Source organism: Schistocerca gregaria, chromosome 8, assembly GCF_023897955.1.
Source record: "Schistocerca gregaria isolate iqSchGreg1 chromosome 8, iqSchGreg1.2, whole genome shotgun sequence".
Lineage (NCBI taxonomy): Eukaryota > Metazoa > Arthropoda > Insecta > Orthoptera > Acrididae > Schistocerca > Schistocerca gregaria.
This window is the reverse complement of record NC_064927.1, coordinates 451,790,416-451,934,594: the sequence shown is the minus strand read 5'-3', so window position 1 is coordinate 451,934,594 and position 144,179 is coordinate 451,790,416.

The window sequence follows — 144,179 nt, the reverse complement described above, 5'->3', positions numbered from 1 at the left end:
AGTACAGCAAAATATGATCGAGACAGGAAATCTACTCACATATGAGCACAGGTTTAGAAAGCATCACTCGTGCGAAACTCAACGCATCCTTTTTTGATGTGGTATCCTGATAACAACAGGTGAAGGGTAACAGGCAGATTCTGTATCCCTAAATTTCCGATAAGTGAACTACTGCACACTGTCAACGAAGGTACTAGAATGCGAAATAGATTCCCCAAAAAAATGGCTCTAAGCACTATGGGACGTAACATCTGAGGTCATCAGTCCCCTAGACTTAGAACTACTTAAACCGAAGTAACCTAAGGACATCACATCCCTGCCCGAAGCAGCGTTCGAACCTGCGACCGTAGCAGCAGCGCGGTTCCAGACTGAAGCGCCTAGAACCGTTCGGCCACAGCGGCCGGCATAGATTCCGAGACACATGACTGACTAACACTTCTTAAGTAACATAACTCAGTATGTTGTTCTCAAAGGCGAGTGGTCATCAGAAACAAGGATATAGTCAGCTGTGCCCCAGACAAGTGTGATGGCACCACTACCGTATCTACGTAAATGATCTAACGGCCCATGTTCGCTGATGATGCTGTGGTGTGCGGGAAAGGGTAGCCGTTGAGTGCCTGTAGGGGGATAAAAAAAATGGTGTGACCAATGTCAGCTAGCTCTTAACATCCAAAAATGTGAGTTAATTCAGATGAATGGGAAAAAACAATCCTGTCATGTTCCAATACAGCATTAGTTGTGTCCTGCTTGACGCAGTCACATCGATTAAAAATCTGGGCGTAACGTTACAAAGCGATATGAAATGGAACGAGCAACTGAGGAAAGTAGAATGGTCGACTTCGGTTAAGTGAGACAACTTCCAGAACGTGTAGATCACCTATAAACGCGAGCGCGTGTAGAACACGATGGCGACGCAGTCTGTACTAGTGACTGAGTGACTGGGATCCCCGCCAGGTTGTATTAAACGACGACATCGAAGCAATTCAGAGGCGTTCAACTAAATTTGTTACAGATGGTTCGATCAACAAGGGGATAGTATGGAGCTGAAATGGCAATCCCTGGAGAGAAGACGGCATTTTCGCAAAGATCTATTTAGAAAATATTTTACACAACCGCCATCTGGAAATGACCTCAGAGGCAGTCCACCGCCGCCAACGTATATTTCGCGTAAAGGCAAAGAAGATAAGATCCGGAAAATAGGGCTAGTATGGAGGCGCATAGAGTCGTTTTTATCTCGAATCATTTTCGAGAGGAACAGGAAAGAAAATGACTTGAAGTGGCACAAAGTACCCTTCCGCCACGCACCATACGGTGGCTTGTGAAGTATAGATGCACAACTGTTTTTCATCGAGCATTCGTCATTGACGGTGTTCTTCGCACCCATACGTTCGGAATTTTGTAGGGTTGCCTAGAGTGAGGTGAAACTGTTTAAGTAAGAAGGATGAGGTGTAATAAGGGATCGGTTGATTGGACACATTCTGAGACATCAAGGGTTCTCCAGTTTAGTGTCGGAGGGAAGCGTGGGTGGTAAAGATTGTAGAGGGAGACCACGAAATGAATACAGTAAGCAGATTCAGAAGGCTGTAAGTTTAATAGTATTTCGGAGATGAAGAGGTTCGCACAGAACACATCAGCACAGATATCTGCATAAAACCAGTATTCCGACTGAAGAATCCAACAAGCAGCGATGGGGAAGGTTATTTCTAACACGTTCTCCTTTTCGAGTTTGAAGGACGAGAAATTCTGGGAAGAAAATATTGCAAACGTTTCAAAGGAGGACATTTTGGCTTGAGTAGTTCATCACGATCGGAAATACTCCAGAGTTTGCTGATAGCTTTCCGAACATTTCCATAAGCAGTCGGAGAATTTTGTGATTTAACGAATTTCGACTTATGAGGTCTTAAAATACTGAGTACGGCAACTGTGTGAAAGTCAATAGATGAGAATTTTGCTCTTCTTCGCTTACTTGTTGTGTGATAGCTCGTGAAGAACATCAGCATTTATATGCAAGAATATCACTACTGATCGAAAATTATAGCTTATCGTCGATGTCGGAAATATAAGTGAACGACCGAGTTAAGAAAAAGAGGTGCACTATATCTGAAAGTTTACGTCCATCAATAGATGATAATGACGATACGCTGTAGATTTAAAGAACACTATATTTATTAGTACTATAGCTGTTGTTAACAAACGAGTCTTCCTGAAATCCTGAATGTTGCCTGTAGAGTTGCAGCGTAGCAAATCACAGCTGCCCACAGCCACTGTGGTACAAGAGAATCTGTACTGCCTCGGCTGCGGAAGATCGATTGTCAGTAGCCAAGGGGCCGATGGGGCATCTGTGATTTCCAGCTTCTCTTGAGGCTTGCAAGAGTTCGACAGTACCTTTGTGCTCATTTTACAGGTGTACGTTGATTAATAGCCATATTAAAGTTGCTAGGTTAAACCGTGGACGTAGGAGCCAGAATTGATGTTCGTATACGAAAATTTTGCGAAATGAACAAATGTCAAATAAAATGAAGGGGTAGACTAAAATTCAAGTTCAACTTCATTTAAAAAAAGAAAAAAACAATATTACACTTTGAGCACTTCAGGTGTGCACTGAGTTAGTTGCCTATTCCCCTGCACGACGTAAACTGGGACCAACGACGTCTAGATATAAGCATTCACTTTTATACAAGTGACTAAAACAAGTGAAGTGTACCACAACAGATTCTGAGGCCTGCAATTGTTATTTACCATGTCGAAAAAGGAAAATAGTCTCACTATGCTGGACTATCACTTAGGATGGTTTCCCAACTTAAGTGATCTTTTTCGGTGCAACTTAATATATGAAATTTATACTAATCAATACTTTAAGAGATAGAAAGCAAGAGTGTGAATCCCCGTCGGTACCTAGGTCGACTTAGTTACCAAAGAATTTTAATATGTTACTAAAATATATTATTTGTTAAACGTTGTTTCGGATTTAGCCTTGATACGTCTACCATCACAGGGGTATTTCAAGGACTCGATCCGACACTGTTCGTGCATATTATTAATGATTATCTACACATCTTCACAAAAAGAGAAACTCTGTCTCTAACTAATGTTGTGAATCAAGCAATTAAGCGCAACCCGTTTCGGGGAGGAGCGTCATGTAGTATAACGGAATTCGCTTGTCTCGACTAAGTGCAGTGAGCATGTTTAAGGCTTCACCGTCAGTACACTGCTTGCTTAACCCACATGTAATTGTGGGAATATGTGGCAGGAATTTGCGTTGCTCTGTCAAAATTTTGCCAGATGAACAACCGTCGAATAAAACCAAAGGAGTCAACTCAATTTCGTTTTAAAAAGAATACTATCGAGACACTTAAAGCTGTATAGAAGTTTTGCTATTTGGGGAGCAAAATAACTGATGATATTCGAAGTAGAGAGGATATAAAATGTAGACTGGCAATGGCAAGGAAAGCGTTTCTGAAGAAGAGAAATTTGTTAACATCGAGTATTGATATAAGTGTCAGGAAGTCGATTCTGAAAGTATTTGTATGGAGTGTAGCCATGTATGGAAGTGAAACATGGACAATATATAGTTTGGACAAGAAGAGAATAAAAGCTTTCGAAATGTGGTGCTACAGAAGAATGCTGAATATTAGATGGGTAGATCACATAACTAATGAGGAGGAATAGAACTGGGGAGAAGAGAATTTTGTGGCACAACTTGAATAGAAGAAGGGATCGGTTGGTAGGACATGTTCTGAGGCATCAAGGGACCACCAATTCAGTATTGGAGGGCAGCGTGGAGGTTAAAAATCGTAGAGGGAGACCAAGAGATGAATACACTAAGCAGATTCAGAAGGATGTAGGCTGCAGTAGGTACTGGGAGATGAAGAATCTTTCACAGGATAGAGTAGCATGGAGAGCTGCAACAAACCAGTCTTAGGACTGAAGACCACAACAACAACAACAACAACAACAACTATCGATACCAACAGTATGACTCTTTGAGCAGTCAGCTGTGCATTCGGTCCTGTTGCCCTGCACGACGTAAACTGGAGCAAAAGAAGTCTAGAGGTACAGATTCACCTTTATGAAAGTGACTGAGGAAGTAAAGTGTACCCATCACAACTGGGGGGGTTACACTTTTTATTTACTATTTTGAAAAAGGGAAACAGTCTTACTCTGCAAGAGTCTAATCAGGAGGGTTTCGCAACTGCACTGACCTGTCTTATTTGGTGTAATTTAGCATTTTTAATTTCCGTTGCGCAATACTTCAAAAGAGACAAGGCAAGAGTGTAATGTACCGTCGATATATATTCAGTTTTGTTACCACTGGATCGTAATTTGTTTATACTACATATTGTATTTTCATGTTCAGTAAATTTATTGACACTAAAGATTCACATGTAAAACGTAGTTCACATGACAGCCCAATATGTCTACTATCACAGCGGTATTACGAGAGCTCGGTGCGACACCGTTTGTAAACTTTGTTACTAACTTTGTACACACCTCCCACACAATCATTGGGACTCGGTGTCGAACTGATATTGAGATTTCTTTAATTAACCACAACCCCTATCGGGGGTGAACCCAGTATCATCGTGTGGTGCACCCGAACTCGCTTTTCTACACTATATGCAGTGAGCATGTTTAATGCTTCGCTGACAAAACACTGCTGACAAGAAACGGGTGATTTACCACACGCCACTCACTATACGGCTCTGGCCAAGGCCTACCACTGAAGTAAATGGACGAAAGGTTAACACGCCAGCTGCCCGCCGCTGAGAAGTAAACATTTCCGATACCACACCAGATTTCTGTGCCGTCAGTACTGGCTGTACGTAACACACCGAGTGCTATACATCCCGGTTCCTTCACGACGCGGATGCAGCAGGTAACGAAGACCGCGAGTAATGTCGAGACCAAAAAGAGCAACAGGCGAGCTCTGGGTGCCGGGACCATGTGGCAAGTCTTCAGTTCGTCCACTCGACATGCGGAATGCCCAGTGCTGCCCTACGCATTCAGTAACTGTCACATTTCTGTGCACTTTTTTTAAAAAAAAGCACTTTATGAGGACTGTCGGTGGGCGCACACAAAATGTGCACTGTTTCTTGCAGGACAAGACACGCAGTAAATAACAGTAATGACAAATTTACGAATAATGTTTTTCTCATCTTTACTGAGAGATGTGTAACCTATGCTGAATTGTACATGGTAGATACCTTCGACTGTTGTTGGTTGTTTACGGTTTGTGCCGATGCTTTTCCCTTTATTACACCGAATAATAGCAGAGCAATAATCAGGCCATGGCAAATAATGTTACAGTACCATGAAAGTCTCTCAGAATAAGAATCGGAATGAACTACTGGCTAGAAGCGCAATGCGTAACTACGGCTGAGCCGAAATGAAACAGTTGCGTAGAAGAACACTGATGCAACAGAGTTTGGCAGCTGGATGGCAAGGCGGATCAGCACTCAGTGCTATCCTTCATCCATGTCCGTGAAAAGAAGTGCATTTCCTCCATGTCATTTTGAATGCAAACGAGAAAATGGGGAATGTCGTGATGAAATTTCTCTCTCTCTCTCTCTCTCTCTCTCTCTCTCTCTCTCTCTCTCTCTCTCTCTGTGTGTGTGTGTGTGTGTGTGTGTGTGTGTGTGTGTTCGCTACGTATTTGTTTATTGTTATTCAACGAAACTTTGTCCAGAAAAATGGGATCGTCAGCCGCTGTGTTCTCCTGGTGAACGACACATGGTGACCCAAAATTTGAGTGTCAAAATTCTATACTGGCTAAAAAGCGTACAGTTTTCCAGGGTGGCTCTCAGGCACGGGAGAAGAACTAGTAGCCATTACGTGTAGGCTAGAGAGACAGAGAGAGAGAGAGAGAGAGAGAGAGAGAGAGAGAGAGAGAGAGAGAGAGTACTGATTTAATCAATTAATTTAAAATTCAATTGCAGATTCGTACAGAAGTGGAAATTACGGGTCCAATGGCCGTTCGCCGTAACCAAGGTTCTACTGATTGCATATTAAGCGAGTTTCCCCTCTTGAATCACTTTTTCTCAAGATTAAAGGCCTACCGTTATGTTGCGGAAGTTTAGGGCCATCTGCTCCCGGAGTCAGAATACCGACATAGATTGTCATTAAAAATATCCCGAGATGGCATGGACAGTTAAAAGAGAAATGCTTAATTTTGTCCACTACCGCCAGTGTTTCTTCCATGATTGCACTACTCCTGTAAAGTAAAGAACAACTCCTTCAGTCACAATCACGATTTCCTTTTAATGCGCGATGCGTTTCGACTCCTTGGGGCTTATCTTCAAGTGCTTTGACAGCCTACATCAATTTTGTTCCGCGTTAGGTTAATATTTGTCCTGGTAAGATAAGGATAATATATTAAGAAGTGGCACATTGTGAATATAAATTTACAAAAGTAAGACAAATCGGAAAGTAACTTATCCAAAAGTCCGCCCGGTTGTAAGGTTTCAGGCAAATCCAACACCTTCCATGAAAACCCTGACATGATAAGCAAATCCAATAGTATGTCACATAGCTCCGAATAAATCGTGACATTAAATTAACCAAAGTAATACGATCAACGAGTGAGCAAATGAAATACCACAGACTAACACAAGAATGCCTAAATTCATGTCATACCTTCCCACCGTGAGACAGACGCAGTTCCGAGGGGACAAACGAGAACAGAAGACAAGAGCAGAGCCGTGTTAAGCTAGAAGGCCCTACGATAAGGGACAGACTGGACACCCACATCGCCAGCTAACTACTAGGACAACGCCAGCAGCAAATTTTAGTGTAAGACTTTTTCGCGTCTCTGTTACGTTGCAAACTTTAAAAACATTGCCCCACCACGAAAAGTATAACGTTTCTCATTAAATAGACAGAATTTTTGTAGGCGGAGCTTAAGGTTAACATTGAGACTCTGATTGGTCAGATCAAAACACAGCCAGATAGTTTTTTTTAAACCAACTTCGGTAAATGGTAGTAAGGAGAAGTTAGGAGAGGTTAGTTAGTTCCGAGACGGCGAGCTGGGTGTCTGCTGCGCCGGCCGCCGCCCCCTGACGAACACCAACAAGGTAATGAAGGCAAGCGACGCCGCATAACAGCGCATAAAGCTTCACTCAGAACTGCAGAAGTCTCACCTGTTACACCCTCTTTTTGCGTAATACTAGTGTCGATCGTCAATTAAAGCTCATGGTGTTCACATTTGCCACTTGAAGTAAAAATTTGAAACGCGATGATTTTTCTGTTATATAGTTATTGAGAAGCCACATCAGCCACTGTAATTTACGACAAGTTATAGTTTTCTCTTTTGTGAAACTTAATTTAAACCTGGATTGTAGATGTGATATGGCATAGGTCATCCTTCGATCCATTGTAGAACTTGGAAACCCATTCAGGGAATATTCGTTCACATTTTTGTTGAACGCAGTTGGTTTTTACCATCCCGTATTAAAACACTTCCTTTTATCAATAGTGTAATTTATAAACAATGTTTAGTGAGTAGAATAAAAAAATTCCGATGGTAAACTTAACTGCTTTTTCGACGTTATTTTACCAGCTAGGTAAAAATAGGAAAGCCTTGAACCCCTTCCACTAAATTTAGTTAGTATTAAGATTTTCTTACAGGGAGTGCAGTGGAGCTGACGCTGAAATCATTAAGTATTTGGTTATATCATCGCTAGTCTCACTGAACTCCTCTGAATTCTACATGTCATGTGTGGTCTGGCGTCTCCTTACCAGCAACAGGTCCCAGGTTCAAACTAGTCAATTCCCTAAAGAACACACTCAGAGCGTCGTTGCGCGAAAGTGGTAGGGAGACACGATATAGAAGAAACAGACACCACGCAGAAAATTTAGACGGTTAGCGGTGCGGACTAACGCACGGCTCTCCGGGCGGGAAGGAGCGCCTGGTCCCCGGCACGAATCCGCCCGGCGGAATTGTATCGAGGTCCGGTGAACCGGCCAGACTGGGGATGGTTATTAGGCGGTTTTCCATCGGCCTCGGCGAATGCGGGCTGGTTCCCCTTATTCCGCTTCAGCTACACTATGTCAACAACTGCTGGGCAAACAAGTTCTCCACGTACGCATACACCACCATTACTTTACCACGCAAACATAGGTCTGTTGTGAGACGTTCCCTGGGGGCGAGGGGGGAGGGGGGTTCCACCGGGGGCCGAACCGTACAATAACTCTGAAAGAGTGGTGTTAGGTGTGCGGCGGCGGAGGAGTGAAGTGGACTGCGGTAGCAGTCGTGGGGTTGTGGACCACTGCGGCTGCGGCGGGGACGGAGCCTCTCCGTCGTTTCTAGGTCCCCGGTTAACATACAATACAATGCAAAATTATCCAATACTGGAAATAGCAAGTTACTTTCAGATTTGTCCTAGTTTTGTAAACTTATATTCCAATATTCCGCTTTGTAATATACTGTCATAATCTCACGACATGTATTATTCTAAATCAGAAACAAATCGATGTAGACGGTCAAAACACCTGACGATAAGCCACCAGGGCTCGAAATGCTTCGTGCATTGAAATAAATAAACGATTGTAACTGAAGGCGGTTATTCTTTATTTTAGAAAAGAAAAACCGTTGGTTCGAATTCTGTCTGTGGTCACGCTATCGTGGAAGAACAAGTTTTATCTCGGCGCCGTAGATTTGGCGCCGCAATGGAATAGTTTGCCACTTGTGGATACAACTAGTGGAGACATGCCTTCCAGTCCACTATTACGCACCATCTAGTCCGGTCTGCTTGGTGTTGATCGCTCTTCAACTGTCTATCACTACTCGTAATGATTAGAATATAACTGCTGATGTTACTTTGTCAATAAAACCGAAAAGCTTCTATGTTGAAGAGCTTCTCAACTTGCAGTACGCTGAAGACATAGAGAATCCTAAATAATAGTAGGTTCACCAAGCTGAGCGCGGTGCTTATTGTCTACGCAGTGCTTTAGTCACCCAGAGAGTTATTAATGCACTCCCTGATGGTTTCGTATGAGTAACTCCTCTAGGGTACCGCAGTACTCATGACAATTGCGAAAGTTCTAGAATTTTCACTGACTACCCATATGGTGCTGATTCATTATGCCAAATTACCATTACTTTATTTTAAAATTGGTCATCATTGGTCAAATGTTTTAGCGGAGCCAAAACGAGACACCCCATAAATTACACTACGGATTTTTGTAAGAATTTTCATAGACCAACGAAGTCTAGGAAATAAACAAGCAGGATACCGAACTTGCCAGCGTAAGGTCTATTTTTGCAAAAAAATAATTAAATGCTCGTAAGCAATCAGGGCAATTAAGAAAAGCATAATCAAAGAGTAAATGGAAAATTGCAATATTTCATAAACAGCTACTGCTAGCCAGGTAAATGAAGTGTCACAAACTTTATCTCTTCAAGGCCTAGAAAGAGAAGCAGCTGCTGTCGTTTGTAGTGTGTGCGATACATCATGACAAACACTGGTAAGTTCCGCTGAGCGACGTCAGGCAATAGGAAGTAAGTACTAGAAATTTGTACTATAGATTTTAAATGAGTTAATGCACTGAAAATTTTTGTTTTGTATTTGGCTCACGATCCACATTTAGTTCGGCAAGGTGTCTCAATACTGTTCTGATGAAGTGGCAGCGGATGTACCGAATACTGGATGCTGTTGGGATTCACCTGCCTGTCAACCAGACTGCGGCAGACGACCTACAAAACGTTGTCGAAACTGAATTTAATTATTAAAAACGTTTTCCTTAAAAATGAACATAAAATTATATTCACTGTTGTATCTGATGTCGGACTTAACATTGAAAAGTTGTATTATATAAGAACTGTATATGTTGGTGACTGGTTGTACGTAGTAAGTTCTGTGAAGACACGTTAAGATAGTTCATTTGCGAGAATTCGTTGATACGGCATGAATGAAGATTAGCCAGGCAACCTTTCATGATAGCTCAGTGGAATTCATCAGAAGCTTAAATTGACAGTTAAATGACAAGAAGTGTTCTTACCCTCAGAACAGAATGGAAAGTGTAGCAATATCTCTGACAGTCAACAGATTTAGACTGATTATTTTGCACTTCAGTATAACACACATACTGAACGCTAATGAAGTTTTACAACGGGCAGATGCTTGTTCAACCGCTTTGATAATGATCTGATGGTTAGAGGAAAATTAGTGAACGATATTAGTACAATTGTATATTGTGCCTGTGAGTCACGCCAACTGATCCGAACGGAATAATTAATAGTACTTCCGCGTTGTTAAAGAAATCATACAACTGACTTTTAGTAGATTGCTGGTGCCTTGCAAGCCAGTTAATATCTGAAGATATTTGAAAACACATTTATCCGATTATCAACAAAAGTGTTGTCTTTGACTGCGCTTCATAGCTGACGTGATCATTGATATTTAAACTGTATTGGTGAGGTGAAGTTAATGGTATCATTTGAAGTGGCTTATTTAAACGCTTGTGTACCCAAGAAAACGCGCATCGTTAAATATTTCCGTTACAAAAGTGCATGAAAGAGAACACTGGCGTCAGAGATTATCGTGTTGTTTAAACATCGATATACAAAGTCTTCTTTTGTTTCACAACATCGCCAACTTTTTCCAAGAACGTAATTCAACATTATGCATCCAAACTGTTGAAGAGTCTACTCCTGGTTAACGAAAATACTCTGCTGCACAAGAATTGTATTTAAATACAGGAAGATTTGACTTTTATGGATGTTATGGCGGGTTCGTCGGAGTCCTGGTTATACTGCGACCTGCACCGGCGGCGTGGCGAAACACGGTCACATCAGAAGCTACACGAGAAATAGAAGTCCTTATCCCACAGTAAGAACAGCGAAAATTTTATTCGAAACCAATAATACAGATGTGAACCTGTACCAAGATGCTCGATATGCTGGACAAGAAAGTGAACAGTAAACTTGTTTCATTTCATACCGATATGTATGTAATTACAACTTCAGATATTAAAAATTTAACCGCATAAGTTAGTAAAAAATTAATTATGAATTAGGAAAGTTGGAGGACACTGCCATCCTATTACAAAAGTGTGCCCTACAGAAGCAGGTAATAAACAGTAAGATATTGTTTAATGCAGTCTAGCTATGCCGCCCGTGATATGAGCAAGTAGTGATAGTAAATGCTTTATTTTACTTAAGAAAATGATTTAAAGTTTAATTTTTAATAATGAAATGATAGTTTGAATAGAGGAAACGTGGAATTAACTGCTGTGCATCATTTTGTGTACATTGTGCTGCTCGATGTATTAGAATCAGATTCTGTAATTGTTACTGTGATAAATGATTTTGGACTGAATCTTATACAGGACTGACTATGATAAAGATTTTTTTCAACATGTTGGTTTAGATTAATAAATTAGTTAGCATCCAGTGTACTGAGACATTACTGGAGCGTTGTAGTAGCAGTATCAGCAGCCACTCCAAACTTCACTGTTTAAAACCGCTTGTTGGAAGCCGCGGCCTACAGAGAAGAAAATTAATGGAGAAATCGAGACAAGTTTCGAAGACTAAGGTAAGCAAGCCGCCAACTGGCCGTCTAGGGCAGATTAAGAGTGCAGTTTACTAGAAATTACCTTGGCGGTTCATCCAAAGTAGCCCTCGACATTCAACCTTCCGCACTGAACTTACGCAGTTAGAGTGGCCGACGCTCCAGTGCGTCATGGCAAGAACTCTAATGTAACAATTATTGAGAAGGTTGGGGTGGCGTGACCAGCGTGTAATAATTTTTTGACGTGCGAACACCTAGGATGTAGCGTATATAGCCGGCAAGTGTATACACGGCCCTGCTTGAATTTCAAATTACGATAAAAACAATGAGGAATCCGGCACGTGGGACAGCCAAGCCTAAAGGCGTCCTCACACGGACCGTACTTTCCAACGCTGAGCGTGCTGAGTTCGGCGTGTTGGTGAAAGCTCACAAACGACGCTACCCGTACATATAGTACGTGTGCCGTAACATAGTGTACCACTACCGCAGCGCGCTCCAGTGGCAGTTATCAGCTGTGACTGGCTCGAAAATCACTCTGTTTACGAAATGAACGGACGCAAAATTCCTGCGTTAGCTTTATGAAAACGCATATTTTCTCCCTTCTCCGCACGCTTATCATACCTCTCTGTCTGTAGTACACAAATAAGAACTACAATGTCTAGGCACATGTTATAAGACAACACGTAAAGTACCATGCCCAATTAATAAGAAAATCGACTTATAAAAGTTCCATTATAAATAATGCGATACAAATTTACAATAGCTTCTCACACAATATAAAAATTATTTCATCTTTTTCGCTTTTTAGTGAAATCCTAAGGTCGTTGTTACTTTATCACCGTTCCTATTCAGCAGCAGAAACTGTACATGTGAAATACAAAACTTAAAACAAGTGCAAAATATCTTAGTCAGGATAGTCTTAAGCCACCTTGTAGATAAAGCCAATCGAACAAACACACTGCTCAGAAAGGGCGCCCTTATATTTACGTAACATTAAATATCACGGAATATACTTTCATTAAACTAATAAGGAACTATCAGAACCTATTAGATACCGCGAAAGCTAGTAAAAAAAAATAGATGCAATGAGACGCGAAGCAGCAACATATCACCAGACACCTTACAGTTCTACGAGTCTAATATGACCGTACTTTCCATCTTACCGTCTCCTGAAAGCTTTAAGCGTAGTTATGTTGTCACTGACAATTTTAACAAACTGTACCAAGAACACTGCAGTTCTTATGGAGCTTCAGTGTGCAGTCCCCTTGAAACAGCATACTTTAACCAGAAACAGGGCATTTCGCATCATTTTATTACAACAAATCATACAATCAACAGCGGATTTTCGAGAGATACTCAATTTGCTGATGCTTAAAAACGGCTTATACAGGGCGTTACAAATAGGTACGGCCAAACTTTCAGGAAACATTCCTCACACACAAAGAAATAAAATATGTTATGTAAACATGTGTCCGTAAAAGTTTACTTTCCATGTTAGAGCTCCTTTTTTTTACGTCTCTTCAAATCACATTAATCATGGAATGGAAACACACAGCAACAGAACGTACCAGCGTGACTTCAAACACTTTGTTACAGGAAATGTTCAAAATGTCCTCCGTTAGCGAGGATACATGCATCCACCCTGCGTCGCATGGAATCCCTCATGCGCTGATGCAGCCCTGGAGAATGGCGTATTGTATCACAGCCCTCCATAATACGAGCACGGACAGTCTCTATATTTGGTACCGGGATTGCGTAGACAATAGCTTTCAAATGCCCCCAGAAATGAAAGTCAAGAGGGTTGAGGTCAGGAGAGGGTGGAGGCCATGGAATTGGTCCGCCTCTACCCATCCATCGGTCACTGAATCTGTTGTTGAGAAGCGTCCGAACACTTCGACTGAAACGTGGAGGAGCTCCATCGTGCATGAACCACGTCTTGTGTCGTACTTGTAAAGGCACATGTTCTAGCAGCACTCGTAGAGTATCCCGTATGAAATCATGATAACGTGCTCCAATGAGCGTAGGTGGAAGAACATGGGGCCCAATGGAGACATCACCAACAATGCCTGCCCAACCGTTCACAGAAAATCTATGTTGATGTCGTGATTGCACAATTGCGTGCGGATTCTCGTCAGCCCACACATGTTGATTGTGAAAATTTACAATTTGATCACGTTGGAATGAAGCCTCATCCGTAAAGAGAACATTTGCACTGAAATGAGGATTGACACATTGTTGGATGAACCCTTCGCTGAAGTGTACCCGTGGAGGCCAATCAGCTGCTGATAGTGCCTGCACACGCTGTATATGGTACGGAAACAACTGGTTGTCTCGTAGCACTCTCCGTACAGTGACGTGGTCAACGTTACCTCGTACAGCAGCAACTTCTCTGACGCTGACATTAGGGTTATCGTCAACTGCACGAAGAATTGCCTCGTCCATTGCAGGTGTCCTCGTCGTTCTAGGTCTTCTCCAGTCGCGAGTCATAGGCTGGAATGTTCCATGCTCCCTAAGACGCCGATCAATTGCTTCGAACGTCTTCTGGTCGGGACACCTTCGTTCTGGAAATGTATCTCGATACAAACGTACCGCGCCACGGCTATTGCCCCGTGCTAATCCATACATCAAATGGGCATCTGCCAACTCCGCATTTGTAAACATTGCACTGACTGCAAAACCACGTTCGTGATGAACACTAACCTGTTGATGCTACGTACTGATGTGGTTGATGCTAGTACTGCAGAGCAATGAGTCGTATGTCAACACAAGCACCGTAGTCAACATTCCCTTCCTTCAGTTGGGGCAACTGGCGGTGAATCGAGGTAGTACAGTACATACTGACGAAACTAAAATGAGCTGTAACATGAAAATTTGGTAGAGCACTTGCCCGCGAAAGGCAAAGGTCCCGAGTTCGAGTCTCGGTCGGGCACACAGTTTTAATCTGCCAGGAAGTTTCCTATCAGCGCACACTCCGCTGCAGAGTGAATAATTTCATTCTGGAAACATCCCCCAGGCTGTGGCTAAGCCATGTCTCCGCTATATCCTTTCTTTCAGGAGTGCTAGTTCTGCAAGGTTCGCAGGAGAGCTTCTGTAAAGTTTGGAAGGTAGGAGACGAGATACTGGCAGAAGTAAAGCTGTGAGTACCGGGCGTGAGTCGTGCTTCGGTAGCTCAGTTGGTAGAGCACTTGCCCGCGAAAGGCAAAGGTCCCGAATTCGAGTCTCGGTCGGGCACACAGTTTTAATCTGCCAGGAAGTTTCATGAAAATTAAGCGTTTCCGGACACATGTCCACATAACATCTTTTCTTTATTTGTGCGTGAGGAATGTTTCCTGAAAGTTTGGCCGTACCTTTTTGTAACACCCTGTATACGTATGTGCCTGAACTGGAAGCCGACTCTGTACTGAAGACGTACGTGGTATTCTTCCAACTTATTGGCCAACGTTCAAACGCACGTTCAGAACATCTGTCATGCTAGACATTGATCCGCACGTTCGGAAAGACTCCCCAACGTGCTTTTTCCCCGCTGTGACGTCATAAACTCGAAGCGTTTTAATGCACGGTCAATGGGACGACGGCTTAGGAACTAAAACGTGGCTGATAGCAACTATACAGTCATTCCAGTGTTGTTCTCAGTAACGCTGGGCTATAACGAAACCTAATAATTTCTTATAACGCACTCAGAGTAGTTCCAGTTGATTACGCACAGCTTCTCGCAGACAATTCCAGTGTATTTACGACTGTATCCCGCTTTCAATTGCCAGCTTACTCGGAACGCATTTCTCCAAATGAAAAGAGTTTTAAGCTGCCCGACCGTCAGTGACTATTGTGTCTTGACAAGTGTTCTACAGAGACTGCGAGCTCGGACTTGCTGCATTAATCTCTGCAGTCGCGTAACTTAACGGCGAATCTCGTCTAATTCGCCAAAGTGAAGCGACGCGACGCAGCAGAGTTTCTTTTGCCTTCTGACAATAATTTGAATAGACAAGTTCCCTGCGTTACACCACTTGAAGCAAAATACTCGCCCGTCTGCAAGGACCGGAATAAAAGTAATGAAAAGGATCTAATTGGGCCGTCACTCAGTGCCAGCAAATTAAATTAAGCAGAGTCAGCGAAAACGCCGCGCCGGAGGCGGCAGAAATTTACGCCTCGAGACGTCCTGTTCGCTGCCGAGAAGTTGAAGTTTCTAACAAAAATAAATACCATCAGTTCCGACGGAATTCGTTCAAAATCTGAGCATCCTGAAACAAAACAAAAAATGAAAAAAAGTGGTCTCACTCATACTGGAAGTCCGTTATAAAGCAGAAGCAGTAAGAGTGCTATGCAAGCATCAAATAATACAAGAATATTTTTATCTACAATTTTAGGAGGGCGACCTAGTCATTGAGTATTCGGACTTATTCCAGTACCACTGAAGTATCATGATGCTGCCATCTGGCGGTAGAATGAAGACATCGCAGCTACAAAAATGGTTCAAATGGCTCTGAGCACTATGGGACTTAACATCGGAGGTCATCAGTCCCCTAGAACTTAGAACTACTTAAACCTAACTAACCTAAGGACACTACACACATCCACGCCCGATGCACGATTCGAACCTGCTACCGTAGCAGCCGCGCGGTTCAAGACTGAAGCGCCTAGAACCGCTTGGCCACATCGACCGGCTATCACAGCTACCCAAAGTATTGCAGGTAATGTATAGTGTCTACACAGAAACGCCATTTTTGAGGCGATTTAAAAACAGTAAATCTTGCTTTCATGGAGGTATGTTCCGTCTCTGTAGCTAACTGAAAGGCAGTTTTTTGTTGTTGCCATACACGTTTCGCTTCTTTTATTTAAGAGCAGCTTCAGTGGCGATTTACGACGTTGCCAGTCTATGTGTGTGGCTCTGGAGACGTGTTTACTCGGTCCCCATTCTCCAGACAGCTGATTTAAGGCCTTTTTTTCAACCAAAATTATCACAACACTTCATTTGCAGTTTTCCACACAGTGGAACGCGCAAATAAGTGTTTTGATACATACGTGTGAAAAAACGCCGGAAATCCGCCACCTGGAGCATGGTGACTAAATAAACGCACCTTCGGGACCACACAAACTGACTAGCAACATTGGAAATCGCCACTGAAGATGCTTCATAAATACACGAAGCGAAACGTGTGTGACAAAAAAAAAAAAAAACCACCGCATTTTATTTAGTTGCAAAAACGGAACATACCTCCATGAATTTTGAGGCAACTAAGGAAAACCGGAAAACGAAAGAATAACGATATCTTTCTTTGTTTCAAGTCTGATTTGCGCATTTTCAGTGTTTGATTACCGTTCGTCCAGTTCAAGAAAAGGCACAAACTGCTTTGGTGCGCACAGTATAAATCCACTGTTTGGCGCAGAGGCAGTTTCGTTCTGTTTCCAAGAAAGTAGTACCAGACGCCAAGGGGATACAATATGGCACTGACAGTTTCTAAAACCTGGCAGCATTCTGAAGTGGGATGCGAGGGTCGGCGTGTCTCTGAAGAAGAAGTTGAGAATGTTCGCCTAGCGTTCGTGCGAAGTCCACGAAAATGAATTCGTCAGGCTTCACAGGAAATCAGAAACCACGTGCAGCTATTCATAAGGTTCTTAATAACCGGTTGCATCTGTATAACATAAAAATGGCTCTGAGTACTATGGGACTCAACTGCTGAGGTCATCTGTCCCCTAGAACTTAGAACTACTTAAACCTAACTAACCTAAGGACATCACACACATCCATGCCCGAGGCAGGATTCGAATCTGCGACCGTAGCAGTCGCACGGTTCCGGACTGCGCGCCTAGAACCGCGAGACCACCGCGGCCGGCTGTATAACATAGAAGGTGCAGATACTGTAGGCAACTGCTATATGGATCAGCACGTGAAATGCCCAACCAAATCGACCGGAATCCTGCTTTCTCGTCGTGTAATTTTTTCTGATGAAGGCACATTCCATGTCTCTGGAACTGTGAATAAACATTACCTTTGCATTTTAGGGTCACAGAATCCATATAGGATCAGGGAAAAGGTGCGATATGGCTCGAAAGTGAAGTTTGGTGTGACCTGCCAATGAAGTGTTGTGATAAATATGGGTGAAAAAACGCCGAAAATCGGCCACCTGGACCATGGAGACCGAATAAACGCATCTCCAGGGCCACACAGACGGACTTTCAACATTGGAAATCGCTACTTGCTGAGGCGACTGTCACAGCAACGAGGTACCTAGACATGTTGAGATTGTTCGCTTTTCACCACGTTAGAAACTTGTAACCAAACCTTTGGTCAAGATTTTAAACAAGGCTGAAACAGCAACTGTTGAATATCTTCACGGTAAATAACAGCCAAACAGTCGCAGGATAAAGATTTATTAAAATCCTAGACCAAGGTTTCGGTACATCTAAATGTACCTTCATCAGAAGCAAAAGTCACCTGAACAGGAAAACACCTTCATTAGTAAAAACTTGGCACCATAACTGAGAAAGAAATAACACTTTTAGCTTAAGTAACCGTAAAATTATCAAAGTATAACAAGCACAAAAACTTTTAGTCACTTTCTAAAATCACATCCTGCAGTGGAGATACATAAAACAATCGTGTAAAGGCGTCGTCAGTAGTTAAAACATCATCTCCATTTATATAACATAATTATGAAGAGAAGGTCGACGCGAACGCGGCACAGCATCAGAACTTCGCCTGTGAACTAGCGTGAAGAGGGTGTGGAAGCCCTAGGGCAGACAGTTTCACCGAAAGAGGGCACTTGTGGAATGCGCGAGAATCTCGCGTAACTTAAAGACTAAAATACATACTAGCGAAAACAACCTTAATGTTATAGTAAAACGAAACCATCTATCGTTGTGAATACAACATAACAGAATCATTTAACCACACTTGCACATCGAAAGCCGCGAACAGCAAACATCAGAAATACGTAAAATCCCAACAAGACAGGAAAGGCGCATCTCACGAGCATCAACAGGCAAGAAAACTAACTTCTAGTCAGCCAGACTATATAAAAAAGATTAGTCAAGTGTATTACTGCAGGAGAAGTGTACTGTGAAGGCGACTGAAGATTTGTGCTTAAAATTTGAATAAACCAGTTAAAAAATAAATACTGTATATTTCGGTGGACAACACTACCTCCATATAAGACGTAGTACAAACTTTAGTCAAAGATATATAATTTTACGGTATGCCGTACGCCAAACTATCAACGGTCTGTAAATTTACTGCCGGCCGGTGTGGCCGTGCGGTTCTAAGCGCTTCAGTTTGGAACCGCGTGACTGCTACGGTCGCAGGTTCGAATCCTGCCTCGGGCATGGATGTGTGTGATGTCCTTAGGTTAGTTAGGTTTAATTAGTTCTAAGTTCTAGGCGACTAATGACCTCAGAAGTTAACTCGCATAGTGCACAGAGCCATTTGAACCATTTGTAAATTTACTTTGGAGCAGTGATGATCTGGATAATGACATGACATACCCGTTCTGTACTGCTAAACAACTGGTACGATTGCACACGACATAAAGCAAAAGCCTCCTTCAGCATTGTTAGCGTTTTACCTGCAGAAGCATGTGCCGCAGAGCGAACTCACATGTACAGCTATCAAGTTTTATTGTACAGTGTACTGTAAGTGTGATCGGCGTAAAATTTTTAAAAATGTGTACCTAACGATGGAACCAATGAAAAGAAGAAAATACGAAGCGAGATGAAACAGGCTAAAGAATCGAAAAATTGTGCTGCAGCAATATCTTTGGATGTGAGAGAGACGATGGTAAGACACTGGCGGAAGAATGAACATGCTACTGAAAAATGCCAAAGAAAAAGGGTTCTGTGAGAAGAAGAGTAGCTTGCTGGCCAGAGTCAGAAAACATAACAGAATTGTTATGTTGCTACAATAAATATGATTGAGATTTATGGACTGAAGTGAACACGGGCCAATCCAAAGTATGACAAAGAATTGACAGAAAAAAAATCTGGTAACATGGCAAAAAACAAAAACTGCGTAGAAATTACCTAAAGATTTTGACCATAAAGTTACGAGTTTTCCTAAGTTTGTTATTCGTATGAGGGAAAAATAGTATAACTTTCAACCATCTCATACTGGAAATATGGATGAAACACTGATTAACTTAGACATGATGAACAACAGGAGTGCTGGTTCTGCAAGGTTCACAGAAGAACTTCTGTGAAGTTTGGAAGGTAGGAGAGGAGGTACTGGCAGAATTGAAGCAGTGAGGACGGGTCGTGAGTCATGCTTCGGTACTCAGTTGGATGCCGGCACGGTAACTCAGCGTGTACGGTCAGAGGGTTGGCTCTTTCTGTAATAAAAAAACTGAGTTAATCGATCAACAGCGAACTTAAACGGATGTCTTGCGACGTCCGCCCCGAGCAGATGCAACGAACAAACTCGATCAAAATGAGAAAAAAAAGTTGGTAGAGCACTTGCCCGCCGAAGGCAAAGGTCCCGAGTTCGAGTCTCGGTCCGGCACACAGTTTTAATATGCTAGGAAGTATAGTATCACCGCACACTCCGCTGCAGAATGAAAATCTCATTCTCGAATAGAACTGTGGAAACAGAAGGCGTAGAAACTGTTCAAGACAGAAGTACAGGCCATGAAAACACCAGGTTTACAGTAGTATTAACATACATGGCAGATGCAACAAAGTTAAAAATCTATGGTCACCACTCCCAAAACAAAAATTTCACCAAGTATTTTTGTACATTTTCACGAAAAGGGACGGATGGACGAGAATGGTGTAAAACAGTGGATGGAAAATGTGTGCCATAGGTGACTAAGTGCTCTACGAAATCGCCCAAGCTTGTTGGTGTGGGACATGTTTGGCGGTCACGTAACTGACACTGCCAAAACTCACATGGCACGACGCAGTGCTAAGATTGCTGTTGTTCCGAGTGGTTTTTCGTCGATGCTACAACCTTTTAGAGGCCTCCCTGAACAACCCATTCAAAGAACACATGCGTGATCAACGGAACAATTGGATGATGAGTGGGGTAAAGTCGTGTACCAAAGGTGGAGCTATGCGGGCTGCGTCACTTGATGTTTTGTATCGTTTCGTTATCAAATCATGGGAGCAAAAAGTGAAAATGGAAACAGTAATCAAATCCTCCAAGGAAGTGTGGGCTTTTCAATGCTATGGATGGTACTCGGGACGATTTGTTATGACACACTTATGACGAAGCGGAAATCGATTTAAAAGATGCAGAAAAGGACCCTTACGACGAGATTCTCAACAACGAAGGTGAAGTAATGGAGGAGCTGCTTTCCTTAGATGAAGGCTGAGGACATTGCAGCGTTTTAACTGCATTAGTGAGTGATTTGTTTTATTTTATAATGGTTTTAATTTACATAAATTTCAATCTATGTTTCATAACTGTCGTATAAGGTTCGCCGATGACATTGTAATTCTGTCAGAGACAGCACTGGGTGTTGTGCGATGTCTTTAGGTTAGTTACGTTTAAGTAGTTCTAAGTTCTAGAGGACCGATGACCACAGATGTTAAGTCCCATAGTGCTCAGAGCCATTTGAACCATTTTTTTGACCACAGAGACAGAGCAGAATTTACTACTGAGCGTTTCATTTCATTCGGAGTAGGAATTAAAATCCATGGAGAAGAAATAAAAACTTTGAGGTTCGCCGATGACATTGTAATTCTGACAGCAAAGGACTTGGAAGAGCAGTTGAACGGAATGGACAGTGTCTTGAAAGGAGGATATAAGATGAACATCAACAAAAGCAAAACGAGGATAATGGAATGTGGTCGAACTAAGTCGGGCGATGCTAAGGGAATTAGATTAGGAAATGAGACACTTAAAGTAGTAAAGGAGTTTTGCTATTTGGGGAGCAAAACAACTGATTATGGTTGAAGTAAAGAGGATATAAAATGTAGACGGAAAGGGTTTCTGAAGAAGAGAAATTTGTTAATATCGAGTATAGATTTACGTGTGAGGAAGTCGTTTCTGAAAGAATTGGTATGGAGTGTAGCCATGTATGGAAGTGAAACATGGACGATAAATAGTTTGGACAAGAAGAGAATAGAAGCTTTCGAAATGTGGTGCTACAGAAGAATGCTGAAGATTAGATGGGTAGATCACATAACAAATGAGGGGGTCTTGAGTAGCACTGGAGAGGAGTTTGTGGCACAACTTGACTAGAAGAAGAGATCGGTTGGTAGGACATGTTCTGAGGTATCAAGGGATCACAAATTTAGTATTGGTGGGTAGCGTGGAGGGTAAAAATCGTAGCGAGAGACCAAGAGATGAATACACTAAGCAGATTCTGAAGGATGTAGGCTGCAGTACGTACTGGGAGATGGGAGATGATGAAGCTTGCACAGGATAAGTGGCATGGAGAGCTGCATCAAACCAGTCTCAGGACTGAAGCCCACAACAAGAACAAGAACAACAACAACAACAACAGCAACAAGGCGACTTAAATTTTGGGTGCTTGTTTTCTATGCTTCAACTATCGTTTTATCTGCCGAAATGTAGAGCAAGTTTGGCTTCTCTCAGGTACCTCTCAAACTCCTGGAGTGATAAACAAGCTGTCATCTCACTTGTCAGTAAAACGTCTTTGTCCTTGACAGGTTTTATTATTTTTCTTCCCTGGCCGTGTACATTAGACTTCTATTACAGGACTGACTAAGAGACGGAAGTATGAAGAGTGTCCCAAAATATAGCCCTCTACTGTATAATTAACAATGCAGCAATCACTGTGCTTTGCGTACGAAAATACGTTGTACTGTTGACAGAGCGCGGTAATGCTGAGGGTGTGTTTCGTGAGCAGGATAAATAAGTGGACGCAAAGTGGAGGGCGGCAAGGCCCGTGGGCTGCTGGCAATGAGAGACGCATTAGCAGTGAAGGAGACGCCGTGCGTCGCGACGGCGTATTTCGAGTCGCAACTGCCACCCTGCCATCTGGGGATGCAACCAGCGGCTGGGGCGGAACAAAGAGCTGAGAAATGTCTCATTAAAAGAAAACAGCAGCCGCAAATTATCTGGGGAGGCGGGGCCAGGGAGGGCAACCAGAGGCAAGCAGAGGAGAAGAAAGCAAGGCCCAGCACGGCCGCCTACAGAAATCTCAACACGCAGATTCACACGCTCCTCCGCCTTCAGCACAGGCATACTTGTGACTGCCACAGTTTAAGTTCTTACGAAAAGCAATTAAGAAAGAAAAAGTTTCTCGTACAAATCGTTTTATTACTTTTCAAATCGTTTGCTTTAAAATTTCTAAAGTTTTCCATTCCTTCGAATGAGTTCTGGAACATTCTTTCTACTTCGATGCTGGTACCCTTAAAAACGTCGGATGAAAAATGACGCCGGGCAGCGTTGCCGAGCGCTTCTCGGCGCTACAGTCAGGAACCGCGCGACCGCTGCGGTCGCAGGTTCGAATCCTGCCTCGGGCATGGATGTTTGTCATGTCCTTGGCTTAGTTAGGTTTAAATAGTTCTACGTTATAGGGGACTGGTGACCACAGATGTTAAGTCCCATAGTGCTTAGAGCCATTTGAACTGTACTCATTCATTTCATTCAGACTTGGGTTTAGGGGAAATAATCAAAACATTTCGTTCAAAATGTTCAAATGTGTGTGAAATCTTATGGGACTTAACTGCTAAGGTCATCAGTCCCTAAGCTTACACACTACTTAACCTAAATTATCCTAAGGACAAACACACACACCCATGCCCGAGGGAGGACTCGAACCTCCGCCGGGAACAGCCGCACAGTCCATGACTGCAGCGCCTGAGACCGCTCGGCTAATCCCGCGCGGCAAAAACCATTTCGTAAAATCGTGTATAACACAGTAACAGAAGACGAAACTTGAATATATTCTGAAGAGCCTGGAGCAGCAATAACCTGTTCGCGTGTTTTAAAACGGACTGAAGTCAACAAAAGTGGCTCATTCACAAAGCACTTCCAAGACAATTATGGCTTTTTTTTTTTTTTACACTGTGTGATTTATCCCACAAGGATATCAGAATAAAGACTGAATGCAAGATTGCATTTTACCTCAGAATGCTAATTGTTCGGAGGTGGAATAATGACAAAGGCTGCACCGGGAGTAAAAATAATCATGGTTAGTTTGCAGTTAGGATTGAATTGAAACAAAACTCCACCCAGAACCTCACTCTAACCTTTGTTACCTGTTAAATTTCCTACTATGATGAAACCAAGCGGAGATATCGCTGTAGGAGGGTGATGACTTGGCTGATAGTGGGCCTTGATAATATACAGCACAGTGCGACAAAATATGACGCAGTGAGCAGCAAGAATGATCGGACTTCGTATATAAGATAATTTAAACTGCACATACTAACATAAAGTATTGTAAATATGCATGTGAGATTTCGCTGATGACGCGTAATTGATGCACCACCAAAGTTGTTTAGCTTCCCAGCGGAAGTCAGCTGTTGAAATATAAAATAAAATTTTACAGATAATTAGCCATGGTTAAGTTACATGTTCAATAAGATAATAACTCTTTTCAATCCAGAGTTATCGTTATTATTAACGTTGAGGTACAAAAATATGTATCTTATTTTTATAGTGACTGTAGAAGCAAGAAAGACTCTCAGCTAATCTCTCTTTCTTTTATGCAAAAGAACAACGTAATCATTCCAGTGTCTCAAACACGTGGAGTTCAAGAATATAGATATTTTTCAGCATGATACTTAATTATATTCATTCAAAATTTAATTTGTTATAGCAGTCTGGACTTTCGCAACAACTGGATTGTAGAATCTTATGGTACACAACAAATAGTTTGTCACAACTTACGGATAAAATCAGGAAGAAGAACCTTAATTACAGCATAATTTTTCAAAATGGTTCAAATGGCTCTGAGCGCTATGGGACTTAACATCTGTGGTCACCAGTCCCCTAGAACTTACAACTACTTAAACCTAACTAACCTAAGGACATGACTCACATCCTTGCCCGAGGCAGGATTCGAACCTGCGACCGTAGCAATCCCGCGCTTCCAGACTGAAGCGCCTAGAACCGCTCGGCCAATTAGTACAGTCAACGTGACTAATTATAAAAAACAGATAATAAAATAGTATTGTAGAAAGTGGTGCAATACGTAACCACATATTACGGACAACATTAACGCTGAGGTGACAAGTCATGGGGTAGCGAAACGAGGGTACTAACGCGTACTGGAGTTGTAAAAGGGCAGTGCATTGGCGGACCTGTTGTATGTATTCAGGTGGCTATTGTGAAAATATTCCTAACTCGATCATGGCCGCACGACGGGAATTAACAGACACTGAACGCGGAATGGTAGTTGAAACTAAGGGGCATGGGACATTCCATTTCCGAAATCGTTAGAGAATACAGTGTCAAGACTGGGCCCTCTCACCACGGACAACGCAGTGGCCGGCGACCTTCACTTGACGACCGAGAGCAGCAGCGTTTGCTGCGGCGAAATTTGGTGTTAATGGGCTGTGGTGCCAACCGGCCAACGCAAGTGCCTTTGCTAACTGCACGACATCGCCTGCAGCGCCTCACCTGGGCTCGTGACCACATCGGTTGGACCATAGGCGACTGGAACACAGTGACCAGGTCAGATGGGTCTCTGTGTCCGTTGGTAAGCGATATTGGTAGGGTTCGAGTGTGGCGCAGAGACAGCGAAGCCTCGAGGCGCTGCGAAATCTGGCGGTGGCTCCATAATCGTGTGGGCTCCGTTTACATAGAATGGACTGCGTTCTCTGTCCAACTGGATGGCTATAGAGACAGGATGGCTCACATACTTCTTTAAGTAGTTGAGTCCGTGTCACGTCGGGAAAAAGTAGTCAGAGGCGATGTTAGGAGGTCTCCCACGAGTTTTGTCACCTAAGTGTCTACTGTATGTATTCGACGTTCAACCGTCGTTGTAAGACTTGTATATTTCTATTGTCTATAGTCAAACCACAATTTATGAAAGATGTCTATATTTTATTAATAGGATTAAGTAGGAAAAACTAATATTTGTCATGTTGGAAATAATTGTGGTAGCAGGGAATGTCTGGTCCAAAGTATTGTTGGCAAGAGAGACCGCAAATTGATATACTTTTAAAAAGGGCGGGAGAGACCGTGTATGCATACATTTTAAGAAAAGAGCGGAAAAGAGCGCGCATTGGTTCATTGTGTAACGGTAGCAGGGATTGTCTGCACCAGAAAGCATTGTTGGCAGGAGAGACCGCACTTAGCGTTCGTAGAAAGTCAGTAGTAAGCGAGATGTGAAGCGAGTTGGTAGCAGGTCTGAAGCGAGAGGTTGAGAGGAGCAGTGTGCCTGCCAGCCACCAGCTATGATTCACAAGAGATTATAAACCGATGTACAGAGACATCAGCTAACTATTACCATAAGAGGAGCTAATATTATTGAACTATATTCTTTGCGAAACTCAAGACTGCTCAAGGCATGTTTGCGCAATGCTAGTTGCAAGATTATTGTAAAAAGTAAGTCCCATTTCAACGTTTGTAAAATAATTTCATTACCAACAATAAATATTTGAAGTGTTTTCAGAATATAATTAATTTTTGCCAGCAATGTTGCATTACTGATTATAATCCATCCCAAAAACCATCAACGTAAAACTTTGCAAAAATCTTATTGTTGTCAAGAAAAAGTGTAACTATGAATTACGTAACTTCAGTCAAATTAATTAAAGAATAACGTCAGCTTTGCTATTAATGAATAACGTCAGATTTGGTAATAAATACAGCGGCTTATTATGACAGACCGCCAGCAGTTAATAGAGTATAGTAAACCAGAATAAGTACATTCATGTCGCAGTTCGATGTAGCAGTCAGATGGCGGTCCAGTAACAGTAAAAAAGGTAAGGAACAGTTTTGGGTTATTGCAGGTAACGACTGAGGGCCACGACGACGACACGCATTTAAATTTGTATGCGAAGATTGAGAAAGAGAATTAATTTCAAAGGGAAGATTTCATTCGTTATTATTAAGCAGCAAGAGATAGAAATCCTAAGGAAAGGTTTCATAGGTTATTGTAGAAGGGGAAGTTTCGTAAAAAAAAGGTATATAGACGAGACAGGAAGGTTTCATCGTTTTTTATTCGCTCTATTCTTTCCTCAGTTTTTTCCATAATTACATTCTGTCAGACCACATAAATTTGGATAATACCAGCAGAAAGCACCTGATTTCCTGTCTCACTGATATGCCACTGGTATAGGTGCAATAACTGTTCACGACATAATTAATTACAGAGAAAGTTATTTCGTTTTAAGATTGTGAGCAAGCTATACATCCAAAAATTTATTATGAGATATCATTTTCATCAGCAGCTCAGCGCCCATCCTTCAATATCTCTAGATATAAGATAGTGAATAAAGTTAAAAAGTTGTAATTCGGATTGGTGAACGAAGTTACAAATTGCTCGTTAAAACTGAGGAAAAACCCGGGTATCGTCTGTAAAAGCAGGAGACATCTTGGCCTGGATTTAGACTTGCCACGGTGTGTTCGCCTTTTTTTTTTGTGTGGCACTATCGTAGCACAAGCCTACATTGACGTTTTAAGCACGTTCTCGCTTCCCACTGTTGTAGAGCAGCTCGGGGATGGCGATTGCATCTTTCAACACGATCGAGTACCTGTTCATAAAGCACGGCCTGTGGCGGAGTGGTTACAGGACAATAACATGCTGTCATGGACTGGCCTGCACAGAGTCCTGACCTGAATCCTATAGAACACCTTTGGGACGTTTTGGAACACCGACTTTGTGCCAGGCCCGACCGACCGACATCGGTACCTCTCCTCAGTGCAACACTCCGTGAAGAATGGGCTGCCATTCCCCAAGAAACGTTACAGCACCTGACTGAACGTATGCCAGCGAGAGTGGAAGCTGTCATCAAGGTTAAGGGTGGCCCAACACCATATTGAATTCCAGCATTACCGATGGAGGGCACCACGAACTTTTAACTAATTTTCAGTCAGGTGTCCGGATACTTTTGATCACATAGTGTACATCCAAATCAGAGGGGGCGCACAGCCGTACTGCTAAGTGGACACATGCTACCGTGTTCTTCGTAAATTTAACTCGATGTTGCAATCACTGAAATAACATCACATACCCTGTCAACCGATGTAGTTTTATTTCATTTTCTGCTCTCCTTCCAGGGGCTTTATTGTTTTGCCGCACATCGTATTTACGAAGTAAGTGTTAGATAAATTCGGCAGTCTAAGAGCGCGTGCTGACAGTCAATCCTTTGAATGTATAAACTATTCGAGTCACGATGTGATTCTTTAACTTCCACAGCTTAGCCCTTTCGTGAGCCTTGGGAAACATGCTTCCCACTACAATGAACTCGCTCCTAGTCCCGTGGGATTCATAGTTCCCACCTCTGTACGGTGCTACCACCTAGTGAACAGTATAGGGTACTGCTTCCAATCGGAAGTTCCCGTCGTTTTTGCTGTACCTTCGCGCAGAGGCATTGTATAGCTGAGTGTTGCTCTGTAGAGGAAGCTTTCAGTGCTGCTTCCGTGACATTTTGTGATTTTTTCCTCAAAGCTATAGTATTTACTCAAATTTATGAAGGAAAACTTAAAATTGGAATGAGTAGAATTCCAGTTTGAAACAAAAGGAGCCATTTCTGCAGTAAAATGGATGGATAACCGTCCAGTCACTTTCCTGTCCTCAATTCACGACCCATGAGAAACAGCAATAGTGAAAAGGAAAAACAAAGATGGTACTAGTACAGAGATTTCTTGTCCTGAAGATGTGGCAGAATACAACAAAATAATGGGTGGTGTCGATAAGTTTGATCAATTACGAGAACGGTATACTATTGGCGGACGTTCTGTAAATTGGTGGCACAGAATATTTTATTTCCTGGTGGACGTTTTACCTTGTGGAAAATAAGTAAAAGAGGAAGTGGACAGCATGATCAGCTCACATACAGGATCCATCTAGCCAGACAATTGATCGCTGGCTTCTCATCCCAAAAAAGGCGCGGACAGAAACCTGTCTTTCTGGCAAAAATGGGTAAAGTACCTGAAGATTTTCGTCATGTGGCTGTAGGGGACCATCAACCCATTTTAGAAGAAACCTACTGGACGTGCCGTCATTGTAGTACCAAAGCTGTGGAAAAGAGCACTTGCTGTGTTTGTACATATTGTCAAATACCACTTTGCACAGACCCATGTTTCAGAAAATTTCATGGCAAGTAATTGTGAACAATCATTGTAACAAGAGAAATAAATTTATCAAATAAATAAGACATATATTGAAAAAGTTGTTTTTGTCATTTAACTCCAAGGAAGGGCAGTGGGAAGAATACTTCCCACCTTGTTGTGTGACCTCACTTTCACAGTTGGAGCCAATTTCATATTCTGTATGATAAATATACCTATTTGTTGACTACTATCTGCACTCCATTCATTAAAAAAATTGCTCAGTAATTTTGCCCACGAAATAGTTAAGTGATAACAAAATAGTTTAAGGCTGAATGACGGGACGCCAGATAGCAGCATTTCGGCTGGCGGCCACGTTGCAATCATCAGGTGCGCTGGTGAACCGATTACGTGCGAGCTGCCACAGGACTGTCTCTCTCTCTCTCTCCTGCGACCTCCGACCCGGTGCACTGCATCACCACCACCCTAAGTAGTGACTCTGTGCGTTCCGCGCTCAGGGGCACGCAAGGGTACAGCATGTGTGTGTGTGTGTGTGTGTGTGTGTGTGTGTGTGTGTGTGTGTCCCTCCTCACCATGCCCTTCGCTCCTCCAACCGACAATTCGCTGTGTTCTTTAGTTCGCACGTTAATTCTCACTCCATAGTCATTCCTGCTCTGGGGGCAAATATTTTCAATTGTCGTCTGTGCGGCATCGCCGTTATTTTAGAACAACAACAGATTTTCGCCGAATTTCACGAAATACACAGCTTATGGAGCCACTAGCACGACGAAATTCTGCAGACCAGCTACAAAGATTCTTTTCTGAAGGTGACTGATTAGCGAAAGTTGAACGAAGATATTCTACGTTTTATTGTTAAGGATGACCTTTACGATAATCTTAAGATACACTCGGAAAAATCGACGCACCAAGAAGGAATTAGCCGAATGGGTTGGAAATCAGTAGCTGTGATGTACATGTACAAACAAGTGAGTAGAACTTCAGAAAAATTGGATGATTTGTTAAAGAGAATGGTCTTCACAAATTTAGTGAGTCAATAACGAGTTGTTTCACCTCTGGCTCTTACGCAATCAGATTTTCTGACTTGTCATTGATGAACACACACACACACACACACACACACACACACACACACACACACACACACACACCTATGCGGATGGAATAAATTCAAATACTTCTCATCGCGATGTTCGTTTTATGGCCATTGTCAACGTGGAATTTAAGTTCATTTTTCCTTACAAAGCAGCTGTTCTGCAATTCAACACATCAGATTCAAATGAACTATTCACAAACACGTACATTAACAAAAAAGAAGTGTGAGTTTCAAAAGCTGTTTTTGGCGATTAAAATGAGTTTCCTGTGATTGGGACTACTTATTGGATTTCGGCTTACTTCATAAATTTCGAAATAAATCACAAACTCGGTTTTATGAATGTTTGTCAATCATTACACCATATTTCACTAGAATGAGTTGTCTTTTATGAGATGAAAGCAATAATAATAACAATAATAATAATAATAACAATAATAATGTTCAACCCGAAAAACACGGTATTTATACCAGAGTCCATCAATATTTTTGGACCACTTAAGTATATTAATGGACAGACTAAGTATTGACAGGAGCGAAAAATTTTAGTTACATAACGTACACCCAATTAAACTATTATTAGCTGCAACGATCAATGTAATTCTGTGTTTGATACAAGAACAGTAATCATAGTCATCGATTGTACTACATTTGTCGTTCTGTATTATAATTTTTCAAGGTCATTATCATGGCTGTGTGTGATGTCCTTAGGTTAGTTAGGTTTAAGTAGTTCTAAGTTCTAGGGGACTGATGACCTCAGAAGTTAAGTCCCGTAGTGATCAAAGCCTAGGTCATTATCCTTTTTAATTACACTTTTAACTTTAACACACCTCGTCAGTTCTATGAATGCAACTGGTAGACTTGCACGTTGCATTAAAATTCTGCGATCTACCTGCACAATAACCAGTTACGTACACGATATCCGGGGGCAGTTAAAGCCATCTGAACCGTCTTATCACAGGATGTAAGTTCGTACGACGGAAAGAATAAAACTGGTTGCAAGTTATTTCACGCAACCCATGTAAGCGAAAGGAGAAGCATCGCGATATATTGCGAGAACTATTGGTGTCAGCGTAACGACCTATATGTATTTCCCTCTTAGCTCTGAGAAAAAACGAGCAAACCATACAGAAACATGAGGGTACGCGGTTTTAATGGCAGAAATCCATCAGCTGCCCGATGTGCATTAAAATTTCCAGCCGGGGGCAGTGGGCGCGTAACGTGCTGAAGTGCATTTCCAATTCTCTCAACGCGAGCGAATAAACGCCGCGAGATTCAATTCGGGGTGCTCAGTTATTTTTTTCCTTTTTACTGGTTCTCTTCCAGTAGCGCGCATGATAGAATAAAATATAGCAGCAGAAACCGAAATAAAAAAAGCAGCTATCGAATAATGTTGCGTCCTTCGAGCAGAGCCGGCGATATCTGACCCGGCAGCCCAGACGTAACACGCTATGCCACTCAGCTGAGGCGAGGAGAGCTCCCACCCGTGCAATCCAAAAAATCTCGTTCCAGGTCGTGCTGTCTGGCGACTGGTATACCACTTGCACCTCTCGATGTATTAAAAGTTAGAGAGCGAATGATATAACGACTTCGTGTTTTGTGTTTGCTTTTATGAACATCGCACACTCACCGACAACACCTACATCGACATACATATTCCGCAAGTCACGGCACGGTGCGTGGCGGAGGGTACCCTGTACGCTGCTAGACAATTTCCTTTTGGGTTCCATCCGCAAATAGAACCAGGGAAAAACAACTGCCTATATGCTTCCCTAAGAGCCGTAATTTCTCTCGTCTTCGTGGACCTTACGCGAATGGGGACGTTTTGCAGTCAGCTTCAAATGCCGATTGTCTAAAGTTTCTCGATATTGTTCCTCGAAAACATCGCCTTCCCTCCAGGAATTCCCATTTGAGTTCCTCAAGCATTTTCGCAGTACCCGCATATTATTCAATTATAATGGTAACAAATGTAGCAGCCATACTCTGAATTACTACGACTTCCTCTAATCCGAGCTGGCGCGGATACCAAACACAAAAGCACTAAATAAGAATGTTCTACACTGAAGCACCAAAGAAACTGGTATTCGCAAGCGTATTCAAATACAGAGATAGCGTATTCAAATACAGAGATACGTAAACAGGCAGAATACGGCGCTGCGGTCGGCAACGCCTATATAAGACAAGTGTTTGGCGCACTGTTAGATCGGTTACTGCTTCTACAATGACAGGTTACCAAGATTTACGTGAGTCTGAACGTAGTATTACAGTAGGTGCACAAGCGATGGGACACAGCATCTCCGAGGTAGCGATGAAGTCGCGATTTTCACGTACGACCATTTCACGAATATGCCGCGAATATCAGGAATCCGGTAAAACAACAAATCTCCGACATCTCTGCGTCCAGAAAAAGATCCTACAAGAACGGGACAACGACTACTGAAGAGTGTGGTATCACCGCCAGACACCACACTTGCTAGGTGGTAGCCTTTAAATCGTCCGCGGTCCGGTAGTATACGTCGGACCCACGTGTCGCCACTATCAGTGATTGCAGACCGAGCGCCGCCACACGGCAGGTCTAGAGAGACTTCCTAGCACTCGCCCCAGTGGTACAGCCTACTTTGCTAGCGATGGTTCACTGACAAATTACGCTCTCATTTGTCGAGACGATAGTTAGCATAGCCTTCAGCTACATCATTTGCTATGACCTAGCAAGGCGCCATTATCAGTTACTATTGATATTGTCAATCCTGTACCATCAAGACCGACGTTCGTCATAAATGGATTAAAGTTAAGTATTCCACCAGCTACGTCCGTTGCTTCTAAATTCTAATTTCCTTGTCCCGTTCCAGACCTCACGCCAGCCTGCGTGAGATAAAACGCGTGCATTTCGGCCTCCTTTAGCAATACGGTATTGGCTCTCCTGCCAACCACAACATTGGCGACGAGGATGGGATTGGTGCTGTACTTGCGCACAAAGATGGATCGCACGATCGCCCTATTGCCATTGCGTCCAAATTGCTCTCGTCTGCTCAAAGAAATTATTCGCAGATCGAGAAAGAAGCATTGGCTCTCGTATTTAGTGCTACAAAGTTTCGGGATTTCTTGCATGGTCGTAAATTTACCATAATCACAGACCACAAACCTTTGACATCGCTTTTTCATCCGACCAAGCCTGTACCTCCACGTACAGCGCAGAAATTCATTCGCTAGTCTATTTTCCTCTCGCAGTACCGCTACGATATCTTGTATCGGTCCACTGATAAGCACGGAAACGGCGATACGTTGTCCCTGTTGCTGAGGATAGGGCATTCGATTCCTCCGAACTTGCTTGCATGTTCATTGATGCGGAAACCGATGACGTGGTCGAATCGTTTCCGATTGATTTTCGTCGTGTAGCTACAGCCATAGCTGCCGACCCTGTCCTTGCTCCCGTTCTGCGTTTTGTTGCTACACAATGGCCCTTGTCAAAGTCACGGATCGGAGACCCGTTGGTTCGCCGATTTTTTGCTCACAAGGAGAGACTTTTTGTACGACGTGGTGTTTTGCTGTTGCGTTCTGATAATGATCAGTCCAGGGTCGTGGTAACACGTTCGTTACAGTCCTCTGTCTTACAGCTTCTCCTCCACGGACACTGGGGTATAGTGAGAACGAAACAACTTGCTCGTCAGCACTGTACTTGGTTCGGAATCGATGCCGCTATTACGAATATGTGCTCTTCTTGCATTGTGTGTGCCGAACAACAATCCGCACCACCGCGGAAATTCTTTGCATGGCCAAAAGCCACTTCCCCTTGGCAACGCTTACACATCGATTTTGCTGGTCCATTCTGGAATGCTCGATGGTTGGTTGTGGTAGATTCATTCAGCAGTTTTCCTTTTGTTGTCCGGATGTCTTCCACGACGTCATCTGCCACCATCCAAGCGTTATCCGCTTTTTTTGCATTGATGGTTTTCCACACACTATTGTTTCCGCAATGGCCCACAATTCATGTCCGCAGAATTTCAGTCATTCTGCAAGGCCAATGGTATTCAACATCTCACGTCCGCGCCGTTTTCGCCACAGTCAAACGGTGCCGCTGAACGATTGGTCAGGACTTTCAAGTCACAGATGTTGAAGTTGAAAGATTCGCATTCTCGGGAGGACGCGTTATTGCTCTTTTTGTCCTCGTATCGCTCTCAGCCCCGAGATAGTCGCTCGCCGGCTGAGTTGCTCCACGGTCGTCGTCATCGAACCTTGATGTCTTTGCTCCATCCGCCGCATCAGGTTCCTGTACAGCGGCAGACACCTGCTTTTGCTCCAGGCGACGTTATCTACTATCGCCACTACCGAGATTCACGGCGTTGGCTCGAAGGGCGCATTCATCGCTGCCTCGGCAGCGCTATGTGTCTGGTTTTGGGGGCATCTGGTAAGGTGCGTCGGCAACTCAATCAGCTGCGCCTCTGTCGTCGCACGGGATCTGCCACTCGCCGTCTGCTTTCAGCGGCGGTGCCGTCCGGTCAGCGCCCCGGGTACCCATCTACTGGCTCGCCTCAGCCCCAGGTGTTACCGACGCTGCCTTCCATTTTGCTCCATGGCGACGCGCGGCCGCCGCCGCCGCCTGTTCTCCCGCCGGCGACGCCTGCAGTGGACGCGTCGCTGCAACCACCAGCGCCTCCCTGGGTCACGCGCAGCTGATCGCTTCCCGTGACCAGTTGTCCTCCGACATGGAACTCTTTGCCCGCTCCGTACCATATGTCGTCTTCGCTCGTCGGGTGCCCCGGCCCGATGGAGGTCGACCCTTCGGCCCCTACTGTCTCTCTACGGGCGCATACACCGCATGTTGGCGTGCACCCTGGAGCAGGTTTTCAGGCGTTTCCTAACTCCCCGCGATCCGAATGGCAGGGTGCGGGTGGCACAGCCTCGCCAGTTGTTAGGCTCCCCACCTCGTCGCATACGTCTCCTCCCCACGGCGGGCGGGAGCCTTATACCACAACCGTCCTTCCGATTTGCGGGGGAGGAATGTGGTGTCACCGCTAGACACCACATTTGCTAGGTGGTAGCCTTTAAATCATCGATATGAGCTTTTGGAGCCGAAGGCCCACTCGTGTACCGTTGATGACTGCACAACACAAAGCTTTGCGCCTAGCCTGGGCCCGTCAACACAGACACTGGATTGTTGACGACTGGAAACATGTTGCCTGGTTGGAAAAGTATCGTTTCAATGTGTATCGAACGGATAGACGTGTACGGGCATGGAGGCAACCTCATGAATCCATGGGCCCTGCATGTCAGCAGCGCACTGTTCAAGCTGGTGGAAGCTCTGTAATGGTGTAGGGCATGTGCAGTTGGAGCGTTTGGGACCTCTGGCACGTCTAGATCCGACTCTGACAAGTGACACATACATAAGCTTCCTGCCTGACCCATTCATGTCCATTGTGCATTTCGACGGAGTTGGACAATTCCAGCAGGACATTGCTACACCCCACACGTCCAGAACTGCTACAGAGTGGCTCGAGGAAGACTCTTCGGAGTTTGAACACTTCAGCTGGCCACCAGACATGAACATTATTGAGCATATCTGGGATGCATTGCAACGTGCTGTTCAGAAGAGATCTCCATCCCCTCGTACTCTTACTGATTTATGGACAGCCCTGCAGTAGTCATGGTGTCAGTTCCCTCCAGCAGTACTTCAGACATTATTCGAGTTCATGCCGCATCGTGTTGCGGCACTTCTGCGTGTTCGCGGCGGCCCTACACGGTATTAGGTAAGTGTACCAGGTTCTTTGGCTCTTCATTGTATATCCGGCCTCTTTTTCCTGCAGAACCACAGATTCCTAAAATTCTCCCAATAAACCGAAGTCGATGATTTGCTTTCCTTGTCACAATCCTCACATGCTCGTTCCATTGCATATCTCCTTACAACGCTACGCCCAGATATTTAAAGGACGTGACAGTGTGAAGCAAGGCACTACTGTCCTGTATTTTAACATGAAGGATTTGTTATCCCTACTCATCCGCAATGACTTACATTTTCTGCATTCAGAACTAGCTGCCATTCATCACACCAGTACGAAATTTTGTCCACGTCATCTTGTATCCTCCTACATTTATTCAACAACGACACCGTCCCATACACCACAAAATCACCAGCGAACAGCAGCATACTGATGTTTACCTGTGCGCCTATATATAGGATGTTACCAAAACGTACGGGCAAACTTTCAGGAAACATTCCTCATGCACAAATAAAGAAAAGATGTTATGTGGACATGTGTCCGGAAACGCTTAATTGCCATGTTAGAGCTCACTTTAGTTTCGTCACTATGTTCTTCCACTTACGCTCAATGGAGCACGTTATCATGATTTCATACGGGATACTCTACCAGTGCCTTTACAAGTACGACACAACATGTGGTTCATGCACGATGGAGCTCCTGCACATTTCAGTCGAAGTGTTCGTACGCAGTACGCTTCTCAACACCAGATTCGGTGACCGATGGATTGGTTGAGGCGGACCAATTCCGTGGCCTCCACGCTCTCCTGACCTCAACCCTTTTGACTTTCATTTATGGGGGCATTTGAAAGCTCTTGTTTACGCAACCCCGGTACCAAATGTAGAGACTCTTCGTGCTCGTGTTGTGGACGCCTGTGATACAATACGCCATTCTCCAGGGCTGCATGAGCGCATCGGGGATTCCATGCGACGGAGGGTGGATGCATGTATCCTCGCTAACGGAGGACATTTTGAACATTTCCTGTAACAAAGTTTTTGAAGCCATGCTGGTACGTTCTGTTGCTGTGTGTTTACATTCCATGATTAATGTCATCTGAAGAAAAGTAATAAAACGAGCTCTAACATGGAAAGTAACCGTTTCTGGACACATGTCTACATAACATATTTTCTTTCTTTGTGTGTGAGGAATGTTTCCTGAAGGTTTGGCCGCACCTTTTTGTAACACGAGATAGAGGAGGGAGAGGGGGAAGAGGGGTAGGAGAGGGGGAGAGAGAGGGGGGGAGAGAGGGAGAATAACAGCGGTGCTGCCACTATTCCCATGGGCACGAGTGCGGGCGAGTTGGTGGGTGGGTGGGTGGGTGAGTGAGTGGGTATGTATATAGAATATAAAATGGGACAGTGTTATGCTGAAAGGGTGAAATAATTTATCTCATCTCTACGAAACGTACGGAGTGAAAATTTGGCGAGAGGAAGGATGACAAAGAATTGAAAGGAAAATATCTGCAGGGTCTCCCGAGAGCAATGATCGATATTCAGGGATATGGCAGTAACGATCACTCGAAGCGAAAAAGAACTAGCAAATGCGGGCTCTGAAATCCATACCGTAACAGCTATTAGCAATACTACTGTTTCGATACTGCGAAACAAAATTCTTCTACTGAGTGCTCTTTGCTTCCGCCATTTGGAAGATGATGGTAAGAACCAAAACAAGGAAAAAAGTCTAGTAACAGTCGGCTGTAAAATGCACGCTCTGGAAGTTATAAGCACCTGTTCAGTAGAACAGCTGTGCTTCACAGTCACGAAGAGTAACAAGTAATCATAGTTCTTAAGGTATCAATTCTACAGCCCTTGTTTACTTGACAATTTTTTATTGTTTTGGTCCATACCATCCACTCGCAAAACATGGCAAGCAAAAAGAGCTTGTAATGCGAGAGGTTTGTTTCACATTACCGAAGATGAAATAATACTTACAGGTCTTACGGCATGCCTTTGAGCCCACCTTTACAAGAAATGTTCGCATAGAATGACCTATCCCGTCCTATCCATAAAAACTGACCATTCCTCCTGAGACGGCTGCATTTATTACTTAACGGCTAACGCGGGCCAGCTTCCGTAGCCGAACGGTTCTAGGCGCTTAAGTCCGGAACCGCGCTGCTGCTACGGTCGCAGGTTTGAATCCTGCCTCGGGCATTGATGTGTGTGGTGTCCTTAGGTTAGTTAGGTTTAAGTAGTTCTAAGTCAAGGGGACTGATGACCTCCGATATTAAGTCCCCTAGTGCTTAGATGCATTTGAACCTTTTTTTTTGACAAACGCGGGTCACTGCACCTGTCGAAGGATGTCTGTCCAACAGCTTCCAGAGGCATCAAACATTTGATTTTCAAAATTTCATTCAGTTACTGACGGAATTTAAAAAATTTAAAATCCCGGCACAAGGCACTCATGAAGAACTATAATATCATATTTCACGTTGAAGACCCTAAGTCTAGTATTACAGTTACAGTGTATACACATGGCGCAGCGTAGCTTAACGGCGCACGAATTACACGAACTATATTCATCCAATATTTGAGAAAGTGCATTTGTGAGTCATAAAAAACCTTACAACACGAAATTTCGAATCTTTACATAACTAGTTCACTCTGACACCCTTCACAAAAGGACGAAAGGTAAAAAGCTTATTGCTAACTACATATTCGATCTTATGCAGTAACGCTCATCATCAGGCTTAACGTTTATGTCTATTACTTCATTACTGCTCATTCTATTCGCAGTACGTTTTGCAAAAGTATCCGCATACAACACTGAAATTACATGCATGAAAAGCTATAACCATCTAACATTTTTCTTCTTTGCATTGAGCAGGCAGTACAGGAAACCAAAGAAAAACTGCGTAGCAATTGAAGTCTAGGGATTAGAAATGAAAAGTCTGACGTTTGCTGATGACAGTGTAATTCTGTCTGAGACAGCGAATGACTTGGAAGAAGAAGAAAAAAAAAACGTAGAACTACTTTAACCTAACTAACCTAAGGACATCACACACATCCATGCCCGAGGCAGGATTCGAACCTGCTACCCTAACAGCCGCGTGGTTCCGGACTGGAGGGCCTAGAACCTCTCGGCCACAGCGGACGGCAGGACCGCCCTTGTGACCACATTGAGGACCCCTACACAACTTAAAAGCCGAGGCCTGGTCAGACGAGACCGAATTTCACTTGCTGAAAGCGGCCAAGAGCTGGTGTGGTGCAGATCCCACGAAGCCACAGACCGAAGTTTTCAACAAGGCATTGTGCAAGCTGGTGGTGGCTCCATAGTGGTGTGGGCTGTTTTTACATGGAATGGACTCGGTGCTCTGGACCAACTGAACCGATCATTGACTGTAAATGAGTAGGTCCGCTGCTGCCACAGCCAATTAACGCCAAATTTCGCTGCAGTGTCCTAACAGGTACGATCGTCGTATGCCCATATTGATGGTTCAAATGGCTCTGAGCGCTATGGGACTTAACAACTTAGGTCATCAGTCCCCTAGAACTACTTAAACCTAACTAACCTAAGGACATATCACACGTCCATGCCCGAGGCAGGATTCCAACCTGCGACCGTAGCGGTCGCGTGGTTTCAGACTGAAGCGAATAGAACCGCTTGGCCACACAGGCCGGCCCCCATGTTATTCAATCTGTATATTGAGCAGGTAGTATAGGAAACAAAATAAAAGTTTGGAGTAGGTATTAAAATTCATGGAGAAGAAATAAAAACTTTGGGGTTCGCCGATGACATTGTAATTCTGTCAGAGACAGCAAAGGACTTGGAGGAAGAGCTGTTGAACGCAATGGAGTGTGTCTTGAAAGAAGGGTATAAGATGAACAACAACAAAAGAAAAATGAGGATAATGGAATGTAGTCGAATTAAGTCGGGAGATGCTGAGGGTATTAGATTAGGAAATGAGACACTTAAAGTAGTAAAGGAGTTCTGCTATTTGGGGAGCAAAATAACTGATCGTGTTCGAAGTAGAGAGGGTATAAAATGCAGACTGGCAATGGCAAGGAAAGTGTTTCTGAAGAAGAGGAATTTGTTAACATCGAGTATAGATTTAAGTGTCAAGAAGTCGTTTGTGAAAGTATTTGTATGGAGTGTAGCATGTATGGAAGTGAAACATGGATGATAACTATAATTTGGACAAGAAGAGAATAGAAGCTTTCGAAATGTGGTGCTACAGAAGAATGCTGAAGATTAGATGGTTAGATCACATAACTAATGAGGAAGTGTTGAACAGGGTTGGGGAGAAGAGAAGTTTGTGGCACAACTTGACCAGAAGAAGGGATCGGTTGGTAGGACATCTTCTGAGTCATCAAGGGATCACAAATTTAGCATTGGAAGGCAGCGTGGAGGGTAAAAATCCTTGAGGGAGACCAAGAGATGAATACACTAAGCAGATTCAGAACGATGTACTGGGAAACGAAGCAGCTTGCACAGGATGGAGTAGGATGGACAGCTACATCAAACGAGTTTCAGGACTGAAGACCACAACAACAATAACAACTCCTTTGTACAGTAAATGGGCGGGAGTGCAGTTCCTTACTGTTAAGGTAACTGGTCGCTAAAGCAGGTAATCCTGTTTTCCGTCCGGGTCTCATACAAGTTTTCATTAATTATGACACATCCATGGGAAACATGTCATTTGTGTGTAGGACTAGGTGGCATATGTTTCGTGCATTCACTGGAACGGCCGCCGTGTCTGGAGACGCGTTACTTCTGACATCATTCCAAGTAACACAAACGACAAGAAACGTGATCTTAAGAGGATCCTGCAGTGGGCTGGCGACGGCTTGAGTGGAGTGCTCCTTTCGGCCTACAGCGACAACGGTGGCGCCTTCGTGCCTAACAATAAGTACGGGAGAGGGGCCCCTGTCGAACGGACTTGTCCCCACAGCTGGCCGTGCGGTGCCGCCGTCTTGAAGACCTCTTTCCTGTCATCATCATCAGACTTTGCTCCCTTTGACTTAGAAGACTTCGGGCGTTTATGACGGCGGTATAACGAGGGCATTATTTCGACTGAGGGCGCCTGAGTTCACTCACAGGCACTTCTTCGGATGTCATCGATCGCGGGCGTCCTAAAGCTACGAACCCACCCACCCACCCTCCCTCTCTCTCTCTCTCTCTCTCTCTCTCTCTCTCTCTCTCTCTCTCTCTTTGTGTGTGTGTGTGTGTGTGTGTGTGTGTGTGTGTGTTTCTCGTCTTTTGTATTAATGCATCATCAGTGGATTTAATCTGCAATAGCAAAGTTTCCTTCTTACTTCCAATACTTCCTTACTAAATACACTGAAAATGACTTAATATGGAAAGCGAAACGGGTCTGGAACAAACAAATATACAGGGTGCTACAAAAAGGTACGACCAAACTTTCAGGAAACATTCCTCACACACAAAGAAAGAAAATATGTTATGTAGACATGTGTCCGGAAACGCTTACTTTCCATGTTAGAGCTCATTTTATTACTTCTCTTCATATCACATTAATCATCGAATGGAAAAACACAGCAACAGAACGTACCAGCATGGCTTCAAACACTTTGTTACAGGAAATGAGCAAAATGTCCTCCGTTAGCGAGGCTAAATGCATCCACCCTCCGTCGCATGGAATCCCCGATGCGCTGATGCAGCCCTGGAGAATGGCGTATTGTATCACAGCTGTCCACAATACGAGCACGAATAGTCTCTACATTTGGTACCGGGGTTGCGTAGACAAGAAGGTTGAGGTCAGGAGAGCGTGGAGGCCACGGAATTGGTCCGCCTCTACCAATCCATCGGTCACCGAATCTGTTGTTGAGAAGCGTACGAACACTTCGACTGAAATGTGCAGGAGCTCCATCGTGCATGAACCATATATTGTGTCGTACTTGTAAAGGCACATGTTCTAGCAGCACTGGTAGAGTATCCCGTATGAAATCATGATAACGTGCTCCACTGAGCGTAGGTGGAAGAACATGGGGCCCAATCGAGACATCACCAACAATGACTGCCCAAACGTTCACAGAAAATCTGTGTTGATGACGTGATTGCACAATTGCGTGCCGATTCTCGTCAGCCCACACATGTTGATTCTGAAAATTTACAATTTTATCGCGTTGGAATGAACCCTGATCTGTAAAGGAAAGATTTGCACTAAAATGAGGATTGACACATTGTTGGATGAACCATTCGCTGAAGTGTACCCGTGGAGGCCAGTCAGCTGCTGATAGTGCCTGCACATGCTGTACATGGTACGGAAACAACTGGTTCTCCCGTAGCATTCTCCATACAGTGACGTGATCAACGTTACCCTGTACGGCAGCAACTTCTCTGACGCTGACATTAGGGTTATCGTCAACTGCACGAAGAATTGCTTCGTCCATTGCAGGTGTCCTCGTCGTTCTAGGTCTTCCCCAGTCGCGATTCATAGGCTGGAATGTTCCATGCTCCCTAAGACGCTGATCAATAGCTTCGAACGTCTTCCTGTCGGGACACGTTCGTTCTGGAAATGTATCTCGATACAAACCTACCGCGCCACGGCTATTGCTCCGTGCTAATCCATACATCAAATGGGCATCTGCCAACTCCGCATTTGTAAACATTGGACTGACTGCAAAACCACGTTCGTGATGAACACTAACCTGTTGATGCTACGTACTGATGTGCTTGATGCTAGTACTGTAGAGCAATGAGTCGTATGTCAACACAAGCATCGAAGTCAACATTACCTTCCTCCAATTGGGCCAACTGGCGGTGAATCGAGGAAGTACAGTACATACTGACGAAACTAAAATGAGCTCTAACATCTTTTGTTTATTTGTGTGTGAGGAGTGCTTCCTGGAAGTTTGACCGTAGCTTTTTGTAACACCCTGTACGAGGGGCGTCCTGGAAGTACCCAGCTTTTTTTTTTTTTTTTTTTAAAAAAAAAGAAGACTTAACGCACAGTTTATCATGCTGACCTAATTTTATTGTAACAGTACATTGTTTTTGTTACTTGTTCATACAGTCTCTACGTTCCGCCAATAACTTTTGATAACGTGCGTCAAGTTTTTTCCGAATCAGTGTTGTGCCAGGGCGGGTCCAGCGCTCGCAACCAGCTGTTCATTGTGGGTGTGACTTCATAATCGGTGTTGAAGTGCATACTTCCAGGATGGCATTTTTCTTGGGGGAACATGCGTAACTCGTTTGAGCCAAGACCTGGTGAATATGGTGCATGCTGAAATAATTCCCAGTTGAATCTTCGGTGTCAACGTTGAACGATTTGAATGCTCCTACAGGGGTGTAGTCGTCCTGCAGCCAAAAAGAAATGCAGAGATGAGGTTTGGCCAGGTTATATTCATGAAGCATGATCCTTAACCATTAAGTGGTTTCAGCTGTAAATGGCTGTACTCAGTGTACTTCTCTAAGATTTCATCGATTCCATGTTTTCCACATACACTACGTGATCAAAAGTATCCGGTCACCCCACAAAACATAGTTTCTCATATTAGTTGCATTGTGCTGCCACCTAGTGCCAGGTACTCCATATCAGCGACCTCATTAGTCATTAGACATCGTGAGAGAGCAGAATGGGGCGCTCCGCTGAACTCACGGACTTCGAACGTGGTCAGGTGACTGGGTATCATACGTATTTACGCGACATTTCCACACTTCTAAGCATCCCTAGGTCCACTGTTTCCGATGTGACAGTGAAGTGGAAACGTGAAGGGACACGTACAGCACAAAAGCGTACCGGCCGACCTCATCTGTTGACTGACAGAGACCGCCGACAGTTGAAGAGGGTCGTAGTGTGTAATAGGCAGACGTCTATCCTGACCATCACATAGCAATTCCAAACTGCAGCAGGATCCACTGCAAGAACTATGACAATTATACGGGAGGTGAGAAAACTTGGATTTCATGGTCGAGCAGCTGCTCATAAGCCACTCATCACGCCGATAAATGCCAAACGACGCATCGTTTGGTGAAAGAAGCGTAAACATTGGACCGTGGAAAAACGTTGTGTGGAGTGACGAATCACGGTACACAATGTGGATATGTCGAATGCGCGGTGAAAGTCATCTGCCTGCGTGTGTAGTGCCAACAGTAAAATTCAGAGTGGTGTTATGGAGTGTTCGTGTTTTTCATGGAGGGGGTTTGCATCCTTCGATGTTTTGTATGGTACTATCACAGCACAAGCCTACATTGATGTTTTAAGCACCTTCTTGCTTCCCACTGTTGAAGAGCAATTCGGGGATGGCGACTGAATCCTTCAGCACGACCGAGCACCTGTTCATAACGCACGGCCTATGACGGAGTGGTTACACGACAATAACATCCCCGTAATGAACTTGCCTGCACAGAGTCCTGACCTGAATCCTATAGATACTCTTGGGATGTTTTGGATCGCCGACTTCGTGCCAAGCCTCACCCACTGACATTTCTCCTCAGTGCAGTACTCCCTGAAGAATGGTCTGCCATTCCCCAAGAAACCTTCCAGCACCTGATTGAACGTATGCCTGCGAGAGTGGCAGCTGTCATAAAGGCTATGGGTGGGCAAACACCATATTGAATTTCAGAATTACCGATGAAGGTCGCCACGTAGTAAGTAATTTTCAGCCAGGTGTCCGGACACTTTTGATCACATAGTGTATTTCAAGCTTAGGATTTATTTTCATTTCGTTCGCAACATTGCGCCAAAATAATCAAGTGTTCCTGTAGGTGTCTACAATCGCATTAGGACTATCTTGCTTACTTCGCCATTTAAGAAAAAAAAGTATGATTGGAGACTTATAGGACGTTATTTAAGACAGTCAAAATACACACACCAAGTATTACTACACGATCACTAAAAGATTCTTCCACAAAATAGGTACCATGTAAACAGTGGACTGGTAGCAGGTGTACTGCACTGAAACCACACATGGAATCACTAGTGCTTCCTCAAATATCACAAAACTAAATCATAAAAGAAAAAATCTAATCTGTCTGTTTTCATGTGACTATTGCAAATATACTTCCGATTATTTTATTGCTTTTGCAGACAACGAAACTTACCATCGCCAGACACCCTAAGATGGATATTTCAAGCTAGAATATTCCATTCGTGACAGCTCTAAGTGCTACACTACTGTCGAGTGCCAGACAGCGAGCTGAAATAACATTCAATGTATGAAGCAGAACTGAAGCCGGCACAGCAAAGACAACTGCGTCGTGCCGGGGATAGGCACCGGTAACCCTCGACGTTTCCACAAGAGAACTCATCGTCATGGACCAGTTTGTACCCTAAACGCTATCAAAACTATCCGTTCACGTTCACTTTTTTTCCAGTTTCATGTAATACACATGTTCATCTCCAGTGAGCCCCAGTTTGTCTCTCGTATCCTGTATTCTTCCAGTCTCAAATCACATGTCTAGTGCTAATGCAGCTGCTTATACTGTTATACAATATTAAAGCTTGTAGGTCGGTTACCTTTTTCTGATATAGCAGTTTCCAACGAACGTATCTTCCAGCGCCTTACCTGCAACAAACAGAAGGCACGATTAGACGATCTGCGTTAAGCAAAAGCGTTGGGAGTACATTTAAAAGAACTTACCCTACCTAGATAACGAGGCAGAATCCTATCATTTAATATCAGATAACACAGAAATTGTCCATGTCAACAAGCCATTACACAATTCACTGTACATCATGAGATGTAAGTAACGCACTATTTCCAGCAGTCCAATTTTATGAGAAGTGTATCATCACGCACATAGAGTGATTGTCTTGTTTTTATATGAGGATTAAATAATATAGCAGTGAAAGATGCATAGAACTGTAACACCAAAGTAGAAGAAACAATTTCTTACACAGACGGACAACCTGTACGAAAATAACTGTTCTAACAAAGAACGTTCAGAAAGACGTTACGATTGTTAATAGGTTTTTCAGAGGACGATACCCGTCACCACAAATTTGTTGACTAAGTTATTTAATGAAGCATCGAGTTTCGATATACACAGCCGATCTCCACGAATACATCTCCTCGCTCCTCACTTCGTTGAAGTTTTTTGGAAGTTTACGGTTTTGCGACTATCGGACTAATGTATAAGAGCTTTACATTAAAAATTACGTTTCGTTACGAAAATAGCCTGATCATGTGCCTAGTACGAACACGTGTCTCTTATACATTGCAAATATTGAAGTTCCTTAAAGGATGAAAAAGGTCACTTTGACATGATAAAAGTCAAATTACTTTTGTTTTGTTGTTCCTTTTGCTCGTAACACACTTTCCTAATAGCGCCTATGCTCATCCAGTCTCGTTTAACAGTTGTGTTTGTTGACAGTAATAGAAAAAGGATAAGACTGCTGTTGGATAAGATTGCTGTTCACCGTAACGATGACCCGTCGAGTTGCAGACAGGCACACAAAAAGACTGTTAACACATTACAGCATTCGCCCAAAGCCTTCTACAGCAAAGAAAATACACACAGACATTCACATAAGCAAGCACACCTCACACGCATATATGCCCACTTAGTTTAGGTATGTTTTCAGTTAAGTTAGTTGCTCATTCACTATTAAGAAGCCATTGCTACGTTTCGTTTCCACGTTACTTACAAACATAATCATTAATCACGGAAGCCTTCTCGCCAGCCGGTGTGGCCGAGCGATTCTCGGCGCTTCGGTCTGGAACCGCGAGACCGCTATGGTCGCAGGTTCGAATCCTGCCTCTGGCATGGATGTGTGTGATGTCCTTAGGTAAGTTTGGTTTAAGTAGTTCTAAGTTCTAGGGCAATGATGACATCAGATGTTAAGGCCCGTAGAGCTCTGAACCATTTGAAGCCTTCTCATTTACGTTCTACTCTCAATGTGTTTTCCACGACAGTGACTGAATCTCAGGCACGAAACTGTCTCAACCACAAATCTCTTAATTAACGCCGTGCGTCTTTTCGCGAAATAACTGAAATAGTTTTATTCTGCAAGCAGGTATGACGCTTTGGACTGTTAATTCCACTTTCGATGCCGGGTGTTGGCCCTGTGTGCCTCGGTCTTATGCAGTCCTGATTGTGGCGCTCACCTGCACGGCGCCAAACACGCATACGACCATCATTGGCACCAAGGCAGAAGCGACTCTCATCGCTGAAGACGACACGTCTCCATTCGTCCCTCCATTCACGCCTGTCGCGACACCACTGGAGGCGGGCTGCACGATGTTGGGGCGTGAGCGGAAGACGGCCTAACGGTGTGCGGGACTGTAGCCCAGCTTCATGGAGACGGTTGCGAATGGTCCTCGCCGATACCCCAGGAGCAACAGTGTCCCTAATTTGCTGGGAAGTGGCGGTGCGGTCCCCTACGGCACTGCGTAGGATCCTACGGTCTTGGTGTGCATCCGTGGGTCGCTGCGGTCCGGTCCCAGGTCGACGGGCACGTGCACCTTCCGCCGACCACTGGCGACAACATCGATGTACTGTGGAGACCTCACGCCCCACGTGTTGAGCAATTCGGCGGTACGTCCACCCGGCCTCCAGCATGCCCACTATACGCCCTCGCTCAAAGTCGGTCAACAGCACATACGGTTCACGTCCACGCTGTCGCGGCATGCTACCAGTGTTAAAGACTGCGATGGAGCTCCGTATGCCACGGCAAACTATATGACACTGACGGCGGCGGTGCACAAATGCTGCGCAGCTAGCGCCATTCGATGGCCAACACCGCGGTTGCTGGTGTGTCCGCTGTGCCGTGCGTGTGATCATTGCTTGTACAGCCCTCTCGCAGTGTCCGGAGCAAGTATGGTGGGTCTGACACACCGGTGTCAATGTGTTCTTTTTTCCATTTCCAGGAGTGTAAATGGCATAGTGCTCAGCTGTTGCATTGTAACTAATTTCTTAATAATTTTGACGCTTTCTAAAGCCCAACTCTAAAACCATGCGTAATTTGAAACAACTGTAATTTAATTTTTTTGTAACAGATCTGAATACGGTCACCTGGTCTATAAACTGTCATTTTGAAATTAAGAAAACTTGTCTGGAGATTGACCTTGCACAGTCTTTTTACAGAGACATTTAAGAAAACTACACACACACAGTCGTTCTTTATAGTCTTGGCATGTACTTTGCTTTTCGTTACTCATACAAAATAGCTGTGTTCTTATGGTGTGTTCAGAAGACATCCATTATACTATTATATGAACAAAGATGAGCACACCTCACGTCAAGAGTGTACCGAAGACTTTCAATATCTGTGTGTATTTTTGTATTCCCATTGTAGCATGGAGATGGAAGTTTAGATGTAGAAAAATTGTGTTTCACTAAGTAATTTATGTAAGTCAACTAATTTTATGATTGGTTGCGGTCCCTGACAAACATTTTCATATTATTGAAACAGTCACAGGCATTTCGCAATCTGTACAATTTCAAAACGTTAAAACTGTACTCATCGCCAGTATACAGAGTGTATCAAAAGAATCATCCGATTTAAAGAAAATCATAACTATAATGTTATTTGAGGTACGTCCCTCAACAAGGTACATCTACATTTATCCTCCGCAAGCCACCCAAAGGTGTGTGGCGGAGGGCACTTTACATGCCACTGTCATTACCTCCCTTTCCTGTTCCAGTCGAGTATGATTCGTGGGAAGAACGACTGCCGGAAAGCCCCCGTACGCGCTCGAACCTCTCTGATTTTACATTCGTGATCTCCTCGGGAGGTATAAGTAGGGGGAAGCAATACATTCGATACCTCATCCAGAAACGCACCCTCTCGAAACCTCGACAGCAAGCTACACCGCGATGCAGAGCGCCTCTCTTGCAGAGTCTGCCACTTGAGTTTGCTAAACATCTCCGTAACGCTTACCAAACAACCCTGTGACGAAACGCGCCGCTCTTCTTTGGATGTTCTCTATCTCCTCTGTCAACCCGACCTGCTACGGATCCCACACTGATGAGCAATACTCAAGCACAGGTCGAACGAGTGTTTTGTAAGCCACCTGCTTTTTTGATGGACTACATTTTCTAAGGACTCTACCAATGAATCTCAACCTGGCACCCGCCTTACCAACAATTAATTTTATATGATCATTCCACTTCAAATCGTTCCGTACGCATACTCCCTGATATTTTACAGAAGTAACAGCTACCAGTGTTTGTTCCGCTATCATATAATCATACAATAAAGGATCCTTCTTTCTATGTATTCGCAACACATTACATTTGTCTATTGTAAGGGTCAGTTGCCACACCCTTAACCAAGTGCCTATCCGCAGCAGATCTTGCTGCATTTCGCTGCAATTTATAATATTGTAACTTCTCTGTATACTACAGAATCATCCGCGAAAAGCGATGATGGAAGGAGCAAAGTCTCGAGTTTTACATGGTTCCCGCTAGGCAGCAGCAGTGTGCGCTCACTTCAGTTCTAGTAAAAATGGTGTCGGGACAAAAGAAAGCGTTTGGTGTCCTACGTTTTGCGCATGTGGGTCAGTAATAACTGTTCAGCGATACTTTTGTACTATGTATGATGTGGATCATCCTGCAGCACAAAGCATTAGATATTCCGAGAAACAGGTTGTATGCGTAAAGGCAAATCTCCAGGCCGGCCCCGAGTGTCTGACAAGGACATCGAACGCATCCGCCACGGTTTCACAAGCAGTCTGCAGGAATCCGTCGGCCGTGCAACTCGACGGCTCAACATGCCCTCGATGTCCGTCTGGCGTGTGTTGCTCCAACGGTCACCAACCAAACCATACAAAATTCAACTGTTGCAAGCTCTTCGCGAAGGTGACAAATAACAACATGTGGAGTAACGTAATTTCATTCTTGGAAAGATGTAGGACGACAGTTCTCTTCCACGCATAGTCTTTGGTGAGGGGCAACATCCCACTTAAACGGAAAAGTGAACCATCAGAATGTGAGAATATGAGGTATGGAACAACCACATGAAATTGTATAACATGAGAGGCACTCTCCAAAATTTAATTTGTTTTGTGCAGTGTCACGGGAAAAGGTGTGTGGTCCATTTTTCTTTGCCGAGAACGCTGTTACAGGAAGCACTGTTCTCAATATGCTTGAGAACTTTCTTTTCCCACAGTTTTACATCTACATCCATACTCCGCAAGCCACCTGACGGTGTGTGGCGGAGGGTACCCTGAGTACCTCTATCGGTTCTCCCTTCTATTCCAGTCTCGTATTGTTCGTGGAAAGGATTGTCGGTATGCTTCTGTGTGGGCTCTAATCTCTCTGATTTTATCCCCATGGTCTCTTTGCGAGATATACGCAGGAGGGAGCAGTACACTGCTTCAGTCCTCGGTGAAGGCATGTTCTCGAAACTTCAACAAAATCCCGTACCGAGCTACTGAGCGTCTCTCCTGCAGAGTCTTCCACTGGAGTTTATTTATCATCATCTCCGTAACGCTTTCGCGATTACTAAATGATCCTGTAACGAAGCGCGCTGCTCTCCGTTGGATCTTCTCCATCTCTTCCGTCAACTCTATCTGGTACGGATCCCACACTGCTGAGCAGTATTCAAGCAGTGGGCGAACAATCTTACTGTAACCTACTTCCTGTGTTTTCGGATTGCATTTCCTTAGAATTCTTCCAATGAATCTCGGTCTGGTATTTGTTTTACCGACGATCAGCTTTATATGATCACTCCATTTTAAATCACTCCTAATGCGTACTCCCAGATAATTTATGGAATTAGATGCTTCCAGTTTCTGACCTGGTATATTGTAGCTAAATGAAAAAGGATCTTTCTTTCTGTGTATTCGCAGCACATTAGCTTGTCTACATTGAGATTCAATTACCATTCCCTGCACCATTCATCAATTCGCTGCAGATCCTCCTGCATTTCAGTACAATTTTCCGTTGTTACAACCTCTCGATATACCACAGCGTCATCCGCAAAGAGCCTCAGTGAACTTCCGATGTCATCCACAAGGTCATTTATGTATATTGTGAATAGCAACGGTCCTACGACACTCCCCTGCGGCACACCTGAAATCATTCTTACTTCGGAAGACTTCTCTCCATTGAGATTGACATGCTACGTTCTGTTATCTAGGAACTGTTCAATCCAATCACACAATTGGTCTGATGGTCCATATGCTCTTACTTTGTTCATTGAACGACTGTGGTGAACTGCATCGAACGCGTTGCGGAAGTCAACAAACACGGCATCTACCTGTGAACCCGTGCCTATGGCCCTCTGAGTCTCGTGGACGAATAGCGCAGTTGGAGAGCAATTCGAACGACTGGATGGGGCACCGCCACACTGGCATCTGGAAGTGCGAGAATTTCTAAATCAAAGGATTACTGAACGACGGATCGGTCGCATTGGACAAAATGATTCAGCCTTACATTACTGGCATCCAAGGTCACCCGACCCGACTCTATGTGATAATTTCTTGTGGGGGTTTATGAAAGACTGTTTATGTGCCTCCATTATCCACAACAATGAATGAACTGACACATCATATAACATCAGCTGTGGAAGCTTTAACTAAAAGCATGCTCGCTGCAGTGTGGGAATGATTTGAATACAGCACTGACATATGACCTGCATCTCAAAGGGGGCATATTGAACACCTATCGAAAGATACGAAAGGAAAACTTTTTGAGTTTCCCGTTTACCAAAAAACAAAATTCATTGCATATGTTTATTAGTTTCAGAAATATAGACGTGCCAAATCGGATGATTCCTTTCGATACACCCTTTATTTATCCAAAAGATACATACACTTTAACAACCATACTTCAATCTCTACGCGAATACAAACACCAGATAGAAAGCCAAAGCAGTAAATACTAGATTTAGCACCGCATTTGCAGATGAATATTCTAAGATCGAATTACAGTTTGACAGCCGCACAAATTAACAAACAAGTCACGCAGAAACAAGCACGCTCGGCATTGAAAAACACCTTCATCCACCGCAAAGTACACGGCATTCTGCTAGATATTACACGGAACACGGCCGCTGAATCAGGTCATTTCCTGGTTATTACTTACTGATAACTAGCTCTTAACCCGCGGCTACTCTCTCATACGCATATGTCACGTATATTGTTTACATTTATGTCCGATTCTTTGCTATTTTACACCATGCAACTCCCGAGAGGATGTTAAATTTATCTGTGGTATTCAGCCCTGTGGCACGATATTTGGTCCCGCAACACGTCGACAAAATAATTGGCGCTCTGCAGTGCTCGTTATCGCGACCTAGTTGTTACGCCGAACAGCACAAATAAGAAACAAACAGGACTTTATATGAAGCATTCCAAGTGAACTAAATACGGAAAAATACCAAAAGGTCGAGTTGGAACCTTTTTATATATCCCCACGGTTTTGAGTCATGTATGCAGCAAATTTGGTTTAAATTGTTCCAGCTGTTGCTAAGTGATGCTTTTATGTCAATCATTTTCACCCTCTTAGCCGCAGAGATGTTAGGGGGATCTCATTGCCACAGTAAGATACGAAAAAACACAGAAGTTCACCTGTGTAACGTAGTGTTGGAAAAAATATTCATCTTTTGAATACACTACCGTTGAACATTTGGTAAAAATTACAGTGGAATCCCATTGCCCTTTGCATTTTTCGTAGTTAGCGCAGGATATATGTGCATGATACATATCAAAATATTCGTCAGGGTCTTATCCATAATTTAAGATATGTCTTCTGAATTTCTGAATTGTATGGAAAAAAAAACAAGTTTTCATCCTTCATATATGACGAAAAAATGGAAATGTAACGCAGGGGATATTAAGTACCTTCACTTACCGTATATTGTATAATAGAACACTAGAATACTACAGTTGATAAATAATACGGCATTTCTTTATTTCAGCTTTAAATTCATTTGTTGCATAACAAATGAATTTAAAGCTTCATTCTAAGAACCTTGTCTCTCACGCTATGGATGTACAGTAAAACTTGTTCCAAATGGAATCGCATGGGACTAAAATAATTTTCTAAATTAAGTTTCCTGATTACACAAAACTCACTAGACCACATGAAATTTGACTTTTATAATGAACAATAGTATAAATTTGTAATTCTGCACGTATTTATGTACCTTCATTCCGGCGCAGTATATCTTCACTTACATAGTTAGTTCTTGATCCTATGCTGCCTTCACTACTTCATCCCTCAATGCTACCCATTCTTCTTCTACTGTATTTCTTTCCCCGATTCCTGTCAATTGTTCCCTTATGCTCTCCCTGAAACTTTGTACAACCTCTGGTTCTTTCAGTTTATCCAGGTCCCATCTCCTTAATTTCCCACATTTTTGTAGTTTCTTCAGTTTTAATCTACAGTTCATAACCAATAGATTGTGGTCAGAGTCCACATCTGCCCCTGGAAATGTCTTACAATTTAAAACCTGGTTCCTAAATCTCTGTCTTACCATTATATAATCTATCTGATACCTTTTAGTATCTCCAGGATTCTTCCATGTATACAACCTTCTTTCATGATTCTTAAACCAAGTGTCAGCTATGATTAAGTTGTGCTCTGTGCAAAATTCTACCAGGCGGCATCCTCTTTCATTTCTTAGCCCCAATCCATATTCACGTATTATATTTCCTTCTCTCCCTATCCCTACACTCGAATTCCAGTCACCCATGACTATTAAATTTTCGTCTCCCTTCACTATCTGAATAATTTCTTTTATTTGATCATACATTTCTTCAATTTCTTCGTCACCTGCAGAGCTAGTTGGCATATAAACTTGTACTACTGTAGTAAGCATGGGATTCGTATCTATCTTGGCCACAATAATGCGTTCACTATGGTGTTATTAGTAGCTTACCCGCATTCCTATTTTCCTATTCATTATTAAACCGACTCCTGCATTACCCCTATTTGATTTTGTATTTATAACCCTGTAGTCACCTGACCAGAAGTCTTGTTCCTCCTGCCACCGAACTTCACTAATTCCCACTATATCTAGATTTAAACTATCCATTTCCCTTTTTAAATTTTCTAACCTACCTGCCCGATTAAGGGATCTGACATTCCACGCTCCGATCCGTAGAACGCCAGTTTTCTTTCTCCTGATAACGACATCCTCTTGAGTAGTCCCCGCCCGGAGATCCGAATGGGGGACTATTTTACCTCCGGAATATTTTACCCAAGAGGACGCCATCATTTAATCATACAGTAAAGCTGCATGCCCTCGGGAAAAATTACGGCCGTAGTTTCCCCTTGCTTTCAGCCGTTCGCAGTACCAGCACAGCAAAGCCATTTTGGTTATTGTTACAAGGCCAGCTCAGTCAATCATCCAGACTGTTGCCCTTGCAACTACTGAAAATGCTGCTGCCCCTCTCCAGGAACCACACGTTTGTCTGGCCTCTCAACAGATACCCCTCCGTTGTGGTTGCACCTACGGTACGGCTATCTGTATCGCTGAGGCACGCAAGCCTCCCCACCAACGGCAAGGTTCATGGTTCATGGGGGGAAGTGCGGGGTGGATATTGTGTGGTATGACTCCTGTAGTTGATAGTATAATTGGTATAATATCAACTTTATCCTGATGCCACATGCTCTTGACTTCCTCAGCCAGTTGGATGTATTTTTCAATTTTTGTCCTGTTTTCTTGTGTTAATTTCTTCTGTTTATTGGTGAGTATGATGTCAGGTTTGTTATGTGGTGTTGTTTTATCTGTTATAGTAGTTCTGTTCCAGTATAGTTTGTATTCATCATTCTCCAGTACATTTTGTGGTGCATACTTGTATGTGGGGACGTGTTGTTTTAAAGTTTATGTTGTAAGGCAAGCTGTTGATGTATTATTTTTGCTACATTGTCATGTCTTCTGAGGTACTCTGTATTTGCTAGTATTGTACATCCGCTTGTGATGTGATCTACTGTTTCTATTTGTTGTTTGCAAAGTCTGCATTTATCTGTTGTGGTATTGGGATCTTTAATAATATGGTTGCTGTAATATCTGGTGTTTATTGTTTGATCCTGTATTGCAATCATGAATCCTTCCGTCTCACTGTATATATTGCATTTTCTTAGCCATGTGTTGGATGCGTCTTGATCGATGTGTGGCTGTGTTAGATAATACGGGTGCTTGCCATGTAGTGTTTTCTTTTTCCAATTTACTTTCTTCATATCTGTTGATGTTATGTGATCTAAAGCGTTGTAGAAGTGGTTATGAAATTGCAGTGGTGCAGCCGATGTATTTATATGAGTAATTGCTTTGTGTATTTTGCTAGTTTCTGCTCGTTCTATAAAGAATTTCCTTAAATTTTCTACCTGTCCATAATGTAGGTTTTGTATGTCGATTAATCCCCTTCCTCCTCCCTTTCTGCTTAATGTGAATCTTTCTGTTGCTGAATGTATGTGATGTATTCTATATTTGTGGCATTGTGATCGTGTAAGTGTATTGAGTGCTTCTAGGTCTGTGTTACTCCATTTCACAACTCCAAATGGGTAGGTCAATATTGGTATAGCGTAAGTATTTATAGCTTTTGTTTTGTTTCTTGCTGTCAATTCTGTTTTCAGTATTTTTGTTAGTCTTTGTCTATATTTTTCTTTTAGTTCTTCTTTAATATTTGTATTATCTGTTCCTATTTTTTGTCTGTATCCTAGATATTTATAGGCATCTGTTTTTTCCATCGCTTCTATGCAGTCGCTGTGGTTATCCAATATGTAATCTTCTTGTTTAGTGTGTTTTCCCTTGACTATGCTATTTTTCTTACATTTGTCTGTTCCAAAAGCCATATTTATATCATTGCTGAATACTTCTGTTATCTTTAGTAACTGGTTGAGTTGTTGATCTGCCAGTAGTTTTAGATCATCCATGTATAGCAAATGTGTGATTTTGTCTGGGTATGTTCCAGTAATATTGTATCCATAATTCGCATTATTTAGCATGTTGGATAGTGGGTTCAGAGCAAGGCAGAACCAGAAAGGACTTAATGAGTCTCCTTGGTATATTCCACGCTTAATCTGTATCCTCGTGCTTCTTTGCAACAGCCTTTTTGTTCTTCATTTACAATTTTGTTCTGTGTTGTATGTGTCATTAATTTCTGTGTAATGATTGAAGCTAATATTTTGTATATTGTTGGTAGGCATGTTATGGGGCGGTATTTAGCTGGGTTTGGTGTGTCTGCTTGATCTTTAGGTTTCATATAAGTTATTCGATGTGTAAGTGTAACAGGGAATGTGTATGGGTCTGCAATGTAACTGTTAAATAATTTAGTTAGATGTGAATGTGTTGAGGTGAACTTCTTTAGCCAGGAATTTGCTATTTTATCTTTTCCAGGGGCTTTCCAATTGTGAATAGAATTAATTGCTTTGGTGACTTCATGTTGCAAAATTATCACTTCAGGCATTTGTGGTATCATCTTGTATGTGTCTGTTTCTGCTTCTATCCACCGTGCATGCCTGTTGTGTTTTACCAGGTTTGACCATATGTTGCACCAGAAGTGTTCCATGTCTGTTATGTTTGGTGGATTGTCTATTTTAATGTGTGTGTTATCTATTGTCTGGTAAAATTTCTTTTGGTTTGTGTTGAATGTTTGGTTTTGTTTCCTTCTATTTTCACTTTTTTGTATCTTCTAAGTCGTTTGGCCTTGTAATTTCTGCTTCTTTTCATCTAATTGCTCTATCGCTTCTTGATGTGAGATTTTACCTAACCTTTTTCGTTTTTTTCTGACATTTGATGTCTTATAAATTGTGTTAGCTGTCCAACGTCTTTTCTCAGTTTTTCTATTCTGATCTGTAGCCTGTGTTGCCATGCTGGTTTTGTGGGTTTCTTCTGTGTGTTGGTTAGTTCTGATCTCTGCCTAGTGTGTATATTTAGTGTAGTGAGTGCTCCTATATAAACCAGTACTTTTAACTCTTCCATAGTTGTGTTTTAATTTATTTTGTTGTGTATGATAGTGTTGATAGTTTTTATTATTGTTTCGACTTGTGGGTTATTTGGCGCTCTATGCAAGAATGGTCTAATGTCTGTATTTGTGTCTTTGTATTCTATATATGTCAGCTGAAATTTTTCTTCGATATCTAACATGTGTGTCACTTCGTGTTCTATTTGTACTTGTTCTGGTGGCAGTCTTAAGATTTCGTTTTCCTCTGACTGTTTAATTGATGTGTGTTGTTCTTTGTTTGTTTGCTCTGGAATGTTTGAGTCCATTACTGTATTTTCTTCTTCTTCTTCTGATTGCACATTATTTTGTCCCAGTATTTGTTGTACTTGTTGTTTGATGTTTTCTAATTCTGACTGGGGTATCCTGTTATTTTTGATTATTACACGGATCTGATCAGCTAGTCGTTTTTCTGTTAGAAATTTTAATTCTGGGTATCTGGTAATAAATGTTGTGTATACTTGTGATCTGTATCCAGTTGTGTTGGTTCCTAGGTTTGTTGCTTGGTAATAACAGAACATGAGGTGTCGATTAACTTCATCTGACCATCTCCTCCTCTGTCTTCGTTTTCCTTCTAGGGTGGTTGCAGGAAGCATATCCTGCGAAACACCTCTATTTGGATTTAAATCATTTTCCGGTTGGCTAGCAATGTCGTTACCATTGTGGGCGGGCATAGGGTTCAAGCGTCGTCCCCGACCATGACGGCGCTTGTCCGAGGCTTCTTTAATTGTGTCCTGAACCAACTAATCACACTAAAAGGGGGGTTCGCCCTATTAGTGGTTTGTTCTTTTCGTCGCCTTTTCCGACTGGCAGAACATACCGGAGGCCTATTCTTTTCCCGGGCCTCCACGGGATTATTATTATTATTATTATTATTATTATTATTATTTTGGAATAAGGATTTTAGTGGCTGAAGGCCCACGATTTGTTTTCCAAAACTCGAAGTACATGAAATGCAGCAAAAGCAATAATTTTTTAAATCACTAGCTATGACAGATTATAAACAGACAAACACCGCTAAAAGGACAATAAAGAAAACTGGACTCAGCAGCCTCCAGGGAGGTCGGTCTGCCCTCGTTCACTTACGTAAGACAGGTGGTGAACCCAACTACACTTGATCCGTCGGAACCCAACCAGGGGACTGCCACGGACCGACCGACAGCACGACTTGCTTGCCACCGGTCGGTACGTCAGAACTCAAACACAAAAAGTTACGAACGTGATTATCCACAATGATATCTACATGACTACTCTGCAATTCACATTTAAGTGCTTGGCAGAGGGTTCATCGAACCACAATCATACTATCTCTCTACTATTCCACTCCCGAACAGCGAGCGGGAAAAACGAACACCTAAACCTTTCTGTTCGAGCTCTGATTTCTCTTATTTTATTTTGATGATCATTCCTACCTATGTAGGTTGGGCTCAACAAAATATTTTCGCATTCGGAAGAGAAAGTTGGTGACTGAAATTTCGTAAAAAGGTCTCGCCGCGACGAAAAACGTCTATGCTGTAATGACTTCCATCCCAACTCGTGTATCATATCTGCCACACTCTCTCCCCTATAACGCGATAATACAAAACGAGCTGCCCTTCTTTGCACCCTCTCGATGTCCTCCGTCAATCCCACCTGGTAAGGATCCCACACCGCGCAGCAATATTCTAACAGAGGACGAACGAGTGTAGTGTAAGCTGTCTCTTTAGTGGACTTGTTGCATCTTCTAAGTGTCCTGCCAATGAAACGCAACCTTTGGCTCGCCTTCCCGACAATATTATCTATGTGGTCCTTCCAACTGAAGTTGTTTGTAATTTTAACACCCAGGTACTTAGTTGAATTGACAGCCTTGAGAATTGTACTATTTATCGAGTAATCGAATTCCAACGGATTTCTTTTGGAACTCATGTGGATCATCTCACACTTTTCGTTATTTAGCGTCAACTGCCACCTGACACACCATACAGCAATCTTTTCTAAATCGCTTTGCAGCTGATACTGGTCTTCGGATGACCTTACTAGACGGTAAATTACAGCATCATCTGCGAACAACCTAAGAGAACTGCTCAGATTGTCACCCAGGTCATTTATATAGATCAGGAACAGTAGAGGTCCCAGGACGCTTCCCTGGGGAACACCTGATATCACTTCAGTTTTACTCGATGATTTGCCGTCTATTACTACGAACTGCGACCTTCCTGACAGGAAATCACGAATCCAGTCGCACAACTGAGACGATACCCCATAGCTCCGCAGCTTGATTAGAAGTCGCTTGTGAGGAACGGTGTCAAAAGCTTTCCGGAAATCTAGAAATACGGAATCAACTTGAGATCCCCTGTCGATAGCGGCCATTACTTCGTGCGAATAAAGAGCTAGCTGCGTTGCACAAGAGCGATGTTTTCTGAAGCCATGCTGATTACGTGTCAATAGATCGTTCCCTTCGAGGTGATTCATAATGTTTGAATACAGTATATGCTCCAAAACCCTACTGCAAACCGACGTCAATGATATAGGTCTGTAGTTAAATGGATTACTCCTACTACCCTTCTTGAACACTGGTGCGACCTGCGCAATTTTCCAATCTGTAGGTACAGATCTATCGGTGAGCGAGCAGTTGTATATGAGTGCTAAGTAGGGAGCTATAGTATCAGCGTAATCTGAAAGGAACCTAATCGGTATACAATCTGGACCTGAAGACTTGCCCGTATCAAGCGATTTGAGTTGCTTCGCAACCCCTAAGGTATCTACTTCTAAGAAACTCATGCTAGCAGATGTTCGTGTTTCAAATTCTGGAATATTCCATTCGTCTTCCCTGGTGAAGGAATTTCGGAAAACTGCGTTCAATAACTCCGCTTTAGCGGCGCAGTCGTCGATAACAGTACCATCGGCACTGCGCAGCGAAGGTATTGACTGCGTCTTGCCGCTTGTGTACTTTACATACGACCAGAATTTCTTCGGATTTTCTACCAAATTTCGAGACAATGTTTCGTTGTGGAACCTATTAAAGGCATCTCGCATCGAAGTACGTGCCAAATTTCGCGCGTCTGTAAATTTTAGCCCATCTTCAGGATTTCGCGTTCTTCTGAACTTCGCATGCTTTTTCTGTTGCCTCTGCAACAGCGTTCGGACCTTTTTTGTGTACCACGGGGGATCCGTTCCATCTCTTACCAATTTATGAGGTATGAATATCTCAATTGCTGTTGCTACTATATCTTTGAATTTGAGCCACATCTCGTCTACATTCGCATAGTCAGTTCGGAAGGAATGGAAATTGTCTTTTAGGAAGGCTTCTAGTGGTACTTTATCCGCTTTTTTAAATAAAATTATTTTGCGTTTGTTTCTGATGGATTTGGAAGAAATGGTATTGAGCCTAGCTACAATGACCTTGTGATCACTAATCCCTGTATCAGTCATGATGCTCTCTATCAGCTCTGGATTGTTTGTGGCCAAGAGGTCAAGTGTGTTTTCGCAACCATTTACAATTCGCGTGGGTTCGTGGACTAACTGCTCTAAATAATTTTCGGAGAATGCATTTAGGACAATCTCGGAAGACGTTTTGTGCCTACCACCGGTTTTGAACAAGTATTTTTGCCAACATACCGAGGGTAGGTTGAAGTCCCCACCAACTATAACCGTATGAGTGGGGTATTTATTTGTTACGAGACTCAAACTTTCTCTGAACTGTTCCGCAACTGTATCATCGGAGTCTGGGGGTCGGTAGAAGGAGCCAATTATTAACTTAATTCGGCTGTTAAGTATAACCTCCACCCACACCAATTCGCACAGAGTATGAAAGCTGTGAAAACTACGCATCATGTTGGACAGCGACAACAGGCGAGGAAAGGACGATGCCGGAAAGTACGTTAGTGGACAGGGCAGGTAACTGGAACACTAAAGGCCACAAGGCAGAAAATTCCGCTGGTGCACTTTAATTGTAGTCAACCAATATAGTTAATTCCACAACATGGTGGCTAAGTTTCAGCAGTAGGAAGACTGTGTTGCTCACAGGAAAACCTCGCCAACAGCCAGCCACCGAAACGATCCACACAACATGAGTGGTCGTGGCTTGGGTAGTTGAAAACAGTACTCGGCGAACCACGAAGCTCGTTGCGATCGGACAGCTCACACGCTCCGACACTGCACAGGGGCCGCCAGCGGACCCAGCCGACTGCACCGCGCGAAGATACCTTCCCTCGTCCACAGCAGCCGACCGACTCCTTCAGAATGCCGACAACATCTAAAATAGTCGTCAGTGGAAATAACGCCAACTACACACACACAATCTGACAAACACTCGCACGAAGACCTGACCGACAGAAGAAAAATCCAGAGCCGATGCGCCCGCCCCCCCCCCCCCCCCCCACACACACACACAAACACAGCCGACGCATGAACGATCGGCGAGCCAAAACGCGTCGTCCGGTAGGAAGACCGACAGACGATCCACCAAGATCGTGGCCCGGCTCAAGTGACGCGTAGCGGCAATGGTCGGGCGAGCCATGTCGAAGCAGACCTCACTGCTGCTCCAAACCGACTGCACCAGTGCCTCATTGCAACTCCCCGACTGGCAGGTCCGGACTGCGCTCCAGACGCGTTCCAACTGACTGGCAGACCCGAACTCGCGACCCGGAGTGGTTTACGACAGACAACGACCGGGAAGCAGTAGCAGTCGCGCAAAGATACTACGAGATTGGATAAGCAGCAACTCAGTGCCAGTAGTCCTTTAAATTAAAGCAGTGAGGTCGAAGGGCGTTAAAAACAAGTGGATCAATATGCTCCAGGATTCTCTTCCAGTTTCAGCGTCTCATACTCGGAACGCCCCAGTGAGTAGGAGGATCTGCAAATAATGAACCTAAATAATTATCGAAGTGGGTCCTGTACTTCGGGCGGCGGCTGAAAGCTGCATGTGTCGTCATCAGTAGGGACCAAAAGCCGAGTGTGCCTTTGTGAGCGTCACGAAATATACAGCGAAGGGCCATGCCTTTTAGCCAGTAAACGGCGTTCGTCCTGGTCAGTGAAAAGTATCAGGTGAGTTTGACTCCGGCAATCGCCGCAAGAGTAATGCTAGCTTGCGCTGCGTCAGTACCCAGCACTCGGTGGTCGCGGCCCAAGTCAGACGGTGTGCATCCCAATCAACGACTGAGCACGTAGAACACAAGGGACTGTCTTTCTCCGGGGGCACCCTAAAGAACTGTGGATCGCGTTTTCCCCCGCAGAAACGGTCGTTGTAGCGACCTGCTCAAGGACAACATTGATAACACCATGTGGGGGAGATTCAGCGGTGACAGCAGAGGTGAAGGCTTCCCAGTCTGCCTTGTTTAAAGCCCGTCTGGGTAGGCGTCCCTGGAAATGATGCCAGGGGAAACACAGGAAGTTGGGGAAGTGGTCACTACCACACAGGTCGTCATGTGCTCGCCAGTGGATGGATGGGAGGAGGCCAGGACTGCGAACCGAGATATCAATGACCGAATGCGTGCCATGTGCCACACTGAAATGTGACAGGGCACCTGTATTTAAGAGGCAGAGGTCGGAGGAATTTTGCCTCGGATGTGGATTTGGCTGTTGCATGGTACTCTCGGCATAAGGAATGGCTCTGACACGTTAAAAATCAGTCGCTAAGAAGAAATTATATGGATCATTCAAGCATCAAATGCTGTGAGTACAGTTAGCCGCCACGTCGCTTTTCACCACAATTTCGCAGCTGCTCCACCAATTTAATGCATACAGATATTTATCAGAGCATGGACCAGTTGATTTGCGTAAGTGATTTCAATAATAATCCAAGTGCTATAAACCTGTGTTTAGAACCCTAACTTTTATCCTGATCATGAAACTATGGAGGATCCCCTCTTAAGTGTTAAGGAAACCTAGTATAGTCTTTCAAACGAACTAATGATTTATTTATGTTTGTTACATGTGCAAGGATTAGCGAGAGTTGAAGTTAGTTAGAATGTTGCTAAAGTGATCTCAGTATATTGCAAAGTATCGTTTTGCAAAAATTCAGTGCCACACTGTGTAAATGTTACTGTCTAAAACATCTGCTTCACAGGTGATGAAAAAAGGCAATTAAGTTATACTTATTTGAAACTTAATTTCGATTTGATTAATACCATGAACGAATTTTTGAATTTAATCGAGCATCCGTGTTGAATAATTTGCCTTGAAAATAGTAAAACCATAAACTATTCCAAGTGAAGCTAAGAATTAAATTTAGTTGAACTGAATTTTACTACTGAAATAATCACAGAGTTTGAATAATGATACAGTATCAGTTTATGGGTTCCCACAATATTCTTCTCATATTAGAAAGATAATTGGAATGTTATTGTTACTAAGGAAATCTGATATATTTCTTTAAATGGGAGTATAAACAGTGTAACTGTGATATTTTTTTTTTATTACTGGCTGTTACATGTCAATTAAGTTAGAAGCCCATGACCAACTTTAGTTCAGTGCTTCCTGCAGTAACATCTCAGTACTGAGTCAGGTAATGATTGTGATTGTAGCTGATATAATTATGAGTTGGCTACAATTTTGCTTTCTGTGATTACTATTTGTGCATTATTGGTAACTACTGCTATCCACAGCTTACATTGTCCTCTGTTCGTTTGTATCCTGTGTGCAATTCAAAGTGAATCTTGCCGGCCGCGGTGGCCGTGCGGCTCTAGGCGCTTCAGTCCGGAACCGCGAGACTGCTTCGGTCGCAGGTTCGAATCCTGCCTCTGGCATGGATGTGTGTGATGTCCTTAGGTTAGTTAGGTTTAAGTAGTTGTAAGTTCTAGGGGACTGATGACCTCAGATGTTAAGTCCCATAGTGCTCAGAGCCATTTGAACCAAAGGGAATCTTAGTGAAAGTTAATTCGACAACTATTCTTCAATTTTCTTAAACATATATTTTCAAATTAATGTGCCTAATTGGGCTGGCGACCGTTCGATTTTTCATTCGTATATGAATTTTAATACTTTCATTAGCCTCGAAGTTAAAGCCTGTTTAGTTTTTCTATTAATTGCACTGTATTCAAAAGTACTGTCTGATACCTTTATCCGTTAGACATACACGCACGGTCAAAATTATAAACCCTCTCAGAGGGTAACATTAGTTTGTGTCACGACAGGCTAGTGTTACACATGGATTTTCCCGTGACAGGACTTGAGGCTAGGTTGTTACGGAAGAGTGACGTACAACGCGAAGCTAGTGCTGTAAGAGTCACCTGCTGCCACCCGATGAATACCTGTGCGATCGACAGCCATTGTGTCTGATGGTCCAGCGAGACCTAGGTCCTCAGCGGACGCCCCGTCCTCGGGCACAGAGCTTGTAGGGAGTGGTGGTGTGGTTGCCACTGCAATGCCTTGGTTGTTTGGGGTCTTTTTGTTTTTAGGTTTCTCTTCCTGCTCCTTAGGTTTGTCCGGCTGGGAGGGCTTTACTGATTCAGTCTCAGCGACTGAGGAGGACAGTGAAGCCCTAAGAGCAGCTACCTGTGGTTGCTTCAGTCACTGGTGGCTGTCAGCTTTGCCACTGGTAGGAATCTGGGAGGGGAGTGACCCAAGGGATCCCTTCCTGGCCAGAGGAGCCTAAGAAGATTTACGCTTCTCCGGCTCAGAAGCGGGAAGTGACGTCCCCGATGGTTGGGGGGTGTTGCTCCTGAAGCAGGTTGTGCAGGAGCAACAGGTAAGGAATGAGGTGGTCCTCCGTAGAAGAAAGGAAAGGAATATGTGGAAAACACAAGGAGAAGAGACAGGATGATAGGACATCTGTTAAGATACCATGGTACTAGAGGGAGAAGCAGGGGATAGAAACTGTAAAGGCAGACAGAGATTGGCGTTAACACGGCAAATAATTGAGGACGTAGGTTGCAAGAACTACTCTGAGATGAAAAGGTTGGCACAGGAGAGGAATTCGTGACGAACCCATCAAACCGGTCGGACGACTGATGACCTAAAAACAAAAATCAAAAATCGATGTCATACGGAGCATTACGGAAATTCATTCTCCCCACGCGCCATTCGTGAATGGAACAGGAAAGAGGAATCAGATAGAGTTACCAGAAGTACACTCTGCCACACACCATAAGGTGGCTTTCGGGGCACAGATGTAGAGGAACGTAATGTGAAATCAAGAAATAAGTGAATACGTGAAGTAACAAAGTACTTACAGTCATAAAACGGACAACCGTGAAAAAAAAATACAATAAATCAAGATTCTTGCGTGTAAGCAGACTGAGTGCCAACTGGCTTTAAGTAACATGAAAAGCGTAAGGAAAACATAGCTTGTCGCTAATGGCTAAAGCATAGCACCCGAAGACAGTGTCATGATGATTTGTTCACGGCACCTGTGATTACAAAATTGAGATCAATTTATGACAGTTACAGCGTAGAAGATTTTTGAGGATTTTTTTATCTTATGAAAATAATCTTGCAGTGAGATGTACACACAGTAAAGCCGATAACACTGTCAACAGAAATACACGTATACCCAATTGGAACTTACTATGTACGAGGGGCCTTCAGCAAGTAAAACAACACTTTTATTTCTCGACCAATTTCGGTTGAAGAAAATGCGGAGTTTGTTGTGGGCTATATCTTGGAATATTCCCGCTCCACCCCTGCAGTTTAGCGAACTTCCGTTAGGAGACCGCGTTATAAGAAGCCCACAAAATGGCAACTGTATTGGAGGTTCGTTCCAAACTGACAGCTGCTACTGACATTCTTTTGGCGGTAAACCAGTGCAACGCAGACACTCACAGGCGCTTGTAGAATGTTTACAGAAACCAAGCAGTGAACAAACGCACGCTGAGTCGTTGGGCGAGGCGTCAGTCATCATCCCAACAAGATCGCAGAAACCTGTCCGATATCCCACGTGCCGGTCGGCCGCAAACAGCTGTGACTTCTGCAGCGTTGAAACGAGCGGACACACTCATTCGAGGTGATCGATGGATTAAAATCAAACATCTCGCTGCTCAACTGGACGTCTCTGTTGGTATTGCTGACACACTCGTCCACCAGTTTGGGTAGTCCAAAGTGTGTGCCCCACTGGGTCCCTCAGCGCCTAACAGAAAACTATAAAAAACAACGAAGTACCGTCTGTGGCGAATCGTATTCCGCGGGAAGCAATACGTGGATGATGGGAAGGTTATTGATGCAGCAAGACTTTCCCTCTGACGCTGAGCAGTAGAGTGGTACCATGCGAGCGAACAGGCCCTCCCAATGAGGTTACGTAAGGCCGTCGCACTGAACGGAGATTACTTTGAAAAATAGGGTTCTGTAGCCAAAAGAGTGAGGAATAATATTGTGTACTGGAATCATGAATAAAACCAACATGATTCCAGAAAAAAGTGTTGCATTATATTGAACGCCCCTCGTATTTTGTCTGACAAGCAAAAGAAAGTGCCGATTGAGGTATCGTAATACCTTTCGTAACAGAATACAGTACGAGCCTTTTTTTTGTTATTCGTACAAGGATCCCCATTACGAATCAGGTTAGGTTACCAACTTTGTTGCCGGCCGGAGTGGCCGAGCGGTTCTAGGCGCTACAGTCTGGAACCACGCGACCACTACGGTCGCAGGTTCGAATCCTACCTCGGGCATGGATGTGTGTGATGTCCTTAGGTTAGTTAGGTTTAAGTAGTTCTAAGTTCTAGGGGACTGATGACCTCAGATGTTAAGTCCCATAGTGCTCAGAGGCATTTGAACCATTGAACCAACTTTGTTCGCCAAAATATGTTTACGATTAATGGCGGCCTCACAGCCTCCATATTTACATCTACATCATATACTGAGTAAACCACCGTGAAGTGCGTGGAAGAGGGTACGACCCATTACACCATTTATTAGGGTTTCTTCCCGTTCCATTCACGTATGGAGGGCGGGAAGAATGATTGTTTGAATGCCTCTGTGCGTGCAGTAATTATTGTAATCTTAGCCTCGCAATCACTCTGTGAGAAATCCGGAAGGGTTGCAGTATATTCCTGGAGTCGCCACTTAAAGCCGGTTCTGGGCTTTGTTTCCTGGCAGATTAAAACTGTGTGCCAGACCAGACTCGAACTCGGGACCACTGCCGTCTGTAAAGTTTGGAAGGTAGGAGACGAGGTACTGGCATAAGTAAAACTGTGAGGACGGGGCGTGAGTCGTGCTTGGGTAGCTCAGTTGGTAGAGCACTTGCCCGCGAAAGGAAAAGGTCCCGAGTTCGAGTCTCGGACAGGCACACAGTTTTAATCTGCCAGGAAGTTTCTTTCTCGGGATAGTTTACTTCTACCTTCAAGAGTCTTCCGGTTCAGTTCCTTCAGTATCTCTGTGACTCTCTTCCATGGATTAAACAAACCTGTAACCATTCGCGTTTCCTTTCTCTGTACACGTTCAGTATTCCCTGTTAGTTCTATCTGGTTTGGGTCCCACCTCACCTGAGCAATACTGTAGAACCTATTGCACGGGTGATTTTTAAGTAATCTCCCATTGTAGACCGATTATACTTCTCCCGTATTCTACCGACAGACCGAAGACTACTACCTGCTTTACCCACAACTGAACCTATATGATCATTCCATTTCATCATCATCATCATCATCATCATCATTTAAGACTGATTATGCCTTTCAGCGTTCACAGTCTGGAGCATAGACCTCTTATAAAATTCCTCCATGTTCCCCTATTCAATGCTAACATTGGTGCCTCTTCTGATGTAAGAACTATTACTTCAAAATCATTCTTAACAGAATCCAGGTACCTTCTCCTTGGTCTGCCCCGACTCCTCCTACCCTCTACTGCTGAACCCATGAGTCTTTTGGGTAACCTTGCTTCTCCCATGCGTGTAACATGACCCCACCATCTAAGCCTGTTCACCCTGACTGCTACATCTATAGAGTTCATTCCCAGTTCTTCTTTGATTTCCTCATTGTGGACACCCTCCTGCCATTGTTCCCATCTACTAGTACCTGCAATCTTCCTAGCTACTTTCATATCCGTAACCTCAACCTTGTTGATAAAGGTAACCTGAATCAACCCAGCTTTCGCTCCCATACAACAAAGTTGGTCGAAAGATTGAACGGTGCACAGATAACTTAGTCTTGGTACTGACTTTCTTCTTGCAGAAGAGAGTAGATCGTAGCTGAGCGCTCCCTGCATTAGCTTTGCTACACCTCGCTTCCAGTTCTTTCACTATGTTGCCATCCTGTGAGAATATGCATCCTAAGTACTTGAAACCGTCCACCTGTTCTAACTTTGTTCCTCCTATTTGACACTCAATCCGTTTATATCTCTTTCCCACTGACATTACTTTCGTTTTGGAGATGCTAATCTTCACACCATAGTCCTTACATTTCTGATCTAGCTCTGAAATATTACTTTGCAAACTTTCAATCGAATCTGCCATCACAACTAAGTCATCCGCATATGCAAGACTGCTTATTGTGTGTTCACATTTCTTAATCTCACCCAGTCAGTCTATTGTTTTCAACATATGATCCATAAATAATATGAACAATAGTGGAGACAGGTTGCAGCCTTGTCTTACCCCTGAAGGCTGCAACCTGTCTCCACTTCATATCCCTACAAAGTGCTACACCCAGGTATTTGTATGTGTCTGCCAATTCCAACAGTGAATCACTGGTGTAGTCATAGGATACTACGATTTTGATTTTGTAAAGAGAACAATTTAACATTTCTCAACATTTATCGCAAGTTGCCTATTTTGCATCGCTCTGAAATCTTATCAAGATCTGACTGAATATTTATGCAGCTTCTTTCAGACAGTACTTCATTATAGATCTGCCATACACAAAGGGTAATTCTCTTTCTTGTCTATGAAATGTTGCGCTTTTCTCTCATTCAGTTGCAGGAGAAATAGCCTGTATAACTAGTATAATTTCTGCACGTGGAAGCCTCTGTCCGCTTTGTTCGAGTTCTCTCGTACTCGTAACGTACTTTGACAAACACCTTTGGCCGGGATTTTTACCTTACGTCATTAGGAGCGAAATATCCAGTGGAACTCGACTGTCAAATTGTGCCTGCAGCGCCGTTCCGAAGAGGCGGCAGCTATTAGACCAGTCGTTAGCGTAGCGGCAGTTGTGAAGATTTAAGACGCCCCCGGGAGCGGCGAATGGCCAATAAAACGGCGCTATAGGTGACAGACGGTCCGGGGATCAGCGCCCCACGGACTGCGCCAGGGCTGCAACACGCGTCAGCTTCCGACCCCCTCACCTCCAAACAGGCCCGCCTCCAGTCTCCCGTACGCCATCCAATAACTTTCTACGGCCGTCTGAGGGATTTCTACGCGAGTTTCACGAGGCACCTAGGACTGCGTGCAAGTGCCTACACGCTTCCCGCCAGCAGTTTCCTTGCTTACGCTGGAGAAACAGCAAAACAGTCACTTCGTATTTTTAAAGCAAGAAGCGAGCTATAGAAACTGCTTCACGTCGCATCGGGCTGCACTGGGTCACTATGCTTCTCTGTTTGAAGCTCTCGAGCTCACAGCATGTTGTTGTTGTTGTTGTTGTTGTTGTGGTCTTCAGTCCTGAGAATGGTTTGATGCAGCTCTCCATGCTACTCTATCCCATGCAAGCCTCTTCACCTCCCAGTACCTACTGCATCCTACATCCTTCTGAATCTGCTTAGTGTATTCATCTCTTGGTCTCCCTCTACGATTTTTACCCTCCACGCTGCCCTCCAATGTTAAATTTGTGATCCCTTGATGCCTCAGAACATGTCCTACCAACCGATTCCTTCTTCTGGTCAAGTTGTGCCACAAACTTCTCTTCTCCCCAATCCGATTCAATACTTCCTCATAAGTTATGTGATCTACCCATCTAATCTTCGCATTCTTCTGTAGCACCACCTTTCGAAAGCTTCTATTCTCTTCTTGTCCGAACTATTTATCGTCCATGTTTCACTTCCATACATGGCTACTCTCCATACAAATACTTTCAGAAACAACTTCCTCACACATATCTACACTCGATGTTAACAAATTTCTCTCCTTCAGAAACACTTCCTTGCCATTACCAGTCTATATTTTATATCCTCTCTACTTCGACCAACATGAGTTATTTTGCTCCCCAAATAGCAAAACTCCTTTACTACTTTAAGTGTCCTAATCTAATTCCCGCAGCATCACCCGACTTAATTCGACTACACTCCATTATCCTCGTTCTGCTTCTGTTGCTGTTCATCTTATACCCTCCCTTCAAGACACTGTCCATTCCGTTCAACTGCTCTTGCAAGTCCTTTGCTGTCTCTGACAGAATTACAATGTCATCGGCGAACCTCAAAGTTTTTATTTCTTCTCCATGGATTTTAGTACCTACACCGGACTTTTATTTCGTTTCCTTTACTGTTTGCTCAATATACAGATTGAATAGCATCGGGGAGAGGCTACAACCCTGTATCACTCCCTTCCCATCCACTGCTTCCCTTTCATGTCCCTTGACTCTAGTAACTGCCATGTGCTTTCTGTACAAATTGTAAATAGCCTTTCCCTCCCTGTATTTTACCCCTCTCACCTTCAGAATTTGAGAGAGAGTATTCCAGTCAACATTGTCAAAAGCTTTCTCTAAGTCTACAAATGCTAGGAACGTAGGTTTGTCTTTCCTTAATCTAGTTTCTAAGATAACTCGTAGGGTCAGTATTGCCTCACGTGTTCCAGTATTTCTACGGAATCCAAACTGATCTTCCCCGAGGTCGGCTTCTACTAGTTTTTCGAATGGTTCAAATGGCTCTGAGCACTATGGGACTTAACTTCTGAGGTCATCAGTCCCCTAGAACTTAGAACTACTTGAACCTAACTAACCTAAGTACATCACACACATCCATGTCCGAGGCAGGATTCGAACCTGCGACCGTAGCAGTCGCACCGTTCCGGACTGCGCGCCTAGAACCGCGAGACCACCGCAGCCGGCAGAAAACTCAACAGATATGCACCAAAATACTGCCTGAATTGTGGAACCGAAAAATAATAAATACCACATAAAAATAAAAAAAACTGGTGCAGATCACACTCTTGATTACAGTCCTCTTCAATATAATTCTGAACCAGCCGCTCACCAATCGCCTCCACTTCTACGTATACAGGGTGTTACAAAAAGGTACGACCAAACTTTCAGGAAACATTCCTCACACACAAAGAAAGAAAATATGTTATGTGGACATGTGTCCGGAAACGCTTAATTTCCATGTTAGAGTTCATTATATTACTTCTCTTCAAATCACATTAATCGTCGAATGGAAACACACAGCAACAGAACGTACCAGTGTGACTTCAAACACTTTGTTGCAGGAAATGTTCAAAATGTCCTCCGTTAGCGAGGATACATGCATTCACCCTCCGTCGCATGGAATCCCTGATGTGCTGATGCAGCCCTGGAGAATGGAGTACTGTATCCCAACCGTCCACAATACGAGCACGAAGAGTCTCTACATTTGGTACCGGGGCTGCGTAGACAAGAGCTTTCAAATGCCCCCATGAATGAAAGTCAAAAGGGTTGAGGTCAGGAGAGCGTGGAGGCCACGGAATTGGTCCGCCTCTACCAATCCATCGGTCACCGAATCTGTTGTTGAGAAGCGTACGAACACTTCGGCTTAAATGTGCAGGAGCTCCATCGTGCATGAACCACATGTTGTGTCGTACTTTTAAAGGTACATGTTCTAGCAGCACAGGTACGGTATCCCGTATGAGATCATAATAACGTGCTCCATTGAGCGTAGGTGGAAGAACATGGGGCCCAATCGAGACATCACCAACAATGCCTGCCCAAACGTTCACAGAAAATCTGTGTTGACGACGTGATTGCACAATTGCGTGTGGATTCTCGTCAGCCCACACATGTTGATTGTGAAAATTAACAATTTGATCACGTTGGAATGAAGCCTCATCCGTAAAGAGAACGTTTGCACTGAAATGAGGATTGACACATTGTTGGATGAACCATTCGCAGAAGGGTACCAGTTGAGACTAATCAGCTGCTGATAGTGTCTGCACACGCTGTACATGGTACGGAAACAACTGGTTCTCCCGCAACACTCTCCATACAGTGACGTGGTCAACGTTACCTTGTACAGGAGCAACTTGTATGACGCTGACATTAGAGTTATCGTCAACTGCAAGAAGAATTGCCTCGTCCATTTCAGGTGTCCTCGTCGTTCTAGGTCTTCCCCAGTCGGGAGTCATAGGCTGGAATGTTCCGTGCTCCCTAAGACGCTGATCAATAGCTTCGAACGTCTTCCTGTCGGGACACGTTAGTTCTGGAAATGTAGCTGGATACAAACGTACCGCGCCACGGCTATTGCCCCGTGCTAATCCATACATCAAATGGGCATCTGCCAACTCCGCATTTGTAAACATTGGACTGACTGCAAAACCACGTTCGTGATGAACACTAACCTGTTGATGCTACGTACTGATGTGCTTGATGCTAGTACTGTAGAGCAATGAGTCGCATGTCAACACAGGCACTGAAGTCAACATTATCTTCATTCAATTGGGCCAACTGGCGGTGAATCTAGGAAGTACAGTACATACTGACGAAATTAAATGAGCTCTAACATGGAAATTAAGCGTTTCCGGACACATGTCCACATGTCCACATAACATCTTTTCTTTATTTGTGTGTGAGGAATGTTTGCTGAAAGTTTGCCCGTACCTTTTTGTAACACACTGTATTCTCCACGCCAGATACCTCCGTCGCCCCCTAATTGACGACATCATGTAATCGGTTTGTGGCTCTTTGGTATATTCTAAGTTCAATGGTAAGAAATTGTGATTATGTACTGGTGGTAAAAGAAATCTGAATACAGTACATCATCAAGAACCCTGCACGCTTCAGGAAGCATCGCTCAGATGCTTTGCTTGAATACGTAGAAGGATATACTAAATTTGAATACCACAACGCAGTGGAAGCTATTGTCTTCGGATGATACTGTGTTTCCATAAAAAATTCCTTATTTCTTGATTAGTGCTTCAATCACGAGCGTCAGTAGAAATTTATCCACGGGAAGGACAGTAGTCTAGAATTGACACAGTTGATATAAATGAATCAGTCAGTTCCAAGACCTGTCGCGTCACAAGAATTAAATTTTGTATTCTTATATGGATATGGTGTTGTTGCCAACACAGTAGGCAAACACCTCTGGATCTTTCCACCAGTATACACTCAATAGTCCACATGTACTTACATTCGGGTTAATTACCACTCATAGTACTGAATGCTATGTCTGAAAGAACAGACACCATTGATGACCTGCAGCCGGCTAGAATGAAATTAAAATCATATTAATACCTTCAGTTGCTAACAGGCGTTGATATATATCAACGGGGACAGGTGAAAATGTGTGCCTCGACCGGGACGCTCTACCCATCTGAGACACTGAGGGCACGCAGGATAGTACGACTGCAGGGACTATGTCACGCACGCCCCGGCGAGACCCACATTCTCACCTTGTATGTCCACACACTACATTCGTCGTGTCTTCCTTCCTCCCCCCCCCCCCCCCCCCCCCACCGCCCCCGCCCCTCCCCGACACACTCATTACTCCTGGAAGACATTCTTACCATGTCCCGTAAGAGTTCGGGGAATGTTTGTGCATCTGCACAGGAGGAGGAGGTCATGGCTGGTGTTGCCAGAACTATATACTTATATGGATACAAAAGCACGTTGAGTCGTTGGGCGAGGCATCTGCCATCACCGCAACAAGGTCGCGCAAACCTGTCCGATCTCCCGCGTGCCGGGCGGCTGCACACAGCTGAGTGCCTTCCAATGTTGGAACGTGCGGACACTCTCATGCAGAGTGATCGACGTATCACAATCAAACACCTCGCTGTTCAACTGGACGTCGCTGTGGACAGTACTGACAAACCCGTCTCCCAACTGGGTTAGTCAGAGGTGTGTGCCCGCTGGGTTTCTTGGCGACTAACTTGTTGCATTACGCATGGTTTTGCAAATGCAGTATGCTTTAAGGATTTTTGCTGACTTGATTTTGCAAATCAAGAAATAAATTAGTGACGTGAATGGAATTCTAAAAATACTGAACCATTCACTCATACTTCGGTACAAAACACCGAACATGAATCTGAAATACTCAAACCTGACAATCGAGATTACGATGTGTAGCTGAGGATATTCCTGGCATCGTTATCTGCGCCTCTCACTTTTTTCTTGTTATGTCCACAAATGGTGTGCAGAAATGATTACTCTCAGTAGCTCCTCGTGAGATCTCCCATTTCACCGGTTTCCGCATTTTAGTTATTTTGCAAGACACTTGTTGGATGACATAATATGTTTTCTGACTCTTCTAAGAAAGTTCGCTCTCGAAATTTCAACAGCAAACTTCTCCGTGTTGCTTGTCTTGGGCGTCTGTCACAGGAGTGTATATAATTAATTCCAGAGTGTATATGATTAATCCCACTGGATAATGGTGCTATACTGGCAAGCAAAAGAATGTTTTGCAGGCCACCTGTTTTGTGGACTTTTGTGTTTTGTATCATCTTAGGATTGAACCAATGAACCTGGACTGGCCTCTGTTCCCTGCAACTGGTTTTGTATGGATATTCCAGATGTATTTTACAGTCGCCAATAATTCGAGTAATTTTTTTCCCAACACAGTAATAAAGCATCTCTGGATCTTTTCACCAATCTACACGCAACAGTTTACGTGTACTTACATTGATGTTAATTACCAGTCACAGCGCTGAACGCTGATACGGAGCAATTAATCTTGAATTTCGCTAAGGTCTTCTGACGTTGCGACTGTCCTATTATCTACAGCCGCACGGAACTTCCAACAATATCACCACGCCAACTGAGACACTTCGTGAGCAGTAACTTCTCTGGAGCACTGTTGTATATAATCTGAAGTATGTCGATTTCGGCTCAGTGCACAGTTCACAGTGATGTATCCGCACCTTTCTGCCATGAGTGCTAGATCAAGTCACAAAGCTGGTCCGACACTTGGTAAATTCGAGGACTGTCTGGTCAAAATAATCTAGACACCAATTAATGAACATTAATTTGTGGTGTGCCCACCCTTCATGATGGATGCCGGATTCAGGAAAGAAGTCTGCCTAGTAAATCACAAAGGTGTTCCGTTCATGTTCAGGTCGGAACTGTGAGCACGCCAGATCATTTCAGGAAAGTCCCTGTTCACAAACCGTTGCCTTACAAACGCTCCTTTATGACTGAGTGCACTGTCATGCTGACACAATCAGTCATCCTTTACGAACTGTTCGTCTACCGCATTCGGTACACATTTTTATAAAATGTGTTCGTACCCTTCCGCATTTACCTTTTTCTAATGTCCATTACGGAGACCATACCCTAACCACGAAAAACATCCTCATACCATAACACCACATTCTCTGCAGGTCACCGTTTGCACATGATGGCAGGTAACGTTCTTCAGGCATTCTCCAAACTGAAACCCTTGTGTCGGAGTGCCACGCAACATAGCCTGATTCACCAGTCCAAGTCGCTGTCCAGTGGCGCCGCTATTCACACCGTGCCCAGCGTCACTCAGCACTGACTACACAAATGTGTGGCTCATGGGGAGCTGCTCGACCATTGCCCCCATTCTTTTTAACTTACAAAGTACAGTCACTGGGCTAGATGGACTGCTGGTAGCACTTTGGAACTCGTGAGTGGTTCCTTCCGGTGATTTCATGCAAATTTTTACAACCACCCTCTGTAATGAAACTTCCTGGCAGATTCAAACAGTGTGTCGGACCCAGACTCGAACTCGGCACCTTTGCCTTTCGCGGGCAAGTGCTCTACCATCTGAGCTACCAAAGCACGATTCACGACCCATTCTCACAGCTTCAATTCTGCCAGTACCTCGTCCATGGCTAAGCCACGTCTCAGCAATATCCTTTCTTCCAGGAGTGCTAGTTCTGCAAGGTTCGCAGAAGAGCTTCCGTGAAGTCTGGAAGGTAGGAGAAGAGGTACTGGAAGAATCATAATTGTGAGGACGTGTCGTGAGTCGTGCTTGGGTAGCCCAGATGGTAGAGCACTTACCTGCGAAACGTAAAGGTCCCGAGTTCGAGTCTCGGTCCAGCACACAGTTTTAATCTACCAGGAAGCTTCATATCAGCGCACACTCCGCTGCAGAGTGAAGATCTTATTCTGGAAACCTCTGTAATGCTCGATGGTCCCCGTCGGTCAGTACATGAGGCCTTGATTTAACCGCTGCTGTTCCTTCCCATTTCCACCACTCAATCACATCACCATCAGGCACATTTCAACCCTTCTAAGGCTGCCTCAGTCGATTGCTGGATTTGTTAGCCACATGGCATCCAGTGATTGGTCCACATTCGAAGTCACTGACCATTCCTGACCGAACCATTCTACTGTTACTGGCACTCTACTGACAATACAATTTTTCCCCCCTCTTATGGACGAGGGTAGATTCTTTTATGGTCTCATCCCCTTTTTAGTGTTCGAGTATGGTTATGCTGTTTGCATCTTTATTATTTCTATGGTTTATCTATGGAATTTCAAGAGTCTTGCTGGACACACTTCCGACATTTGTCTTGCAGCCAACGGAAATCTTTGGAAATACTGGCCAGAACAGCTGTGTTTACATCTTATTTCGACACCTTGCTCATGTGTGGCTATTGGTATCTCGACAGATGTTCTGCCCTCGTCATCGTTCGTTGTTTACCTGCTGTGCCAGGATCTCGGGGTTACTGTACAGAATGTGTTCTGAACACGACACCAACCTGGGCGCTGTTGTCTACGTTGATGCACACTGTAAGAAAAAGACGCACTACGAAAGAGCTATCCGAAGGGGATCGAAATCGCTAGACAGGATGTACACATACAGGCAAGTACATGAGTACAACTGCAGAAAAAGTGGATGATTAATTCAAGAGATAAAGATTCACAAACTGAGCGAGTCAGTAATGAACTGGTAGACCTCCAACCCTTGTGCAAACAGTTATTCGGCTTGGCTTTGACGGGTCGTTGGATGTTGTACGTCCTAATGAGGGATCTCGTGCCAAATTCTGTCCAATTGGCGCGTAAGATCGTCAAAATCCCGAGCTGGTTGCACGGCCCTGCTCATAACCCTCTAAATGTTCGCAATTGGGAAGAGATCCGGGGACCTTTCTGGCCGAGGTAGGGTTTGGGAAGTACGAAGGCAAGTAGTATACACTCTCGCTGTACAGGATGGCTTCTCATGAAGGGCGACGAAACGGGGTGTAAAATTCGTCGAAGTACCGCTGTGGTGTAATGGTGCAGCGGATGACAACCAAAGGGGTCGTTCTATGAAAGGAAATGGTACCCCAGACCATCTCTCATAGTTATCGTGTCGTAAAGCGTGCAACAGTTTGGTTGACAACCCAGCGCTGTCCGCTGCATCTCCATACATGTCTCCGTTGGTTGTCGAGGCTGAGTTCGAATCGAGATTCATAACTGAAGACAATTCTACTTCAGTCCATGAATTTCCACGCCGAAGATATTTCTGCAGAAGCCCGAAACAGCAATGGGATATCAACCTACCAGCCGTTCGCCATGCGGTCTGATAGTCACAAGTTATGGTCTGGAGTGCCATTTCTTTTCATTGCAGGACACCTTTGGTTGTCACCCAAGGCACTCTCACAGCGCAGCGGTAGATCGGCGATATTCAACGGCCCTTTTATCGCCCTTGGTGTCAAGCCATCGTGGGTTTTCATTTCAGCAAGATAATGACCACTCACAGTTGGCGAGAGCTTCTATTGCTTGTCTTGGTGCTCGCTAAGCCGTATCTTGGCCAGAAATGTCGTCGGATCCATGACCAATTGAGAAAAATTGGAGTGCTGTGGGCAGGGCCTTCCAATCATTCCAGGATTCGACGACCTAATGCAACTGGGCAGGATATCGCACGATATCCCTCCAGGAGGACATCCTACGAGTCTACCAATCATTGTCAGGCCGAGTAACGGTTCGCGTTAAGGACCAGAGGTGGAGCGATCCGTTATTGAATTTGTGAAGCTCTTTCTCTTGGCCTCCCGGTCAACAATGCCATAAGATCATTTCATTTTTTCTTAGATGAATCACAGAGTTTTTCTGAAATAGTAATCATTTGTTTGTTTGTAAGTGTACATCACATCTACCGATTTCCGTCCCTTCCAAATAATTCCTTCGTGGTGCTTCTGTTTATTTTGTGTGTAATTACGTCACAATAGATCGTCATCAACGCACCAGTGATCGAACGCTCGCTGCAAGTAAGATTTTTTTCTGCCCGACCGTCCACACAATGCAAAGCCGGAACTGGCCGAGACGAGGGAGACGGGCCGTGACCGCCAAGCAGAGCGCACGCATCTGTAACTGTCTCTCGCAGTGTAACCTGTAAATACAGTCCACTTTTATCAGTCATGTACTTTTATTTTGAGCCGCCTTTCCTTTGCAACAAGTGATACGCATTCGTTTGAGCCGTGGAAAGAGCGCAGAATTTACCGCGCGTTTTGCGGCTGCCTACACACTTTTATTTCCACCTCTGAAGCTTTCGCTAGCTCCCCAACTGTGCTGTTGCTGGAGAACGAGAACAGACATAAACAATGTGCATTTTGGGGTGGACAGCAGCAGGAGTAGTTAACGACTCGGAGTGTTGGCACGCCGCTGTGACGCAGTGCGTAATGCCTGCGGGCTCAGCCAGCGATTCATTGCGGACGCAGCCGTGGCCAAGTGTCCACCGCTACAGTCGTACTTTACGTCACGCTGCGGGCTCCAGTCGGAGCGGAACCAAGAAATGCGCGCTCCTGATATATAAACGGCCTGACAGAAAAAGCGAAGTACCCAGAAGGAGGGCAAGGGAGGGAACGAAATGACTCCACGGGTCGGGAAGGTATGTGACGTTATATCAGTGACTACAATATCGAGGAAAATGTACAAACAACTTTGCAGTAAGAGGTCAGTAACTACACTACTGGCCGTTAAAATTGCTACTCCACGAAGATGACGTGCTACAGTCGCCAAATTTAACTGACAGGAAGAAGATGTTTTGATACGCAAATAATTAGCTTCTCAGAGCATTCACCTAAGGTTGGCGCCGGTGGTGACACCTACAACGTGCTGACATGAGTAAAGTTTCCTACCAATTTCTCATACACAAACAGCAGTTGACCGGCGTTGCCTGGAGAAACATTGTTGTGATGCCTCGTGTAAGGAGGAGAAATTCGTACCATCACGTTTCCGTGATAAGGGTCGGATTAAAGCCTATCGCGATAGCGGTTTATCCTATCGCGACATTGCTGCTCGCGTTGGTCGAGATCCGATGACTGTTAGCAGAATATGGAACCGGTGGGTTCAGGAGGGTAATACGGAGCGCCGTGCTGGATCCCCAACGGCCTCGTATCACTAGCAGTCGAGATGACAGGCATCTTATCCGCATGGCTGTAACGGATCGTGCAGCCACGTCTCGATCCCTGAGTCAACAGATGGCGACGTTTGCACGAACAGTTCGACGACGTTTGCAGCAGCATGGACTATCAGCTCGGAGACCGTGGCTGCGGTTACCCTTGACGCTGCATCACAGACAAGAGCACCTGCGATGGTGTACTCAACGACGAACCTGGCTGCACGAATGGCAAAAAGTCATTTTTTTCCGGATGAATCCAGGTTCTGTTTACAGCTTCAAGATGGTAGCATCCGTGTTTCGCGACATCGCGGTGAACGCACATTGGAAGCGTGTATTCATCATCGCCATGCTGCCGTATCACCAGGCGTGATGGTATGGGGTGCCATTGGTTACACGTTTCGGTCACCTGTTGTTCGCATTGACTTGAACAGTGGACGTTACATTTCAGACGTGTTACGACCCGTGGCTCTACCCTTCATTGGATTCCTGCGACACCCTACATTTCAGCAGGATAATGGACGACCACATGTTGCAGGTCCTTTACCGGCCTTTCTGGATACAGAAAATGTTCGACTGCTGCCCTGGTCAGCACATTCTCCAGATCTCTCATCAATTTAAAACGTCTGGTCAATGGTGGCCGAGCAACTGGCTAGTCACAATACGAGAGTCACTACAGTTGATGAACTGTGGTATCGTCTTGATACCTGTACACGCCATCCAAGCTTTGTTTGACTTAATGGCCAGGCGTATGAAGGCCGTTATTACGGCCAGAGATGGTTGTGATTAGTACTAATTTGTCAGGATCTATGCACCCAAATTGCGTGAAAATGTAATCACATGTCAGTTCTAGTATAATATATTTGTGCAATGAATACCCGTTTATCATCCGCATTTGTTCTTGGTGTAGCAATTGTAATGGCCAGTAGTGTAGTATGATGTTTCACTTGCCTCTGCCCTAATTGCACGCAGTGATTTGGTTGGGAAGCAGCTGAATATTCTCCTTGTGCTCAGCCGTCGTAACCGGTCCTTGATTTCCTGGCTACTCGTACTGGGGCGGAGTTGACCTCCGAGCTGCTCCCCACGCAAGTTGCACCGACGTCCAGAAGCCACCAGAGCGCCTCGGCATCAGGCTGCCACGTGACACGTGAGGACGAGTGCTGTGCCGTTGGACGTCCCTCAGTCACTACCAGCTGTGACCTGAAGTCACACCCTACGGCTCCTCACACGTTTACGCCAGCAGTAACACAGCTGCGCCTCTCGATATCTTTGGTAGGCTGGGACTTCACCGAGAGGAATGCGACGCCATGCATGCTTCGTGGTCACAGCATCACTCCAAATGCAGCCATTTGTGTCGTCGTGCTGACGACAGCCTACGCATAAGACGGTAATTCGCTAGCCTGGCTGCTGTTAGTGTCTGGCCAGCGGTGTCGGGATGATACAGGATGCTCTCTGGCGGCAGGTGTGGACGTGACAGTGTTACGATGTGCCCGGTGCACAACGCGTAGTGGCCAGACGTGGCTGTCGGAATCTTGACGAGGCGTGTGCCTGGCCTCACGTATCCATGCAGTCCAAAATCAGGCTACTGTCACATACGAATGTCGCACAAAATTGGATCCTGTACGATTTAAGCAGTCGGGAAACGAAGACCCAGAATTAGACACCTTTAAAGATGCGTGAGGTGCTGGTAACGCCATGTCACTCGAATACGTACTATCTCCGTGTCTTTCATAGCGACCACTTAAGATCTGACGCTGTATAGCTTATTATATATCCTACCATGCCTGATGAGAACACTGAAGACGAGTAGCACTAATGCACTCTGGTTGCAGTTCTCCATATCTGCAATTATAATGATTTCCAACCCCACAAATGATGTGTATGTGTACGCATTTACACTGATATATAACCATGCGATCCCTTTGTACTTATTACAGAACCTATTACCTCCACCGAAAGGCAACGCTTTGACGCAGGAGCGCGGCTCCGGACTGAAGCGCCTAGAACCGCTCGGTCGCAGTAGCCGGCACAATTGGGATTGTTAATGTAGTTACGTGGTATATCTAACTAATTTATAGTACTTACCTTCATTCAAACTGTTTCTATTAGTGTTTCGAAATATATATGTACAAGCATCAAAAAAAATTTTGCATCACCCCGGTTCACAGAACTCCTGAAGATAGACGTAGATTGTGGATATAATAAACTGACACAGTCCGACTGTTCAGAGATGTCACTAAACCCGTCCAAAGATGTAAACAACCACGCATGAGCACCGGCTATTAGACGGAGGGGGTCCGACAGCCATCAGTTCCAGTCATTCCACCAGGAAGGAGGTGCAGACCCCTGTAGTTCAAACATGCCTAGACGGTCAGTACCGCGGTTTGACAGCGTCTGCATTGTTATTTTCTACCAGGAAGGGCTCTCAACAAAGCGTCCTGGAGTCAACCAACGCGATGTTGTTCGGGCATGAAAGAGGTAGAGAGAGACACGAACTGTCGACGACATGCCTCGCTCACACGACCCAAGGGCTGTTATTGCAGTGCTCGACCGCTACCTACAGATTATGGCTCGGAGAAACCCTGACAGCACCGCCACCATGATGAATAATGCTTGTCGTGCAGCCACGCGATGTCGTGTTACGACTCAAACTGTGCGCAATAGGCTGAAAGATGCTCAACTTCACTCCTGACGTCCATGACGAGGTCCATCTTCGCAGCGCGATACAGATGGTCCCAACAACATGCCGAACGGACCGCTCAGGATTGGCATCACGTTTTCTTCATCGATAAGTGTCGCATATGCCTCCAACCACGAAATCGTCGAAGACATGTTTGGAGGCAACCTGGTCAGGCTGAAAGCCTTAGACACGGCCCAGCAAGTGCAGTAAGGTGGAGGTCCCCTGCTGTTTTTTGGGTGGCATTATGTGGGGCTGACGTAAGCCGCTGGTGGTCGTAAAGGCGCCGTAACGGCTGTACGACACGTGAATGCCATCCTCCGACCGATAGTGCTACCATATCGGCAGCATATTGGTGAGGCATTCGTCATCATGGAAGACAGTTCCCGCCCCCGTCGTGCACTTCCTTCAAGATAACGACGTCACTCGACTAGAGTAGCCAGAATGTTCTTCAGACATGAACCCTATCGAAGCTGCCTGGTATAGATTGAAAAGGGCTACTTACGAACGACATGACACACCAATCACTCCGAGGGTTCCGCCGAATCGCCGTTGAAGAGTGGTATAATTTGGACTAACAGTGCCTTGATGTGGGTAGTATGCCGCGATCAATACAGCTATGCATCAATGCAAGATTTTGTGCTACTGGGTATTAGAGGTACCAGTGTGTACAGCAAGCTGGACCACCACCTCTGGAGGTCTCGCTGTATGGTGCTACAACATGCAATGGGTCGTTTTCAAGAGCAATAAAAAGGCCGGAAATGATGTTTACGTTGATCTCTATTCCAGTTTTCTGTACAGTTTCCGGAACTCTCGTAACCGAGGTGATGCTAAACTTCTTTTTACACTCCTGGAAATTGAAATAAGAACACCGTTAATTCATTGTCCCAGGAAGAGGAAACTTTATTGACACATTCCTGGGGTCAGATACATCACACTGACATAACCACAGGCACATAGACACAGGCAACAGAGCATGCACAATGTCGGCACTATTTCAGTGTACATCCACCTTTCGCAGCAATGCAGGCTGCTATTCTCCCATGGACACGATCGTAGAGATGCTGGATGTAGTCCTGTGGAACGGCTTGCCATGCCATTTCCACCAGGCGCCTCAGTTGGACCAGCGTTCGTGCTGGACGTGCAGACCGCGTGAGACGACGCTTCATCCAGTCCCAAATGCTCAATGGGGGACAGATCCGGAGATCTTGCTGGCCAGGGTAGTTGACTTACACCTTCTAGAGCACGTTGGGTGGCACGGGATACATGCGGACGTGCATTGTCCTGTTGGAACAAAAGTTCCCTTGCCGGTCTAGGAATGGTAGAACGATGGGTTCGATGACGGTTTGGATGTACCGTGCACTATTCAGTGTCCCCTCGACGATCACCAGAGGTGTACGGCCAGTGTAGGAGATCGCTCCCCACACCATGATGCCGGGTGTTGGCCCTGTGTGCCTCGGTCGTATGCAGTCCTGATTGTGGCGCTCACCTGCACGGCGCCAAACACGCATTGGCACCAAGGCAGAAGCGACTCTCATCGCTGAAGACGACACGTCTCCATTCGTCCCTCCATTCACGCCTGTCGCGACACCACTGGAGGCGGGCTGCACGATGTTGGGGCGTGAGCGGAAGACGGCCTAACGGTGTGCGGGACCGTAGCCCAGCTTCATGGAGACGGTTGCGAATGGTCCTCGCCGATACCCCAGGAGCAACAGTGTCCCTAATTTGCTGGGAAGTGGCGGTGCGGTCTCCTACGGCACTGCGTAGGATCCTACGGTCTTGGCGTGCATCCGTGCGTCGCTGCGGTCCGGTCCCAGGTCGACGGGCACGTGCACCTTCCGCCGACCACTGGCGACAACATCGATGTACTGTGGAGACCTCACGCCCCACGTGTTGAGCAATTCGGCGGTACGTCCACCCGGCCTCCCGCATGCCCACTATACGCCCTCGCTCAAAGTCCGTCAACTGCACATACGGTTCACGTCCACGCTGTCGCGGCATGCTACCAGTGTTAAAGACTGCGATGGAGCTCCGTATGCCACGGCAAACTGGCTGACACTGACGGCGGCGGTGCACAAATGCTGCGCAGCTAGCGCCATTCGACGGCCAACACCGCGGTTCCTGGTGTGTCCGCTTTGCCGTGCGTGTGATCATTGCTTGTACAGCCCTCTCGCAGTGTCCGGAGCAAGTATGGTGGGTCTGACACACCGGTGTCAATGTGTTCTTTTTTCCATTTCCAGGAGTGTATGATTGTATATTAAGTGTCTGCAGCAGTGTGGGAGTCATGGAGAGTGATTAGTATCCGCTGGTTGCATGTTGGTGTACACAGCATTCTGGAAAACATACTGAATCTTTTCCGGTTACGTTAATTGCACTGTACAAAATATTGAGTATTGTTTGCGAGAATACTGTCTACACAAACATCCAACCATGGGATATCATCTGCAAATACGTCATGTAAACCAGTGCGGTTTCTGTAAGTATACTCGAGCTACTCCCACGAACTGCTATAGCGATTCTGATAAGGTTTTCACTAACTGATGGGCTAATTCACGAGGAAGGTTGATGTGTTTGATTTATGGATATTTCGTCAAATTCGCTGAACTATGATGAACTGAAAGGCAGCCCCTTCTAGTAGTGAAATGCACAACTCCTAGGAGTCGTTAATACATATTACACTGAAGCTTCAAAGAAACTGATATATGCGTGCGTATTCAAATACAGAGATGCAAACGGGCAGAATACGGCGCTGCGGTCGGCAACGCCTAGTAAGACAACAAGTGTCTGGAACAGTGGTTAGGTTGGTTAATGCTGCTACAATGGCAGGTTATCAAGATGTGAGTTTGAAGGTGGTGTTGTAGTCAATGCACGAGGATGGGAAGCAGCATCTCTGAGGTAGCGATGAAGTCCAGATTTTCCCGTACAATCCGGTAAAACATCAAATATCCGACATCGCTGCGACCACGAAAAGATCCTACAAGAACGGGACCAACTATGACTGAGGAGAATCGTTCAACGTGACAGAAGTGCAACCATTCCGCAAATTGCTACAGATTTCAATGCTGGGCCATCAAGAACTGTCATCGTGCGAACCATTCAACAAAACATCTTCGATATGGGCTTTCGGAGCCGAAGGCCCACTCGCTTACCCTTGATGACTGCACGACACAAAGCTGTACGCCTCGTCTGGACCCATCAACACCGACATTGGACTGTTGATAACTGGAAACATGTTGCCTGGTGGGGTGAGTATCGTTTCAAATTGTGTCGAGCGGATGGGCGTGTACGGGTGTGGAAACAACCTCATGAATCCATGGACCTGCATGTCAACAGGGGACTGTTCAAGCTGTTGGAGGCTCTGTAATGGTGCGGGGCATGTGCACGTCGAGTGATATGGGATCCCTGACCAGATACGACTTTGACAGGTGACACGTACGTAAAAATCCTGTCTCATCACCAGCATTCATTCAGTCCACTGTGCATTTCGACGGACTTTGGCAATTCCAGCAGGACAATGGCATACCTGCACGTCCAGAATTGCTACAGGGGGGCTCCAGGAACACTCTTCTGAGTTTAATTACTTCCGCTGGCCACCAAACTCCCGTCACATAAAAATTATTGAGCATATCTACCATGCCTTGCAACGCGCTGTTCAGAAGATATATCCACTCCCATTGTACTCTTTCGGATTGATGGACAGCCCTGCAGGATTCACGGTGTCAGTTCCCTCCAGCACTACTTCAGACATTAGTCGAGTCCACGCGACGTCGTGTTGTGGCACTTTGCGTGCTCGCGGGATCCCTACACGATATTAGGCAGGTGTACCAGTTTCCTTCGCTCTTCGGTGTATAAGGGCATACTAAGTTGATACTGGAGTCCCGGCGTCTCTTAACAACATTTCAACAAATACGTCGCAAACGGGTAGTTTGCGGACCCTTATTTACCGAAACGTTTCTGTTTCTGTAGCGTTTCGAAGAAATATGGAAATACCGCGAGAGCGCATGCTCGGATATACAGGGTGTTTCGTGAATGACCGGTATATTTGAAACGGCAATAAAAACTAAACGAGCAGCGATAGAAATACACTGTTTGTTGCAATATGCTTGGGACAACAGAACATTTTCAGGCAGACAAACTTTCGAAATTACAGTAGTTACAATTGTCAACAACAGATGGCGCTGCGGTCTGGGAAACAGTATAGTACGATATTTTCCACATATCCACCATGCGTAGCAATAATATGGCGTAGTCTCTGAATGAAATTACCCGAAACCTTTGACAACATGTCTGGCGGAATGGCTTCACATGCAGATGAGGTGTACTGCTTCAGCTGTTCAATTGTTTCTGGATTCTGGCGGTACATCTGGTCTTTCAAGTGTCCCCACAGAAAGAAGTCACAGGGGTTCATGTCTGGCGAATAGGGAGGCCAATCCACGCCGCCTCCTGTATGTTTCGGATAGCCCAAAGCAATTACACGATCATCGAAATATTCATTCAGGAAATTAAAGACGTCGGCCGTGCGATGTGGCCGGGCACCATCTTGCATAAACCACGAGCTGTTCGCAGTGTCGTCTAAGGCAGTTTGTACCGCCACAAATTCACGAACAATGTCCAGATAGCGTGATGCAGTAATCGTTTCGGATCTGAAAAATGGGCAAATGATTCTTCTGGAAGAAACTGCGGCCCAGACCAGTACTTTTTGAGGATGCAGGGACGATGGGACTGCAACATGGGGCTTTTCGGTTCCACATATGCGCCAGTTCTGTTTATTGACGAAGCCGTCCAGGTAAAAATAAGCTTCGTCAGTAAACGAAATGCTACCCACATGCATATCGCCGTCATCAATCCTGTGCACTATATCGTTAGCGAATGTGTCTCGTGCAGCAATGCTAGTGGCGCTGAGGAGTTGCCGCGTTTGAATTTTGTATGGATAAAGGTGTAAACTCTGGCGCATGAGACGATACGTGGACGTCGGCGTCATTTGGAACGGAAACCTGAGGCCGCTGTTGGATCACCTGCTGCACTAGCTGCGCGTTGCCCTCTGTGGTTGCCGTACGCGGTCGCTCTACCCTTCCAGCACGTTCATCCGTCACGTTCCCAGTCAGTTGAAATTTTTCAAACAGATCCTTTATTGTATCGCTTTTTGGTCCTTTGGTTACATTAAACCTCCGTTGAAAACTTAGTCTTGTTGCAACAACACTGTGTTCTAGGCGGTGGAATTCCAACACCAGAAAAATCCTCTGTTCTAAGGAATAAACCATGTTGTCCACAGCACACTTGCACGTTGTGAACAGCACACGCTTACAGCAGAAAGACGACGTACAGAATGGCGCACCCACAGACTGCGTTGTCTTCTATATCTTTCACATAACTTGCAGCGCCATCTGTTGTTGACAATTGTAACTACTGTAATTTCGTAAGTTCGTCCGCCTGAAAATGTACTGTTGTCCCAAGCATATTGCAACAAACGATGTACTTCTACCGCTGCTCGTTTAGTTTTTATTGCCGTTTCAAATATACCGGTCATTTTTGAAACACCCTGTAAATGCTGATCATATAAATTTGGCCATGAACGGCATCTGTGCAATTCCTGGTCGGCATAGTGTTCTGTTAAGTTGCGAGAGCATTATGACGATGCTAAGTGCATTCGAACGTTGGAAAATTGTTGGTGTTCGCAGGATGGGTACCACCGTAACCAAGTGAGCCGAACTTAATGGTGTCTCAAGAGGCACGGTATAGAAGATTTATACCGCATTCAGGGCTAGCGGTAAAATATTATCCTCTAGGTCACAATGCGGACGAAAGTGTATGCTGAGTGATCGAGTCAGACTATCACTAAGGAGGACTGCGATGAAAAATAAGAGGACGTTAGCTGCGAAACTCACTGCAGAACTGAATGTCGCACTCGCGAACACAGTGAGCACCGAGACAACACGAACGGCGCTCCGGAAGCACGGAATCGCAAGTTGAGCTGGAATTCCAAAGTCGCTCATCTGAGATGCAAATGCCTGTAACATGAAAACGTGGTGTAGAAGCCATAAAACTTGAGCTACGGTGTAACGGAAGAAAGTCGTTTGGTCAGATATGTTTTGTTTCACACTGTTCCCAAATTCTGGCCGTGTTTACATCCCAAAACTGAAACATGGCGGGGATTCGTTGACGATTTGTGCAGTCATATCGTCGTATTCGAAGGGCCGCACTGTTACCCTGCAAAAATGCATTAGTGGCACGGATTATTTTAGGTGATGAGGTTCACCTCGTGGAACAGTGTTTGTTCCACAGTGGTGGCGATGTATTCCAGAACGACGGGCACCTATTCACACAGTCCACATCGTCCACTACTGGTTTTGTGAGCACGAGGAGGCATTGTCACATCTCCCTGGTGACCACAATAATCTTATCTCACTGTTAATGAGCCTTTGTCTACTTTGAAGAGAGCGATGTGTGATCACTATCCACCCCCATAATCGTTACCTAAATTTGCCAGTGTTTTATAGGACAACGGCACAAAAACCACAGGGGACCTGTATTTATCTACACTCCTAGAAATGGAAAAAAGAACACATTGACACAGGTGTGTCAGACCCACCATACTTGCTCCGGACACTGCGAGAGGGCTGTACAAGCAATGATCACACGCACGGCACAGCGGACACACCAGGAACCGCGGTGTTGGCCGTCGAATGGCGCTAGCTGCGCAGCATTTGTGCACCGCCGTCGTCAGTGTCAGCCAGTTTGCCGTGGCATACGGAGCTCCATCGCAGTCTTTAACACTGGTAGCATGCCGCGACAGCGTGGACGTGAACCGTATGTGCAGTTGACGGACTTTGAGCGAGGGCGTATAGTGGGCATGCGGGAGGCCGGGTGGACGTACCGCCGAATTGCTCAACACGTGGGGCGTGAGGTCTCCACAGTACATCGATGTTGTCGCCAGTGGTCGGCGGAAGGTGCACGTGCCCGTCGACCTGGGACCGGACCGCAGCGACGCACGGATGCACACCAAGACCGTAGGATCCTACGCAGTGCCGTAGGGGACCGCACCGCCACTTCCCAGCAAATTAGGGACACTGTTGCTCCTGGGGTATCGGCGAGGACCATTCGCAACCGTCTCCATGAAGCTGGGCTACAGTCCCGCACACCGTTAGGCCGTCTTCCGCTCACGCCCCAACATCGTGCAGCCCGCCTCCAGTGGTGTCGTGACAGGCGTGAATGGAGGGACGAATGGAGACGTGTCGTCTTCAGCGATGAGAGTCGCTTCTGCCTTGGTGCCAATGATGGTCGTATGCGTGTTTGGCGCCGTGCAGGTGAGCGCCACAATCAGGACTGCATACGACCGAGGCACACAGGGCCAACACCCGGCGTCATGGTGTGGGGAGCGATCTCCTACACTGGCCGTACACCTCTGGTGATCGTCGAGGGGACACTGAATAGTGCACGGTACATCCAAACCGTCATCGAACCCATCGTTCTACCATTCCTAGACCGGCAAGGGTACTTTTGTTCCAACAGGACAATGCACGTCCGCATGTATCCCGTGCCACCCAACGTGCTCTAGAAGGTGTAAGTCAACTACCCTGGCCAGCAAGATCTCCGGATCTGTCCCCCATTGAGCATGTTTGGGACTGGATGAAGCGTCGTCTCACGCGGTCTGCACGTCCAGCATGAACGCTGGTCCAACTGAGGAGCCAGGTGGAAATGGCATGGCAAGCCGTTCCACAGGACTACATCCAGCATCTCTACGATCGTCTCCATGGGAGAATAGCAGCCTGCATTGCTGCGAAAGGTGGATATACACTGTACTAGTGCCGACATTGTGCATGCTCTGTTGCCTGTGTCTATGTGCCTGTGGTTCTGTCAGTGTGATCATGTGATGTATCTGACCCCAGGAATGTGTCAATAAAGTTTCCTCTTCCTGGGACAATGAATTCACGGTGTTCTTATTTCAATTTCCAGGAGTGTATTACGAGACGACTGGAGGCTGTATTGGATGCCAGCGGTTTTCCTATACCTCATTACGCTCGATAATGTACCAGTGGCGTTTGAAAAATCCGTGTAAAAATAAAAACTACTTACGTATTTGGGGTAAACTCTTTTTATTTTTCGACATAATCTCCTTTTATACTTATACACTTCATCCAACACTGTTCTAATTTGTTGATCCCTTCCTAATAATAGGAATTCTACAAGGCTGCAAAATAGCTATAAGTTACTGCAATCATTTGTCGCGCCAGCCATTTATTCACATATGGGAACAAATAGTAGTCTGAGGGAGCCAACTCCGGAGAATAGGGGGGATGTAAAAGGAGTTGGAATCCTATTTCCATTAATTTTGCGACCACAGCTGCTGAGGTGTGCGCTGGTGCATTGTCGTGAAAGGAAAGGACATTTTTGCCGTCTAATCGCCGGCGTTTTTCTTACACTTCGGTTTTCATACGGTCCAATAACGATGAATAGTATGCATCTGTAATAGTTTTACCCTTTTTCAGATAGTAGTTGAGGATTAGCCGTTGCGAATTTCAAAAGACAATCGCCATAACCTTTCCGGCCGAAGGAATGGTCTTCGCCTTTTTTGGTGCAGATTCTCCCTCATTAACCCATTATTTAGATTGTTGTTTGGTCTCAGGAGTATAGTAATGTATCCATGTTTCATCCACAGTGACGAAACGACGCTTGAAGTCTTGCGGATTCTTCCTGAACAGCTGCAAACAATCTTTGCAAAACTTCACACGATTCCCTTTTTGGTCAAGCGTGAACAATCACTGATCCCATCTTGCAGATAGCTTTCTCATGGCCAAATGTTTATGCAAAATATTATGTACCCGCTCATTCGAGACGCCCACATCACTAGAAATCTCACACACCTTAACTCTTCTGTCATCCATCACCATATCATGGATTTTATGATTTCTGAAGTCGTAACTTCCATATGGCGTCCGGAACGTTCAGGATCACTTGTGCCCATATGGCCACTCCGAAAATTTGGAAATACACTGTCCTGATCGAAAGTGCAGGGTCACCATAATATTTATCAAGCTTCTCTTTAGCCTCCTGAGGGGTTTTGTCTTTCATAAAGTAATGTTTAATCACCACACGAAATTATTTTTCGTATATTTTTTGACAATCACTCGACTTCTTTGATTCACACGAATGACAAACACAAAGAAATAGACCAATATGGCTGAAACTTGGTGTGCGTTCTTTCCAAAGATGGCCGGTGGTGCCATCTCTCGGACTTTTCAAACGCCCCTCGTATAGTGTTTGTGGTGTTACCAAATTATTGCCTGCCCCCTGAACTGCGATATACCTTCAACCCTGACAGTTTTCCCTCCAAATTACGTACCCAGATATTCCCCTTGTACGCCTCTCGTGCCCTTTCCAGCTTGGAGTAGTGACTGCTTGTGTGCCTTGGGCCTCAAACCAGCCCTCGCTTTAGGACTGAAAAGCGCGCTCTCCCACTGCCAAGTAGCCCTCCGCGCGGGTTGCTATTCTGGCGGCGGCGTAGTGCGGAGTGAAAACGCGCACGAGATTGGCTGGAATGTCGCCGCCGCAACCCGCCGAGGTAATTGCGGCGAGATCACAGGCCGGCGCAGCCAATCAGGGGCCATTCACGGCGGACTGCAGCCAGGCAGGCTCTAATTAGGAGACAAAACGGGATCTAGGCTGCGGCGACGTCCCCAGTCGTGGACGAGTGCTGCTGCCTCGCGGCACTTGCTGCGAGAGCTCCCAGACGGAGGCCGCGTGGGGGGGGGGGGGGGGGGGGGTGGAGCAATGGCGGCAGACCACGCCAGGGGGGGGGGGGGGGGACACGATGCGCCGCCAGCAAGGGTTGCCAGGTTTCTTCTGAACGAAACCGGGACTTATTACGAAACACAGACCAAACGTAGAAGGGCCTAAAATTACAAATACCATATGACGAAGCGTTGCATTTCATATTACCGATATTCGTGCTCGCTTTTCAACCTCCTCTTCCCTTCTTTCCCATCGAGAAAAGACGACGATACTTCAGGCCCGTAAGAGGGGCGTTTGAAAAGTTCGTGCAAAGTCCGAGAGATGGCACCACCGGCGCGTATCGAGGTCTTGTTTGTTTAGTAGCATCTTTGGAATGAGAGTATACCAAATTTCAGCCATATTGGTGTATTTCTTTGTGTTTGGCATTCGTGTGAATCAAGGAACTCGAGTGACTGCCAAAAAATGGACGAATAAGAATTTAGTGTGGTGATTAAACATTACTTTATGAAAGACAAAACACCTCAGGAGACTAAAGAGAAGCTTGATAAACATTATGGTGACTCTGTACCTTCGATTAGAACAGTTTAGATGTGGTTTCAAAATTTTCAGAGTGGCCATATGGGCACAAGTGATGCTGAACGTTCTGGACGCCCTGCTGAGGTGACGACTCCAGGAATCATTGATAAAATCCATGCTATGATGATGGGTGACAGAAGAGTTACGGTGTGTGAGATTGCTAGAGCTGTGGGCATCTCGAATGAACGGTTACATAATATTTTGCTTAAACATTTGGACATGAGAAAACTAACCGCAAGATGGGATCCGCGATTGGACGCTTGACCAAAAAAGGAATCGTGTGAAGTGCTGCAAGATGACGGACGGCATCAATCTCATGCAGGATGCCCACATGTTGCGAACGTTGTTTCGACTACGGAGCAGACGTTTCGTTGGGAATCCCTTACACGTCCTCCACATAGAACCGATCTCTCCCGAAGGGATTTCCATTTATTCGGAGCCCGAAAGAAAGGCTCCAGTGGCTGTCAGTTTGCTTGGGATGAAGAGTTTAACGCCTGGGTACAATCACTGTTCCGTAGGCAAACGCAAACATTTTTCGAGGAAGACATTGACCATCCTGTCCCAAAGTGGGATAAATGCATTAACAGTTACGGCGATAACTTTTTCTTCCATCTGTGTCGTTTTCATTTGACTGTCTCTTTTATTTTACTATTATAGTTATCAAACCTAGGCCGCTAAGGTATGTTAAAAGTGGAAGTGAGAGCACATTACGTTTGAGACGTGGTAGAAAGTAAGAAATTGTTTCTTCACCAGAACCGAACCCTGAGTCCTTGTCTGGTCAGTTGGGCACGACTCAAGGGATCTCATCTCCACGGTTGGAAACACGACAGATGTCGTCAGACAACGTGTCTGCACCACAAGACGTGAGGACAGGGCGGAAGACGGCGTCAGCACTAAGGTAAAGGAGGCTTACCGTGAACCTCCAGACCTCTCCATATATCAGTAACGTCTATAGAAAAAACAGAGATCGGAATATTTAAACGTAATATGAACATTGTCCCCCTGCAAAGAGTGTGGCACAGAGAATGTTATCGGAAATATCGATCACAGTCTCCAGTCGCTCATAAACGTCGACTCTGGCAAATGGGGAGCTTAGAGTACAAATGAGAGTTTACCAGATAACAATCTTATCGCACATCTGTTAACTTTAATTGCGGATGTCTTCAAATTAAAAGTAGTAAGGGCGATTTCTTGCATATTTCTGCACTCTGTAATGATAAACTTTAAGCTCTAAGAAAATGCCTGGACTGCATTTAGAATACAACTGGTGCAAGTGAAACGGCGGAAAAAAGAAAAATTTCTGTCATCTTTAATGAAGCTTCCAGTACATAACTTCTTTGAAAGTAATATTAAAGTCTAATGTGTATGTTTTTAGGTCTGCTTATAATTATATTATATCCGTGTTTAAACAGACCTTGTTTTGAAACAGAGGATGCACATCTTGAGGCAAAATCAACATACTGATGCAATTCCTAGATTTCCAGAAGGCTTTTGATACCGTTCCTCACAAGCGACTATTAATCAAATTGCGTGCATATGCAGTATCGTCTAAGTTGTGTGACTGGATTCGTGATTTCCTCTCAGAGAGGTCACAGTTCGTAGTGATAGACGGTAAATCATCGAGTAGAACAGAAGTGATGTCTGCCATTCCGCAAGGTAGTGTCATAGGCCCTCTGCTGTTCCTGATTTATATAAATGATCTAGGTGATAATCTGAGCAGCCCCCTTAGATTTTTTCAGATGGCGATGTAATTTACCGTGTAGTGAAATCATCAGACGCTCAATTCCAATTATAAAGTGATCTAGAGATAATAACTGTATGGTGCGAAAATTGGCAATGAGCACTAAAATAAGGAAAGTGCTAGGTCATCCACATGGGCCCTAAAAGAAATCCGATAAATTTTGAGTACACGATAAATCGCACAAATCTAAGGGCCGTCAATTCGACTAAATAACTAGGAATTACAATTACGAGTAAATTAAATTGGAAAGACCACACAGATAATATTGTGGGGAAGGCGAAACCAAGACTGCGCTTTGTTGGCACAACACTGAGAAGATGCGACAGACCCACCAAAGAGACAACTTACATTACGCTTGTCCGTCCTCTGCTGAAATATTGCTGCGGGGTGTGGGATCCTTACCAGGTAGGATTGACGGAGGACATCGAAAAAGTGCAAAGAAGGGCAGCTCGTTTCGTGTTATCGCGCAATAGGGTAAGAGTGTCACGATATGATACGCTAGTTGGGTTGGCAGTCACTGAAACAAAGGCGGTTTTCTTAGTGGCGAAATCTATTTACGAAATTTCATTCACCAACTCTCTCTTCTGAATGCGTAAATATTTTGTCAACACGCACCTATGTAGGGGGAAATAATCATCATAAAATAAGAGAAATGAGAGGTCGAGCGGAAAGATTTAGGTGTTCCTTTTTCCCACGCGCCATTCGAGAGTAGATTGGGAGAGAAGTAGTATGAAAATAGTTCGATGAACCCTCTGCCAAGCACTTAAGTGTGAATTGTAGACTAACCATGTAGATGTACATGTAGATCACAAGATCCTTCAACCTGGTCATACGTACATGTAGTGTGATACAGCAAAGTAATAGTAGAAATATGTATTTATTCCCCAACACAGGATGAAAGCAGTGAAGACCAAGCTAGAGGTTTCCGTAGTGGGAATGGAGAACTTTCTTTCAATGAAAATCAAGGAAGCTATAGCGAAAGACAAAGTTGCTAAAGGCAGTCGAGGAAACAAAACATAATGGAGGAACATTACTAGGATCAGAGCCAGCGAAGAAAGCCCTGTGACAATCATGGTCAAATATTTACTAAAACGTGGCCTTCGGTTTATTTAAGCGGATTTTAGGAGGTACAGCACTGGTCGCCGATCGATACCTCTCCTGTAGCCTTTCTATCAAGGTGAGTATGAAATAAAATTTGAGGAATACGAAAATGTTCAGAAGATGAAGAGTTACATCCACCCATTCTGTAACAATATCCCATTCCCTGACAGCAGTTACCGTGGGTGTGAGAAGAGGGAGAGGAGAAAGGAAAAGATGCAGGCGAGGGGGGCTGAAGAATGTAGAACACAATGATATGGCATTGCGAAGGACATTCTTCAAGGGAGGACAACGAAGGTAATGATTTTGACCCTGAAGACACTGTGAGGCGATTATAGGAAGTGACTGATTACAATCTCTCGTGTATGTTGGAGCCACACTAATGTATTTTCGTTTTGGTATTTTTATTTTACTTGCTATTTACCTACTATTTTTCAGCTTCTTGTATTCACTTTGCATTAATTATACACATATTCTTATTTCACAACGAACGTATATTTACTATGAGTATCACGTATCTAATACTAAACAAACTACAGGATAATGCACAGTGAAGAAAATTGTTTTGCAGTTGTATGTTTTACCCAATAAAGGTTTTAGATTTAAGGTGTATTAGTAATTTAAATATTTTATAAAAACTAATGCAGAAGCACTACTATTTCGAGCTATACGTACAGCTATACACGGACTAACTGACCATTAGAAAAAAATATCAGATGTTTCAATAGTATCTCATATAATTTATAAACAGCCATCTAACTTTGTCAGTCGTTTAGTCAGTTTACTCAGCAAGTATTTGTACCACTTGTATTCTCGGCCCCTCACATCATAGCGTCAGAGCGGAAGAGGTGATTGCACACTGAGGACTAACACGTACGATGATTGTCCTTCGTCTGCAATGCAAAATCCCACGTGGATGTGAATTACAGAACACGCGAGCACATTTCCCATGTCCAGAAGTTTCCACAATAAACAATTACATTACCAACTGTTGTTTGTCACAACTGACGCGCTGTGACAACGTAGTGGGGAAACGGCTGGGTCATAGGGATGGGAAATCCGACCTGTTTAGTTATTAATAACCGGTATCTTGCGGTATTTGCTTGGCCTCGGCTATAACTGGTGTTTTTTCTATTTTTAACTAATCAACTAGTAAAAAATCGAAATATTAATTATCCGTAGCAGCAGTGCTATAATTTTAAGTGTTTGTTTAAACATTTTTTTAAAAAAAAGGCGTAGCTTTAGCTCATAAAATTTGCATTCGTTTGAAATACTGCTTTATTATAGAAAATGGGAAAAGCATTCAGAATCATTTTAATAACAATGGAACAGAAACGAACAACAAAGACATGGAATAAGAATTGGTACAGTGTTGCTGAGACAGCGTCCCTGTTGCCGTGTGTCGTGGTTTAGGTAGGCGTGAACGTGCAGTGTACAAGACTTGCCCCCACATGGTCTGTAGGTAGTTTCTCGATGTTGCCGCCGGACATCAGTGGTATTGCATAAACGCACCAACCCTATTCTGGAAATATTTTTACGAGGTGATTATAGCAATGAAGTACAGGATGTTTATAAATGAACATCGGGGTTTCAAAGCTTTATAATATTTATTATATTAAACTTACAGTTATATAGGATATGTCAAGTGCAAGAGCAACTCAAACAGTTTCACCAAGAACCTTATTAATGTTCAATGTGAGTACCATTTGTCACACGGCACACATCAAGTCTATAGCCGAGTTCTTCCCAAAAGTTTGTCTTTAGTGTTTGTAGCAACAGGTGCTTCAGTCCGGTTCCTTAATCCAGGGAGGTCTGCTGGTAGCGAAGGCACGTACACACGATCCTTGATGAAGGAAAAAAATCGCATGGCGTTAGGTCAGGTGAGCGTGGAGGCTATGCAAAGAAAGTCCTGTCATTGGGCCCCTTGCGGCCTATCGAGTGCTTGTGTAGAGTGAAGTTCAACCAAGTTGCTATTTTATTTGACATGTCATTTATAACAATAAGTTTAATATAATAAACATTGTTGTTGTTATTGTTTTGTTGTGATCTTCAGTCCTGAGACTGGTTTGATGAGCTGTCCATGTTACTCTACCCTGTGTAAGCTTCTTCATCTACTAGTACCTACTGCAACCAACATCCTTCTGAATCTGCTTAGTGTATTCATCTCTTGGTCTCCCTCTACGATTTTTACCCTCCACACTGTCCTCCAATACTAAATTGGTGAGTCCTTGATGCCTCAGAACATGTCCTACCAACTGATCTTCTTCTAGTCAAGTTGTACCACAGACTTCTCCCCAATCCTACTCAGTACCTCCTCATTAGGTATGTGATCTACCGATCTAATCTTCAGCATTCTTCTGTAGCACCACATTTCGAAAGCTTCTACTCTCTTCTTGTCCAAACTATTTATCGTCCATGTTTCACTTCCATACATGGCTACACTCCATACAAATACTTGCGGAAACGACTTCCTGACATTTCAATATATACTCGATGTTAACAAATTTTTCTTCTTCAGACACGCTTTCCTTCCCATTGCCAGTCTACATTTTATATCCTCTCCACTTCGACCATCATCAGTTATTTTGCTCCCCAAATAGCAAAACTCCTTTACTGCTTTAAGTGTCTCATTTCCTAATCTAATTCCCTCAGCACAATCCGACTTAATTCGACTACATTCCATTATCCTCGTTTTGCTTTTGTTGATGTTCCTCTTATACCCTCCTTTCAAGACACTGTCCATTCCGTTCAGCTGCTCTTCCACGTCCTTTGCTGTCTCTGACAGAATTACAATGTCATCAGTGAACCTCAAAGTTTTTATTTCTTCTCCATGGATTTTAATACCTACTCCGAACTTTCCTGTTGTTTCCTTTATTTCTTGCTCAATATAAAGATTGAATAGCATCGGGGTTAGGCTACAACCCTGTCTCACTCCATTCCCAGCCACTGCTTCCCTTTCATGTTCTCGATTCTTATAACTGTCATCTGGTTTCTGTACGAATTGTAAATAGCCTTTCGCTCCCTGTATTTTACCCCTGCCACCTTAAGAATTTGAAAGACGATATTCTAGTCAACATTGTCAAAAGCTTTCTCTAAGTCTACAAATGCTAGAAACGTATGTTTGCCTTTCCTTAACCTATTTTCTAAGATGAGTTCAAATGGCTCTGAGCACTATGGGACTTAACATTGCGACCCTTCTTTGCTTAGAACTGGGTTTTCATCTGAGCTCTTGATATTGATAAAAGGGCTCTCTTTTCTCAAAGTGTCCCTTTTTAATGTTATTGTAGGCAGTATATATATTAGCCCTAGTGATGTATGCCTCTACATCTTTACATTTGTCCTCTAGCCATCCCTGCTTAACCATTTTGCACTTCCTGTCGATGTCATTTTTGAGACGTTTGTATTCCTTTTTGCCTGTTTCACTTGGTACATTTTGGTATTTTCTCCTTTCATCAATTAAATTCAGTATCTCTTCTGTTACCCAAGGATTTCTACTAGCCCTCGTCTTTTAACCTACTTGATCCTTTGCTGCCTTCACTATTTCATTCCTCAAAGCTATCGATTCTTCTTCTACTGTATTTTTTTCCTGTCAACTGTCCCCTTATGCTCTCCCTGAAACTCGGTACAACCTCTGATTCTTTCAGTTTATCCATGTCCCATCTCCTTAAATTCCGACCTTTTTGTAGTTTCTTCAGTTTCTACAGTTTTAATCTACAGTTAGTAACCCATAGATTGTGGTCAGAGTCCACATCTGCCCCAGGAAATGTCTTATAACTTAAAATCTGGTTCCTAAGTCTCTGTCTTACCATTATATAATCTATCTGAAACCTTTTAGTATTAAAATCAGTTTTTTTCAGAAACCGAAGATTCTGAGCGGTTTTAACATTCTGGTTAAACTGGCGTGGGGAAAAACTGATACAATGGAGAAAAGGTCATTTCAGCGATAACAGTCACACCTAGTGCGCCACGTGCGGGATTGTTCCCGCACAGTGTCTGGACCGGCGTACGTGTCGCCCTCCCCTCCTACGCTCCCCCCCTCCCTTCTCCCCCCTTTATGTGGCGTACGTGAGGCGCCGCCACGGCTGCTCCCCGTTGATTTACCGCAGAGGCAGCAGCCGTCCCTGGAGCACCGGCCAACTACGGACGTGCCCGGCGCTGCAGCCGCAAACACGTTCTCTGAACGCGCCACTGCTGTACGGGGCGCACACAAGGCAGCACCGGCGCCGGCGCCAGGCGAGGTGGCTACTGCTGCATAAAACATTCCGGGGCGTCTTGCAGCGTCAGTTCAGGGCAAAACCTCGAGCTACGACGATTACCTCGATCGTCTTCTTCAGGATCAACTGAATGTCAAAGCTGCTGCTGTTCTAGCTCAAAACGGGCTTCTGATTGGTCGCTAATTACGTCACGCTATCGCAGATGTACCCCAAAGAAATCAGGTGTTGACACGTGTGTAAATTACCGAACTATCAGGTTAATACGTCGCAGCTGCAAAATACTAACGCGAATTCTTTACGGACGAATGGAAAAACTGGTGGAAGATCACTTTGGATTCCGTAATAGAACACGTGAGGCAATACTCTCCCTGCCACTTACCTTAGAAAATAGATTAAGAAAGGCAAACCTACGTTTCTAGCAATTGTAGACTTAGATAAAGGTTTTGACAATGTTGACTGGAATATTTTTTTTTTGAAATTCTAAAGGTGGCAGGGGTAAAATACAGGGAGCGAAAGGCTATTTACAATTTGTACAGTAACCAGGTAGCAGTTATAAGAGTCGAGGGGCATGAAAGGGGAGCAGTGGTTGCGAAGGGAGTGAGGCAGGGTTGTAGCCTATCCTCGATGTTATTCAATCTGTATTTTGAACAAGAAGTAAAGGAAAGAAAAGAAAAATTTGGAGTAGGTATTAAAATCGACGGAGAAGAAATAAAAATTTTGAGGTTCGCCGATGACATTGTAATTCTGTCAGAGACAGCAAAGGACTTGCAAGAGTAGTTGAACGGAATGGAAAGTGTCTTGAAAGGAGGGTATAAGATGAAAATCAACAAAAGCAAAACGAGGATAAAGGAATGTAGTCGAATTAAGTCGGGTGATGCTAAGGGAATTAGATTAACAAATGAGATACTTAAAGCAGTAAAGGAATTTTGCTATTTTGGGAGCAAAATAGCTGATGATGGTCGAAGTAGAGAGGATATAAAATGTCGACTGGCAATGGCAAGGAAAGTGTTTCTGAAGAAGAGAAATTTTTTAACATCGAGAATAGATTTAAGTGTCAGGAAGTCGTTTCTGAAAGTATTTGTATGGAGTGTAGCCATGTATGGAAGTGAAACATGGACGATAAACAGTTTGGACAAGAAGAGAATAGAAGCTTACGAAATGTGGTGCTACAGAAGAATGCTGAAGATTGGATGGGTAGATCACATAACGAATGAGGAGGTATTGAATAGGATTGGGGAGAAGAGGAGTTTGTTGTAGAACGTGACGAGAAGAAGGGACCGGTTGGTAGGACATGTTCTGAGGCATCAAGGAATCACCAATTTAGTATTGGAGGGCAGCGTGGAGGGTAAAAATCGTAGAGGGAGGCCAAGAGATGAATACACTAAGCAGATTCAGAAGGATGTAGGTTGCAGTAAGTACTGGGAGATGAAGAGGCTTGCACAGGATAGAGTAGCATGGAGAGCTGCATCAAACCAGTCTCAGGACTGAAGACCACAACAACAACAACAACAACAACAACAACATCGCAGATGGTGTCAACATCTGCGCTGGTGGCGCCACCGCTCCAGCCGTAGCGACGAGTATCTCTGGTTCTTCTCTATATCGTCAGCTCGCGCTGCTAAAATTATATCGGCTGTCACGGTTGAAGATTTTCTCACACATTCTTATATCTACTGGCTCTTTAGTAACAAAATCCCAGTGCGGTGGAGCCTGGGAGAAACCTTTTTTTCCGTTAAGCAGTGCGTATGGGTGTTTGTTACGCTGTAATCAGTAACTGTAGATTTCTCCAATTCTCGACTTTTAATATGTCAGTGTTCGCAAACCGTGCGGTTGGACTAACTGGTACCGCACTCACACGGGATGTTGTACATTCCGGTATCCCAAGGCCCAGACTGTCCTTAACAGGGCGTAGCATCGCTTGTATCTTCTTAGGAGGTAGGAAGAAAATGTATCTGATACCTCGTCTTTCCAAGACTCTGCCCCAATTTTGGTTGATTGGTTGAAAAGGGAAAGGGGAATACGACCAAACTGTTTAGCCATCGGTCCCTATTTTACTGGATGCAGCGTTACAAAGGGGATATCTTGGAGAACGCTGACTTCATAGCACGTGACCTATAGCCGTTGCTTCTGATCACATTCGAGATAGCTACGTAGCTTCCTTCACGACTTGCAAGTTATTCAATATACGTTGGTACACGAAAAAGTCAAGCCTATCTTGGTCGAACGAGCAAACTCACTACGACGATACGGTTACCTTACGTTGGCACTGGACTTTCTAAAACTTTGGCACGGCTCGCTCACATCAATAATGGGTGGCCGGCACCATCTCTTTTAAGACCAAATCCTAACATCTGTCTTTGCCAATAACAAAATGAGGAGGACCCTTACACCCCTCTGCAATGTGCAATTGACCACTAGATGTCACAAGTGCATCTGAAAGAATAAAAAGACGCGGTGAGTTGTGACCTGTCAGTAAAGAAGCAGTAATGGTGCAGTGGAGCCGTCAGGAGAGGTCAGTGACTTCAAATGTAGACCAGTTATGGGATTTCACCTGAGCAACAAATCCATCATGAACATTTCAGTCCTTGTGAAATTGCCGAAATCGACTGCTGGTGACGTGACTGAAGTAGAAAGGCCATGATTTAGCCACCGCTAAACCGATACCACGCAGATCCCGTGTAATGACGGAAGGTAATCGCAAACAATGCTTGAAATCAGCTGCAACAATCACTTGTAGGTGCCAAACTACCACGATGTCTGTGCGTAGGGAGCTATAGAGAATGAATATCTAATATCGTACACTTTTCTGTAATCAATGCTGAGTGACGCGAAAAGAAGTTTTTCGTTTTGCCAACTAATCTGTACCTCATTTTCCTCTCATGTATCTGTACGCATCCCAGAGGCAAAGTCGAATAAATTGGGCAAATCGTCATTCTAGCACCACACACTGGACGTACGAATTTATAGACGCTTGCTTCGACTGTGTGGGGGCGAAGAAGAACTGTGCACGATTGCATCAAGTGCTTGATCACGCAAGCTCTTCACGTTCGCAGAAACGGGAGGAAAACGTAAAATAATCATTATTACGCAAGGCGAATAGAGGACTGGATTTGCTGGTAGGGTTCTGGGAAAACACTGCGCATGTGTAGAGGAAAACGCATGCTAGACGCTATGAAAATCCTTGCAACGAGGACGATGTGGATCTAGCTACGTCCTGTTGGATAAATTTAGGGAACGTATATCCGAAGAAGACTGGGCACGAATTCTGCTTCAACCTTCGTATATCATGCATAAGACTCATGAGAAATTGGGACGCTTATGAAGGTACATAGTCATGTTTCTCTATCACAATACGCTAATGTAGGAGGACAGTAATGCGAATATACAGTACTGGCAATTAATATTTCTACACCAAGAAGAAAAGCAGATGATAAACGGGTATTCATTGGACAAATATATTATACTAGAACTGACACGTGATACATTTCCACCTCTGGCTGTAGTAACGGCCTTAATACGCCTGAGCATTGAGTCAAACAGAGCTTGGATGGCGTGTACAGGTACAGCTGCCCATGCAGCTTCAACACGATACCACAGTTCATCAAGAAAAGTGACTGGAGTATTGTGACGAGCCAATTGCTCGGCCACCATTGACCAGACGTTTTCAATTGGTGAGAGGTCTGGAGAATGTGCTGGCCAGGGCAGCAGTCGAACATTTTCTGTACCCAGGAAGGCCCGTACAGGACCTGCAACATGTGGTCGTGCATTATCCTGCTGAAATGTAGGGTTTCGCAGGGATCGAATGAAGGGTAGAGCCAAGGGTAGTAACACATCTGAAATGTAACGTCCACTGTTCAAATTGCCGTCAGTGCAAACAAGAGGTGACCGAGACGTGTAACCAATGGCACCCCATACCATCATGCCGAGTTATACGCCAGTATGGCGATGAGGAATACATGCTTCCAATGTGCGTTCACCACGATGTCGCCATACACGGATGCGACCATCATGACGCTGTAAACAGAACCTGGATTCATCTGAAAAAATGACGTTTTGCCATTCGTGCACCCAGGTTCGTCGTCGAGTACACCATCGCAGGCGCTCCTGTCTTTGATGGAGCGTCAAGGGTAACCGCAGCCATGGTCTCCGAGCTGATAGTCCATGTTGCTGCAAACGTCGTCGAACTGTTCTTGTAGATGGTTGTTGTTATGCAAATGTACCCATCTGTTGACTCAGGGATCGAGACGTGGCTGCACGATCCGTTACAGCCATGCGGCTAAGATGCCTGTCATCTCGACTGCTAGTGATACGAGGCCGTTGGGATCCAGCACTATGTTCCGTATTAGCCTCCTGAACCCACCGACTCCATATTCTGCTAACAGTCATTGGATCTCGACCGACGCGAGCAGCAATGTCGCGATACGATAAACCGCAATCGCGATAGTCTACAATCAGACCTTTATCCAAGTCGGAAACGCGATGGTACGCATTTTTCCTTCTTACACGAGGCATCACAACAAGGTTTCACCAGGCAACGCCGGTCAACTGCAGTTTGTGTATGAGAAATCGGTAGGAAACTTTCCTCATGTCAGCACGTTGTAGGTGTCGCCACCGGCACCAACCTTGTTTGAATGCTCTGAAAAGCTAACCATTTGCATATCACAGCATCTTCTTCCTGTCGGTGAAATTTCGCGTCTGTAGCACGTCATCATCGTGGTGTAGCAATTTTGATGGCCAGTAATGTATTCGTACGAAGTATCTTCTCCCACGCACAGTGCAGAGGCTGGCAGAATATACAACGCCGGAAAAAAAATACCACAACCTCAACAACATCGCTCAATGGCAACTGTATATACCGAGAAGGTGTACTGTTAGTGATTCGTTATCGGCGTCAGATGGTGCTGAGAAGGCGTGCCTGTGAGCCTTCTGTTTTGACTCTGTAGTTACTAGCTGTGCCGTGTTTAGCTTGGAAATTCAATCCAGGGTACAGCCTCGCCCCGCAGACGAGTACGCACCACTGTTAAATAGCTTCAGCCATTTTAACTGGACTGAGTTGTGCGCCTGTGAAAGGTCACGAGGTCTAGCGCCAACTGAATGCGTATGTGGACACGATGAAGCGGTAACTTATTGCTTCCTCAGGGCTTTCAAGAATCATTGCCCATCTGCAACGAAAAGGACCAAGATGCTTGGGACAATCTAACGCAGGATGCCATTTGACATTTTTATGATCGTTTGCATGCGAGAATTCAAGGCCGTGTTGCCACCGGACGAGGGGGGGGGGGGAGGGAGGAGACGCATACTATGTATTGATGCAGCTGTTTGAGCCCCCATTATCGTGACAAGTGTGTTTCATTTGGCCTGAATTTGTTATCACTTACTCTTACACTGATTATCTACCTATATCCTCACTTATCAGCGGTATGGTCTTCTCCTTGAGGGGGGGGGGGGTTACATTTAGATTCACATGTTGTACATACCCCGAAGAGCCAAAGGAACTGGTACCCTTGCCTAATACCGTGTAGCAGAAGCAGAAGCGAGCACGCAGACGTGCCTAACACGACGTCGCATGAACCCGAGTAATGTCTGAAGTAGTGTGCAGGGAACTGACACCATGAATCCTGAAGAACTGTCCGTAAATCCATAAGAGTACGAAGGCGTGGAGATCTCTACTGAATTGCACGTTGCAAGGCATCCCAGATACGCTCAATTATGTTCATGTCTGGGGAGTTTGTCGGCCAGTGGAAGTGTCTACACTCAGAAGAGAGTTCCTGGAGCCACTCTGTAGCAATTCTGGGATGTCGCATTGTTCTTCTGTAATTGCCCACGTCCGTCGGAATGCACAATGGACATGAATGGATGCAGGTGATGAGACAGGATGCTTAAGTATGTGTCACCTGTCATAGTCGTATCTAGACGTACCGGAGGTCCCATATCACTTCAACTGTCCATGCCCCACGCAATTACAGAGCCACCACCAGCTTTAACAGTCCCCTGCTGACACGCAGGTTGCACAGATTCGTGAGGTTGTCTCCATGCCCGTACTTGTCCATCCGCTAGACACAATTTGAAACGAGACTCGTCCGACCAAGCAACATGTTTCCAGTCATCAGTAAGTCCAATGTAGTCGTCCAATGTAGTCCAATGTAGTCGTCCAATGTAGTCCAATGTAGTCGTCCAATGTCGTCCAATGTCGTCCAATGTCGTCCAATGTCGTCCAATGTCGGTAATCACCGGCCCAAGCGAGGCGTTAAGCTTTGTGTAGTGAAATCATCAAGGGTACACGAGTGGGCCTTCGGCTCTGAAACCCCATTTCTACGACGTTTCATTGAATGGTTTGCACACTGACACTTGTTGATGGCCCAGTATTGAAATCTGCAGCCATTTGCTGAAAAGTTGCACTTCTGTCACTTTGCACGATTGTCTTCAATCCCCGTTGGTCTTACATGATTTTTTTTCCGGCCTCAACGATGTGGTCCTTTGATATTTTAGTGGTAAAACATCAAGTTCCTGCTATTCAAGATACACTCGTGAAATGGTCGTACGGGAAAATCCCCGCATCGTCGCTCCTCGGAGATGCTGTATCCCATCGGTCGTGCACCGACTGTAATACAACGTTCAAACTCTTATATCTTGACAACCTGCCATTGTAGCAGCAGTAACTGGTCCAGGAATGGGCCGAACATTTCTTGTGTTATATAGGCGTTGCCGACCGCAGCGCCGTATTCTGGCTGTTTACATCTCTCTGTATCTGAATACGCCTGCTTATACCAGTTTCTTTGGCAGTTCAGTGTAGCTACGAAGGCTCTACACTATGGCTCACGATAGATCCCGTCCCTTTTACTAACGCGCCGCGGAGCGGTTTTCCCGTCTCTGCTGTCCAGTATTGAGCCACTACTGGACAACTGCGGCACAGCTCCCATGAACAAGTGCCTGCCTCATGTCGGCAGGCTACATAATTGAACCTAGGCCGTAAACCCTGGTCCCGCCCTTTCATGTAATACGGGTGTGACACTGAGCTCCTTTATCGAATCTACCTCTGTTTTCATCTATTTTTATGCTCTTTTACTAGTGAATAGTAGCTTCCGTACCTTAGTTAATCGTTCAAAAATGTTTTAAATGGTTCTGAGCACTATGGGACTTAACATCCGAGGACATCAGTCCCCTAGAACTTAGAACTACTTAAACCTAACTATCCTAAGGACATCACACATGTGCATGCCTGAGACAGGATTCGAACCTGCGGTCGTGAGGCTCCAGACTGAAGCGCCTAGAACTGCTTGGCCATAGCGGCCGGCTTAATCGTTTAGTATGCATTAGGTTGTGCACTGTTCTGAGAACTCTTGAAGGATTAAATCCGGAACTCTAACGCAGGCGGCTGCCTTTGTTTCAATGACAGCTCTGTTTAACACTAAAGTGCGCGTCATTTATGGCGGCGGCCGAGTTTAGGTTTGTTCTGCGCATATGACGTCACAAAACACAGTCAGCCAATGAACAGAGAACGACGTTGCCAGATCTCTACTGCAGTACAGAGCACAGACGAGTGTCTTCAGTAACGTTCAGTCATAAATAAAGTAATTGAACAAAAGCAATGTCTTGGTAGCACACTTTCTTTTATAGAAAGTTTTAAAAAACACTCTTCGTACCAATTGCTTCATATTCTATTAATTAATTAAACCAAACAAGCAATAAGCCTCTTAATTCAGGCGATATAAAGAAAAGGTATTTGTTTCATTCTCACTAACCGCTTTTTCGCAATAAAGAACAGCGGTAACTGTTCATTTCCTATTGCATTTTGACGAAACTTGATTAATTCATAGTTATACCAACAGTGTTTGCCGGTATTTTGCGTGATGTTCTGAAGTCCTCCGGGAAGACTGCAGAACGACGAGTTGCGTTAGCGTAAAGGTTAAAGTGTTTGGCGGCTATGCGAAAGGTTCTAAGTTCAAACCTTATTCGATGCCTAATATTTTTTTATTTAAAAACAATATAGAAGTGTCGTACTTCATGAATTTTATTCGCTTGAATGTAATTTTTTGAAATTACTAGTGGTAACTTTAATCGACCATACGTAAAGTATACGCTATGGATTTTTTACCTCTGCAAACTCTTCGAAATTTCGTGCAATGGTTTACTACATCTAATGCTCCACAACAACTGCGTTGAACATCGAAACAAAATTAAGTCATTTATGGATGGAAGGGGTCAGTCAAGAAGATGTGTAAAAATCAAATTTTTGGGCAAAATAGTTTTTGTGAAATCGAATGATAAAGTGTTTCAAAGCAGTCGAAACACCATGTGTCTGCACAGACGAGCAGTGCAGTGATAACAAAATCGTGCACAGCGCGGAATGCGGGGAGCTCGTCTCTGTAGCAGCGAAAGGGTTAATGCGTCCGTGGTGGCTTTACTTCATAAACTGCGCGCTCCCCCCCCCCCCCCCCCTAAACGTTAAGTTTGCGAACTATACTATGGTGCTGCTTCTCTTGGCACGTGCAACTGGCAACGCAGCAATCTCCCGCGTCTGGACGGGCATGCGCGAGCCGCAATAGTTGAACTACAGCACTGGATGGTTTACATAGATTGGTGTGAAATAGTCTGGTCGAACGAACCTAAGGGGATGCAACTGCAAATCTAGTAAAGTATGTTAAAAGAAATTTCGGGCTTGCAACCGGTCGACGTTTATTACACTTCACACTATTTGGACCGGGTACCTGCCAGTTATCCTCATGTGAACCACAAAACACTGACGAAGACTCCTCCCCCCGTGCAGCAGTTCAGTAGCAGGCTCTGTCTACTCCGTTACTGCGTTGTAGATATAGGTGACACTTTGACAACAGTAGTCGGTTCCCGCCCGTCATCTGATATTGACGACCACCGGGAATAAGTAAAGAGCCATTTGTTGTTGTGGAAGGTTAGAATTTTCACAATAGCTTTTGAGTATTGTATGGCTATGGCAGGGAAGAAAGCTGCACCGAACATTAACGCTGCGCTTGTCTTTGCAAAGTCAGCTCTATTATGCTGAACATCTTATCTACAGCGGACATTCAATGGAGTGTCATGGAACAATAATTTTGGCCACAGTAACATCTTCTTGGGAGTGCATTGTTTAAGAACTCGTCGAAACATGCATAGTGGAAAATCTGTCGAAACGTGACTGCGGCTACCAGCTGGATAATACGTGGAACCCCATCATTTCCACCATTTGCTTCAAATGAAGTCGACGGAATACGCCGATGGTTACCAGCGGCTAACACAGAGGAGAACTGAGTGGCGTTATTTCTCCAGGGCGGACTTGCGGCGGCACGTAATGTGGTCAGTCGGAATACTAACAGCGCGCTAATAAAACTGCGGAACAGGGGTAGTCTCCGGCAGTGGTCAATGGCTCATCCGAAGAACTACCGGCTGTCTACTCGAAGTATCGTGGACTGTAGTAAACGACGGCCAGATGCAGGTCTGATATTTCCTCGAACATTCAGTTAGCCAAGAAAACTTTTAAATTCACGCCTTAAAATGTGGTTGCCGTTTATTTTAGTTCTTATGTTTAAGAAGGGCGCAAATACACATGAGGAAAGATGTGATTGATGTTGTAGGGTGCTAAACGGCGATGGGCTCACATGAGGAAGTAATGTCGAGCTGGCATGTATCACATTATAATCACAGCTTAGTAGTCCGGCAGCCGCATTCGCCCTAAAAACACCTGAAAAGTGAAAGCGGAAAACTTTCTAAGGGCAATATCTCACATTTGCTAGGAGAATGTGAATTAACGAGCATTCGCTCTCATTTAAATATATGGCAGTGAGACTCAGCCTACAGGAACTGTGAAACGAACCCTGTCGTCCAGGACCGCGTGCCACAGAGGGCGCAGATTCACCACGAGATGGGGAAACTCACAGGCGTGTAGTGTCTATTGAGCCATAAGTGGTGAAGTGTGCGAGTGAGACAGAGGAGAACCTACGTCATCGGGAAACCCAGCAGAAGCCGTTTGTGGCTAAGGAGACGGGCAGTGTTAAATACGGCGGGCATAAGATCGGCCATAACGGGAAACATTTATGAAAACTATTTAATTCTGTAGTAATGCAGGGAATCGAGCCACAGTAATTTTAATCTGCCATCCTCCATAAATTTTCATGGTGATCCCAATAAAACTTGAACGTTGATGATATCTATAATAGTTTAGCATTTGCTATTAAAGTGAAATTCACAAGTTTTGTAACAAAGACCTGATTGCTAAAATCTGAACGCTTTAGTCGATCTCAACGATCGACATTTCACACAGAAGCGCATCATTAAAATGACTGTTGTTGTTGGAGAGCTGCATCAAACCAGTCTCAAGACTGAGGACCACAACAAAAACTTCTTTTGTTTAAAAGATATAGTAAATTTAACTATCAGTAACTTCAGTTAAGCATTAGATCATCATTTCCTCCACATAAAACACACTGAAGGATGACAGCATGACACCTTATCGAATCATTAGGTAATAGAATACTTGCTGTAATGTTAACAACATAATAGTTACTTTGGTTCTTTATTTATCAGAAAGCACAGTGGTGCAAGGCTACTGGCCGTGGCATTCAAAGCTAAGAAGGAAATTATATTGGTTTTATGTAAAAGAATTTAACATTTATTATGTAACGGATATTATTGTTACTTTATTTAGAACGTGAAAGTGGGCAAGTTTTGATTATTTAAATATGTTAAAATGTAAAATAATGTAGAATAAGCTGTAGCAAATCAGATGGACGGCTTCAGGAAAGGGAAATGCCCTAGTCAGTGGAATGAGGAAGTTCGGCGCGCGGGAAACGCGGCCGGGGACGCTCAGAGAGGGAGTGTGTGAGCAGACGCGAAAGCGGCCAGTTCGGCTGGAGACACCGAAAGATGCAGACGCGAAATCGGACGGTCGCTCTTTCGGCAGGGTCAGGAAGTGAAACGACTTAGAAAATTTCGCGTTGTGTGGTACCGCGAGACTTAGTCTCTGAGCGGTGAGCAGCTGTGTGCCTAAAGTGAACTCTTAACTTTACATGTGGATAAATTGTATTTCGCGATGATATTGTGAATGATCGAACTGTGTCAAATGGATATGCGCTCGAATGTAACAGTAACTCTAAATACGACGACTTTCGTTATTACTTTTCTTTCTGAATAAACATTATTCAAACCAAATCGAAACTGTGCCGACTACATCATTTATGGGTCGTTAATTTAATTCCCGATATTATTATTACTGTTGTTATATGCTATGTTAACTTTGTATTTCGCCATCAGCGAGACGATTTAACCAAAGGGTCACAAGTGTCTAACATAGGGCGTTTAATGCGACACGTGCGGTTCAACCCCTAGGCGAGTTTGAGCCAAGACATTTCGACGAAGAGAAACCGCATGTGAGCACGAACATCTTTGGGCTGTTAGCTCGCAACAATCAAAACGCAACGTATCTCTTCTTGTACATAACTTACTTGTATCAAAGAAATTGAGAAGTTAATCTGTTACCACTGAATAATGATACTCATCACTACAGAAATTGTGAGACAAATCAGAAAAAAATAATTTACTAAGAACGTTGTAAACGGCACAACAGGAACACAACATTCTGTTTGTGGTAATAAAAGTACGCCGGACGCTGTGGCAGAGCGGTTCTTGGCGCTTCAGTCCGGAACCGTGCGACTGCTACGGTCGCAGGTTCGAATCCTGCCTCGGGCATGGATGTGTGTGATGTCCTTAGGTTAGTTAGGTTTAAGTAGTTCTAAGTTCTAGGGGACTGATGAACTCCGATGTCAAGTCCCATAGTGCTCAGAGCCATTTGAACCTTTTTTTTAATAAAAGTACAGAAATATAGCTGAAATATTTTAACTAGCACTGTAATCAGCCATCTCCATATTAAATTTCTTTTAATTTTTTCATGACAATAACAATTAAATTCAAGAAAAAAATCTCTCAATACTGACTTCTGTTTCTTACACAACTTGATCTTTAGGATCAGAGGTTGCGGAGTTTACTGTAAAGCTCCCTGTGGTGGCGAGGAAGAAATGGCAACATCGTCATCTGATCATTCCGTTCTGCAACTGACAAACGAGACGAAGTACGATATGCCCTTTTTTGACTGCATTGCCATAGTTCTGTTCTTTTGTTTCAGAATAAGAATTTTTAATGGCATAATACGACCATACTGCATTTGAATATCTTACACGCCTGCACTGATAGCATCGTTTCAGCAGCATCTTTATAATGGTCATCTTTAAATGGTCAATTAGCGAATGAAGTTGAAGTCGATAATACTCAGAGCCTAATCGACTGGAGCACAGGGATAGCTCAAAATGATCATATCTGAGGAGGATGCTCAAACGGTTGAAATATTTCCTTCGCCATATTACTACCACCAATTAAAAGCAAAATGCGATCTGCAGCTCGTGTTGTATCTGCTAAAATATCTAATAATTCAGGTACAAAACATACAATAAAAAGTAAACGGTTATAAAATCGGCATTGGGTCAGCAAGTGGCGCACTGTCAATTGTTTATTGCAGTACTCACAGAGTGGTGCGGGGTCTCAACTCCACAAATGACGGTGACAAACAACAGTGCCCTATACGCAGCCGAGCTAAAAGTGTCTTCTCCCAACGAGAGGAACTCGTCCAAGACGTTGGGTGGTGTTTAATTTCCCAGAGTTCGTTCCCACACAGAGAAGATCAGTGTTCCTGCCGAAAGGACACAATGTCCCCATGTGCAGCAACATAGGCATCACCTGAAGTGACAGAATAGCTACAAGACCGACATAGTCGGATTGAAGCTTGGCAACAGCATCGGCAGCTTCTTTCTCCGGCACTCCGACCTGCGTGGATTCGATGTACTTAGCTAAGGGGTGGTATGAATATAGTACACAGAGACTCTGCAACCAAAGAAGTTAGGTGTATGCATTGTTATCACACGGCATGGGTTCACAGGTGCAGTTGACTCAACAGTCTTGCCTAAATCTTGCTGAACAAAGGCCTTGCTTACCTTTCTTCGTTTCCCCATAATTGCAAAATCACTATCGCAGCTCAAAAACCTGTGACCACTAACCAAAAACTATTGTAGAAAGAGATTTCCACTCTGCAGCGGAGTGTGCGCCTGATATGAAACTTCCTGGCAGACTAAATCTGTGTGCCGGACCGACCAAGCACGACACACGCCCCGTCCTAACAGCTTTACATCTGCCAGTACCGCGTCTCCTACCTTCCAAACTTTACAGAACCTCTCCTGCGAACCTTGCAGAACTAGCACTCCTGAAAGAAAGGATATTGCGGAGACATGGCTTAGCCACAGCCTAGGGAGTGTTTCCAGAATAAGATTTTTCACTTTGCAGCGGAGTGTGCGCTGATATGAAACTTCCTGGCAGATTAAAACTGTGCGCCGGACCGAGACTCGAACTCGGAACCTTAGCCTTTCGCGGGCAAGTTTGGAAGGTAGGAGACGCGAGGTACTGGCAGATGTAAAGCTGTGAGGACGGAGCGTGAGTCGTGCTTGGGTAGCTCAGTTGTTAGAGCACTTGCCCGCGAAAGGCAAAGGTCTCGAGTTCCAGTCTCGATTCCGCACACAGTTTTAATGTGCCAGGAAGTTTCAAAAACTAGTGTATTTTTAAACCATCCCAGACTAAATGAAGTAGGCCTTGCCAAAAAAGCATTTGGAGCTTCTTCGAGGAGCACTGGTTGAACATAAAGGCCACTCGCCACCTAGTAATGAATATTCTCTGCTTGATCTGGTATTTGGAATGAGTCCAGGGACACGCAACAGAGTACCGACGCAACACAATAGCACTGAAAACGTGATTCGTGGAAAAAAAATAGCATTTACTAAAACGAGCAAAGCTGTCGGAGTGTACGCGGGCGGTGTTGCGCTGGGGCTGCTCAGCTACGTAACAAGTGTCACTGCGGCGCGCTGTCCCAGAAAAGCAAGCGCGCGCGAAATCGCTTCTGCAGGAAGCGGCGTGAAGTACGGGCCGGGGGGGGGGGGGGGGGGGGGGCGGCTGCCAACCAGCAGCCGGCAAATGAAGCAATTGTGCCGCGGAAGCTGCATTAGCCGGGGCGGAAAAAACGGGGGGCGGCGCTCTCCAGCAGGAATAAAGGGACTGAACAGGGCAGAACAGAACGGCGCAGTGGTGTCACGTGACGTGTCAGGCCCCTTTTTGTCAACAAGCCCGGCGGTCGGCAAACACAAACCCGGCCTCCGCTTATTAAAGCTGCCCCCACCCCTCAATGGCCCATACAGCCAGCAAATCTGCTGCTTGTGTGTGTGTGTGTGTGTGTGTGTGTGTGTGTGTGTGTGTGTGTGTGGTGGGGGGGGGGGGAGGGAGGGAGGGGCGCTCTCGTGTTCTTAAAACTGCAATTTAAGTCGCCGTCTAAGTCAGAACCTACAATGAAAACGGCAGGAGAGAAACGACAGTACTGGCACACACGAATTGCGCTGTAAAAACAGTTCTGCATGCAGCACTGCAGAAGCTTTAGAGGGTGCAAAGCTGCTTTTCTTACGGACCATTACCACAAAGCAGTAAAGGCGAACTGTGTGTTCATCTAGAAACAAATGAGAACTCAAAACATTTACTTCAATTTTCTCATTTTGAGGAGACACAACAAGCGATCTGTTTTACGTGCTAAAATGTTTCTGAAGTCAAGATAGCATACATATTTATTTATTTAAAACAAGCAGTTTCGACAGACATTGCTGTCATCTTCAGTTCTTGAAGAATCTTTGTTAAGAAATGTGTTCATTTTAAGTCAGACCTTGCGCCGGGTTGTCATGTGTTTAACAACCAGCACATTATGAAAGGTTCCTCATAACTGAAATATTTAAAAACATAAACCGCCTTGTGCAAATGCTCACGTCGATATATGTACCGCTCACAGGTGATTGTTCCACTGTGTACTGTCTTTTGTGACGTAATAGTCATCTGTGAGCGGTACATATATCGACATGAGCATCTGCATAAGGCGCTTTATGTTTTTAAGTATTTTAGTTATGACAATTTTTTTTTTGCTATGTACTGTTTTTGAGCCAAATGACAACTAGGCACGAGGTCCAACGTAAAATGAACACGTTTCGCAACAAAAAAGAGCCGGCCGCGGTGGTCTAGCGGTTCTAGGCGCTCAGTCCGGAACCGAGGGACTGCTACGGTCGCAGGTTCGAATCCTGCCTCGGGCATGGATGTGTGTGATGTCGTTAGGTTAGTTAGGTTTAAGTAGTTCTAAGTTCTAGGGGACTGATGACCACAGATGTTAAGTCCCATAGTGCTCAGAGCCATTTGAACCATTTGAACAAAATAGATTTCTTAAGACCTGACGATAATAAAGTCTGTCGAAACCAATTGTTTTGAATAAAGATAGATTTATGGCATCTTGGCTTTAGAAAGTTCTTGGCACGTAAAACTTCTACACACAAGAAATAACAAACAATCCTGATCTTTTGAAAGGAACGGAAATTTATTTGCAGTTCTTGAAAAAAAAAAAAAAGAATTTAATTGTATCAGCTCTTTTGCAGTTTTTCTTATATGTAGTCTGGAACAGAAAGATAAGCCCCTTAAGTTAATTAAAAAACTTAATTTCTATCAAACATGCAAAAAGAAATGCGTGACTTCCGCCAGCGACCGTTAATTAAAACCTTTCCAACAGTTCGTTAGTTTGTATGTCTGAGGTATGTTTTCTTCGAGTCAGCTATCGGCGGAAAAATGTATCAAAAATGTTGCTGTTAATATTCGCACAAGTGTACTTTCAACCGCACATGTAACTCTCTTTAACCCTTTGACTATCGGTGATTTCATCTCAAACTACAATGAAGCGCCAAAGAAACTGGTATAGGCATGCGTATTCAAATACAAGGAAGTAAACAGGCAGAATACTGCCCTGCGGACGAAAACGCCTACGTAAGACAAGTGTCTCGCGCACTTGTTAGATCGTTTACTGCTGCTACAATGTCACGTTACCAAGATTTGAGTTTGAACGTGGTACTATAGCAGGCAGACGAGGGATGTGACACAGCATGTCCGAGCCGGCGATGGAGTGGGGGTTTTCTCGTACGACCATTTCACGAGTGTACCGTATCAGGAATCCGGTAAAATATCAAATCTTCGACATCGCTGCGGGAGCAAAAAGATCCTGCGAGAACGGATCCAACGACGACTGAAGAGAATCGTTCAAAGTGACAGAAGGCTCACTCGTGTACCCTTGATGACTGCACGACACAAAGCTTTACACCTCGCCTGGGCCTTTCAACATCGACATTGGACTGTTGAAGACTGGAAACATGATGCCTGGTCGGACGAGTATAGTTTCAAATTGTATCGAGCGCATGGATGTGTACGGTTATGGAGACAATCTCATGAATCCATGAAACCTGCATGTCAGCAGGGGAATGGTCAAGCTGGCGGAGGCTCTGTAATCGTGTGGGGCGTGTGCAGTTGGAGTGGTATGGGACCCCTCATACTTCTAGATACGACTCTGACCGGTGACATGTACGTAAGCATCCTGTCTGATCACCTGCATCCATTCATATCCATGGTGCACTGCGACGGACTTAGGCAGTTCCAGAAGGACAATGCGACACCCAATACGTCGAGAATTGCTACAGGGTAGCTCCAGGAACACTCTTCTGAGTTTAAACTCTTCCGCTGGCCAGAAAATCCACAGACATGAAAATTATTGAGCACACCTGGGACGCCTTGCAGTGTCCTGTCCAGAAGAGATTTCCTCCCCCTCGTACTCTTACGGATTTGTGGACAGACCTGCAGGTTTCATGGTGTCAGTTCCCTCCAGCACTACTTCAGACATTAGTCGTATCACGTCGTGTTGCGACACTTCTGCGTGCTCGCGACGGTCCTACACGATATTAGGTGTGCCAGTTTCTTTGACTCTTCAGTTTATGATTTTGCTAACTTTGTTTTCATGAAACCACCGTTGCTGCTGCAATCTAGTGGTACAGTGAAGTACTTCTACGAACGTAGCAGTCACTTACAGCTTCGATAGCAAAAGGTGATGGTGATACGTGACTTTAGATTGTGACACGCAGTTTTTTTAGTAGTAGCCATACTGAAATCATTGACAGTGAAAATAAGTATATCTAGCGTTTTTGTAAAGTAAATATGAGTTTGTACTACTGCTTTTACGCGTGGTTTCTTCTGGGGCAGCATGTAATTCTGCTACAAAATTTATTAAGTTTTCGGCCTATTTTGGCTTGTTATCTAGGACAACAATTTGTTTTAGGTGTTATGAGTTCATGGAATTTTCGAGATGTGGGACTGTATCTTAAAGAAATGCGAATTTGATTCCAAATATATCACAAGAAATAATGAATGGTTGAAAGCTGTGTGTCCTATTGGTTCCAAAGTGAAACCACTTCGTTAAAATAATACACTGTTTGCTTTTTGCCAGTTTCTAATTGAAGTACTTGCTTACTATGATAATGAAGATTAATTTTGTGAATAACTATAAAATTATATTTTTTTCATCTTCATGCGATTCAAAGGGTTAAACGTATCTGTTACAAACTTTTTCCGCAGATTCCATGATCATTTGATATTAAAAAGTAGAAAAATGTAGCAACTTCAGAATACTTTAGTAACAGGAAGGGAAACGACACAAAACTGCAATGGGAACTGTAGAAAACATCTGAAGATGAGCACACATTAATTGCGTAATAGCAAAAATTTTATGATTCGAGGTGGAAACTGTCAATGAATCACTGAAAGTGAAATAATCACTAGCTGACGGTATAAATTTCAATGCGTTTCTAACCAGGTGAGTTCTAGTTCAGGCACTGGCTTTCATTGCAACAGCAATCCACTTGTCACGCGAATATTAAACTCGTCATTTCACTACTATATGGGATCTCCACAATAGTTCTGTAAATGCAGTGCAACATAACGGCTCGTGGTCAGCGCCCTGCCAGTAATTTTAAATCCTCCTCGGTATCCGGCACGCACCACCTCCCCAAAAAATTGCGACTGCCTCAAAGCCGCGCGGCTGTCACAATCGCCTGCAGTTTTCCCTAATCCTGTGCGTTAAGGTGGAGCCATGCTCGATAACGATCCACGATTTCAGCAACATAATACCTGGCCGCACACCGCGAGTTCCTACTACTTGTCTTCATGCTGGCCAAACCTTAACTTGGACAGGAAGGTCTCCGGATCTCTCCCCAATTGAGATCGTTGGGAGCAATATGGGTAGTGTCTTCCAACCAGCTCGGGATTTTCCCGATCCAGCGCCCAAGTCGGACAGCATTTGGCACGATTTCCCTGAGGACGGCATTCAACAGCTCTATCAATCAAGGTCAAGCCATGTACCAGCTTGCAGAACGGCCAGAGGTGGACCAAAGCGTTACTGACTTCCTCAAATTGTGAGGCTTTTGTCTTTAATAAATCATATAATTTTTCTGAAATTGTAATCACTTGTTTGCCTGTACAAAGACATCACATCTACCGATTTCTGTTCCATTCTGGTAATTCCTTCATGGTGCGTCTCTCTCTCTCTCTCTCTCTCTCTCTCTCTCTCTCTCTCTCTGAGTTTATTCCGCAGCTACACAGCATGTCGCTGGTCATCACGTGTGCTTAACTACGAAGCTTTCGGCGCTTAATCCATACATATTGTAAAAATGTATGTGTCTCACATGTCACCACCTAAACCACAGCGCCGATTTCAACCATACTTGGTACACACATCACTTGCTGTCTGGAAACAATCGCTGTGGGTAACAACCACATACCTGTCAAAGGGGTGGGGGTGAAAAAATTGTGTAGCCAAGACGAACGAATACCCAGCCTTTGTTCATGCTGTATTTGACAATGAGAGCACTTACTGACTTGTAGTGGACTTTACACACAGTTTCAAACCTTTACGAAACTACTTCTCGCTGACAACCCCCACAAAATGGTGGAAGGAAAAAAAATATTATCGCTTACAAAATTTCTTCTGTTCATGCAGCGAAACTGCCACATCAGGCATGACGTTTAAATTTATTACTTCTTTACTACTAACTCTTATTTGCAACATATTTTGCAGACAGTATACAAAAATGATTCAACTGGCTCTGAGCACTATGGGTCTTACATTCTCAGGTCATCAGTCCCCTAGAACTTAGAACTACTTAAACCTAACGAACCTAAGGACATCACACACATCCATGCCCGAGGCAGGATTCGAACCTGTGACCGTAGTGGTCGCGCGGTTCCAGACTGTAGCGCCTATAACCGCTGGGCCACACAGGCCGGCTCATCAGGATGCACTGCAAGTACTATGACAGTCAGGCAGGAGGTGAGAAAACTTGGATTTCACGGTCGATTGGCTGCTCATTAGTCACACATCAAGCTGGCAAATGCCAAACGACGCATCGCTTGGTGTAAGGAGCGTAAACCTCGGACGATTGTACAGTGGAAAAACGTTGTGTGGAGTGACGAATCAGGCTACACAATGTGGCGATCCGATGGCAGGGTGTGGGTATGGTGAATGCCCGGTGAACGTCATCTGCCAGCGTGTGTAGTGCCAACAGCAAAATTCGGTGTTTGTGGTGTTATGATCTGTTCGCGTGTTTCATGGAGGGGGATTGCACCCCTTGTTATTTTGCGTGGCACAATTATAGCACAGGGCTACATTGATGTTTTAAGCACCTTCTTGCTTACAAATGTTGAAGAGCTATTCGAGGACGGCGACTGCATCTGTTCACCATGCACGGCGAGTGACTGAGTGGTTACACGACAATAACATCCCTGTAATGAACTGGCCTGCACAGAGTCCCGACCTGAATCCTACAGAACATCTTTGGGATGTATTGGCACGCCAAGTTAGTGGCAGACCTCACTGAACGACATCGATACCTCTCCTTAGTGCTCCACCCCATGAAGAATGGGCTGCCATTCCCCAAGAACCTTTCCAGCACCTGACCGAACGTATGCCTGCAAGAGTGGAAGCTGTCATCAAGGGTAAGGGGCGGGCCAACACCATCCTGAATTCCAGCATTACCGATGGAGGGTGTCACGAACTTTTACGTCTTTTTCAGTCATGTGTGCGGATACTATTGATCACATAGTGTATCTGGGATTAGTATCAACCCGCCTTACCGACTTGTTCTGCAGGGTATGCTAAAGGCCCCATAGGAGCAGAGATAGGGGCAAAAAAGGATTTTTCTATCTCTAACATGTTGCTGCCCTGGACAAAAGGCATGTTGTGTGGGTAGTAGCAACATCCCTTTTAGGGACTAAACATACAGGCAGTTGAGCAGGGAGAAGGGAAGAACGAGATTGGTAATGAGGAACGGAGAGAATGAGAGGATAAATAAATGGAGGAGGAGAAGGAGATGGACAGGCAGAAAGGGGAAGGAAGTTGTGTAGACAGGGAGGCATAATGAGGGTATGAACAGAGAGAGGTGGGATGATGAGTGGCAGAAAGTTGTGAGGAGGTGATGAAACAAGTAGGTGTGTTTTGTGGGTGGTATCACGATGCCTTGCAGGGACTACACATGCGAATGGGCACAGCTGCGCAATGAGAGAGGGGAGGTGAATGATAGGAAGAGACTGAGGTGCACAGAGAAAGAGGAGAGGAGATGGACAGACAGAAGGGAGGAGGTGGTGAGCAGGGAGGAGGAGGAGTTGGACAGAGAGAGGGAGGGAGGAGAATGAGATGGACAGAAAGACAGAGGGACTAAAGTGTGGGCACAGAGGAAAGGGTATTTGACGTCACCTACAGTTTGAGGGAAGAAGATCTGGAGAGTAAGGAGCATCCATACTGTTTATGGTGGCCATTAAAGCTGTAATTATTGTGTAAGATAGTAACCAACTATTTTATTGACCTCATAGTTTACTGTAATGCAGAAGGGATACTGCCCCATGGCCACCAAAAACAAAATTGATGCTCCTCGCACCCCCTTCCTGCACCCCCTACGTGACGTCACTACAGCCAGCTACAAACAGTGCGTTCACACTTTACTGGTATGTAACATATATCTTCGGCCACATATGTATTTTATACAACACACTTTAATGGAGGATGGCCTTCGTTGTTACCGTACAATATTATACCAAAAGTTGTAAACAAAGCCTCCAGACTAGAAGGTGAACGACTTTAGAAGGGAGTGCCGTTAAAGAGTTGTTTCCTGCGATCTCGCTGCTCAAACGGAAATGGCGCTTGCTTGTTTTCTCCTGTGCGCAGTACCGACACAGGGATGATTTTGTGCCCTGTCGCTGATGGAGGCTGGAGCGCAGTTCTTCCGCGCCGTGACGGAATGTTGGGGACTGCTTCCGCATAGTACGGCCCCTTTATAACGGTACGAGGGGTGACTTCCGTTGCTACGACCGTCTGTAATGCGCAGCGGCACACGCCGATGTAGCTCTGCGTGTGGAAATGCGCGACGGATGGTGGTAGGAACGTGGCGCCTCCAGCGGCAAACTCGGCCGCCACCTTATCTCCGCTGCCAAACTAATTCCCGGTAATTCTCCTCTCCACTGTTGTCTCTGAATAATGGAGTTTTCTCTCCACTTAAATTGCTTCTCTTTGTCCGTCGGACTCCTTTGTGCATGTAACAGGAGTTTCTTGTCCGCCATTAAGCTGTTGATCTCTATGCTGCCGGAAGCGACTGCTGAGGAATTCTGAGAGCCACTAAACGGTTTAGGACGCGAGTTGTGGCGATCATTGGGAAACGGCGAAACGTTTAGCCCTCCAAAGATGGTTCCTTCCCCACGACTGTTGAAATTTTCAATATAGGTTGCCGTTTGCAGATGCCAAATGTTTTGTTTCATATGCTCCAATAAAATATTACGAGATGAAGAATTTCATAGGCAGAAGCACATGCTTTGCATTGTTTCAACGTTCCAAATGTCTGCTTCAAACCGGCTGTTGTCGCCGAACGGTTCTAGGCGCTTCAGTCCGGAAACGCGCTGCTGCTACGGTCGCAGGTTCGAATCCTGCCTCAGGCATGGATGTGTGTGAAGTCCTTAGGTTAGTTAGGTTTAAGTACACTACTGACCATTACAATTGATACACGAAGAAGAAATGCATATGATAAACGGGTATTCATTGGACAAATATATTACACTAGAACTGACATGTGATTACATTTTCACGCAATTTGCGTGCATACATCCTGAGAAATCAGTACGTAGAACAACCACCTCTGACCGTAATAGGGTTTCGCAGGAATCGAATGAAGGGTAGAGCCACGGGTAGTAACACATAAGAAATGTAACGTGCACTGTTCAAAGTGCCGTCAGCGCGAGCAAGAGGTGACCGAGACGTGTAACCAATGGCACTCCAAACCACCACGCCGGGTGATACGCCAGTATGGCGATAACGAATACACGCTTCCAATGTGCGTTCACAGCGATGTCGCCAAACACGGATGCGACCATCATGGTGCTGTAAACAGAACCTGGATTCGTCCGAAAAAATGACGTGCATCCAGGTTCGTCGTTGAGTACACCATCCTGTCTGTGATGCAGCGTCAAGCATAACCGCAGCCATGGTCTCCGAGCTGATACTCCATGCTGCTGCAAACGTCGTCGAACAGTTCGTGCAGATGCTTGTTCTCTTGCAAACGTCCCCATCTGTTGACTCAGGGATCGAGACGTGGCTGCTCGATCCCCCTACAGCCATGCGGATAAGATGCCTGTCATCTCGACTGCTAGTCATACGAGGCCGTTTGGATCCAGCACGGCGTTCCGTATTACCCTCCTGAACCCACCGATTCCATATTCTGCTAACAGTCACTGGATCTCGACCAATGCGAGCAGCAATGTCGCGATACGATAAACCGCAGTGACGATAGGCTACAATCCGACCTTAATCAAAGTCGGAAACGTGATGGTACGCATTTCTTCTTTTTACACGAGGCAACACAACAACGTTTCACCAGGCAACGCCGGTCATCTGCTGTTTGTGTATGAGAAATCGGTTAGAAATTTTCCTCATTTCAGCACGTTGTAGGTGTCGCCACCTTGTGTGAATGCTCTGGAAAGCTAATCATTTGCATATCTACATCTACATCTACATCCATACTCCGCAAGCCACCTGACGGTGTGTGGCGGAGGGTACCCTCAGTACCTCTATCGGTTCTCCCTTCTATTCCAGTCTCGTATTGTTCGTGGAAAGAAGGATTGTCGGTATGCCGCTGACTGGGCTCTAATCTCTCTGATTTTATCCTCATGGTCTCTTCGCGAGATATACGTAGGAGGGGGCAATATACTGCTTGACTCTTCGGTGAAGGCATGTTCTCGAAACTTCAACAAAAGTCCGTACCGAGCTACTGAGCGTGTCTCCTGCAGAGTCTTCCAATGGAGTTTATCTATCATCTCCGCAACGCTTTCGCGATTACTAAATGATCCTGTAACAAAGCGCGCTGCTCTCCGTTGGATCATCTGTATCTCTTCTATCAACCCTATCTGGTACGGATCCCACACTGCTGAGCAGTATTCAAGCAGTGGGTGAACAAGCGTACTGTAACCTACTTCCTTTGTTTTCGGATTGCATTTCCTTAGGATTCTTCCAATGAATCTCAGTCTGGCATCTGCTTTACCGACGATCAACTTTATATGATCATTCCATTTTAAATCACTCCTAATGCGTACTCCCAAATAATTTATGGAATTAACTGCTTCCAGTTGCCGACCTGCTATTTTGCTAGCTAAATGATAAGGGATTTATCTTTCTACGTATTCGCAGCACATCAGACTTGTCTACATTGAGATTCAATTGCCATTCCCTGCACCATGCGTCAATTCGCTGCAAATCCTCTTGCATTTCAGTACAATTTTCCATTGTTACAACCTCTCGATACACCACAGCATCATCTACAAAAAGCCTCAGTGAACTTCCGATGCCATCCACCAGGTCATTTATGTATATTGAGAATAGCAACGGTCCTATGACACTCCCCTGCGGCACACCTGAAATCACTCTTACTTCGGAAGACTTCACTCCATTGAAAATGACATGCTGCGTTCGGTTATCTAGGAACTCTTCAATCCAGTCACACAATTGGCCTGATAGTCCATATGCTCTCACTTTGTTGATGAAACGACTGTGGGGAACTGTATCGAATGCCTTGCGGAAGTCAAGAAACACGGCATCTACCTGTGAACCCGTGTCTAAGGCCCTCTGAGTCTCCTGGACGAATAGCGCGAGCTGGATTTCACACGACCGTCTTTTTCGAAACCCATGCTGATTCCTACAGACTAGATTTCTAGTCTCCAGAAAAGTCATTATACTAGAACATAATACGTGTTCTAAAATTCTACAACTGATCGACGTCAGAGATATAGGTCTATAGTTCTGCACATCCGTTCGACGTCCCTTCTTGAAAACGGGGAAACCTGTGCCCTTTTCCAATCCTTTGGAACGCTTCGCTCTTCTAGAGACCTACGGTACACCGCTGCAAGAAAGGGGGGGAGGGAGGGGGCGCCCAAGTTCCTTCGCGTACTCTGTGTAAAATCGAACTGGTATCCAATCAGGACCAGTGGCCTTTTCTCTTTTGAGCGATTTTAATTGTTTCTCTATCCCTCTGTCGTCTATTTCGATATCTACCATTTTGTCAACTGTGCGACTATCTAGACAAGGAACTACAGTGCAGTCTTCATCTGTGAAACAGCTTTGGAAGAGGACATTTAGTATTTCGGCCTTTAGTCTGTCATCCTCTGTTTCAGTACCATTTTGGTCACATAGTGTCTGGACATTTTGTTTTGATCCACCAACCGCTTTGACATAAGACCAAAATTTCTTAGGATTCCAAGTCAGTACATAGAACTTTACTTTCGAATTCGTTGAACGCCTCTCGCATAGCCCTCCTCACACTACATTTCGCTTCGCGTAATTTTTGTTTGTCTGCAAGGCTTTGGCTATATTTATGTTTGCTGTGAAGTTCCCTTTGCTTCCGCAGCATTTTTCTAACTCTGTTGTTGTACCACGGCGGCACTTTTCCATCTCTTACGATCTTGCTTGGCACATACTCATCTAACTACAGCATCTTCTTCCCTTCGGTTAAATTTCGCGTCCGTAGCACAACTTCGTGGTGTAGTAATTTAATGTGCAGTAGTGTAGTTCTAAGTTCTAGGGGACTGATGGATGACCTCAGATGTTAAGTCCCATAGTGCTCAGATCCATTTGAACATCTGCTTAAATGCCAAGTATTATCTCTGAACATGGAAATCAACAGCCTGCAAGCCATTGTCAGGTGCCTGACGGAGGCGTTCAGTTCCCCTCATTTGACCTGGTGCGGGGCTGGATTGTTTGTGGGCGGAGACCAAACAGCGAGGTCATCTGTCTCATCGGATTAGGGAAGGATGGGGAAGGAAGTAGGCCGTGACCTTTCAAATCAACCATCCCGGCATTTGCCTGGAGCGATTTAGAGAAATCACGGCAAACCCAAATTAGGATGGCAGGACGCGGGATTGGAACGTCGTCCTCCCGAATGCGCGTCCAGTGTGCTAACCGCTGCGCCACCTCGCTCGGTGACCTTCTGCGATAGGAAGCAAGCCTAGGGACTGGAAGTGTTACAAGTGATATCTTAATGACGTGACACAAGATTAAGTTTTATGGACTTCATTTGCATTTAAATATGACTACATGCTGACTATTTAGAGGTGAACTACATAACGGAAAAGAATATTTAGTTTCATTACTGAAATAGGTCTGAAAGACTTCAGCACTAAAGATAACACGCCAAGTACCATAAGTCGATTTCCCAGAAAATCATCTCGGTGGCGAAGAGTCCAAAAAAAAAAAAAGCGAATACATGGCTTGGTTCATCTGTAGATATTCGAACGTTTTTGAGGAAACGACATCGAAGTTCTCGAGTGAACAGCTAATAGAAGAGGTGGCATAGTGGCCAGTGTTGCAACTTCGCATTACGTGCGCCGTATTCGAAACATTATTATTATTATTATTATTATTATTATTATTATCATCGTCGTCGTCGTCGTTGCTGCTGCTCTTCTTCTTCTTCTTCTTCTTCTTCTTCTTCTTCATTTTCCTATCGATGTCCGTAGAAAATTACTTCACGAATGTTATCCAGCGTACAATGAAATAGATTACCCTTATTCGTATACTAACTGTATGTCTGGTGAGGGAATTAAAACGAAAGAAAAAAAGAAAAGATATAAATGAATGGAAAAAGTATTTGAAACTGTTTTCAATGAAATTCCTGTAATGTATCTTCATTCCTAACCAATTGCAAGCTCCAGTTTTCGGAAAAGTGATCCGCTATGCGTGGTCTGCACGAAACTATTGCCAACGCGTGAAATCCTCAACAAATGTTAACAACGTTTCTTTCCAGAGTGAGATTCATAGGAGCAAATGTCGCTGTGGCAAACCTGCCTTTGCGCGGTGCACTTGGTGAACGCAATTTCTATGTTTCTGCGATCGGTATCACCCAAGGGAATGCACCAAATACTCCTGAAGAAAAACATAAGAATAAAATATAAGGATAAACACTTGATACAAGAATGAAGTTTATGAATATGAGAATTTAAGAGGACTTTAACACCTGAAAATATCATACAGATATTACATAATGAATGTACGATACATTTTCTGAAACCCAGTTATAATTTTACAATTAATATAGCGCTCTTGTATTCCGTAACTTGATAAGAAACATTCGGGTAGTAAGCTAAGGACATGGGTAGATAAATGAAAACAATCAAATAAATAAAAACAGTAATTGGGGGTTTCGAGACGGGACGCAAGAGCGAGAGGCCGCAACGACAGCCACTGTGTCACCAGTAGGTCTGCGCTTACTGGGAACTAAAAGGTATCTGAATTACGTAGAAAACTATGATAGTCGTTTTCTCAGGAACGGTCGAGTAGCTACGTGTAATCCGAGCCACGAGTTCGCTTATTTTGTCTCCTCTCCCACTGAGCGACGTTTCTGCGTAATTGGGTTACGGCACTTGCCGTGTTCTCCTCTTATGAAAGCAACATGTTTCCAAATAAAAGTTCTTAGTTCCAACCGGCGAGATAGAAATATATCCTAAGTTCCGCAGCAGAGGCAGTGAGCACATTCAAATCCCTTCTGATTCAAAGTCCTCGTCGACGTAAGGTTGCGGATAGAGGTCTGCGCGGATAAGAGAAGTGCAACCCGCATCCACACCGCCTCCGAAAGGTCCTAATCCACAACCGCATATATTTAAGTTCTGAATGAGTGGCTAGAGGACAAATGTAAGGATGGAGAGGCTTATCTCACCAGGGGTAAGATAGATACTGCCTACAGGAGAATTAAAGAGACCTTTGGAGATAAGAGAACCACTTGTATGAACATCAAGAGCTCAGATGGAAACCCAGTTCTAAGCAAAGAAGGGAAAGCAGAAAGGTGGAAGGAGTACATAGAGGGTCTATACAAGGGTGATGTACTTGAGGCCAATATTATGGAAATGGAAGAGAATGTAGATGAAGATGAAATGGGAGATACTATACTGCGTGAAGAGTATGACAGAGCACTGGAAGACCTGAGTCGAAACAAGGCCCCGGGAGTAGACAACATTCCATTAGAACTACTGACGGCCTTGGGAGAGCCAGTCCTGACATAACTCTACCATCTAGTGAGCAAGATATATGAGACCGGCGAAGAACCCTCAGACTTCGAGAAGAATATAATAATCCCAATCTCAAAGAAAGCAGGTGTTGACAGATGTGAAAATTACCGAACTATCAGTTTAATAACTCACAGCTGCAAAATACTAACACGAATTCTTTACAGACGAATGGAAAAACTAGTAGAAGCCGACCTCGGGGAAGATCAGTTTGGATTCCGTAGAAATACTGGAACACGTGAGCCAATACTGACCTTACGACTTATCTTAGAAGAAAGATTAAGGAAAGGCAAACCTACGTTTCTAGCAGTTGTAGACCTAGAGAAAGCTTTTGACAATGTTCACTGGAATACTCTCTTTCAAATTCTAAAGGTGGCAGGGGTAAAATACGGGGAGCGAAAGGCTATTTACAATTTGTACAGAAACCAGATGGCAGTTATTGAGGAGCATAAAAGGGAAGCAGTGGTTGGGAAAGGAGTGAGACAGGGTTGTAGCCTCTACCCGATGTTATTCAGTCTGTATATTGAGCAAGCAATAAAGGAAACAAAAGAAAAATTTGGAGTAGGTATTAAAATCCATGGAGAAGAAATAAAAACTTTGAGGTTCGCCGATGACATTGTCATTCTGTCAGAGACAGCAAGGGACTTGGAAGAGCAGTTGAATGGAATGGACAATGCCTTGAGAGGAGTATATAAGATGAACATCAACAAAAGCAAAACGAGGATAATGGAATGTAGTCGAATTAAGTCGGGTGATGCTAGGAAATGAGATACTTAAAGCAGTAAAGGAGTTTTGCTATTTGGGGAGCAAAATAACTGATGATGGTCGAAGTAGAGACGATATAAAATGTAGACTGGCAATGGCAAGGAAAGCGTTTCTGAAGAAGAGAAATTTGTTAACATCGAGTATAGATTTAAGCGTCAGGAAGTCTTTTCTGAAAGTATTTGTATGGAGTGTAGCCATGTATGGAAGTGAAACGTGGACGATAAATAGTTTGGACAAGAAGAGAATAGAAGCTTTCGAAATGTGGTGCTACAGAAGAATGCTGAAGATTAGATGGGTCGATCACATAACTAACGAGGAGGTATCGAATAGGATTGGGGAGAAGAGAAGTTTGTGGCACAACTTGACCAGAAGAAGGGATCGGTTGGTAAGACATATTCTGAGGCATCAAGGGATCACCAATTTAGTATTGGAGGGCAGTATGGAGGGCAAAAATCGTAGAGGGAGACCAAGAGATGAATACACTAAGCAGATTCAAAAGGATGTAGGTTGCAGTAGGTACTGGGAGATGAAGAAGCTTGCACAGGATAGAGTAGCATGGAGAGCTGCATAAAACCAGTCTCTGGACTGAAGACCACAACAACAACAACACAACAACATGAGTGACTAATAGTAATAGACAGTAGTACTTAGAAGTATCGTATGTAATGACATTGTTACGGTGCCTTTTCTGCGACAACTTAACTACTTTTTATATACAGGGTGTCCCAGCTATCTTGTCCACCCAAAATATCTCTGAAACAATAACAGCTGTTGGAAATCGACTTTCACCGGTATCAAACTTAGGGCTGGGGCCCATGAATGTACATATTTGGAAACATTCTAAAACGAAAGCATGTGTGTTTTTTAACACAAAATTATGTTTTTTTTTAAATGGACCTCCTATTTTTTTCTTCGGCAATCTATAGCATGACAAAGCATGTACACAATGGCGTTGATTGCATCGCAATATTCCCATTACATCCCGAGATATTAAGACGCGCAGTTGACGCTTGAAACACACGACATGCGCTGCTTGCGCACGTTCTGAGGCTCAAGCGTGAACCCCATGCTGCCCGTTATCGCGATGTGATTGACATGCGTAATCACACCTCCATACTTATCAAGAGGTCCGAAACGAATAATACGGTCTGCTGTCATCCTACATTAACGTCGTACATTCCAGCAGGTATTTATCCCATAGGCTAAGGGTGATGCGGTTTTGTAACATATCTGTGTACCGCAACGTTAGTCACAAAGTTAACTTCGCTTATCGTTAATCCGTTACTAAAACGGTAATGCCGTTTACTTTACGTTACTGTAGATCTAGCGCAAGTGACAATTAACCATTCACTCGTAATAGTAAAATTCATGTTGATGGTTTTAGTAAAACGAGCAAGTGGACTAAAAGTTTTATCGTTGTTTAGGTAAAAATGTTTTGATTTGGGAAGTTCAGGTAGGACATAGAAGATGAGTGTAAACATGTTTAACCAATTAGTTTTATTATCACATAATTATCAATGTTATGTTTATCTAATGTGTTAAATGACAAATTGTTGCAAACAAATGTTTCTTAACATCACTGGGTAAAATGGCCCTTTGTAGAAACTTCCACTGTGATACCAGCACTACATACTAAAGATAGCGTTCACATCTCACATAGGGTCACTCTGCGGGTGAAGGATGCCCTACTTCGTGCTACTGTTTCCTCTTTGAGGGCCGTACAAGCATCAAAAATGCGTTGCTTCGTGTCCTCTGGTGTTGTTTCCGAATATGTACATTCATGGGCCCCAGCCCTACATTGATACCGGTGAAAGTCGTTTTCCAATAGCTGTTATTGTTCCAGAGATATTTTGGGTGGACAAGACAGCTGGGACACCCTGTATACTAAGATGGTATCTGTTCATTCGGACATGTCCGAAAGAACAGATACCATCGGTGACCATGCAGCTCGTTAGAATGAAATTGCAATGAAATGAACACCCTTAGTTGCTTACAGGTATTGACATCCGCCAACGAGGACAGATGAAAATGTGAGCAACGACCGGGAGTCGAACCCGGGATCTCCTGCTTACATGACAGACGCTCTATCCATCTGATGGTAGACAGTGGGCAGGTTTGCCACCCAGAGAGCACTTCACAGGCCACACAAGACACGGTCGTGGAAACGGATTAGGCGCAGGTCTCTTGGGTACAGCTACGTCGGTCGCAGCCAGGGGCTGAGGACAACAGACATCCGGCAGATTAACAGGGCACTAACAGTTAAAACTAAGAAGCAGGAAGTGAATAAAGAGGATAACATGCCGGAACAATCTTTAGCTTTTCTTCCTTTCGTTGGCAACACTTCGTTTAAAATAGCAAGAATCCTCCGAAAATTTCAGGTAAAAGTGGTTTTCCGCCCACCATCGACGATTGCGGACCTTGTGGGATCAGTTAAGGACAATCTGTTACTACGAAAGGCCGAAATTTACAAAATACCGTGCCAATGTGGTATGGCTTACATAGGTCAAACCACACGCACCGTGAAAGAGCGCTGCACAGAACATCAACGTTACACCCGCCTTTTGCAGCCAAGCAAGTCCGCTATTGCTGAACATTGTATTTCTACTGGACATTCAATGGAGTATGAGAAAACAATGATTTTGTCCACAGCAACGTCTTTCTGGGACTCCATTATTAAAGAATCCGTAAAAATACGACTGGCGGAAAATCCGTTAAACCGTGACAGCGGCTACCAGCTGGACAGTGCACGGAATCCCATCATCTCCACGATTTGCTCAAATCGAAGACGACAGAGTGCGTCGACGGCCGTGGCAAACAGCAAGGTTAAACTATCAAGTTTTCGACGCATGCGCAGAATACTTACAGTACACTATATATCACGGAACGGAGGACGTTTTCGCCAGTCTGCGACGGCTCACCTGAAGATGACTGGCAGGTGCCCAGTTGAAATATCGTGCGAAGTATTGAACGACGACCGGCTGCAAGCCCGAAATTTGTTTGAACAACAGACATCCGCTCTACCCGGGCCCTTCAAAATTCCAAGAATGTCAACAGATTTGAAGTTTTCGACTAAAATTGCAACATACGTACTGGGCAGATGCCTTGCTTATTATCCGCAGATGACCGGCGGATATCCGCGCCGGTCATGATTTTATCCGCCAAGTAACAAATACCGCGGATATATCCGCGGATATCCGCTTCCGCGCAGACCTCTAGTTGCGGAATATGGTTGGCAGATACGGATATGCTTCACGGCAGCAAGTCCATGCATCGGCCCTTTCCAACTCACAAGACTGGAATCTACCAACTTCAAGTATAAAGCCGAATATGTAACAGACTACCGCGTACATTTGTTTTGTAAATCTCAATAATCCAATACGATTCTCGGGGGGGGGGGGGGGGAGATCATTGATTATTTTGGTAGTTGCAGTTGTCGCGTGGTGGCCAGTCTTTACGATCTGGAAATTGTAACGCTGACAAATCTTATAGAGCATTAACATCATCCTTACTGAGTTCAAGCACTCACTAAGTGGCGTAGCGACCATGCACTTAGTGTAACACCATTGCTTAAAGCTGCTGACCTATGTTAAAATTCAGAGAACACGCACAGCGAGGAAGTTGTAACGTAATGCGAATCCAACGGGGAACTGATGACTGGTAATAGTTTCATCTCAGACTGAGACGTATCCTCGCCGCCTCCCCCCCCCCCCCCCCCCATACAACTTCCTATAAATGGCTTTGGTGCTTTTTTCCAAATAGCGCTGCCAGTTACTGTATTCGCCGTGTGTGTGTGTGTGTGTGTGTGTGTGTGTGTGTGTGTGTGTGTGTACTGTTAGAGAGCTGTCGCATGCTGGCTAGTGAAGCTGTAGGTGGCGTATGCACGAACAACATTTGATACGTTCAGTAGAGCCAGCGGGCGGGTGATGCAGTTCTCGGCGGATACCACGCATCTGGGAACAAGTGGTGACGAAGGCAAGGCCCATAATTCAGGCGATCCTATGGTTTTTTAACCCTTTTCATCTCAATGGGTCCATCTGGACCCGTGACTGTTTTTAATATTTCCGGTATGTCCACGAAAGTTTAATGGTTCCCCACGGCACCACTGCATTCCAGCGTGTGAACTAAATCACTGGGAGGCAGCAGAAAGAGGATCATGACATAACAATTCTTCAGTCTACTAATCGAGAGAATGCACGGAGTTGTTGTCTACAAATGCAGAAGTTCAATTATTTTTTAGCGAAGTTTTGTTTACTTTTTATTTAAAAATATGTAATTAAAATGTACTAAATTCTTTCTACGAATTGTATTTTTACAGAGAAATAAATGGGTCCGCAAGGAGTCAGTGGGAAAATTACTATCTAGAGTTAGATGTAAAAGTGATGATGTATTAGGAAATATTATTGTGTGAATAGACCAACTTTATTTTCCTTTGCACAAGTCTAAGATACCAGCAGATGAGATTCTGGATACTCTGATTAATGGTGAAGTTTCTGATATCGAAAAAGTTTTCAGGAAGTTTCGGTTGATGAAGAGATGGAAAATAATGCGGAAAGAACACGTGGAATAACTGAAACCTTAGCTGCGGGGAGGGACGAACTTAATATTGGCTTGCCAGTATAATTTGTGCAACCTCTAATAAAGAGTGCTGCACCTGTCGACATTGTTTGGTTCAACCCAACCCACTGGCCTTTGTATAACAGTAACAAACACACAAATTGTGTATGGATGCTAAATCGCGCGTTAGGTATGCAAACTGCGCCGAGGAGTTGTGTCCCCGTCAGAAAAAGAAATGCTTTGTAAAATTTCATACTAAATGTTGTAATTTTTTCCACATCGTTATTCCCATGGGGTGCATGTGGAACCATTAAAAATTTAAATGATCAAAAAAAAACTGAAATAATTTTTAAAGTGTTGTTGTATGTGTTCATACAGCTAAAATGTTTTGATTTTTGTCTAATGCAATATAAAATTTAGGCCGGAAAGAATTCGTAATTTATACGAGCGAGAAGACTGTAGCTGTCGATGTGAGAAGTCTGTATACAGGGTGCTACAAAAAGGTACGGCCAAACTTTCAGGAAACATTCCTCATACACAAATAAAGAAAAGATGTTATGTGGACATGCGTCCGGAAACGTTTAATTTTCATGTTAGAGCTCATTTTAGTTTCGTCAGTATGTACTGTTTTTCCTCGATTCACCGCCATGATTTCATACGGGATACTCTACCTGTGCTGCTAGAACATGTGCCTTTACAAGTACGACACAACATGTGGTTCATGCACGATGAAGCTCCTGCACATTTCAGTCGAAGTGTTCGTACGCTTCTCAACAACAGATTCGGTGACCGATGGATTGGTAGATGCGGACCAATTCCATGGCCTCTACGTTCTCCTGACCTCAACCTTCTTGACTTTCATTTATGGGGGCATTTGAAAGCTCTTGTCTACGCAGCCCCGGTACCAAATGTAGACACTCTTCGTGCTCGTATTGTGGACGGCTGTGATACAGTACTCCATTCTCCAGGGCTGCATCAGCACATCAGGGATTCCATGCGACGGGGGGTGGATGCATTTACCCTCGCTAACGGAGGACATTTTGAACATTTCCTGTGTTTGAAGTCACGCTGGTACGTTCTGTTGCTGTGTGTTTCCATTCCATGATTAATGTGATTTGAAGAGAAGTAATATAATGAGTTCTAACACGGAAAGTAAGAGTTTCCGGACACATGTCCACATAACATATTTTCGTTCTTTGTGTGTGAGGAATGTTTCCTGAAAATTTGGCCGTACCTTTTTGTAACATCCTGTATAAGCGGCGATTGCTCAGATACACTTACGGGAAAAATATCGCAACACAGAAAAGTAATTAATGTGGAGTAATTAAATTTCGGGAAAAAATTTGTCTATGTAACATATCTAAATGATTAAAACAGCAAGATCAAAGATTAATGTAAGCGCTAGATAAGCCATTGCAAATATGGAATGATAGTACATCCAATAACCACCATAATGTTGAATGCAAGCATATCAAACATGCATGGCATTGTGTTGTACAGGTCCCGGATATCAGTTTATGGAATGGTGTCCCATGACTGTTGCACTTGATCAGTTAATACAAGGACGGTTAATGCTGTAAGTTGGTGACGCTGGGAGTTGCCGTCCGCTAATGTTCCATACGTGCTCGATTGAAGATAGCTCTGGTGATGGAGCAGGCAACTTGTCGACACACTGTAGAGCGTGTTGGGTTACAACATAGGTGTGTCTGTGAGCGTTATCCTGTTGGAAATCACCCCCTGGATGCAGTTCATGGATGGCAGCACAACAGGTCGAATCACCAAACTGACGTACAAACTTGTAGTCAGCGTGCGTGCAATAAGCAACGACATTGCTCCTGCTGTCATACGAAATCGCACCTCAGACCATAACTCCAGGTATCGGTCTAGGTTGGTTCCAGGCTCACAACTGCCCCCTCCTAACCAACACACGGCCTTCACTGGCACCGAGGCTGAACTAGCTTTCATCAGAAAACCCAGCAGATCTCCACCCTGACCTCCAATGAGCTCTCGCTCGACTCCACTGAATGGCAGTGGTTTGGGGTCAGTGGAATGCACGCTACAGGGCGTGTGACTCGGAACCGTCCTTGACTTAACCGATTTGCAACAGTTCGTTGTGCCACTGTGGTGGCAACTGCTGCTCTAATTGCTGCTGCAAATGCAGTATGACGCGCCAGAGCCATGCGCCTAACGCGATGTTCTTCCCTCTCGGTACTGCCACCCCCGCAGAGCGACTTTTTCTTTCCAACCTACAATGCTGCGCGTAGCCAGTCCGACCCTCTGCCCACGCCCCCACGAAATTTAATAGGACCTCTTTGCTCTAAATATTTCCTTGCCTTTTTTTAACTACGCCCATTAATCCTGTATCCAGAATGAAATTTTCACTCTGCAGTGGAGTGTGCGCTGATATGAAACGTCCTGGCAGATTAAAACTGTGTGCTGGACCGAGACTCGAACTCGGGACCTTTGCCTTTCGCGGGTAAGTGCTCTACCAACTGAGCTACCCAAGCACGACTCACGCCCTGTCCTCACAGCTTTACTTCTGCCAGTACCTCGTCTCCTACCTTCAAAACTTTACAGAAGCTCTCCTGCGAACCTTGCAGAACTAGCACTCTTGAAAGAAAGGATATTGGGGAGACATGGCTTAGCCACAGCCTGGGGGATGTTTCCAGAATGAGATTTTCACTCTGCAACAGAGTGTGCGCTGATATGAAACTTCCCGGCAGATTTAAACTGTGAAGACGGGGCGTGAGTCGTGCTTGGGTAGCTCAGTTGGTAGAGCACTTGCCCGCGAAAGGCAAAGGTCCTGAGTTCGAGTCTCGGTCCGGCACATAGTTTTAATCTGCCAGGAAGTTTCTTAGTTCATGTTTCTTGGAGCATCGGTTGACATCCAACGACCAAGTCAAACGCACAATGCCTCAGTACTAAACACTTTCATATTCCTCAAAGTACTGCGACACTGTCTACACATTTATGAGCTGGTTACGATACTAATACACAGTAACTGTAGTAGTAGTTGTTATTGGCCCGCATCTCGTGGTCGTGCGGTAGCGTTCTCGCTTCCCGCGCCCGGGTTCCCGGGTTCGATTCCCGGCGGGGTCAGGGATTTTCTCTGCCTCGTGATGGCTGGGTGTTGTGTGTTGTCCTTAGGTTAGTTAGGTTTAAGTAGTTCTAAGTTCTAGGGGACTGATGACCATAGATGTTAAGTCCCACAGTGCTCAGAGCCATTTGAACCATTTTGTTGTTATTGTCGTCGCTGCTGTTGCGGTTATCTACCAATCCGAAAACTGATTTGGTACACCTCGCCATGCTCTTCTATCGTTTAAAAGCCTCCTCATCTCTGCATAGCAAAGAGAGAGGTGTCACAGTGGTCGGAACACTGGACTCCCACTCAGAAGGGCGACGGCTTAAGCCCGTGCCCGGACATCCTCATTTAGGTTTTCCATAATTTCCCTAAATCGCTTCAGGCAAATTCCGGTATGGTTCCTTTGAAACGGCACGGCGGATGTGATTCCCCATACTTCCCTATTCCGAGCTTGTTCTCCGTCTCTAATGACCTCGTTATCGACGGGACGTTAAATACTCCTCCTCCTCCTCCGCATAGCTACTGCAACCTACATACATTTCAATATACTTACTGTATTCAAGCCTTGGTCTGTCTACGAGTTTTCCCCTCCTTCGCCCCTTTTCCACTCAGTACCAAATTAACAATTCCTTGATATCTCATGATGCCTCCTATCAACACATCCCTTCTCTTAGTGAACTGGCGCCATAAATTTCTGTCCCCTCTCCCGCCCCTCCGGTAAACTCCCTCATTTGTTATTCGATCTAACCATCTAATTTTTCCAACATTCTTTCATGGCACCACATTTCAATAGATTGCATTCTTTTTTCGTCTGAAATGTGTAATGCCAGTGTTTCACTTTCGTACTAGGGTACAACCAACACAGTATGTTTCACGCATGGCTCTCCTTACGCAAATAAGCAAATTTTAGTCTCTCTCTCTCTCTCTCTCTCTCTCTCTCTCTCTCTCTCTCTCTCTCTCTCTCTCTCTCTCTCTCTCTCTCTCACACACACACACACACACACACACACACACACACACAGAGAGAGAGAGAGAGAGAGAGAGAGAGAGAGAGAGAGAGAGAGAGAGAGAGAGAGAGAGAGAGAGAGCAGTTTTGTAACACGGCTGTCCAATCATGGCGGGTATTCCTCATCTTCCACAAGTTTGCTTCGCACATATCTGTCTAAGACGAATTGTACAATACAACTTTCCCCTTGATGCTCTATACTGTCAGTGCTAGAGACTAAATTTTCTTATTGAACGTGATCTGAAATCTGTTTCTTGTCACTATCGATGAGCAGAAATATCTTCTTCGTTATCTTCTCCTCCATCAGCGTCTACGTGCCTACTCTCTAACTCACGATTCCTTTCTGGCAGCGTCTTCATCGAACCACCTGCACACTATTTCTCTAGCGTTCCATTCTCGAATAGCGCGCGGGAAAAATGAGCATGTAATTTTTTCAATTTTTTCTTATTTTATTATGGTGATCGTTTCTTACTATGTAGGTTACCGCCAATAAAATATTTGTTCAGAAGAGAAAGTTTGTGATCGAAATTTTGTGAAAACAAGAACGCCTCTGTTTTAATGATCGCCACCCAAACTCGCACATCATATCCACGGAGCTCTCTCATCTGTTCCACGATAATACAAAATGAGCTGTCCTCCTTTGGACTCCGCCAGTCGTATCTGGTAAGGATCCCATACCCGCAAAGCAGTATTCTAGCAGAGGACGGACAAGCGTAGTGCATCTTCTAAGTATTCTCCCAATAAAATGTCGTATTTGGTTTGTCTTTCCCACCACAATATCTATGTGACATGTCCAGTTCAGGTCGGACGTGTGGCCGTGCGGTTCTAGGCGCTTCAGTCTGGAACCGCGTGACCGCTACGGTCGCAGGTTCGAATCCTGCGTCGGGCATGGATGTGTGTGATGTCCTTAGGTTTGTTAGGCTTAAGTAGTTCTAAGTTATAGGGGACTGATGTTAAGTCCCATAGTGCTCAGAGCCATTTGTACCATTTTTGTTGTCCAGTTCAAGTTATCCGTAATTGTAATCCCTAAGTATGTAGTTGATTACCTTTATACTTGTGTGATTTATCGTGTAATCGAAATTTAACGGACTTCTTTTCGAACTTATGTGGATGACTTCTGACTTTCCAACACTCAGAGCGAAATGCCACTCCTCGCACCATACAGATACCTTGTCTAAATCATTTTGGGAAATGGTTTTGATCTTCTAATGACTTTACTAGACGATAAATGACAGCATCGTTTGAAAACAATCCAATTGTCTCCTGCTCTTATTTACACTCCAATTTACAGCCGTACAGAATGAAGCTGTAACGGCCTTATGAATACTGACATATTGTTAAACAGACGTTTTGTCAAATGTCACGGCAGTAAAAGGATGATGATAAAAGGACTTTTACACTGCAATACTGCAACGACACACACACACACACACACACACACACACACACACACACACACACACACACACACACACACACACACACACACAGAGAGAGAGAGAGAGAGAGAGAGAGAGAGAGAGAGAGAGAGAGAGAGATCCAACGATGGTGAAACTGATCCACAATTTTAGATGAAAGAACGTAATAACTCCCGATAAAAATTATAGCGTGATGTACCCTTCTATAGGGGTATGGGTTATAACGTCGAGAGAGAAGGGGGGTCGGGTCGGAGGAGATGGACACAGATAGAGGGGGGGGGGGGGAGGGGGAGAACATGAAATAAATACACTTACTAGTGCAAAATAGGTAGTCAGCTAGTAAAGAATATCAAATGCAGTTTTATGAAGTGGATACCATAAAAAAGAGAATAAATTGTTTTTACTCTCCGTAACAAAATGATTTCGTAAACAGGAAGTTTTGTTCCAAGTCCTTCCCACACCTCTTCCTCCCATTTAAACAGAGAATCAGTAACAAGTAGCTAGCTACCTACCTTTATCTCTCCCAACTTTCTTCCTCACCACAACCTGCTTCTCGTTTTGATCAAACGTTTGAGTGGAACGAAAACATGACGCCCTAAGAGTTGGATATGGACAAATGGGGTAACAAACTGACCAGTGCAGCATGTATTCTGCACCCCGAGGAGCCTTCACACCAGGCAGTTACTCGCTCTGTCACGAAGCATTTTCGGATAATTATCTTCGGGCAACGACGCTATTTGGGACGCTAACCAGCGGTCGGTAGGTGCAGAATGTTGCTGGACCCGTTCTTGTGCCGTTCGTGCAACAGGAAGGCGATTTGTTGTTCAAACAGAGTACTGCTCGCCCACACTCTGCAAGTGAAACTCTACGTACGGGACAAGACGTGCTGGTTCTTCTCTCGCCAGCACGACCTCCGGATTCGTCTCCAATCCAGCACGTGTGGGAAATGATAGACTTGTCAACCAACAACTCTTACATAACTACGTGGACAGGTCGATTAGGCGGGGAATAACGTATCCCAGGACAGTAATTCCGATGTGTACGCTGGACTGCACGCCAGAGTCAGAGCCTGTATTTCCGCCCGTGGACGGCACACCGCATACTAATACAGGTGTTTCAGCGTGAGTCAATACCTGGCACCTCAGAAGCGCTTGTGATACTGATCTGTAAATATAAAATCAATTCATGTTCTCCACTGTTGAAACAATAAATCTTGAGTGAATTGGAAACCTCTAAAAGGATATACTTATTTTTTTCCCAGCAGTGGATACAACGCTATAATCGGTGTCCGCTAGAGATGGGTAGTTCGCCAACGAACGGGTGCAAAGGAACGGTTCACCAAGATGAGCGAAAGGACCGAGGAACGAATTCCAAGGAACGATAGGTTCATAGTTCACTTCGGTCGCGGCGGTCTACTTATAGTTCCCGGGAACAAGGAACGTTCGGTTCATAGTTCACAAGTTCACTTCGGTCGCGGCGGTCGCTTCGGCAGTTCTCGTTCCAGCCTCGGTCGCGTGCTCGTCTCAGTCTCGGTCTCCCTCGGCTGCACTCGCCGTTCTTCGCATGACCACCTGTCTCAGTTCCACTGCCGACTGCTACTAGTTAGTTCAGTATCCAGTTCACTAGTTCACTGCGCTCGCCTAATTTACGTGTGTTCCAAACTGTTCTTGCACTTGGGTCTGGCTATTCAGCGTCCACGACCGGTAATCAAAAAGTATTTCATAGTTACATAATTTACATAAAAATTACGTTGTATGTGATAGGTATGTCTTTTCAGGTAACAAAAGGGCATATCAGCTCACTTCATTATATAGATGAACAGCAGAAGACATAACAAGTTTTTTTTTTAAAAAAAAAGTTCATATACGTCTTTGGTTTCATCAACTAGATTTAGCAACTAACTTTCAATAATTTGCTTAATTTTTGGTGTAAGGAAATTCATATAAAACGATTTTCGTGTATTTTTCATATACAAAACATTACATTTAGGAAGGCTCTAATTATTTTTAAGTTTGGTTGTTTCCAATTTGCATTACCTGCTAGTGTGGTTTCTTTGAAAAAAAAAAGAAATGTGGGTTGTGGATCACTTTGGCTCAGTAGGAAAAGGGGTGCCTCTCCATTTGAAAACACATAGATTGCCATAAAATCGTATTTACTTATTATCTCAAAAACATTTGTTCAGAAGGAGCTTTCAAACCAAAAACTTCATTACTGCGAACTTAAGTATTATTATTGCTGCATTAACTTTAATAATGCAACATAAAAACCTAATTTTTACTAAGCGTGTGACGCAAGTATGAGAAAACCACATTTTATTTTATGCTTCCATAAAGTCTCTACTTCGCCTACGAACTCAGAGACAACGTGAAGTATATATAGGGTGTAAACGATTATTGTTTACAACGTAGCATAGCTATGTAATGGAAGTCGAAACGAAGAATTTTATACAAGGCACTTGTGGTCTATTAAGATGGGAAAAAGCCACCAAAAGGTTTACAAGACTAAATGAGCTATAGCCCATGCGCGTCGCGTGAGATTTTCATGTTCTCTTCTCCAGCTCTCTACACATCGTCATCGATTGTTGCTTGCATTAGCTTGTTATTTCTTCACTGCGTAATTATTACATGTTTGTCTGTTTGTTGCATCTGCTCGTAACGGGCAACACATCGTCCGTAACTGGCGAGCAGTCTGCACTCGGGGCGGGTTTTCTGTGCGCCACCCTGCAATCAGATACACAAGGGTACAGTTGGCTAAACTAGAGGTTCTGCGGAATCACAGAAGTTACTTCTAAAAGTGTGTAAGAGCTCTGTAATGAATAGTAACTCCATACTCCAGGGGGGAGGCAAGTGCCCCCTCTTGGTGTCCTCCATCCTTCAGTCACCTACACTACTAGTTTTCAGTTCTTCATAAGAACCACATACCAAGCACAAATGAACGGTGAACGAGTAAAAATGAACGGTTCCCAAAAAAGAACGATCAGCAGTAAACTAGTTCCCAAGGATGAACGAGTCTGCCCATCTCTAGTGTCCACCACGACGCACGGGGGGTGGAGAGGTGGTTTCAGCTGGGTGGCACTCCTGCACAGTGGAGCACGATTGGAGTGCCAGACCGGCTAAGTAGCAACCGCAGGCAGGCCTGTTGCTGGGGACGGAGCCTCTGGAACACCGTGTCCTTCCACAGTGACGTCCGCAACACGGCGGGGGGCACGATGCCAATAAAGTGGCGGCCGTAAAGCGACCGCGACCGAAGCGCCGATAACCGTAAAAGCGCGATCAACCGGCCGAGCATCCGGCCCTGCCCGGGGCGTCGTGGCCCCCTCCACGTGTCCGCCGGAGACTACTGCTGCAGCCGCGGACCACGGAAGGAACACCAGCGTTCGACATTCTGACAACGGCGATGAGGTCACTAACGGCGGCAATGTAAACGTAGCTGCACACCAGAAGCCAGTGCGACCCACTGCGCAGTAATGACTCGGAGTTTGCGACCCTTATCGAGCAGAAAGGAAAGGCAAACCTACGTTTCTAGCATTTGTAGACTTAGAGAAAGCTTTTGACAATGATGATTAGAATACTCTCTCTCAAATTCTGAAGGTGGCAGGGGTAAAATACAGGGAGCGAAAGGCTATTTACAATTTGTACAGAAACCAGATGGCAATTATAAGGGTCGAGGGGCATGATAGGGAAGCAGTGCTTGGGAAGGGAGTGAGGCAGGGTTGTAACCTCTCCCCGATGTTATTCAATCTGTATATTGAGCAAGCGGTAAAGGAAACAAAAGAAAAATTTGGAGTAGGTACTAAAATCCATGGAGAAGAAATAAAAACTTTAAGGTTCGCCGATGACATTGTAATTCTGTCAGAGACAGCAAAGGACTTGCAAGAGCAGTTGAACGGAATGGACAGTGTCTTGAAAGGAGGGTATAAGATGAACATCAACAAAAGCAAAACGAGGATAATGGAATGTAGTCGAATTAAGTCGGGTGATGCTGTCGGAATTAGATTAGGAAATGAGACACTTGAAATAGTAAAGGAGTTTTTCTATTTGGGGAGCAAAATGATGATGGTCGAAGTGGAGAGAATATAAAATGTAGACTGGCAATGGCAAGGAAAGCGTTTCTGAAGAAGAGAAATTTGTCAACATTGAGTATTGATTTAAGTGTCAGGAAGTCGTTTCTGAAAGTATTTGAATGGTGTGTAGCCGTGTATGGAAGTGAATTTTGGACGATAAATAGTTTACACAAGAAGAGAATAGAAGCTTTCGAAATGTGGTGCTACAGAAGAATGCTGCAGATTAGATGGGTTGATCTCATAACTAATGACGAGGTATTTAATAGAATTGGGGAAAAGAGGAGCTTGTGGCACAACTTGACTAGAAGAAGGGATCGGTTGGTAGGACATGTTCTGAGACATCGAGGTATCACCAATTTAGTGATGGAGGGCAGCGTGGAGGATAAAAATCGTAGAGGGAGACCAAGAGATGAATCCACTAAGCAGATTCAGAAGGATGTAGGCTGCAGTAGGTACTGGGAGATGAAGGAGCTTGCACAGGATAGAGTAGCATAGATTAGCATAGAGAGCTGCATCAAACCAGTCTCAGGACTGATGCCCACAACATCGAGCACACACGACAGCAGACATAGACCCAACATTGAAACGCGCACACAAGGTAGTAACCGGTCGGTATGACCCATACGAAAGTGTAACACAGACGTTCTGTGAACTGAATAGGAATATTTGGAAGCAAAACGCAGTTGCGCTCGCAAAACGCAAATGGGTACATTTAGACAACTAGTATTCGCTGGGCCGGCCGGTTTGACCGAACGGTTCTAGCACCTTCAGTCCGGAACCGCGCAGCTACTACGGTCGTAGGTTCGAATCCTGCGCCGGGCATGGATGTGTGTGATGTCCTGAAGTTGAAAATTCCTACACCACGAAGATGACGTGCTATAGACGCGGAATTTAACCGACAGGTACAAGATGCTGTGATACGCAAATGAATAGCTTTTCAGAGCATTCACACTACGTTGGCGCCGGTGGCGTGACGTGAGGAAAGTATACAACCGATTTCTCATAGACAAACAGCAGTTGACCGGCGTTGCCTCGCGAAACGTTGTTGTGGTGCCTCGTGTAAGGAGGAGACTTTGATAAAGGTCAGATTGTAGCCTATCGCGATTGCGGTTTATCGTATCGCGACATTGCTGCTCGCGTTTGTCGAGATTCAATGACTGTTAGCAGAATATGGAATCGGTGGGTTCAGGAGGGTAATACGGAACGCCGTGCTGGATCCCAACGGCCTCGTATCACTAGCAGTCGAGATGACAGGCATTTTATCCGCATGGCTGTAACGGATCGTGCAGCCACGTCTCGATCCCAGAGTCAACAGATGGGGACGTTTGCAAGAGAACAACCATGTACACGAACAGTTCGATGACGTTTGCAGCAGCATGGACTATCAGCTCGGAGACCGTGGCTGCGGTTACCCCTGACGCTGCATCACACACAGTATCGCCTGCTATGGTGTACTCAACGACGAACCTGGGTGCACGAATGGCAAAACGTCATTTTTTTCCGGATGAATCCAGGTTCTGTTTACAGCATCACGATGGTAGCATCCGTGTTTCGCGACATCGCGGTGAACGCACATTGGAAGCGTGTATTCGTCATCGCCATACTGGCGTATCACCCGGCATGATGGTATGCAGTGCCATTGGTTACACGTCTCGGTCACCTCTTGTTTGCATTGACGGCACTTCGAACGGTGGACGTTACATTTCAGATGTGTTACAACCCGTGGCTCTACCCTTCATTCTATCCCTGCGAAACCCTACATTCCAGCAGGATAATGCACGACCACATGTTGCAGGTCCTTTACCGGCCTTTCTGGATACAGAAAATGTTCGACTGCTGCCCTGGTCAGCACATTCTCCAGATCTCTCGCCTACTGAAAACGTCTGGTCAATGGTGGCCGAGCAACTGGCTCGTCACAATGCGCCAGTCACTACTCTTGATGAACTGTGATATCGTGTTGAAGCTGCAATTGCAGCTATACCTGTACACGCCATCCAAGCTCTGTTTGACTCATTGCGTATCAAGGCGTAAAGGCCGTTATTACGGCCAGAGGTGGTTGCTCTGGGTACTGATTTGTCAGGATCTATGCACCCAAATTGTGTGAAAATGTAATCACATTTCAGTTCTAGTATAATATATTTGTCCCATCATCTCCATTTCTTCTTGGTGTAGCAATGGCCAGTAGTGTAGTTCTAAGTCTAGGCGACTGTTGATCTCAGATGTTGAGTCCCATAGTGCTTACAGCCATTTGAACCAAGTATTCGAGGTAAACTGTTCGACCATTATGATGTCGCCATCGTTCCTCTATCACACGTAGGGTTTTTTCAGAATCAGGCGAGTGGTTAATTAGGGCGCGTGCAGAAGCAGGGTCATTTTCCCCTCTCTCGATACGCTAATGCGATCCGACATTAGTACTGGCACAAAATACCATCAGTCACGCACTGTGCTGTGGCCTGTGGAACGGATATAGATGTAGACAAGCTCCGATTGAATGAAAGTGGCGAAGGATATGGGTCCTGTCCTTTTCGAACAAATCGCGAACATGGTTGTCTTGGGAAAACTACGGAAAACCTAAACGTGCATGGCCGTGTGAGGACTTGAACGCTTGCACCCTGACAGCTGGTTCAGAGCCTATACCACTGGGTCATTCTGCACGTTTCGTCGGAGGAGACACTCAAATACTTTCTCAAGACGTTTTCTCCGTTAACAGTGGCTAACTGAATTTTACGCTTGTACACACACACACAAACGCGCGCGCGCGCTGTGACATGTCATCTGCTGCCCACAACTCTCACACAGTGGTCGTTGCAGAGTCTGTGGTACTGCCGGTCACGAACTGTTCCTCCCGGAGTGAAGGTTTAGCACCGTTCCACTCGGAGTCTCTGACTTCTTCCGGTCGATCAGAAAGCACAGGATATTCAAATCGGTGGGTCCAGCTGATTGCCTTCTCTATCTGTCCGAAGTTATCTGGACACAAAATTTTTCATAGACCTCCGTGGTTGTGTCTGGTTGACAGAGATTAGAAATGCAGAGAAGAGGAGAAGTATCAAAGATCGATTACTATGTTCTAAATAGAAAGTCCTAAGTTCCAAGCGGTCAATTCTGTGTAAAACTAGCTTCATGGATTTGATA